Source organism: Melospiza georgiana, chromosome W (genome assembly GCF_028018845.1).
Source record: "Melospiza georgiana isolate bMelGeo1 chromosome W, bMelGeo1.pri, whole genome shotgun sequence".
NCBI classification, from domain to species: Eukaryota; Metazoa; Chordata; class Aves; order Passeriformes; family Passerellidae; genus Melospiza; species Melospiza georgiana.
The window spans coordinates 165,773-309,951 of NC_080464.1; the positions used below are offsets into that span (position 1 = coordinate 165,773).

At 42.4% G+C, this 144,179-nt stretch overlaps 1 protein-coding gene across 3 annotated transcripts; it reads right to left on the bottom strand.

Annotated features, from left to right (window-relative positions):
• Positions 1 to 9,804: 9,804 nt before the first annotated feature.
• On the bottom strand, positions 9,805 to 110,621 carry LOC131095401 (transportin-1-like). 3 transcript variants are annotated; one of them, XM_058043094.1, is made up of 23 exons: positions 110,502 to 110,621; positions 106,995 to 107,070; positions 99,221 to 99,370; positions 53,322 to 53,428; positions 52,621 to 52,754; positions 45,614 to 45,695; positions 44,775 to 44,897; positions 37,951 to 38,069; positions 32,853 to 32,913; positions 32,000 to 32,180; positions 28,435 to 28,587; positions 27,060 to 27,285; positions 25,951 to 26,122; positions 24,420 to 24,506; positions 23,561 to 23,668; positions 23,181 to 23,339; positions 22,998 to 23,085; positions 22,007 to 22,105; positions 21,702 to 21,797; positions 18,842 to 18,917; positions 17,956 to 18,055; positions 16,427 to 16,501; positions 9,805 to 9,912 (listed from the first exon to the last, which is right to left on the bottom strand). In XM_058043094.1, exons 1-23 carry the CDS (start codon positions 110,604 to 110,606, stop codon positions 9,805 to 9,807), a joined length of 2,685 nt encoding a protein of 894 aa, XP_057899077.1. In that variant the 5' UTR covers positions 110,607 to 110,621. The 3 variants fall into 3 exon arrangements, with proteins under 3 accessions (XP_057899077.1, XP_057899078.1, XP_057899076.1); XM_058043095.1 differs by lacking the exon at positions 99,221 to 99,370; XM_058043093.1 differs by lacking the exon at positions 21,702 to 21,797 and having other exon boundaries at positions 110,502 to 110,606.
• Positions 110,622 to 144,179: the final 33,558 nt, after the last annotated feature.

The window sequence follows — 144,179 nt, forward strand, 5'->3', positions numbered from 1 at the left end:
GGTTCCGGTTGCTCCTAATGTGCCCCCTGCTCCCTCTGCGGATATTGCTATAAAAACGGGATCTAGTGAGAGTGAAAGTGATGGTGGTGATGGTGAAAAGAGTGAGTGTGTTAAAAGAACTCCGTTAGCAGGGCGGACGCGCAAGGGAAGGAAGGGGCAGAAGGGGCCACATTTAATTGCGCCGTTGAGGGAAGCTGTGGGACCACAGGGAGAAAGAATACTTATAAAGGTGCCTTTCTCCCCCGGGGATTTGGTAATATGGAAGCAATCAGCGGGGAGTTATCGGGAGGATCCTGAAAGGGTGGCAAGGGTGGTTAAAATGGTGATAAAGACTCAGAATCCGGACTGGAATGATTTACAGGTATTATTAGATACTATAATGGATTCCACGGAAAAGGAAATGGTTATTAGAGCCACTAGAGAAAAGGCTCGTGAGGAAATTCGGTTGAGACAACTAAATGAGACAGTTGATGAATTGGTACCAAGTGAGGAACCTAAGTGGGACCCAAACTGTACGGGAGGAATAAGGGCTGTAAAACGATATCAGGAATTGTTGGTGGAAGGAATTAGGACAGGAATACCTAAGACTATGAACTGGTCTAAGTTGTATTCGGTCAAGCAGGACAAGAATGAGTCTCCGTCTGCCTTTTTAGAACGATTAAAAGACATGGCTCGGAAGTTTACTAATTTAGATGTAGAGGATCAATCAGGAAAACTTCAGTTGGCATTGTTGTTTATGGGGCAATCACAAGAGGATATTAGGAAAAAGTTACAAAAGCTGGAAGGAGAGGATACTAGAAGTTTGGATAAAATGCTGGAGGTAGCGTGGAAGGTATACAACAACAGGGAAAAAGAAACTGCAAAAAGACAGCAAGCTAGTATTCTGGCTGTAATGCAACAGGCAGGGGCAGGAGGAAGACCCATTAGGGGTCGAGGTCGGGGAGGAGCTAATCACGGACAGAGGGGGTTGCCAAGAGGTCGGGGAGGATTTGGGTTTGCACCTAACATGGGGAGGTTGGATCCAAACCAGTGTGCGTTTTGCCGACAATTGGGACACTGGAAAAATGAATGTCCGGTTAGAGGAGGTATGGGCATGGGAAACATGGGATTAAGGACAGCCCCAGTGGGAAATGCCCCTGTGGGAGGATTCACGGGAGGACCAGCAGAAGTCGCTCAAGCACTAGTTTTGGGAAACTATCAGAATCAAAGCTGACTAGAAAAGGATTTAAGGGTAGTTTTAGAAATAGATGGAAAGGATCAAGAATTTATGGTAGACACTGGAGCTACTTATTCTGTACTCAATAGACGATTGGGACCTTTGAGTGACACAACGGTACAGGTGGTGGGGGCAACAGGGAAGCTAGAGGAACAACCATTTTTACAACCTTTAAATCTTAGGTTTGGGGGGAAGGAATTAGATCACCAATTTTTGTATATGCCAAACTGCCCCACACCCCTTCTTGGCAGAGATCTGTTGTCCCGACTTAATGTGAAAATAATATTTGAAGGGGGAAGGGTGAAATTGGAAATACCTGAGGAACAAATAGCAGGCATTTTTGTAATCAAGGAAGTGGATGCCTCTCCTATTCCAGAAGAAATTGAGCAGGCTGTAGTACCCTGGGTATGGGAGTCAGGGGTCCCCGGAAAATCTAAAGCCGCGCAGCCAGTAAAGGTGGAACTAAAGGAAGGGGCCCGACCAGTGAGGATAAAGCAATACCCCTTGAAGCTTGAGGCAAGGAGGGGAGTAGCCCCGTTAATTAAAGAATTTTTGGCTCAAGGAATATTACAGGAATGTGAATCGGAGTATAATACTCCAATTTTTCCAGTAAAGAAACCTAATGGTAAGTACCGTTTGGTACAGGACTTAAGGGCTATTAATGAAATAGTGAAAGACATACATCCAGTTGTTGCTAATCCTTATACCTTGTTAACATCTGTATCTGAGGAGTTTAAATGGTTCTCAGTGATTGACCTTAAAGATGCCTTCTTCTGCATCCCACTGGCAATAGAGAGTAGGAAATATTTTGCCTTCGAGTGGGAGAGTCCTGATTTTGGGAGAAAGAAGCAGCTCATGTGGACGAGACTCCCACAGGGATTTAAATGCTCCCCTACTATTTTTGGAAACCAACTGGCCAAGGAGCTGGAGGAATGGAAGATAACCCAGGTAACAATATCCCCATCCTTGTATGTAGTCCTGCAGTACGTGGACGACATTTTTCTGGCTACTAAGGAAAGGGAAATGTGCGTGGAATTAACAATTAAATTACTCAACATGCTTGGCCAAGCAGGGTATCGGGTTTCTAAGGAAAAAGCTCAATTGGTCAAAAATAGCGTTATTTACCTCGGTTGTGAGATCACACAAGGGCAGAGACGTTTGGGAGTAAACCGAATAGAGGCAATATGTGCTATTCCTTTGCCTCGTAACCATCAGGAATTGAGATCTTTTCTAGGAATGGTGGGATGGTGTCGACTGTGGATCATGAATTTCAGTCTCCTAGCCAAGCCACTTTATGAGGCCTTGAAGCAGCATCGGTTGGAATGGACAACACAGCAAAAGAAGGCCTTCCAGGAATTGAAGCAGGCACTAAAAGAGGCCCCAGCCCTAGGACTCCCTGACGTGACCAAGGAATTCCAGTTGTACGTGAATGAGAGGCAAAAACTGGCATTGGGGGTCCTCACCCAGAAGGTGGGATCCTGGAAGAGGCCAGTGGGATACTTCTCTAAACAACTGGATTCGGTAAGTTCCGGGTGGCCCTCGTGTTTACGAGCCGTGGCGGCAACAATAATTCTTATTCAAGAGGCCCGGAAATTGACTTTGGGGGCAAAAATGAAAGTGTTTGTTCCCCATATGGTCATGGCCGTTTTGGAGCAAAAGGGGGGTCACTGGCTATCATCCAGTCGAATGTTGCAATATCAGGCCATCCTGAGAGAACAGGATGATATTGAAATAAGGACTACTAATCATGTTAATCCAGCAGAGTTTTTACACAGTGACCAGGAGGCTGGGGGACTGGTGCACGATTGCGTAGAGGTAATTGAACAAGTATATGCCAGCAGACCCGACCTAAAGGATGAACCATTGGAAGAACCTGAATGGGAACTATACACTGATGGATCCAGTTTTGTCGAGAATGGGACTCGCTCTGCCGGGTATGCAGTGGTAACATTGGATCAGGTAATAGAGGCAAAGGCTTTGTTACCTGGAACTTCGGCCCAGAAGGCAGAGGTGATTGGACTCACCAGAGCCCTGTATTTGAGCAAGGACAAAAGGGTTAATATCTGGACAGATTCTAAATATGCCTTTGGTGTGGTTCATGTACATGGGGCGTTATGGAAGGAAAGGGGGCTTTTGAATTCACAGGGAACCAACATCAAGCACCGGGAAGAAGTGCTACAGCTACTGGATGCGGTACACAGTCCCAAAGCAGTTGCAGTAATGCATGTTAGAGGACATCAGACTGCGGAAGGAGACGTTTACAGAGGAAATCGATTTGCTGATGTTACAGCTCGGCAAGTGGCACGGGAAGTATGGACTCAAATGGCATTGGTACCGGTAAGAACAAATCCGGCTACCCCATACCTGAATCAGGAGCCCAAATATTCAATAGAAGATGGAAAACTAATAAACTTGCTAGGGGCACAGAAGAATCAACTTGGGTGGTACGTTACACCAATGGGACAAATAGTGGTACCTACCCGCATAATGAAATTTATTTTGGAATCAGAACATAATAAATGTCATTGGGGGGCAGAAGTATTGGTAAAATTTTTGAAGAATGAGATAATCTCTAATCAGATGTTAACAATGGCAAAAAGAGTTAATGCAATGTGCCCAGTATGTTTGAAAAATAATCCAGTAGTTAGGAGACAAATACAAATGGGAAAGTTGCAAGTCGGGCCACAACCAGGAGATTACTGGCAAGTTGATTTTTCTGAATTGCCTAGGGCACAGGGATACAGATACTTGTTAGTGTACGTATGTACGTTCTCAGGGTGGCCGGAAGCTTTTCCATGTAGAACTAATCAGGCTAAGGAGGTGGTAAAAACCTTGTTAAAAGAAATAATACCAAGATTTGGAGTACCTTTAGGATTGTCATCAGATAGGGGTCCACATTTTATAGCCGGGGTAGTGCAGGAATTAGCACGAATGTTAGATATAACCTGGAATTTGCATACCCCCTGGAGACCTCAGTCTAGTGGGCAGGTGGAAAGGATGAATCAAACCCTGAAAGGACAAATCAAAAAGATTTGCCAGGAAGCTAAACTGCACTGGCCTCAAGCTTTGCCTTTGGCCCTACTCAGAATTCGAATTAAACCAAGGGAAAAGGTAGGCGTAAGTCCATATGAGATATTATATGGCAAACCATATCATGCAACTGTATTAAAAGGGGAGGTACATGTGAGTGGGGACCAGGCGATTGCAGAGTATGTTATGTCACTTAATAAGATCTTGAATTCTTTAAGAAATACGGTACAGTGGAATAGACCGCTCACACTGGAGAATTCTGTCCACGACATCCAGCCTGGGGACCAGGTGTACGTCAAGAAGTGGATCACGGTTCCGCTACGGGAATCATGGAGCGGACCCCACCAGGTGATGATGACGACCTACACATCATGAAGGTCCAGGGGATGGATGCTTGGATCCATTACACCAGGGTAAAGAAGGCACCGTTCCAGTGGGAAACCCAGATAGTGTCTCCAACCCGGATGATCTTCCGCGCAAAGCTGCCTTCTTAATTATATTACTGCTAGTGATCATGAGACTATTACCCGTTCAAGGGTCTACTCTTGTACAGGTTGAAGAAACAAAGGTTACAGTCATGGAAGGGATGGATGTTCAATTAACTTGTGTTATCTTTGACAGCCAGAAAGTTGAGGCCGGTGAAGTTATTGCAATATGGCAACAGGGGGCTGAAAGAAGCCGAGGCAAGATAGGAGTCGGTTGGGATCAGGATAAACAACAAGGAAACACGGTACTGAATCTTACCAAGGTAACCACAAACGATACGGGAGAATATACATGTTTGGTCAAAATACGGGATAGTTTTGATTACAAAGAGTGAGTATGAGGGTTTTGCCATGGACAGGGGATCGTGCTGAAAACATAAAGGTTAATCCAGTATCAATGGCAGTGGACATGTGGGATGGGCCACCTCTCAGAATAAATTGTTCCTTCCTAGTAAGGTCAAGATATCAAAGGAGCCTTTGGGTCAAATGGTGGAAGCAAAATAGGGAACTGACCTGGGACAGAATAGAGGATGGGACCAATTGGTGGGGAAAGGAAGGCAAAGGTTGTGGGTGGTCGAGTGTCACTAATCCTAGAATAGGAAATGCATGGTGGAGGCATGACAGAATGATGTTATCCTTACAGAGACACGGTAGGAGTAGATGGGAGGTTAATGATACAATAGAACGAAATACTGAGCAGGAAAATTTAGTGGTAGGATTAATCTGAGATTTTGGGATCATGCAGAATGTGACTAAAATAACAGCTTGCCTGCCATTGCCACAGGCTGCAGGTGAACCAATTCCCTGGGGAATAATACCAGTAACCAAAATGCCTGAAACATTCAAGAATGTTTCATGGTCCTGCCAGTCAGTTCCCAAACCAGTAGATGTATGGAGGGATTTGTGTATGACCACTCGGGCTATGACTAGAGAGGAATGTGAAAAGAAATCCAATCATTATGGTTGGATTCAAAATACCAGGAGGTGTTTAATTGCAACCCCAATAGATGAGCCATGCAATACAGTACGAATAAGAACGAAACCCCAACAAAATGAGATGAGTTGTCAGAATGTCACACAGAATTTTGACACCTGGAATAGCTGGAAGACATTATGGGGACCTAGTGTTTTGGAACACTATAATTACCTTGGGGAAGTACAATGGTGCATCCAATGGTCAGGAGTAAAGAATCAGTCACATTATAGGGCCCTTATCACGTCTACATCTTCCCGAGAGTTCAGACCGCAGAAAGAGGATTGGAATTGTACTGAGGTTTTTACATGTGATACACCGGAAGACCGAATCGGATTGGTACCGGTGAAAATGGCATTAAAGTGGGGATGCGAGTGTAGGGGGTATGATCACACGGTTAGCAGAGAGTCCATGGATGGACCTATAGATTGCAGATATACTACTGTGCATAGCCCTGGAAATCTAGTCTGGGTGTTGGGACACGGACAGTGGACCACACATTTACCTCTAGATGGATCAGTAACACAAATCACCCTAGGGGTTCCCACATTGTGTCCATACTGGAAACAGAATAGATTGATCCAACGGAGAGGACTCAGAAAGAGGGAAGAATCCCTAGAGGAGCAGTGGCATGAACCTGGCTCAGGAGTGCAATTTGGATGGATATTGGAGTCATTATTCCCTCCGGTAGCGACATATCGAAACAGGGAAATGCTCAACAATTTGTTAGGACAGACAGAAAGGTTGGCAGCAGTTACTAAGAAGGGATTTAAGGATCTAAATTTGCAATTGCAAGCTACATCAAGAATGACCCTACAAAACAGAATGGCATTGGATTTGCTACTGTTAAAGGAACATGGAGTTTGTGGTTACCTGAGTAGGAGAATAGATCATTGCTGTGTACACATTCCAAATGTTACACTTGAAGTTGAGAAAGATATTTCTCAACTGGCAGAAGTGGAAACAAAAACCAAGGAAATTGAAAGGGAAGCACAGCATAATTGGATAGGAGCAGTATTTGATTCTTTGGGGCTTCACCTGTCTGGCTGGATTACGTCTGCTATACAGTATGTACTAATGTTTTTAGTATTTCTAGTGACTATATGGATTGTATATAGATGCCTCTTAGGTGTGATCGAAAAGGAAAGGAGGCGATCTCTCCGGTTGCTGAAGGCGATGACCCGTGGGCGGCAGAATGAAGAACATTCCCCACCTCGTTATGAAGATGTTACTGTCAATACTGTTGATTGAGCATCCTTGCAGCAGGACTGAAGGATGCTCAAAAGGGGGGAAATGTTGGAAAAGAAATGAAATTTAGCAAAATATTTAATTATAGTGAGTTGTGTGTGAACTGGTTTGTTAAAAAGCAGTTTTGTAGCCGTTGAAAAGTGTGTTGAGTTTTGTGTGTAACCTAGCAGGTAGTCTTAGGGATTTAATAAATAATTAAACTAGTGCAAGAAAGTAAGAATGCTAACCTGTCTAGAGGCAGCATACAATGCTCTTAGAATAAGATAAGCAGAGGATTAATGATCTTGTTTGTGAACCAAGGAATGTATCATAAGGGGTCTGTGACCAGGCAAGGGGAACGGGGAACTGTTCCTTGGAGACTAGGCAAGGGGAACGGGGAAACTGTTCCTTGGAGACTTTGTTGTGAATCGCATGTATAAGAGGGAAGCACCCATACGTGAATTTGGGGGCTCGGACTTTAGGGACGTGAGTCCCCCAGTTCCCCGGGCCCTTAATAAAGCACCCACAAAACTTATCCAAGTTTTGTGTCATTTATCAATCGGGCAACAAGTCCAGGTAGATGATGTCATTTGCTCTGCCCCATTCACCAATGCTGCAGCATTATTCTGGGAGTTAATGAAAAATACCTCAAGGACAACAGTCATGGGTCACAGCCAGCACAACTTCATGAAGGGAAAGTCCTGCTTGTCAAACCTAATTTCCTCTTTCGACAAGATAATCCACCTAGTTGACCAAGAAAAGTCTGTTTGGGATTTCTGTAAAGCTTTCAATATTATCTCACAGTATCTTTCTTGACAAAATGTCCAGCACACAGCTGGATAAACATATCATGCAATGGGTGAGCAACTGACTCATGGGTCAGGCACAAAGAATTATAGTAAATGGGATTACATCAGGCTACCGACCAGCAACTAGTGAGGTTCCACAGGGCTTCATCTTAGGCTCATTTCTCTTCAACATCTTGATAAATGACTTGGATGCAGGACTTGAAGGGACACTAAGAAAGATTGATGATGACACTAAACTGGGAGGACCTATTGACTCCCTTGAGGGCAGAGAGGCTCTGCAGAGAGACCTTGACAAATGAGAGGGCTAGGTAATCACCAATCATATGGAGTTTCACAAAGAAAAGTGCCACATTCTGCACCTGGGATGGGGCAACCCTACATGTACAGACAAACAGGAGAACAAGAGGCTAAAGAGCAGTGCTGCAGGAAGGGACCTGGGGGCCCTGGTCAGTGGGTAGTTGGATTTGAGTCAGCAGTGCCCTGGCAGCCAGGAGGGCCAACCATATCCTGGGGTGTATGTAGCAGGCACAGGGCCTGCAATGCCTCCATGGCATTCAGCAGCCTAAGACAGGAAATGCCTAGTCATGACGACTGGACCTAAGAAGCCTGTCTTCCACCTTCGGACCCTTGCTTATCTCTCTGTATGACTATAGGTCACATTCGCCTCGACCCTTACTATTGGACAATTTCTAAAACTCCTGTATCCTATAAAAACCCCTACTTTTGCCCAGTTTGGCAGAAGAGCTGTCCCTGAGAACCTTTGCAGAAGACATCAATAAAGACATCTCTGTGGAATCTCATACAGTCTTCTCCTCTCTCTCCCTGCGTCTGCCAAAGGCACTTGGCAAGCCAAGAGCTGAAATCACAGATGAACTGATAATCACTAAAGAGCTGATCTCACTTAAGAGCTGAGCTTGCTAAGGTTGCCTGCAGCTGGGAGCTGCTCGGGAGCCCAGGCAGGCTGTGCTGAACAGGACTGCGCTATCCAGACCTGGAGCAGCCAGCTGGGGAATACCCTGAAACCCAGCCGAGGCGCACATTACTCGGGTGCATCAGGCACAGCATTGCCAGCCGGGCAAGGGAGGGGATTGTTCCGTTCTGCTCTGCATTGGTGTGGCCTCACCTCTAGTCCTATGTGCAGTTTGGGCACCACAATATAAGAAAGATATAAAGCTATTAGAGAGAGACCAAAGGATGGCAACTAAGATGGTAAAGGGTCTAGAGGGGAAGCCATACGAGGAGTGGCTGAGGTAACTTGGCTTGCTCAGCCTGAAGGAGACTGAGGGTAGACCTCATTGCAGTCTGCAGCTTCCTCATGAGGGGAAGAGGAGGGGCAGGCACTGATCTCTTCTCTCTAGTGACCAGTGACAGAACCTGAGGGAATGGCATGAAGCTGTGTCAGGGGAGGTTTAGGTTGGGTATTTGGGAAAGGTTCTTCACCCAGAGTGTGGTTGGGCTCCCCAGAGAAGTGGTCACAGCACCAAGCCTGCCAGAGTTCAAGAAGTGTTTGGACAATGCTCTCAGGCACATGGTATGATTCTTGGGGTGTCCTGTGCAGGGCCAGGACATGGACTTGATCCTGATAGGTCCCTTCCAACTCAAGATATTCTATTGTTCTATGATTAACATAACATTCTCTATTCAATGCCAAGGTAATATAGTATGTAGTTATGAACGCATTTAACTTCTCATTGCTAAAGTGTCTTAACAAACTTGCTTTCCTATCCTAGGGAACTATCCCTGCCTTAGACTACATCAGTCATCTACTAATTCATAAGTCATAAGGGAGCCTGTTACTTTAGCATGATGGCTTGAGGATTATAATAATCATTTTGCTTATTAAACAGGCACTTTTTTACACCTACATTTCCAACCTTATCTTGATACACTACTTTGTGTATGGAAAGGTAGCTGTTCCAACATATCTGTAAAAGTTTATTCTAGTGAATTAATTATGTTTCATATAATATAAACAGGGAGGAAGACTTGTTATACAGCTCTGTTTAGCAAGGAAGATTTGCATGCTTACCTCTAATTGTGGGACTGCAGCTACAGTGCATAAGGTTAAACTCCATAGTAAGCTGCAAGGCGCTCTTTTAAGGGAAGAGGAAACTGGTCAGAGAAACGCCTCCAATTCTCATCCCCAACTTGATTTTTAAATCCATGAAGAATCTACAAATGAGAGGGGGGAGGGAAATCAAGATAATAATTAAGCAGTAGATACAAGATCATTATTTACTAGCAGCATATGCAGTAAGCCAGAAACTGCTGGATTCTGCATCTGTCCATTTGAATTTCTCAGCTTAATATTTAAATGTTACTAAGAGAAAAAGGAAGTCCAGGAAACTTCCTAGCCTGGTTCAGCTTTTGGACTACTATTCATTGCTTGTCCTCCATGTGAGTGGCAATGAAGTCATAAAGCATAGTTCAAGGGTGATCAAAAGAGACTTTAAACCCTTGGGATGGTTAGTGAGGGAAGCAGGAGCACAGGTTATTTCTTCCTCTGTTCTTCTAGGTGCAGGCAGTAACATTGAAAAAAGCGGATGGACCCTGGCTACTAATGCATGGCTCCGTGACTGGTGTTACTGCAAAAATTTTGGTTTCTTTGATACTGGGATGGCCTACATGGCACCAGGCTTGCTGGATTCAGATGAGATTCATCTTTCTCAAAGGAGGAAGAGGATCTTGGGTCAAGAGCTAGCAGAGCTTATTGACAGGGCTTTAACCTAAATATGATGGGGGAGGGGGACATCATCAGGTTTAACAGTGATAAGGTGTGGGATGGCATGCCATCTCACTCATAGTAGATAGATGCCGGAGCCAGGAAGAGATGCCCAGAGCCTGAAGAAGGATCAAAGGTCAGCAGGAGAGAACCTGAAGGGCAGCACAAAGGAATGCCAGCCACTCCAGATAGAAAGTCAGCTTCATCTGGGGCCCAACATAAATGCCTCTATGCCAATGCATGCAGCATGGGCAACAAACAGGAGGAGAAAAACTATAATCTTATTGGCATCCCAGAGACATGGTGGGATGATTCCTATGACTGGAGTGCTGGAATGGAAGGATACAGTCTCTTTAGGAAGGATAGTCCAGGGGAGATGAAGAGGGTGTCTTGCCCTCTATGTCAATGACCATCGAGAGTGCATGGAGCTTGCCTGGGGATGGATGAGGAGTTGACTGAGAACTTGTGAGTCAGGATTAAAGGGAGGGCAAGGACAAGTGACATTATAGTGGGGGGTCTGCTACAGGCCACTCAACCAGGAAGACTGAGTTGATGAGATTTCTGCAGACAGATAGGAGTGGTCTCACGTTCACAAGTCCTGGTCCTCATGGGGGACTTCAACCACCCTGACATCTGTTGGAGGGATGACACAGCAGGGCACAGGCAATCCATGAGGTTCCTGGAATGTGCTGATGACAACTTCCTTCTCCAAGTGAAAGAGGAGTCCATGAGTAGAGGTGCTATGCTGGACCTTGTTCTCACCAACAAGGAGGTGTTGGGGAATGTGAACCTCAAGGGTAGCCTTGGCTGCAGTGACCATGGAATGGTGGAGTTCAAGACCCTTGAGGCAGCAAGGAGGGTGGACAACAAGCTCACTGCCCTGGATTTCAGGAGAGCTGACTTTGGCCTCTTCAGGGATCTGCTTGATAGAGTGTTGTGGGATAGAGCCCTGGAGGGAAGAGGGTCCCAAGAGAGCTGGATGATATTCAAGGATTGTCTCCTCCAGACCCAAGAGCAACGTATTCTAACAGAGGAAATGAGGGAAGAACACCTGTGTGAATGAACAAGGAGCTCCTGGACAAACTTAAACACAAACAGGTAGCTTACACAGGATGGAAGCAGGGAAAGGTAGCCTGGGAGGAATTCAGAGAGATTGTCCAAACAGTCAGGGATCAGGTTAGGATAGCTAAAGCCCTGATAGAATTAAACCTGGCACAGGGCATCAAGGGTAAGAAAAAAAGCTTCTTTAGGTACATCAGAGATAAAGGAAAAACCAGGGAAAATGTGGGTCCTCTCAGGAAGGATATGGGAGACCTGTTTACCCAGGACATGGAGAAGGCTGAGGTACTCAATGACTTTTTTGCCTCAGTCTTCACCAACAAGTGTTCCAGATATACTGTTCAAGTTGCAAAAGATGAAAGCAGGGACTGAGACCGGGTTTGAAACCATTTAGGGTACTTGAAGGTGCACAAGTCCATGGGATCTGACAAGATACATCCACTGGTCCTGAGGGAACTGGCCAAGGATATCCATCATATTTAAGAAGTCATGGCAGTCCAGTGAAGTTTCCTGTGACTGGAAAAGGGGACACATAAACCCCATTTTTAAAAAGGGAAATAAGGAAGTCCCAGGGAACTACAGGCCAGTCAGCCTCAACGCAGTGCCAGGCAGGGACATGGAGCAGATCCTCCTGGAAACTATGCTAAGGCACATGATAAACAAGGTGGTGATTGCTGAAAGCCACCATGGCTTCACCAAAGGCAAAACAAGCCTAAAAAACTTGATGGCCTTATATGATGAGGTTACGGTAGTGGTGGATGAGGGAAGAGCAACTGACATCATCTACCTGGACTTGTGCAAAGCATTTGACACTGTTCCGCATGACATCTTGGACTCTGAACTGAAGAGATGTGGATTTGATGGGTGGACCACTCAGTGGATAAGGAATTGGCTGGATGATCACACTCAAATTATGGTCAACACCTCAATGTCCAAGTGGAAACCAGTGACAAGTGCTGTCCTCAGGAGTCAGTGTTGGGACCAGCACTGTTTAACATCTGTGTCAGTGACATGGACAGTGGAATTGAGTGCACTTTCAGCGAGTTTGTCAATGACACCGAGCTGTGTGGTGGGGTAGACACACTGGAGGGAAGGGATAGCATCCAGAGGGACCTGGAGAGGCTTGAGAGGTGGGTCTGTGTGAACCTCATGAAATTCAACAAGTCCAAGTCCAATTGCCCATGGGAATCACATAAGGTTTAATAAGAACAAGTGCTGGTGCTGCACCTGGGTCAGGTCAACCCCTGGTATCAACACAGGCTGGGGGATGAACAGATTGAGAGCAGCCCTGCTAGGAAGGACTTGGGGGTGCTTTTGGATGAGAGGCTGGACATGAGCTGGCAATGTGTGCTTGCAGCACAGAAAGCAAATTGTATTCTGGGCTACATTAAGAGGTGTGAAAAGCAGGTCAAGGGTAGGGATTCTGCCCCTCTGCTCTGGTGAGACCCCACTTGGAGTATTGCATCCAACTCTGGGGTCCCTGGCACAGGAAGGACATGGACCTGTTGGAGCAAGTTCAGAGGAGGCCATCAGGATGATGAGAGGGATGGAGTACCTCTCCTACAAAGACGTGCTGAGAGAGTTGGAGATGTTCAGCCTGAAAAAGAGAAGGCTTTTGGGTGACCTAATTGCAGCGTTCTGGTAGCTGAAGAAAGATGGAGAGGGACTTCATAGAAGTTGTGTTTATGGACAAAAAGCATGACATGACTCAGCAATATGCACTTGCAGCCCAGATACCAACTGTATCCTGGGCTACATCCAGAGCAGCATGGCCAGCAGATGGAGAGAGGGGATTCTCCCCTTCTACTCCGCTCTCCTGAGACCCCCACCTGAGTATTGCATGTAGCTCTGGGGTCCTCAACACAAGAAAGATGTCTACCCGTTAGAGTGAGTCCAGAGGAAGCCACTAAGCTGATCAGAGGGCTGGAGGCCCTCTTCTATGAAGACAGGCTGAGAGAGTTGGGGTTGTTCAGCCTGGAGAAGTGAAGGCTTCAAGGAGACCTTAGAGTACCTTCCAGTACCTAAAGGGGGCTTATAAGAGCTGGGGAGGGACTTTTCACAAGGGCATGGAGTGATAGGACAAGGGGCAATGACTTCAAATTGAAAGAGGGCAAGTTTAGATTAGATGCAGTGATGGTGGTGAGACACTGGAACAGGTTGCCCAGAGAGGCTGAGAACTCCTTATCCCTGGAGGTGTTCAAGGCCAAGTTGGATGGAGCACTGAGCAACCTGGTCTAGTGAAAGGTGTTTCTAGCAGTGGCGGTGGATTGGAACTAGATGATCTTAAAGGTCCCTTCCAACACCAACCTTTTTGTGATTCTAATGTCTTTCTTAAAAAAAAACCCCAGCATTTCAGTTAAGGGTGACATATACAATATCACTAAACACACAGATTAGCATAAAGTATATAAATATATATTTAATATAAATTTAAATATACATATGTGTGTGTATGTAGTTTTAATGACTATGGTGACAGCCTAGAGTGAGGCTGAACATTTTGTCAATTGATACCGTTTATATGTTAAGATTACTGCGTTCACATTCATCTTTTTAAACCTATAATATGTTCTGGGAGGAAAGCTGAGCCAGAGCCACTGCCACCATTTGACAGAATGAATGCCTGTCAATTTCTTGCAAAAAACAAAAGTATCCTGTGAGAGCTGTGTTTTTTCCATGAAACCTGTAGAAAAACTTACTAAAAAGGAAGCTATTAAAATATTTTGTGTTTTGAAAGAACAGAGATCCACAACATAAGAGGGGGGAAAAACAATCAAATCTGCAGGTTTCAGTCTGGACCCTCCAATGTAATAAATTAACTGAAAGCTACAAAAATTCAATGACACTGTCAAAAAGGTCTTAGTATTTTAGCTCCTCTTAATAGAAAATAATTCAGTCTCTAAAGTTTTGGTTTGTTTTTCTTTTCTAAACTCAAAGTTACATAATTGTGGAACAGTCTATCATGAAAACATCCTCACAAAAAAGGCAATGTCAAAGTTAAAGCTCATGATACTGAGTTCACCCTCAACACAACATTCTCAAGCAGAGCTGTTTTTAAACAGCATGTATCAATAATATTACAGTGTCACAAGTTAATTTACTGCTTTTCTCCCTGAAAGAGACCTTCCACAGACAGATTCACCTCTCTTTCCTAACCCAAAGAGTCTGATTTGGCAGCTGCCAAGAAGCTACCAAAAAAAATCGAAGAATGTTCAGGTACAACAAAAGGAGCGCTTTTAAAAAGATATCTTACAGGACAATTTTAGCAATTGAGCTTCAGTTACAGTATTCAGATATCTTGCTTTTCTAAAACATTATACAATTAGGGTATATATGAGATCTCAACACTGGCAGCTCATGCACCTTTGCTCTTGGAAGGAGTATTTTCTCTCTTAGCTCTAGTGCTCCAAAACCAACAAACCAACCAATCCATTCCCCCAAAACCCAAACACCTTCCATTATCAAGAGAAAGACCTTGGGGGACTACAAATTTTTCTCATTATTTCTAAAAGGCATAATTATAATTGGAAAATATGTAACTGGACTACAATAATCATGCATTCAACTAACAAAAACTCATTCCAATGAGGAAGCAATCTAAAAAAATTGTATGCCATCACTTGAAGAAAGCTTTGTCTCTGTCCTTGCTTGGCAAAAACCACAAAAAATACACTTTAAAAAGCAAGGATGTCTTTATGCCAAGTGACCAAGAAACACTGTGTCTACTTTGAATGCATTAGATCCCACGTGGATATCCTGGAAAGAATCTGAAAAAGAGGAGCATAGCTTATTGAAGTAAGTATTGAATGCTGAAGGAGCAGGACAGAAACATGTACTGAAACTGCTTTGGACAGCCATCACAGACAGCATCCTGGACTTTCTTTTAAGCTTGTATTTCTTGTTTCCTTATGCTGATGCTAGAATACTCAGAGCCATGCATTTCCTGACCCTGATATTCCTTTGAAGGTTCTCAGATATTTGGTCTCCTAACTAGGACACTGAGATTTTTTTTGTCTTTGATACTCAAGTCAGGATTCCAATGTTCTAGTTCATTCTGATGCACACACTTGGCATTACTTGAAGAGGAAGTGCCAATATTGGCCCACAATTCAAGTATGTACTTAGAAATATGTTCCATTTTATCTTAAGGAGGACCATTAACTTTTGACATACATCCTTCCTAAAACTAGAGATTTCACTTTACAACATACAAGAAAAGCCTGAACAATACTGAACAATAACAGCATCTGTGCATGAAACTGAAATAAGTTTATTTTGTTCTGGTTTTTAACTGAAGACACTAGTGCATAAACACAGTATATTATTTTCTGTCTCTGTGTGTGTTTTGTTTATTTCACACAAGGCAAACATTCCTTTTGATTAAATTCTATTGACACTTTGTCTAGGGATGCATTCTTGGCTATATCTGTACATAAGTTTCTTGAAGACTTGCTTATCCAAAAGGAACTCTGAGGAGGGTTAAGCAGTCCCAAAAACTTATTTTCATCTGGAGCAAGATAAACAGATCAGGATACTACTGGAAGATTTTCCATTTTCAATTTTCTAGATATTTAAAAAAATATATATTCTGGGGGGGTATGGGTCTTAAACCACACAGATCTCATTTTCTAGAAAAGAAAAAAAAGGGGAAAAAAAGTTTTCTATGTGGTATAAAACCTCCTGTTCTTCCAAATGTAGCCAAAACATAGTAGGCTGGACATTATAAAAATATAGGTTAAAAAAAATCAGATTTTTTTAATGTTTTGTTTGACAGTTTATGACTTTGCAAGAAAGCCTTCATGACCACAAATACAGTAAGTTTTAATAATGGAAATAAACAACAAGAAAAAAAAAGGATCCAAAAATAACCACAGTTCAGATATACCGTCATACTAGAAACATTACCTTACAGAACATGTCTCGGAGATCATCTTTTGGGTTAATCCACGATGCAACAGCATCACAAAAAAAAATAAAGTCCTATAAGATTAAACAATCACATGGGTTAGGAACCTCACATTTATAGGTCTGAAAACAATGTCCAGTGTTTTTTCTATGAACTATGCAGGGTATCTGATCCTAACTCACAACTCTGCTTTTAGTTTTATGCCTTTATTTTCTAGTTAATTCAGACAATAATGGTAAGCTATTGTATGTTTAAGTATATGGAAATAGAAATAGCTGAGTGTAGGAATACCTTTGTTTCATAGGATTTTTTATTAAATTGAACCACAGTTAAAAACATCCCAAACCAACAAACAAACACCTCTTCCCTCCCCCACACCACCCTTGTCTAACTAATCATTTCAGTACACATTATAAGTTTGCGAACCAATCATCTCAATAACAATCAACAAACTTGGGATCACACTTGCAACTTACTCTCATGTTTTTTCAGTTGGGAAAAAAGCTGTTGCATTTTTTTAAGCAGAGACAGAAGTTGTTTCTGGGATACACAGAATGTGTACATGTTCAAAACTAAAGCCACCCCAAAATAGCTATTTTGCTTTACCTCTGACTATACCATTAAAACATCAGTCTTAATGATTAAGTTGATAATGCATGTTTTTGGATAGGAACTGAGGATAACAACTACATAGGAGGAGAGCTTGGATAATGAAGAGTCCTTAATTGCTCTCTCCATTTAAGCTGTGTGAAAGAACAAACAAACAGACAGCAGAAGAGGAAAATGCTAAGTACAAGATAAGGGATACGTGAACTGAACTGAAAAATTCAAAACAAGATAAAGGTTCAATTCTTGCATTTCAGGGAGAAGGATTCCAGGCAGAGGAGAGGGAAATTCACCTTTATTTTCCTCTTAGAAAATATTACCTTCATACAGCTTTACCTTGGAGCTGCACAGACTAAAGAGCAAATCATATTCTAGAGATGTACAATTTATTTTAAAGGGATGCATCTTCCTTATCATGGTGACTATTTAAGCAATATAGCCAAAGCTGAAAGAGAATCTTCCCTGACCCAGTTTTAAGAATGAAGGGGTGGTTATTGTTTTTGTTTTGTTTCTTTTTTTAAAAGCCTAGATTGTATCTGAAAAACAGGTTTCAATATGCCAGCTTTTGTCTTGTATTTTCATACATATCATCAACATAAAAAAGACTGATAGAAGTATCAGAATACAGTTAATCAAAGTTCATTATTGACATATTCCTTGTAAGTAAAAGACAAAAATGAATTTAACAATGCTGTCTTCCTTTCCATAAGTGATAATTACTGAAGCAGAAATCCTGAAGTATCAGGATATGTATAATTTGGAATATAAACATTTTGGTCTTCTTGATGCCTAAAAAGAAGTTACAGCACATACTACTGGAAATCCACTTCAAGGTAAATATTTTTCATACTCCGTATACAGCTTTCACTAAATTTCACATGAGCAAAGAAAAAAGAAGTTAAGACCTATTTATGTATCTTACTTGGACTACTCCACTGGGGTTGACTGAGATCATGGTACATATCCCACGGAACGCTGAATCCTTTTCCTCATTGTCTCTTATGTTTCGCAGAGAAGTGCACCTAGTAAGTTGGAGAGCAAAACTTGAATAATTCTATTACTTTTTGATTCAATCAAGTCAGAACTAGATGACAGCATTTGATGGAATAAGTCACACTGATAAGATTACCTGAAACACTATTTTGAACACTTAGAAAGTTACTTGTTGCACACAGTATTTACTAGTATATTCCCATTAGGTATCATCTACAGAATCTTGCTTTCCTGTTGAACTATATAGTTAGAAAGTGTGACCTGTATTCCATTAAATACAAAAGAAACACATATAAAAATAATTATAATTATAGAAACTATCATTATTAGAAGCAGAACATATAATACTATTGCAATATGAATTGTCAGATATCACTTAAAGAACAATTATTTAACCTTTACAGCAGCAAGCAAGCTATTTTATACATAACAAGTATAGAAATAGATTACTTACAGCAATTCAAGCTTCAGACTGAATTTTAAGTAAAGTAATGGACAGTTTAAATTTTAGAGTATTTGCATGCATTGTATTATCATTCTCGTGGATTTTAAAATGCTCTTTCATGGTCAAGCTTTAACACGCAAGCATGTGACAATCTTATCCCATGCATAAATTAGTCGTTAGCCACAACATAAAGAATACATGACAGTGCTACTAAAAACTCACAAACCTGATAGGACAAGATTAGTCACATGGTTGGCAATGATTAAGGATTGAGATTTTGTAACCAACTGAAAATATATCTAAAAGTGAGATAGAAGAAAGAAAGAAAGTGAAGAAAAATGAATTAAAAAAAATTTTGAATAATACACACCAGGGTCTTATAAACTGCTGTAGCATGGGAGCCACCTCTTGAGGACAAACGTAACCAAGACGACCAATTGTTATTGCTAAGGTAATGCAATCACGGTTATACACCACCAAACGCCAACCAAGACATGAGCAAATGAGGGGGGAGGAGAAAAAATAAAGAAAAAACAACAAATAACTCAGAAACAGAAGCCAACAGAATCTGTATATGATAGTAAACATAAGATTTCACCAATGTTGTTTATTACAACCCCTTGAATAAGAGGAAGCAACATATATGGTATAGTCTCCAGGGTAAAAGAAAAATTAAAGAAGTAAATGAGAGAACACCAAAAAACACAATTTGAAATACAAAGGCTTTCTGATGTAAGTAGTCATTCTGCTCTCTTCAGAATCACCTCTTACACCTACTTACACTTCAAAGTTTTTATTAAAAAGTACTATTATGGATACTAATGATAGAAAGGAATTAACCATTTTTGGTTTTAGTATCAAGTAGTCCTAAAAATTTAATTTTTTCAATATTTAGATTTTAAGATTTTGATAGGTCTACTATCAGTAAAAATACATTTATAAACACTTTTACATAGAATACATTGTGGTCTATCTAATAAACACCAAATAGATTAAACACTCTCAAAGAAACCCAAGTATTTGCTTTCTTCATAATCTTGTAGAAAAATTAAAGTGGTTGCTAGCTCATAGCAAGTGACTGGATAAAATTAATTTTTTAATCCAAATATTTTTCCTGTTTAGAAAAACTTCCTCATAAAAGTTGTATGATTATCTGACTTTTGATACAAAAGCATAAACACAAAAAAAGTAAAACTGCTTCTGTGAATGATTAGGTATTGTGGTCCTTTGTTCTGAGGGCCAGACTGAAAATAATATCATAATGAAAGTGTGTTTTAATGGTGTTTGCTCAACTCACAAAAGATTAATCTTCAGAAAAAAGAGAAGGTGGGAAATAATGTATCAGAATTACTTGAAGCAAAATCCATGAATAATACTAAAATCCAGCAGATTTATATGAAGCAAAGGAACCTATGTTCAAGGGACATACTATGCAACACTAATTAACAGGCGTTTGTGAACAGTTTCATGAAACATGTAGTAAAGCAGATGATGCTTTCTCCAATAAAAGTTTACTGTAGGATACACTAGCAGTTTTAAATGTACCCATTCCATGAAAGCTACATGTCACTGGTAATGTACTATTTTGCCCAGACATTAATTGATTTCAAATTTTCTGCAGATCTAACACAAAACTGCATTTGAAGTGATACTTTCAAATGAAAGTGCACTTTTAAGGTTTATCTGTAAATTCTCACAGCTAGAGTCTGTATGAGGAATAGTAATTTTTGTCAAAGGGTAACTTTTGGCATGTACTCATTATTTTCTATGCAACTATTTTACTTAAGCTGATCTCATATGTTTCCATAACAGAAGTGTTTTCATAGCTCATTACATAACAACCTACAATAGAAAACATGAATACTCTTGCACATACCAATGGCATGTAGCACAATATCCCACAAGAAACTTATCATTACATCACACTCAACATTTATTTACAGCTTTGCATCTGCATTTAAAGTAACTATTAAAATACTAAAAATAGTCAGTGTTTGGATGCCTAAAAAAATTCTCTGCCAGTTATGGAAGCAAACTTTTAGGTACTGGATGTTTCTCAGATACAGATATTACATGTCCATCAATACAGACAAAGGGGCTTGGGGGCAAGGGGTAAGAAAATTTATTTTGCTATACTATTCCATGGTGCATTTCATAACAAGTAATTAGCATGAAAATTATCTTTTCAAAAAGCAGTACCTATAATATGCCAGACAACTAGGCAATTTTTCCTTTACGTTCACCTTCCATACTAAATGAGGGGATGGGGTGTGGAGAATACTGAAGGAAAAATATGAATAGAAAGAAATCCCAATTTATCTCATACTTAGCTCAAGCCCAAATGTAACTAGCACTGAATTTCCATAATTTCCAATTATGTTCAGTATAATGACTAAGCTATCATTTTTGTTACAAGACAGTTTTCAAACAGAAAAAAAAATCAAAATATTCTAAATTAGTAAAACAGTAAACCTGAAACTTGTTAAATTATTAATAAAGTTTTGCTGAAGTATGGAAGGTGTTCCTCATACCAGAACATGCCTTCTATAAATGCAAAAAACCAAGCCTCAGAAATTTCAGTTTAATAAGGCATTTGGGGACTGCTTCCAATTTGGAAGGCAAAGCAGCTGTCCAGAACATAGAAACATACATGCCACTGTTAAGACTTCTTTTCAGAAATTTGTCGTTAAGTGACCAGGTAATAGAAATTATACATAATTTCAGTTATGTTTTGGTAAAACTGCCATCACAGATCTAGATTTTTGTGCATATTGCTACAAAGTAATGTTTTTTAAAAAGTGCATTATTGTAAATTCAAAGAGTTCATTATTTTTTATATATATGCCAATTACATTTGTTTCACGCTAGACATGTACATACAGTACTCATGAAAGGACATGCATATATTAAAATGAGTGTAAAACCACTAAGTCTTTAAGTGTTACTGCATATATCTGTCATATTGTATACATAAATAAAATTGGAGGAATACTTTAATAGATGATATATAAATATAAAATGCTATAAAGGTGAGAAAGCACTTTAATAATCTAGATATATGATAGATGTTTTTCTGCAAGACTGAGACTTGTAAGAGTTTCTCTAAAACAGTTGTTTTTGCTTATAAAAGCCAAACATATAGCAATAAAATAAGTTCTACTCAATTTTTTTAAATCATCGTAGAAAAAAAATTAATTCCCTTAAACATAAATTATTCAGTTTTTGGATACCTGTGTTCTCTAACAATGTCTTTGGTGTGTTGGGTCTGTTAATTATTTCTACAAGCTGGTGTAACACCATTGGAATATAATGCTGCATCTCTATACCTGAAACAGCCAAAAAAAAACATTCAGAAGAAAATGACCATTAATATATATAATCTATTTAGATCTGGTACATTGAACTTACTGTCAAAGACAAGAATTTAAAACTGAATTTAAATTTTTAACATGAAAGCATCACTAGAAATGGAAAACAATCCACAACCCAAACAAACCATTCTAAATATGTGAAAATTCAAAGAAAAAAATCTTACCCATTTGGATGGAGATTTCTCCAATTGCCCAGGTGGCATTGTTACACACAGAAATGAATTCAGGGTTTAGGTTTGTTCCCAAAATGGGCATGAAATCAGCTAGAAGGAACATTTTAAAATCTCATCACACAATACAAGCAACCATCTTGTTCTATTACTGTAAGATCACAAGGAGAGGGAGTTTAAAAAATCATATAAGTGTATTTAAATTCTTGTAAAGCATTACACTTGAATTAACAAGAGCTGTATTTTTGCTATATATCAGATTAGTCTGGAAGATACAACCTAAGCAGATCAATGCAAATCCTTTCAAACTACGATTTAAAAATATTTCTAATAGATTTTACATTGATGTAATTCTAGAAACCTTTTTTATCCCATTCCCGGGAGTAGGGAAAGAAAAGCACACCCGAATAGCTATGTATTCAGCTGTGCTAAAAAAAAATTACCAAACACATCTCCCCAAAACAAACACCCCCTTCAGCAACAAAAACAAAAAACCACCAAACACAACACCAAGCCCCCCAAAAAACCCCAACAGCCAACAACAATGAAGCCTAGAAAAGCAAATCCCAGCTTTGATTAAAATGACAGATGTTATAATCTATCTTTGTGACTAATATTTCACTAAAATTAAAATTCCAAGCCTATCCAAGTATTCATAGATTCTAGTAGAGTAAAAATCCTACAAAGCAACTGTTCTAATTGAAGTGTAAGTACATCTGTTTTTCTGTATTCCAGCAAACGAGGAAGCATGTTACATTATAGAAATCAAGCAACAAGATGAATTTTTGCACTGTCTACAAAAAGAACAACACGTCTTAAAACACAGTTTAAAGGAGAAAAGACAACAGACTCTTGCTGATAAAGGAAAACTAAAATCTACACCATGACAAGGTAACCCACAGAAAAGGGAACTTAAAAATGGCTAAACCATCCTCCTATCAGTTTATAAAACAAATTAATTATTTAATATGCAAAAGAAACATACCGATGCAAGGCTTAACATGCTGAAAACACGCCTTTGTCAGATCACCTAACAATGCAAAAGAACTCTGCCGCACCTCAGGCATTTTATCCTAAAGAGAGGAAGAACAAAAACCTGACAATTCTAGAAGTGTTTCTGATTCTTTCTAGAAAGAAAATTTTGGATTAAACAGATTACTCATCTCACCTGCATACATTGGTACATTAGTGTCAGGATATTGCTGCAAGCCACTAGCTGTTCAATGTTGCCTCCAAGTCCTTCAGCTAAACCACTGAGTAAATCAAGAGCTACAATCATGAAATCTTTATCTGGAGCCTCATATTGGTCTGGTTGAGCATTGTGCAACTGCAACAAATAATTATGCATTTTCAAAATGAGTATTATATTTTCTCAGAGGCATGCATAAAAGTAAAAACAAACAAACAATTAAGTTTCAGAACTGCAGCTTCATTTAAAAATTCAATAATTAATACTACAAATCTCCTTGCAAACCACTAACTTTACATAGTTAATACATTGGTTTAAGGAGATATTCTGAAAACATTGGAATAGCAATAGAAAAATACCATGGCTTGTGCAAGAGTCTTCTGCACCAGATTGACACAACGCTGGTACACAGGCTCACAGTATGGAAGAAATCCAGATTGCAAGGCAGTAGCAACTGATGACAGGCACTGAAATAAAATAAAGAAGGAAAAAAAGTGAGAGAGACACTTTCTTCACCTCCCCCAAGTACCCTTTACTTGTGTGTAGCAAATTAAAAGCATTTTAAGTATACTCACAAGTAACTGTTTAAGCAAAAACAACCTGGAAAGGTAGTACTGATTAGCTGAGCCAAGGCAACCATCAGCTAATTGTTATTCTCTCCTATGTATGTCAGTTGAAAAAATTTCTCAGGAGCAGCATCTTCTTCAAGGTGCCAAGACAGTTCATATGAAGACAATTACCATAATTCAGCTAGCATTTACACTAAACTTGACCATGCTGACAATGTACAAGCCCTAACATTACCCAAGAGTTATGAAACTAATTTCTCTAGAAGTGTTTTCCTGCTTCACGCTTGGAAAGTACAGAGAACAGACTACATTGTCTGGTTCATACCTTCAGCCTGTTGGTAATTTTTTTAATGAAGGGACGAAAGGAAAGCAGGGAGAGAAGAATAACAGGGATGGAACAATTTTTTAAAAACAAAGAATCCCAAAGAAAACACCCAAGAATGGCAGGGAAAAAAATAATTCTAAAAGATTTCTGCTAAACTTAATAACATTTCCTCAGTTAAAAAAATTTCTCACTATTGTCATAATATTTTCTCCATAATGGGAAATACCTAACACTGACAGAATTTATAGTCACACTTCCTAATAGGAACATCCTTAGTAGAAGAGGCAATTCCCAAAAGACACATACTCAAATTTTAACATTTACCTCCAATAAAGGGAAGAGATCTTTATCTTCATCTTTCAACATGTTCCACTTCTGGATTAATGGAGGCATTAGCATCTGAATATATTCCTGTTTAAGATGAAAATGCATCAGCTACTGAAGCATTTAATTGCATACTAGTTTATTTCAAAGCTAGAAAATTTATATATTCTACTTTTTCAGGAGAAAAAAAATATACTGCAATTCAATCTTTGTTGAAATATATAGTAGTTGAATATTAGAACTTAAATTTTATGTCTTAAGATTTTTTGCTGAGGCACATAAGTACCTTTGCAAAACAAATCTTTTCCTCCAGGTTTGGCTTCAGTCTACCAACTTTTAATAGCTGCCTGGGTTGTTACACATCTATAGGATTGACTCAGGGGCTACAGAAAATGTTTTTACCAGCAATACAATCTAGCTGTGCATCTGCCACCTGCTTTTCTCAATCATCTTCCATTGCCTTAATGTTTCAACTCTATCCCCAGAAGTTCCTGAAACCTGTTCCTCATTCAATTACTCATCCATGAAGAAAGTAATTTTCTATCCCTCCAGAAATGCGCACTTACCAATTCTGTATAAAATGTTGCATCTTCTCGGCCACTGCTGTCACAGTCACAAGGACATTAAGCAAGGCATCCCTGTAGTACTGTTGCTCCCAGAAAGTATCCAAAGAGACAACAGATGCTGCCAGCTAATGCTATGTCCAAAGATACAATATTTTAAGCAACTGAAGAAAGTCCCACCATTACCAGGAGCTCCCATTTAGCTTCCTCCTGGTGCTGTCAGAAGTCAAGCTGGCCAGGGCCAGAGAGAGATTGGAAAATATGTCCTTTGACAGTGTGGAGTCTTGAATGGCAAATAAAATGCCATGGCAACAACCCAAATTGTTTTATTCTAGTTTGTCTATGTCATGTGAAGAACTATAGAGAAATAAACCAAATTTCAACAGCATGCATGTGACATATATGTATATCCTATTAATGAACATGTATACTACAAAACCCCCACTACACTTGCCTGTGCTCTCTGTGATTTACTCAAAGGATTCTGTGTTTTTAGATATAAAATGCACATCTATCCCACTTTTGGATGAAGCAATCTCTAATGATGATGTGCTTTGATGCATTGAAAGACAGAGCAGTTTAGCTATACTGAAAGTGATTACAAGCAACAAAAAAGTCATTAGAAATTAGCACACACATTCTACCAATTTCTTTAAAATCCCATGTCATATCTATATATATATCTCTATATATCTCCTTTGAGCTGAAAAATTCTGATAGTAAGAAAAAAAAGCCACAACAATGAGAAGTACATTTTGCAAGCCACCAAACACACAATTATTTATTCAAAATGGGGAGTATTTGTGTAGTGTGAAAATTACATACAGCCTATGTATATTACATGCAAATATTTATTATTATTGAATCCAGGATTTTTGTTTAAAAACATATAAAGCACACTACAAAAGCCACTCAACCAGTTTTTCAATATATGATGAGCGTTTCTACAGAACATAAAGTATACTCACAGGTTTATTTAGATGATGTCCTACAGAATCTGCTAGAGTTCCTATAGCATCATAAAGAATGAGCAGGTTTTTATGCTGATATTTACTAAATGCGAAGACCAAAGTGTCAAGTATATATGCAAGATAAGGAACAAGCTCTGTACAAGCCTCCTCTTCTAGAGTAGCAAAGGCACTGATGGACAAAAAAACCCATCCCAAATAGGTCAGTCAGTAGCTTGTAAAAAACAAAACACGACCACCCCAAAAAGCCCTAAACTACCCATTCCTGGTTAAACACAGAACAGTATTTAGTCTTTAAATTCATCCAAGGTATGTTTTTACAATGGTATTATTGAGACAAACTCAATCTATTTTGATTGAACACAAAGATTCAGCTCAAACTGTGATGAGCAAAATGTAAAAAAATTATGGTAAAAACCTTTAATGTATACATGTTACAGATGTAATCGTGCTTTATGAAGAAACTTTCTTGGCAGTCTGCTGTGCACTCCTCCCCTACACAAACTGACATGTAAAAGCTTTACTTGCTGAGCTTCCTGCACAAGTGGTATACCCATTCTAATAATGGTGTGCCCGTTCTTTTTTTTTTTTTTAAATATTGGCAGACAAGGGACAGAAGGGAATCTTACCTCCAAGGATCTCCTTTCAAGAGAAAGGGAATATCCCTTGAAATAGTTGTAACCCAAATTTTTTGGTAATCCTGAGCTAAATATAAACATTGCTAATGCAATGATGGGATAGTTTTCCCGTATTGACCTTGCTCATAGGCCTATAAAAGCCAGATTCCTAGACAATGAAATTTCAAATATTGAAAATAAACAGGTGTGACATACAGATCATTTCTTTTTACAGCAATAGATTGTTTAGTATGCTTTTCCTATATTCTAAAAACAAACTGGACAAGAGAAAGACAAATTATCTGGTTTTGTTTTACCACAACTCAGTTGTGATGATTTCAGAAGAAGCCGAACCCACCCCAATTTAAAAGGAAAAAAAAATACATTAAGAGCTAGAAACAGAGTTATAGAATAATCAATTAAGGCATTAAAATATTTTCCCATGAAAAAGCAGTGTCATGGATAGTACTTTTTGTTTAAGCTTTGGCTCACCTGCAGGCAGCTTCTTGTACTCTCTTGTTGCTATCCAGAATGCGCTTTAGCAACTCGGTCATTAATGGCTTCAAGTATGTGTCTGGGGGTTGACTAACTACCCAGTGTGCATAGCGACTAAGAGTCCAGCAAGTGATGGAGCGCACAAGAGCCTTTTTATTAGAGAGGCACTGAATAAGGTGAGGGATCAGCTCAGGAAGATATGGAATCATACCCTGCATGCAGCCTAGAAGGAAAAATATAGCTATTACAGTATGAGAATTAGAAAACATAATAGAGAGTTTTGTTATTTCCTAGAAGGGATATATTTTCTTCCTGTATCATGTAGTAATACATTTTGCCAATATACAAAGCAAGTCTACCTAATTTATGTTAAGTCCTAAAATGAAACCACACCATAAATAGTAATTAAAATCCTCAATCGAATTTACATTTATTCCAACTACATTTCTACTTCAGTGCTTCTCCAATCTCCATAAATTCTGCTTTATTAAAGGGAGTATAGCAAGAATATCCAAATAAAATTGGTTTACAAAGCTTGGAAGTCTTATGCCAGTCTACTCAGAGTGACCAAGACAACAAGCAGAGAAAGATTAGGCCTTGATAACTAATCACCATATCATTAAAAAAGATTTCTTTAAAATTTTAATTTTCCTCTTGTTTTCTCTTAATATAACACAAATACTGATCAACAATAAAAGCTGCACACTTTGAGTCAGCAAGGGCAGTAATATACTAAGATTTGCAAGAAGTACTAACTTTTACCTTGCTTGACTTGAAATCAAAACCAACAAAAATGCTTTCTAGCAACAAATAAAATATATGTTCACTAGGCACTGTAGGAAAAGATAGATAATCCAGGCATGGACCCAAACATATTCCTTCAATTTCCAAAACAGACAGAGATTATGGAAATACAGGCAAAAAGCCATGACTGTAAGTAAATACAAAGAAATGGAAGTTAACACATTTAAACCAGAGAGCCATCCACGAAAAGCAGCTCAGGGCACTGAAGTCATGGGACTTGTCTTCTCCATTTCTGAAAACACTGAATGAAATGTAGATATTCCTGTTGTATCAAATCAAGGTAGTATTTCATGAGAGACCAAGAAATATATGCTACAGAGTTAAAAAGGGGAGGAATAAAAGAAGTTATCTAAGTTATTGAAGCCTCAAAAAAATGCACAGATTTGAAAATGAAAAATTAAACAAGTAACTGCAGTCATCAACCAGTAGATGTAGAGATTATTCACTTTAAAACAAAACCAAATAGCTAAGGATGTATACTTGCACAAGTAAATTCATCTAGAAGGAAACCCAGAACTGCTTTAGAACCAATAAAAATTCAGTAACCTGATATGCACTGTTGCCTTACCTTCAGCAATTGCTCCAAGAACAAGGATACCAGATTCTTTAACTACCCATTCATGATGGAAAAGCAATTCCTTCAAAAGGGGCAAGATGTGTGGCAGAAGTTCATCACGAAATACATTAGCCAGGACATCTAGAGCAGCAGCAGAACATTTCCCTGAGGGGAATTAACAATGTTAATCTTATTATACAAGCAGTTGTATTTAAAAAGTATGATCCTCATTTTAACTTTGAGCTGCCAGTGATGCCTTAAGTTCTTAAGTTTTATCTTTCATATTTTTCAGATTCTGTACTGCCTTACTGTGTAACTCTGAACTTCATATTAAGTGCTAGGAAGTTCTCTTCACAGTTTAGTTAGAGAAAACAATCCTTTACCAGCCTGAGAACCAAGGACACCATTGCAGCTTCGGGCACAAAAAGCATAAACAACAGTGAATTGAAGAGAGCAAAGCAGGAGGATGGGACTTCATAACCTGAAGCTGTAATTGGACAATAAACCCAAATATAAATGAACCAAAACTTATAAAAGTGTGAAAACTCATGACTGGTCATCCCTCTGGTGACCATCTTGGGTGTAGCCCTGGCCAAGCTCTTGTACTGCTCAAGGGGTATCCATTAGGCCTTTTAATAAATACCTACTTTATTCTTTAACTCTGCCTAGTCTCTGTTCTAGGTCAGCCTCTTTAGGCATCACCAGGGTATCAGGAGGAAAGAGACTTTAATTTCATTACAATACACAGGGATCCATTGTGCTCTGGTACAAAGCCATAGCTTTTAGAGAGCCATTTTTGCAGCATTTTTATAGCCACTAAAAGGACTTATACACTAGGGATTTTAAAACACTCACTGACAGGTGATGTACTTTGGACCTGATTAGCATAAGAGATTTTGATGATCAGGATGCCTTGGCAAGAACAAACAGAGCAAGAAGACTGAATTAAGAGAGAAGATTGAATCAAGTTCTACAAACAAGACATGTTGCAAAATGTATGTTTATATGATGATTAACCCAAACACTGTAGTAAAAAAATTACTAGCCTTCCTAGAATAGCATATAAGCATATGTAGTCCACAATAAATTTGGATTCTGACCACCATCACTCGGTCTCCCTGCCTCTCTCCATCGCAAATAGACAGGAACCACACCATTATATTGCAACATTATATACACTACATAATTTCAGGATGGTGTAACACTACAAAAGAGGGAAGGTCTGTGACATGAATGCAACATAGTGAAGAAATTAAGGAGAAATAGCCAAAAAATACTAGCAAGTGATTAAAAAGAAAATGTTTGAACATGACCTATGTCTCCAAGCAAAAAAAAAGTCAAAATCATCAATCTCTAGAAACTGAAAGAAATTTGCTGACTTTTGCTCTGAGCTAGCTCCTAATTCTGTGATGGACCTATACAAAGAACACTACTTTGAAATTTGTTTGAAAGTGTTTAAACTCATATTTTAGCACACAAAACCTCATAAAAGAACAGTTTCAAAACATGATTCAAAAATCCTTACTCTGGTTTTCTGCTGTGGGGCTGACATGTTTAGAAAAATAATGCTAAGATGGATTTATAGAGAATGCTCGTATTACAGAATTTATACAGTATTTTTTTCCAGTATACTATGATGTCAGTTCCTTGATTCAACTGAAACAAAAGTAAATACAAAACAGGTAATCAGGCAAAATATACATAGCAAATGCAATATGCAAAATTCCTGAACTGGATCTAAACTGCTAGTGGGCCCAAGCAAGACACAGACAGTTTTTCACTTGGGAGGTAGCAACTACTAGAATAGATAATAAATACAAACTTTTTTCTACTCTGCTTCTAGATGATGTCCAACAGGTTTGAATAAAATCAAACATGAGCCTTCAACTCAGAGCAGATCTCCACTAAAAAACAAAACACCACAGACTCCCCAAGACCAGCACCTGCTGCTTCAGCTTAGACTGTTTTAGCTTTCTACTAGAGGAAAAAAAGGTGGACTCCCATATTTAGTTACCAGGTCTCATTACTAACCAATGCTGCTGTGTCAGGCTATGCTGACATTACCTCTCTGTTCAAATTGGAAGTCAAGTATAGAACACTGGATAAGAAATAGGGCATACAATTCTGAAATTCAGATAATCCAAATTCTGTCAATTACAGATAACATATATCAAAACAGATTTCTTAACTGTTCTGTTCTCTCTCTTTCCTAGGGAGCTTTAGCTTCCTCATCTTCTTAACCAAAACTGTGGACCACACAGCACCCTGTCATTTCAGTTATGTTTTCCATGAAATATTGATTTAATTCTGCAATCTCTACACACAATAACTAAAAGAATAGCATTATGAATTTAAAACTATAAAAAAGATACTTTACAAGGGAAAATATATTTGTGCCTTTTGTCTTCTAAATTATAATAATAATAACAGTATTATCAGTATTAGTATTATTTCAAAATTTAGATATGTCTCCAAATTGTTTGATCCATAAGCTTCAAGGCACCTTCATCTGTACTACATCTGAACTACTGGTAATAATGGTCAGTAGTAGCATGTAGGCGGAAGAAAAAAATCAAACACAAACCAGATATAGAGGGAAGACTGAACTAAAAGAAAGCATTATTAAGCTAAGAACAATGTGTAAGATTGTATTGGATCTGGCTGAGCTGGAGTTCATTTCCCCATAGCAGCCCTCACAGTACTGTGCTTTGCATTTGGAGCTGGTAAAGTGTTGTTTAGACACCAGTGTTTTGGTTACTGCTGAGCAGTGCTGGCATAGCATCAGCACTGTCTCAACATTCCACCTCCCATCAGTAGGGTAGGGATGGGCAAGATCCTGAGAGGGGACACAGCCAGGCCAGATGACCCAAACTGACCCAAGGCATATCCCATACCATATGATGTCAGCTCAGATATAAAAGCTAAGGGAGGGAGGAGGAAGGGGATGGCATTCATTATTTATAATGTTTGCCTTCTGAAGCAACCCCTACGAGTGCTGAAGCCCTGCTTCTGGGAAGGTACTGAACATCGGTCACTGATGGGAAGGAGAAAATAAACCTATTTTGCTTGCCTCTTTGTGTGCACATTAACTTTCACTTTTGCTTTAGTAAACTGCCTTATCTCAATCTACTAGTTGTTTTCCATTTTCTCTCACCTGTCCAGCTGGTAAAGGGAGTGATATAGAGTGGCTTGGCGGGCACCTGGCATCCAGCCAAGATCAACTCACCACAAAGACTTTTACTAAAGTAAAAAGGAATACATGTTTTTTTATTACCTTGTAGAATTAAAATTCAAAATCCAAAGCTTCTGTTGAATTGCATCTAGTAGATGTTTGCAGCTCTATTGGCCATATTCAAAATAAGTTTAGAGGTGGCTAGATTTTTCAATAGTTATATAGTCAAAACATCACCTGAAAGACTCTCCTCTGCCCAAAACACCAATTATATCAGCAGATAGTTCATTTTCTATTCAAAAGCAAACCTCAGTATTCTTATACAAAAACTCCTTTGTTTACTGTGGTTCTTGTATTATGCAAGTAGCTACATTTTAAAACATTTTACACATTACTTTGACATACTTAAATTCCAGTCAGAAATAGTATCATCATCATCAAGACCATTGTCATCATCATCATCATCATCATCATCATCTTCAATACGATCTTCTTCATGTGGCTGAGCTACTGTCCGCGAACGATGAAAACGAGGTCTTATGTCCTGTTCACTATCTGGAATAGCTTCATCTTCTTCAACATCCCCCTGTCAAAAAATGTTTTATCAGATAAACCAGTGCAACCATATTGCTCAAGGAAGTTAAGAACGTAGTGCAAATTTTAGTTCAATACTTTATAAACATGCGTGAAATTCACATCCCACTTGTGCTGTCTAGATAACTAAAAATGCCATTGTTGCTGCATTGTGATACAGTATTTACCAGAAAAAATTCAGGAAAACAGAAGCAACAGAGGTAATCTCACAGAAAAGCACAAAGTACTCTTATTGTTAAGAAATTACTCTTGATGGGAAGGAATTAGAAAGAAGAAGAGATAGAGAAATTCTAATACACAGACACATTCTAAAATGTTGGGATGGAAAAAGCTGTGTAGTGCAAGCTAGAAGGGCATTAAAATTAATTCTGATAATTTCTTTATAGGCTGCTTTGCTGCAGTCATTCATGGGTAAAAGTATCCCAGCTCTGCCAAAATTTGGTGGAAGGGGAGAGGAGCAAAGCAGGAAAACCCACAGATTATTTTCCAACAAACATGGCAGCAGTCGCATTCAGTTTTTGGAACAGCACACCTTGCCCCAGAAAGCTAAATCTCCATTGAATAGATGGCAGACCAGATCTGGTCTACCAGCTCAACCATTCTGATTTACAAGTCAGAAGCTAACCAGATATTCTTACTGAGTATAAAAGAAAGGAATGCTTACCTTTAACAGAATAATATCAATCTCTGAATATTTCATACCATTTACCAGCACAGGTATCAGTCTACAAAGAAATATTGATACATGTCAAGAAGGAAGACCCTGGTAACTACAGGCCTGTCAGTCTCACTTCAGCACCTGATAAAATTATGGGGAAATTAATTCTGGGACTTATTGAAAAACACCTGAGAGACAATGCAGTCATTGGTCACAGCCAGCATGGGTTCATGAGAGGGAAGTCCTGCTTAACCAACTTAGTTTCCTTTTACAAGGTCACCCATCTAGCTGACAAAGGGACATCAGTAGATGTGAGGATTTTTGGATTTTTAGCAAAGCTTTCAATACTGTTTCTCACAGTATCCTTCTGCACAAAATGTCCAGCACACAGCTAGAAAGGTTTATATTAGATTGAGTGAACAACTGGCTGACAAGTCAGGCTCAAAGGGTTATAGCAAATGGGGTCACATCAGACTGGCAACTGGTTATCTGTATATTCCCCAGGGTTCAGTTTTAGGGCCAGTGCTCTTTAATGTTTTTATAAATGATCTGGAAGCAGGAATCAAATGTACATTAAGAAGGTTTGCTGATGATACTGAAGTAGGAGGAGCTGTGGACTCCCTGGAGGCAGAAGCACCCTGCAGAGAGACAGACAAATGAGAGGGCTGGGCAATCACCAACCATATGGAGTTTCACAAAGAAAAGTGCCGGATTCTGCACCTGGGATGGGGCAACCCTGGATGTACAAACAGGAGAACAAGAGGCTGGAGAGCAGCACTACAGAAAGGGACCTGAGGGTTCTGGTCGATGGCAAGTTGAATGTGAGTCAGCAGTGCTCTGGCAGCCAGGAGGGCCAACCATATCCTAAGGTGCATCAGGCACAGCATCAACAGCTGGGCAAGGGAGGTGATTGTTCCACTCTGCTCTGCACTGGTGCAGCCTCACCTTGAGTGCTGTGTGCAGTTTTGAGCACCACAATATAAGAAAGATATAAAGCTATTAGAGAGCATCCAAAGAAGATGATGAAGGGTCCCAAGGGCAAGACTTATGAGGAGTGGGTGAGGTCACTTGGTCTGTTCAGCCTGGAGAAGAGAAGGCTGAGGGGTGACCTCATTGCAATCTACAACTTCCTCAACGGGGCCAGCGGAGGGGGAGGTGCTGATCTCCTCTGTCTAGTGACCAGTGACAGGACCCAAGGGTATGGAATGAAGCCACATCAGGGCAAGTTCAGATGGGACATTAGGAAAAGGTTCTTCACTGAGAGGGTGGTCAAGTCACTGGAACAAGCTCCCTAGAGAAGTGGTCATGGAACCAAGCCTGGCAAGAGTTCAAGGAGCATCTGGACAACACTCTTAGTCATATGATTTAGTCTTAGATAGTCCTGCAAGCAGCAGGGAGTTGGTTTTGATGATCCTTATCGGTCCCTTCCAACTTAAGAGATTCTATGATTCTATGTCAAAATAACACATAAATAAAGCAAGCTGGTTTTCAGTTAGCTGGTCAATAATTTTGGCTGTAACCACACTTCCCCTCCCCTCAACAACAACAAAAGAAAATCAACACAAAAAATCCCAGACAGAAACTTAGCCTAATAACAAGTCAGCACCTTAACCATACTCCATTTCATTCAGTTCATTAATACTTTGTAATATGAAAAAGTGTTAATTTCTAACTAGATGTAGCCAGATGGCACAATTGAGTGTTACACTTAAAAAATAGGATATTCTTCCACATGATGAAATCTATTTTGAAGTACCTTTCAGAAATTAGGTCAAAAGCTTTTAAGTAAGAAGTCACACTTCCAAAATATGTTTGATAAACAAGTTACTACATTGGCTCTCCTGTATACCATTTGTCACTTTACTTACCTGTGGCTGAAAATTCTACCTCGCTACTCTTAAGGATGGGAGTCTAACTACATCGAGCCCTCCTATCCTTTTGTCATTACTTCAAGTATCACTCCTTAAGACAAGTCCCTGACTTTGCAGAGATCTTGACATTAGTCATCATTAGTCTTTATTAGAACTTTACTTAGTTATTAAACTGGTTATAGCCATGGGTCTCCAATGGTTATGTTGTATGGCAAAAAAAAAAGGACTAGGGGAAAAAAAGTCAAGTATTTCACATATAAACACATTCACTACAAAAATTAATCCGTAAAAATAAATATATGTATTACATGCCAAATCAAGTGAATACTAAAATCACCATGGACTGACCAAGCAACAGCAACAGACTCAGTCTCTCTATATTCTGCAGCCGAGAAGTATTGTTTCTGAAGGTATTCAGACCAGCAATAATAGTCATGCATCTCAATGGCAAAATGAACTAAACAAAAATTTCCCTCAAATTACAACTGGAACATGGCATTAACCTGTGTATAGGCACCGAGGCAAGAGGCAACCACACCACTGCTCTGTGGAGCAAGAGAGATTGATTTTAGTCATGACGGCTTTGTGGTGGTGCATCCCCCCCATCCTTGGGCCTGCCCTATGACCTCAGAAACTCTGGACAAATCTTGACCGAACCAGCTGAGCGGTGAAGCATCCCTTGACCGTACCACTTGGGCACTGAAGCATCTCTGACTGTGCCAGGAGCTCTTGCATGATATAGGTGGGAACAACACTGACCATGACAGGAACATCATCTGCCGGACCAAAGTGAAAAACAAGGATATGCAGTTATCCTTGTTAGCCTTGGTAAATAATTTACCTGATTCATAGCCCAAGTGAAGTGGTACCATTGTTAAAAAACCTTTTTAAAATTAATCACAGCCCAAGCGGAATGGTACCATTGTTACTGGACTTTCTAGGAAAAAAGCCCAGTAGTTACCAACTTGGGTCAGTGAGGCCCTTTGAGCTCTCCTGGACTGCAGTGGGCTGAGTCAGCACTTCCCTCTGAGTGGGGCCTCTCAGAGCTCGCAAACCTTCAAGTTTGTGATACTCAAAGGACCATCACTGATGATGAGGCCTAGGCTGATATTTCCCCCCCATTTCCATGCTCCCATAGGTGCAACCCTTGCCTGTTGGGAAACGCAAAGGAAATGGACGTATTTCACTGAACCTGAGGGGAGCTTTTGATAGGTATATTTACACACACAGAAATAGGTGTAGACATGAGTTTACCTGTGCATGTGTAAATTGATTACAGTATGAATGTTTTTTAGAGTGAATCTATAATTTAGTCACTGTTATAACTGTAATAAATCCTACTGAATAACTTTTCAAATGTTAAATTAGTCAATGATTAAGTGCTGCTAAAGTCTTCTGCACCCTTATCTTTTGTATACATATCCTTTGCACCCTTATCCCTGTTTACATTCCTGGTCTCCATGCAAATAATTCTAAATTGATTCTAATCCAATTTTCCTATGTATGCTTCCTCTATGCAGCAATAGAGTGAATCTTGCCATCAAACTGTAAAGTCACACTTTCACAAATACATATTAAAACTTGCTTTTTGCCAGTACCTTTGATGGTGAGTCTGAGAAGCTGAAACCACTTGTTCACAACAATTACCTTCTGAACTTTCAATGAAAGAACACTAAGTAGTCAGATTAACACCCATTACTTGGCATTTCTGCAGCATACTTCATGAAGCATGCGGGAGGTATAAATTTTATCAAAAACCTACAGGAGCAAAATGGAACAAGATATTGAACAGGTTTCTAGAAGATCTTGCTCCACTTAATCTAATATAAAAAAACCCCTAAGGTTATAATCAAGTATTGTCAAATTTATATGGCTCCTTAATCAAAAACTCACCAACAAACAAGTGGCTTTCAACAAAAATGACACTGAAAGATAAAAGATATGTAATGTTACTCTTATCTGTTTTACTAGAAATTTAAAAGCTTCTTTAAAAAAGCCCAAAAACCAAGGATAAAGCTGTTGGAATGTCAATGTTCATGTAGGACAGAAGAGGTTTACAATTTATACTGAGAAGGTGACTAGTATTAATATGTGTGTTAGGAAGGAGGTAGGTAGAATCAAGAACTGTGCTATCATTCTTTTGTATTTTTAGCTATAAGAGTAGGATTTAAGTAAAAACATTTTAAAACTGAAAAGTGATTTCTTGTAACATTGGTTCTTCTCTTTTCAAATCCTATTCCTGTACTGCTACAGCAGCTGCTTTAATCTCCATTCTGTTTTCTAAATGCTTATGAAAACTGAAATTTGGGAAGTCCCTCCCTTTTTTTAACAATTGCTTTACATCTAAAATGGTCGTTTTTGCTGAAAATAATGCATCTCTTCTCTCCACACTTTCACTGGAAGAGCAGAATCACAGACAGAACTGTGTTAGTGTTTTCAAAAACCTTCCAAGCATATATCAAAAATTGGGTCCTCATTTACTGGGAACACTGAAGAATCTGTTTCCTATTGAAAAAGTCTTTAGTCTGGAAATAGGTTATTAGCACAGTTGAAGACATGCAGATGTTCAAATCTCAAGCATGGGTGTTCAATTCCCGTTCAATCAAGGATCTACATTTTAAATCTTATGATAATTTTTGAAACTTACAAAAAATTTTTTGGAGCTTAAAAAACTACTGTCAGTCTGAAGAAGCATGAAAAACACATTAAACATGCTTTCAAGTTTAAATTGCTCTGGCAATTGATATGAAATTGATTCGTAAATCTAAATGATCTTGTCATTTTGTTATGTCTTCATAAAGATGAGAAACCCCTGGCATGACTATTCACATAGAAGCATTGCACAGAAATGCTCACAATAGCAGTTGTCAAGAAAACATGTTCATGGTACACCAGATATTATAGGTAACGTCACATGGAAATGTTTGTTTAAGCTCAAGCACATGTTAGTATACCTTTGCCTCCATCTGATACTTAACAGGATGTTAGGCTTGAGATAAAGCACCAGTGCCACAGTTTACGTTGCCTCAGGAGCCAAGTCTGAAATGTCAAAAGTCTTTTCAGTGACCTCTGTGATACAGCCATTTTTAATATGTACAAGAACTAGCTAGAAGAAACTCCTGCCAAGCATACAGCAAGCTAGATACAGTCTCCAAAAGAGTAACCAGGAAAAAGTTAACTGAAGTTTAAGGATGACTATTTCAAAATGACTGGTTCTAATTCTTAATACTTACTTAGCAAGATGCCGACATAATACATCTTTACAAATTGGCTGTTCAGCCAAAGTCAGCCAAAACTCACAAGCCTCCAAAGCAACATTTTCATCTTGGTCCTGGGTCCTTTGAAGCATATACTACACAAAAAAAAAAAATCAACACAATCTTGTGTAAGTTTTAAGTGAAGAAGCTATCAACATTGCAAAGTGTGTTTGCAAAAAAAAAACTATGCTCCCAGAGTAATTTTGTTTCTTTGAGGCAATGGGAAGAAACAGGTATAAAAGACTACTTAAGGCTATAGTGAGAATAAGCCAAGACTTATTTCTCATTGCTAGATGATTCAGATTTTAAGTTTTTTCCCAGTTAAAGTGAGAACATTATTACCAAGAAACTACAGACAGAGACCCAAGATAATAAACAGTTTCTTGAGAATAGAGGGGGGATTTAAAAATTATTTTACCACTCCCCCCTTCTCCTTTTGAATAAAAGAGTACAATTACACACTTGGTAAGATGGAAATACTTTTTATATCCAGTACCATAAAAAAGACTCTCTTTCAAATATTGATTATCTGACAGGATGCAATTAAGTAGAACTCATAACAGGGGAAAAAAAAGTCTCACTTTTCCAAGTATGAATGGTAATTCAGAGATTCAGTGTCAAATCTTTAAGCTTGCTGTTAAAATTTAAACCCCTTTAAACAAAAAATAATCAAATATTTGCATAAGCAGAAAGGCTAAATATACCATGGCTACATCAGTTTCTTGTACATGACTTCCAAAGCAATTTAGAGGAAGTGCTTGCAACTTCCAAAACAGTAATTTTTACATTCTTCCATGCAGCTCATTTCTGAAACAGTTGGTCCTTCCACTCATTTTAGAAGCCTCATGGAAATCCATGCAGCTACCTTTCATCACACATTGATTTAAAATGAAGAAAATAAATTCTCCTTCAGAATACCATTTTGTTCTCAAAATTAAATAGAATGGGACAACCTATATTATCCTTATGCATTTCAGGGATGCAAGATTTGCAACAAACATATCCCTTTCTACAGAACTGCATTCCTACAGGGCTGCATCCAAAGCAGCGTGGGCAGAAGGTGGAGGGAGGGGATTCTCCCCTTCTATTCCGCTCTCTTGAGACCCCACCTGAACAACTGTGTCCAGCACTGGGGTCCCAACACAAGAAAGACATGGACCTGTTGGAGCAAGCCCAGGGGAGGCCACAAAGATGCTCAGAGGGCTGGAGCTCCTCTTCTATAAAGACAGGCAGAGAGAGTTGGGGCTGTTCAAACTGGAGAAGTGAAGTATTCAAGACCTTCTAGCACCTTCCAGTACTTAAAGGGGTTCTAAGAGAGCTCAAGAAGGACTTTTTACAAGGGCATAGTGATAAGAACAGGAGGAATGGTATTATGCTGAAGGAGGGTAGGTTTAGATTAGATATTTGGAAGAAATTCTTTACCTTGAGGGTGGTGAGGGCCTGGCACAGGTTGCCCAGAGAGGTTATAGACTCCTCCCCATTTCTGGCAGTGTTCAAGACCAGTCTGGATAGGGCTCCAACCAACCTGGTCTAGCAGAAGGTGTTCTTGCCCATGTGGGGGAGGTTGGAACTAGGTGATTTTTAAGGTTCTTTCCAATCCAAACCATTCTGTGATTCTATGAAATGCACTAAATTGCAAGTGTTCCCTAAAAGGTCATTATTGTGATTAAGAACTGATGGCAACAAAAATACTGCTCTGTTCTGAGTTATGAACAGATTACAGCTTGGAAAATTTGAAAAATGTCCTATCTATTTGTCTGTAAACTGCATGCTGCTTCTCCCTCCGCTTCACCCTCTCTCTCTCTCTGGGCCTAGCTTAAAGCTAGCTACAAGACCCATTTCTGGGCAAGAGAACAGATGATGGGGATACCAGCATCATAAAGTCACCCCAGGACATCATTGCAAGCAAGGTTAATTAATACAACTGAAGTGATTTGGCATTTTTCCCCAGATGGCTTGAAAATCAACACTTTTGTTGTATTCAGTTATTTGCCACAAAGACAAAACCAGAATGACAAAAAGTAATGGCTGTTTGAAGGTTCTCCTCACACTGTCATTTCAGCTTTAAGCACATTTTATAATATATGCTCCATGAAGTTAGATAGCAGTAGATTGAAAAGGCTACTTACACTCAGTGGTATAAGAGCCATATACACAGTCTGGAAATAATAAAATGTTTTGGATTGTTGTCCTGGTTTGAAAAGGAAGTGAGTTTTTTGGGATGCTGTGGTCAAACCAATAGGTGCTCAGATTTGAATATTGGCACCTCGTGTGGCAACTGAGGACATGAATACGCCTCTGAGAACACGGGGGGTTAAAAGCAGAGAACTCCCAGGAAAACTTTCTCTTGGGTTCTGTCTGTGAAAGAGGTCAGGCCTCCCCTGCCCAGCTGCAGGTTGGGCGGGGGAGGGGAAGCCATGTGGCCGGGTGAGGTAGGCCAGGCCTTGGACAGAGAAGGGAGGTGAAGGCCTCTGCAGGATGGAAGGGTGGAGGAACACTGAGAGGCATCGGGCAGCCATGCCACCCCCCCCCCCCCCTCCAGGAGAGAGAGAGAGAGAGAGAGAGAGAGAGAGCTGGTGCCTGTGCTGTGCCACCTTGAAATTTGATAGCATGGCCAGCTGAGAAGGAGATGGGGGGTGGTGGGGGGGATGGTGAGAAGGTGCCCGGCAGGGCAGCCATGGGAGTTCTAGACAAGCAGAGCCTGAGATTTTTAACCCTTTTCTTGAATAATGGAAACCGTGCAAATGCTGATCCTCCTGGAGTTGAATGAGAAGAGAGATAGAGATGAGATAAGAGGAAATGGGCCACAAGAGAAGTCGAGAAGAATCTTAGGTGGGAGGGATGAGGGAGTGGCCTTTGGCTGGACTTTTCTTGTATAGCCATGGACAGAACCATTTTTCCTGTGACACAGAGACTGCATTTAGGGGCAGGCAATGGCTTGGAGCCAAGAGAGTGCAGTGATGTTATGTGAAGGAGTATGTGAGCAGAGATGACAGGTGAGGAGGGTGGTGGTGCCCTTGATCTTCAGGGAAGAAGAAGACCTCTCTTCTCAAGACCCCTCAGCCCCAGGGGGTGAATTTGGGAGGAACAGGTGTCCCAAAAGTGAGAGACTGTGCTTCTTTTTGGAACTGGGCAAAGCACCCTTAAAGGAGGAACCCTAGAAGCAGCTCTGGTCCATGTCCAGTGGTGAGAGCACTGGGCATGGAAGGAAGATGTCACGATGGCAAATGATCTCCAGGCAGTGCCACGAGTGACATGGCAACACAAGAGGTCTCAACTGTGTTTCCAGGGGAAGCCTATGGTGCAAGAGGGACTCCTCTCTTCTTGATGAACTGAGAACTGATTATCTAAAAGGTGGTGATGGACTGAGAGTTGATGATCTGAGGGGTGGATATATTGGAAATTTGGTGGGGGGAGGAGGAATGTTTTTTGGAAGGTTTTCATTCTGAGTTCTGTGTGTGTTTCTTTTTATATATAGTTGTAGGCTAATTAAGTTTTTCTTCTTTATTCCTAAGTTGGAGCCTGCTTTGCTCTAGTCCTAAACACATCTCACAGCAGACACCAGGGAGCATATATTTTCATGGGGGCACTGGCATTGTGCCAGCGTCAAACCATGACAGTTGGAAAGGACCATAAAGATTATCCAGTTCCAATCCACCGCCATGGACAGAAACACCTTTCACTAGATCAGGTCGCTCAAAGCCCCATCTAACCTGGCCTTGAACACTTCCAGGGATGGGGCAGCCACAACATTGCTGGGCAACCTATGCCAGGGCCTCATCACCCTCACAGGGAAGAATTTCTTCCTAATATCCGATCTAACCCTGTTCTCTAACAGTTTAAAACCATTGTCCCTTGTTCTGTCGCTACACTCACTGATAGAATCCTTCCCCATGTTTCTTGTAGGCCCCCATAGTAAAAACAGTGATACTAGTATCGCAGCAAAGTATGGGAAGAGTATTTGAAGGCTTTTAGGTTTTTTTAGCATTCTTGTGCCATACTTTATTGAGTATTTTTAATGATAAGCTAAAAAAGTGACTTTAGACAATGGAAATAGTTGCTTCCTGACAAAAAATTACAAAATAGCATAGGAACATTATTCAGAACTGGTTTGCATACTCTGTAACAGTGTTGTGTTAGTCTTGCTATGTCAAACCATCAAGAAAAGAACGATGCACAATGCATTAAGAAAAATTCGTTCAGCAGTAAAAGATGTCTATCTGAAAACAACAGGATGCAAACAATCTTATTTCTTTAGCAACAAGCTGAGTTTCTGTGTTAGAACTTCATATTATCAACACCTTTCAAGTAATCTCATTATGCATTGTAAAATAAAAAGTCAGGACTTCTATTAAAAAAGATCTTAGGCACTACATGCCTGGCTAAATATGCTATATGAATATACAAGTGCAATCTAATAACTGAAATCTATTAGGTCAGACTACTTCTGATATATCCTGTTGTCATGTTCTCAGACAAAAGAAGGAGAAAAAAAAACCCCACAGAGAAATACATATCTGCTTCTGATCACCTGGAAGTACATGTTCAAAAAACCCACTGAAATTGAAATTCAACCATCCCTGTTCCTCCAGGAACTTGGCAAAACAGTTAATATTAAACCTGTCTAGTTTAAAAGCATTACACTGGCCAAGACCTTGTCTTAGAATCACTACCAAATTATTAATATTCTTAACTACTTTAAATGTAATTCTCCATAAGCATAAAAAACCCTGTCATGTGGAGGGTTTTTCATGAAACATACCAGTTTCTTTCTTTTTAAGAATTCCTTCACTTAGAGCAGTCGCTATTAGAAGCATTCAACTTGGAGGTACTCAAGTTTCAAAATGGCAAAACCAGACTAATTTGAATGAAAAATAGTCAGTTCTCAGATATTACACTGTCACATATTAATATGTATGTATACAGAACTGGGCAAATCAGTAACAGTACACAATAGTTCCAGAACTGCAGAGGAAGGGAAGTCTGATCTTCAGAAAAAATTCACTGCTGCTGTCTTTTGTAGAGAAGATGCCTAGTAATAGTTTTCCCAAAAAAAAAAAAAAGGGATACAACAACAATACAATCTTGGATCTTCTGGTTGCTGACATAATTTCTACCTGCAAAGTCCAGAAGTTCCTTACTGATTTGTTTGCTGACAACCCCAAGTTGTGTGGTGCAGTCGACATGCTGGAGGAAAGGAATTGCATCCAGAGGGACCTGTACAGGCTCAAGAGGTGGCTCTGTGCAAACCTCATAAAGTTCAACAAGGCCAAGTGCAAGGTCCTGCACCTGGTCAAGGCAATCCCAAGCACAAGTACAGGCTGGGCAGAGAATGCATTGGGAGCAGCCCTGCCGAGAAGGACTTGGGAACAGCAGTTGACAAGAAACTCAACATGAACCAGCAATCTACACTCAAAGCCCAGAAACCAACTGTGTCCTAGGCTGCATCCAAAGCAGTGTGGCCAGCAGGTCAAGGGGGGGGGGGGTGTGAGGATTCTCCTCCTCCACTCTTGTGAACATAAGGAGGATGTGGAGCTGCTGGAGTAAGTCCAGCAGAGGCCACGAAGATGCTCAGAGAGCCTGAAGCACCTCTGCCATGAAGACAGACTGAGAGAGTTGGGAGTGTTCAGTCTGTTTCCAGTTCAGAAACCTGTTCAGAAAAGAAGGCAGATTGCAGAGCATCTTCCAGTAATGGAAGAGGGGTTGGAACTAGATGATCTTTAAGGTTCCTTCCAACCCAAATCATTCTAGGATTCTATGATTGCAGGAGGGTGAAGAGTCAGAGAAGTTATCACTTGTTGACAATATAATCTTCAAAGCTTTATTCTCTTTCTCTCCAAAAAAAAAAAAAACCCAAACCAGACCAAACAAAAGAAAAAAAAAAAACTACCTCAAGTACCAACAATGCCTACTTGTCCTGTGTTAGATGAGAAGACATGTGCCAGGCTTGGTGTCATGGAATTCCAGACAACACTAGAAAAATACTGCAAGTCACCTCAGTTTTATGCCTCTCTAATGCCTTTGTCCAGAAGCACAAAAAAAACCCAAACAAACCTGCTTCATATTGTCTGGACTTGGCACTTATGGAATTTGACACTGGATTATGACCCATTTGTTCTTATATGTGCATGAGAAATATTCTGATCTTTGTTCTATTTCCAGTCTAGCAAGTAGTGTATATAAAGGCTATCTAGAAACTGCCACTGTTTCCCAGGAACATAGAAATTACAGCTCAGTTGAGCAAACAAGTACCAGTTGATTGGTCTTCTGGTAGGCAAGTCTGCACTAATCTAGAATAATCAAGGAACTATGCAAGGACACCCACCTATAAAACCGAATGCAATGGCAGGCAGTTTTGTTAGTAGCTCAAAGAGCATCTCAGATATTTAAAATTACATTCCTTATCCTTGTTGTGGCAAAAGAGCCAAAAAGGTGACAGCTTCACTGTGTAAACTGTAACAATATCAGCACCAGAAGGAAGATTTTTAACATGATCTCACTTGTGGTCAGGCAATGCCTGGCTGCTCCATGGCATAGCTGATCTTGGCCATTTCAGGATCAATTAACTTAAAGAAGAATGAAGAACTGCCATATGCACTGTCAAATACAATGTCATGTTGGCAATTAGCTAAAAAGAAACTTTTGCAACTTCAGTCTTGAAGGAAAACAAAGAGTAGGCAAGCACAAATGGAAAACACAAGCACAAAAGTAACACACTCATTCTATGTATGCTTTTAATTTGCTATTATTTTTGCAATTCCAAACATGCTTCAGCATACAATCAGAGAAATAAGACTCACCTCAACTATACTAATCATATGAGGAAGCAGGCGATCCATTCGAACTTCTAGCAACATTACCAGAGCACGACAAACATTTTTGCGTACTTCAGGCTCCTCATCACCAGCCAGTGCAAAAAGATTCTGTTGGAAAGTAATACCAGTAGAAAAGCCTCAATTCATCTAGTTCAACTTCTATTAAAATTTACATTATTGGCAAACTAAAGTATGCAAACATGTACTTCTGTACCATCCCATCCCACACCTCAGAAAACTGCATTATTTCCTAAAGACATATGGTCTAGCAAATGAACTCTTCAGACTTTCAATGTGTATTGTTACCCAGTGTTTTGGTCATGTGTACATTAGACACAAGAACAGTAATCTCTGATTTTTTTTTCCTAAAACATTAATTAAGTTCTGAAGATAGAAAATGCCTTCAGAACATAACAGCAGCAAATAAAATACACCCTGGATAAGCCAAAATCTCATCCTTCTAATCCACATTCAGTAGTAGTATTCAGAGAGACCCATAATCTACTCAGTGACATGATGGTCCCTGTACCAAACTCTCCGTCACACATGTGACAGACTGCTGCCAGTACCTCTATGCAAGAAGAGTTTCCTGTATTTATTAAAAGAAAGCATTTTCAAAACACTATTTCCTTGGGCTGGGAGAGTGCTTAGACTAATTTAAGCATAAGCATGCAGAATGACTTTAAACCCATGGGGATTGAAGCTAGGAATGGGAAGCCATCAATGTGGAGTTTAGGGGTAGTGGAGGTTGTAAAACATCATTTAAAGCTCTTGATAATTAGATATGTTATTTGACTTACCCCTCCAAGCAAAAATGCACTCACCTCAATAAAAGAATCTATGTGCAACATAAGAGCTTGAGTTCTGCTGATAATAAATTGATTGACACATGCAACAGCATGAGACCTACAAATTGAACAGTTAAAATATATAAATTTTTAATGTCTTAAACATTTTCTAAACTGTACAAAGGCATCATATGTTGGAAAAGAAATGAAATTTAGCAAAATATTTAATTATAGTGAGTTGTGTGTGAACTGGTTTGTTAAAAGGTAGTTTTGTAGCCGTTGAAAGTGTGTTGGGTTTTGTGTGTAACCTAGCAGGTAGTCTTAGGGATTTAATAAATATTTAAACTAGTGCAGGAAAGTAAGAATGCTAACCTGTCTGGAGGCAGCATACAATGCTCTTAGAATAAGATAAGCAGAAGATTAATGATCTTGTTTGTGAACCAAGGAATGTATCACAAGGGGTCTGTGACTAGGCAAGGGGAACGGGGAACTGTTTCTTGGAGACTAGACAAGGGGAACGGGGAAATGTTTCTTGGAGACTTTGTTGTGAATTGCATGTATAAGAGGGAAGCACCCATACGTGAATTTGGGGGCTCAGGTTTTAGGGACGTGAGTCCCCCAAGCTCCCCGGGCCCTTAATAAAGCACCCACAAAACGTATCCGAGTTTTGTGTCATTTATCAATCGGGCAACACATAGACATTAGGAAGTAAATAACACCATGTCTTAGGTTGCAAATGCAAGATGTGGCTGGGGGGTGTGTGTTCTACTGCCATCTGTTAGAGGTGGGGCAGTTATGGTCTGTTTATTACACCTCCAGTTAAAACCAGGTGGAGCAGTTTTCTTTATCTCTTCAACAACCAATCCTCCCTCTGGGGAGATATCTTCTGTTAATGGGCCATTGAGTGTCACTGCATAACTGATAAAATTACATCATCCCATTATGAGATGCTCCGTCCAGAGGGAGGAGCCAAGCATTCCTACCTGGATTTAATTGAAGATTTGGAACAATGCCATAGGCAGCCTTTTCTCACTGGATTCCCAAAAGAAGGTCAGGCCCATCTATACTATCACTGGACTACATCCTTTCTACAGGCTCACTGTTTCAACAGAACTGCATCTATCACTCCAGGAGGACTGCAGCCACTATTTAATTGGACTGCTACCAACACCCTGACCAGCAGGGTGTCAGGTTGTATTATGACTCTGTCAGTGTTGTTTTGTATTACTGCATTTTTATTTTTATTTTTTCCTAATAAAGAACTGTTATTTCTACTCCCATATCTTTGTCTGAGAGCCCCTTAATTTCAAAATTATAATAATTTGGAGGGAGGGGGTTTGCATTTTCCATTTCACGAGAGGTTCCTGCCTTCCTTGGCAGACACCTGTCTTTTCAAATCAAGACACACTGTCCAAGCATATTCTAGAGGCAGGGAGGATTAAATCTGAACATATATATTGTTACCAACAAAAATTAGTAAACCACATTTTAAAATACTACTATATACTCCAATATATCTAATAGATAATTTTAATTAAGGTATTCAGTAAATAAGAACCATAGCATGATGACTACCTGGCACATTTGTCCCAAATAGTATGTAAGGATGGTCTTTTTCAGTATATTATGATTATCAATTTTCTCTGATATTGTTGCCAGATGAAGACTCATTTGCACCTTGTGAGTGTCCTGGGGTGACGTTATGATGCTTGTATCCCCATTCGTTATGTTCTGTGCCTTTAAGACTGGCTCTGAAGAGTGGAAGTTTTGTTTGGGTTTCTCTTATCAGGGACACAGAGAAGGAGTTTTATTTTCACTGATCTTTGGTAACAATGTTAACAATTCCATGCAAGTTAACACGGTGAAATTTTAGCATGCCCTTCTGTTGTAGTGTTTTTATACTTTGTAATAGTTTTGTTTTTGTATCCCCGTATTTTTCCCAAATGGTTTACCCCAGATTGTACCACCCTCCCTCTACCTGTGTAATCCCTTTCCTTTGCTGAGATCATCCCCAAATCCCCACCCTGGCTCTCTGTCAATCACTCAGCATCCCATCCCCTCTATCTAGAAGTTTTTGTCCAGGACGTCGAGTGATTAGCCAGAGGCTAGGAGTCAACCCCCGAAGTGTTACCCCATAATGTCTATCCCCCAGTATCCATCCCTTAGGGTCACTTATTGGTTAGTAAAATGTTATCTACTTTCGGTTTCCACCTCCCTTTAAATGTAACCTTGGCACCTCTCCTGGGGCTCTCAGCAGGAGGCCCCCTGAGGTGTAGGGGCTCCTCCGGAGCTCCTAGAATAAAACCTTGGATTAACCCCTGCTAAGTTGGCCCTTTTATCTTCTACCGATGTCTCTGGTGTCTCCTCTGCTGCAATGGCGACTAGCCTAGCTGCTTTCAGTACCCTCGGGGCACAAGAGTGCGTCTCCACTGTCGGCGGTGTTGGGGTTGCTCCCTCAGTGTCTGCTGACTCGGGACTGGCCGGGGTTCCTGAGAGGCTCCCAGAGAGACAGAGACAGCCTTCTTCATTTCTAAGTATCCAACTTTGCAAGATTTTTCCCATTCAATGAGACCAATATGCATCAGTAATATAGTTAGAACAAATACACACTTGCATTAGGATACATAATAAAACAATTGTGGTAGAAACAAACCATAAGTGAAGAGCTGGTTCTTTATTCCATTCCATGCAAAGCCATTGCTTACAAGTCTTTTTCATTCTCAGAGACTGAAAAGCCAAATTATATAAGTAGAGGCACAGTATAAAGCTACCTTTAAAAGCCTCTGAAGATCCATTCATGTATTTTTACTAATCTAACTCCAAACATCTAGTCTCTTCAGACATTTCTTGGAAGAGAGTCTCATAAACAGGGTTCAAAAGTTCTCTCTTCACAGATTTAAATACTGATAATATTTAAATACTATTAAGTACTAATAGTATTTTACTGACACAATTAATATTCTTCATACTTCTGTACTATGTACTGAAACCAGGCAACAGGTCGGCAGATGATCTGCTTTAAAGTTGAAACTGGTTTACCTATTTCAAAGCAAAAGCTTATCTTCCTATAAGTGCCACTTCATGCTTTGTTATATATTTTTCTTAGTGTGCATCTATTTTAGGGGAGTTTCTAAATCTTATTAAATCCCATCAAGATTTATTCCTAGTTATACGCTTCCTTTTATTCTTCACCATTTATGTTAGTGCTGGCAGTAACTGAGCCCTCCAAGTTGTAGAATCTTTTGATATAATTTTCAAAGAGGAGTCCAAAAACACGTTTCAGAGAATCACTCAGAATAATTGAGGTTGGAAGGGACCTCTGTAGATCATTTGCTCAAGTAGGGCCACCAACAGCTGGTTGCACAGGACCACATCACAACAGTGTGAGAGACTGGAAGGATTGCTGTCTTGAAACATTTCAGGTGCATGTGTGGGAGAAGGGGCAGGTTGGGCCTTGCTCTGGTGAGGCAAGGCTCTGTTCCGCACACCCCACACCCCCTGGGGCCTGTATCCCAGCCCCTGCAGGGGCCACCAATCACTGGCACACTGGAGGCAATGCTCCACACCCTGCCCCTGGAGCCCCAATCTAGCCCCAGAGTGTAGCCACATCTCTCTTCACAGAGAAAAGCAAGGCACAATTCTTCCCTGGAATATTTCTGGGTTTCACATTCTCTGAACGTCAGAGAATGATCAAAACAATTCCTATCTTATTTGCTGTGCCTGTGTTGTGCCAAAGTAGAATGCAATATGGAGATTGTTTACCCAAAGTGATGGTGTTTAGTTTCCTTGGCCTATCAGGGCCAAGTGTGTGTGTGTCAGGACTGTCGGCTGACAGTCATGAGGTTCTGTGCAGTTGTGTGCAGAGTTGAGTGCTTGGCAGATTCAATTTAGATGTAATGTAATATAGATGTAATATAGTATAGAATAATATAGTATAATAAAGCAATTAATTAGCCTCCTGATAAGATGGAGTCCTCCTCATCATTCCTCCCTGCCACAGGGGTCAGCCTGTTTTGATACCAGAGTGGTCAGATGACTGGAAGTCCCACCTGGGGGAAGGACCCAGGAAAGCCTAAGGGTATTTAACCAAGGACATGCGGTGAGCATGTTTTGACCCTACTTCTTGGAATTTCTATCAGCTGAACATTGTGGAACTGGAACCAGGAGTGGTAGCTATATTTGTTCTTTTCTATATCTTTTTTTGTCTCTCTCCTTCTTCTAATTCCCTCTTCTTGGAATTTTGAGTAATTTAAAGTTGAATAGGCTAAGTTAATGCTTTGGGAAGTGTTTTATGTTGACTGAATGCTGCTCTAAACTTTTGCCAAAATTCTCTGATTTTACAAAGTTGACAGTAAATTTTTTTTGTTGTTGTGACCCCTTGTTAATATCTTGTCAGTATTTCTCCAGTGTGTCAAACTCAGAGTACATGAACAACCATAAGCCCTTTTAAGAGTCTCATCGAGCAAGTTTTCTGGGGCCTTACAGATGGCTTTTGAATATCTCCAATGATGGGGACTCTACCACCTCTCTGGGTAACCTGTACCAGTTCTTGGTCACCCTCACAGTAAAAAAAGTGCTTCCCACTATTCAGAGGGAACTTCCTGTGTCTCAGTCTGTGCCCACTGCCACATGTCCTGTCACTGGACACAACTGAAAAGAACCTGGCTCTGTCTTCTTTGCACCCTCCCTTTGGGTATTTATATACAGGGATAATGTCACCCCTGAACCTCCTCTTCTCCAGGCTAAACAGTCCCAGCTTTCTCAGTCTTTCCTCATAGGAGAGATGCTCCAGTCCCTTTATCATCATTGCGGCCCTTTACTAGATCCATGTCTCTCTTGTACTGGGGAACCCAGAACTGGGCACAGTACTTCAGGTGTGGCCTCATCTGGAGGGCGAGGGGAAGGATCACCTCCCATGCTGGCAACACTCCAGCCCAGGATGAGATTCAGCTTCTTTGTGGCAAGGGCACATTGCTGACTCATTTCAGGGTGTCATGGTTTGACATGAGAGACATTTATGGAAGTGATGTAAAGCTTCCAACCACTAGAAAGCTGGACATGCCTCTGTGAAAAAAAAAATGTTAAAGATGAAAGAAACCCAGGAACGACTTCTTTTGCTTCCGGCCTGGGGACAGGTAACAGGGCCCGCCGCCCCTCCACCCCCACCCGCAGGGGGCCAGGCCCCTCTCCGGGGGAAGGGGAGGGCGGTCCAGGGGACTCCAAGCCCCGTTCTGGCCAGGCCGGGCCCCAGCAGCTGCCAGGCAGGAAGCGGGGCGAGGCTACGGAGCCCTGGCTGGAGCAGGGCTGGCCTCGGCTGTTAAGATCTTGCTGTCAGGTCCCCTCCCCCCAGCACAGCTGAGACCAGAGGCAGCCCCGCAGCTGGAATTGAAGTCAGAGAAAACCAAAGACCAACCATGAAGCCGATCCTGACACAGCTGCAGCTCCTGCCACCAGTTACTGGCAGGTCAGATGATCATTTGCAGGGCCCAGGCTGTTAACCCTTTCAGTGCTTCAATCCTCCCTCAAGTGAGAGAAAGGAAAAAGATGCAAGCATGTAAAGGAACAACATGAAGACATCGAGGTCAGTGAAAAAGAAGTCAAGTCCCAGATGGGAGGGATGAGGAGATGCCTTGATTTTGGGGTTGAAATCCTCTTGTAAGCTATGCAGAAGGGACTCTTTTTCCTTATAATGCAGGAAACTATGGGGAGATGAAGGGTTCAGTTTGATATTGAGCAAAGGCCTCCATGTTAAAGTAAACAGATGTTAAAATAGCTGTGATCCCATGAGAAGTTTGAACAGAGAAAGGGAGAAGAGTAGTCCTGTGTCCCCAGGAGAAGATGATCTCTGTTCCCAGGGATTAAGATGATTTTAGAAATACATAATGAGAACTTTTGCCTTTGAACAGCTCATCTTTAAAACAATACCCCATAACTTGACATGGCCCATAGACAAACTGTGGGAAGGCTTGTGGAAAATGGGAGGGACTTCATGACTGCAGATTTCCCAGGGCGGTTGCTAGTCATGGAAATTGGGAGCCACGACAGGACTGTTTTTTCCTCCTGTGGAGAAGTCTCCATAACATTAACAAGAGGGACTTCTCTCCCTAAGTGAACTGAAGAAAGACTATTTTAGAGGTGGCAAACTGATTGGAAATTTTAGGTTTTGTTTCTTTACATTGTCAGTGGGAAGAAAAGGTTGTGGGGAGAGGAGAAGTGTTCTGAAGGGTTTGATTCCTACTACGTTTTTTCCTTTTAGTTACTGTTAATAAAATTTTCTTTATACCCTCTTAAAGTTTTGAGCCTGCTTTGCCTATCTCACAGCAGGAAGTGAGTGCACTGGTGATTAGCCAGCACCAAAATCTGCCACACTCTCTGGTGCATTGAGCCAAGAAATCTTAAACTTGGGGAAATCTTAAATTGGTGAACCAAAACCCCTACACAGGGTAAAAGCTACTGTTCTTGTTGATAAATATTAGCAATAACAAATTAATTTTGGAATTTTTTCCTATACTTCTGTTACTTTGGAGACATTAATACTGTATTAAAGTAAAAGGATGTTGAACTGATTTAATTTGATATATCTGAAAGATAAAGAGCTTTATAAGTTTTCGTGGAGTTAAAGCAGAAAAATACTTTTCTGCAAGAACTCAGAAACCATTTATCAGCAAATGATTTTTTACTCTTTCATTGCTGGAGTCATAACAAAACAAATGCAAGATAGTTCTTTCTAATCAGAATTTGAAATTTTAACCACAGCATTGAAACTTTCATAATAATATGCAAATTCTTAAAAAATAATTTGATTTTCAAAGTCAGACAGATTTTTGATTTGGAAGATGTATAAAGAGGTGAGGCTGATCTAATAACTGAACAGATAAGCATGGAAATGACCAATGCATGAAATTGCTGTGCCTTCTCACATTTGCATATGCAGCATCATTTTAAAAACTAAGTATGTTTTAAACTGATCTACAAAATATCAACCTTGCTGCTCATGTAAATAAATTTTTAACAGATAACTTTAGTATAACTCCTAAACCTACCTTATTTTTGCACTGCTGTGTTTGAAGAACTGCAAGAATTTAGGTATCATGATATTGAGTGGTCGGTCCAATACATCACTATCTAAAATTTCAGCAGAATCTTCGCATATCTTCTGAAGAGCACCAAATGCACCCTGTTTAGAAACAAAATCAAACAAACAAACAGCAACCAAAAAAAAACAAAACAAAAAAAAAAAACAAAGCAAAAGAAAATCTGTTACTTTACATTTTGAAGAAAGCAACATTTCAGGGTTTTTACAGAACAGGTAATTTTAGCAAAAGACCGCAGTAAATGTAGCTCACTAACTAAGTAAATGTAGCTAACTAAATATGGAGTTAAATTAAAATAGCCTTAAAGACTTTTTATTTAAGCACTTTATATTGTAATCTGTAAGATCTCAAGCTGGATGAGTCTATAATAACTAAGTGGTAATTTTAATTTTAACATTCATTTATTTAATCATATTTTTAAAAATGCTTAAAAGCAAGATTGTTTTAAAAATCAGACAAGATTTTTCTCCTCATAGCTTAAAAGAGTTGAGTTGGTATTTCTTTATTTTCCTTCATGAATACAGGAAAAAAAAGATTATATATGTGCATACATACCCACACAAAGTACTATACATATATATAGCATCTATGAAGAAAGGCAAAAAATAATCAAATTTACATGATAATACATTTAAAATAAGCCTCCTTACCTCACAGGTATTGTAATCTTCAGAATCCAACAGTCTGCAAAGCTTTGGTAAGAGGTCAGGCCAATTCTGCAATTCCCCTTTTGAAGCAATGGTTGTTATCAGAATGCCTAAGTGAATCAGAGGAATAAAGGAAATGAGATCTCATATATCTTCACAGGTTTCACACCCTTTTTTCTCATTTTACTCTTCTCAAAGAACTAAGGAGTCAAGAAATTTCTTGTTTTATTAAGAGCTGTCAAGCATAAAAAGAGGAAGCACATTTAATTACAAAGGTTATTTGAAGGGCTTTGAAATGCAAAGGCAGGTTGCCCCTTCCTGCTATCATGAATGGCTCAGATGTGAGACATCAAGCACAAAGTAATTCCAGTTAAGGTAATAATCATGTCCAAACACTGCAGGGCAGGTTCTGCTCTAAGTTTACTAAAAACTGTACAAATCTTGACCTCCAGTAGAGTATCCATCTCAAGTCACTCCCTCTTTATTATGATACAAAGGTATGAACACTGGAAACTGTCATTCAATAAAATGATAACTCATTACTAAATTATGTGTTCATTACTTTACTATGCTTACACAAAACATTAAGGGCACATGCTGATGTCCAGGTGTTAGAAATATAAATTACTTGTTGGTAGAATTGCCTTGGTGAGGTTTAGGGCTTGACATGCTTCACTGATCTCAGACCTAGGGGGAGGTTACCAAAGCTTCGGGAGAAGGATGTATCCCCGATAGTGGACACAAAGAATGCAGAATTTACAGGCCATAAGGATATTTGGCAGAACTCCCAAGAAAAGGAAGAAACTAATAAAGCCAGCTCAGCAACTGTGTTGAAATCAGCTCTGACTGGGTAAAAGGTAATTCTGGCAGAGGGAGATTGTGACCACTGACTCACAGACCACTGACCCAAGAAACCCACAGACCCAAAAGAAGAGGAAGATTGAGCATATGGACTAAATAGCATGAGAAGCAAGAGAACCATTAACTAATAGATGGTTGAATACTAATTAATAAAAGAACTGGGTAGCTTGTAGACAATGAACACTGTTTGCTAAAAATGTATAAATAACATAAAGCTTTGATGATTGGGGAGCCAACCTTTTGTGGGTTACCACCCAGCTCCCTACTTTGTGCCTACTACAACAAAGAAATAGAAGTACCTCGTCCTCGGTGTGTGAATTGGTGCTGTGCACAGGGCAGAAGGCCCATGTTCAGGACAAAAATTCTAAGACAGATACCTACTAACAGCTTACACACTATGGCAGGTCATCCAGTGATCAGCTGTAGGGGTTGGCTGATTCAGATCCAGCAGAGAGGATGGCCGAAAGAGTCACTTCCATTTTTAACACATACAGAAATGCCAGGAAAAGCTAATTAGGTGACAGGAATGGGGAAAGCTGCTTATAAACTAGGACTGACTATGAGTCCATTTTGCCTCAACTAATAATCTCCCAAATGAAAAGTGATGAAAAAAAACTTTCCTAAGCTTTTTCATTGAGCTAATCACCATATATCCTCTTTTTTTGAAATAAAATGTTCAAATTGTTATTAAATATACAAGAATACAGAACAATATTACACAGAAACCTCCTAAATAGATGCATTTATTTTCTGGTAAGTTTGTGAGTCCTAAACATATGCAACTGTATTTTTGAACTTGAATCCATATTTCAATGTTGGCACAAGGTTTTTTAAAACCTCTACCACACAGCACAAAGAAGTTTCACAATGTTAGTCATTTCAGTGTTTAAAAAAAAGAAAACCTAAGTAAGGATACAACAATGTGTAGTTATCATTTCATCTCCAATCACAGTCCTAAAATAGACTCTATTGACATCTTTATCATCCTCAGTGAGGTGACTTCTGAGAATGGGATTAATCAGTTTGCTTCCATCTTGATCAAAAGGTATCAGCTTTTCTTTGGGTAACATCAGATGCTAAAGACTACAAATGCTGCATTACTTCTTCCCTGATGCTGTTTTGATGTAGTTGCTCATCCTCCTCTCATAACTCCAGAGATCTTATTTGTGATTGGCTCATGAGGTTGTCAGTGCTTGAACAGCAAAAATACATATGCATCTGTGGTGATTTGGCCCTGTCTGGATGCCAGGTACCCACCAAAGCCACTCTATCACTCCCCTCCTCAACTGGACAAGGGAGAGAAAATATAACAAAAGGTTCATGAGTTAAGGATGGGGAGAGACCACCCACTGATTACCATCATAGGCAAAACAGACTCGACTTAGGGAAATGAGTTGAATGTATTAACAGTCAGAACCAGAGCAGGATAATGAAAAGTAAAACAAATCCTAAAAAACACCTTCCTCCTTCCCAGGCTTAACTTTATTCCTGATTCTCTATCTCCTTCCCCCCACAGCAGGGCAGGGAGATGGAGCATGAGGGTTATGATCAGTTCATCACATGTTTCTGCCACTGTTTCCTCCTCAGGTAAAGGAGTCCTTCCCCTGCTCCAGTATGGAGTCCCTCCTACAGGAGGCAGTCCTCCACAAACTTCTCCAGCACGAGTCCTTCCCATAGGCTTCAGCCCTTCACAAACTGCTCCAGTGTGGTGTGGTAGCTAGGGAAGAGGCGCTGCGGAAGATTTCGCGATGTCACGGGAAGCTAGGACCTTCGGTTCCCCATAGATAAGACCCTCAGGTACTCATAGATAAGAAATTAACATAGGAATGTGGTCCCACTAACAATAGGAATGTTGCCCCACTGAAGCCAGTAACTTTCCATCCCTTACCCAGTACTTTTGCATCCCCTACTAACCATAGGTAAGAAGGACAAACCCCTTTTTGACGTAGAGACCCCTAAGACTATAAGACCCCATGAGAAGAAGTAATAAACGCCTTTTGACCGTCCACCACATTGGTGTCTGCGTATGTCATTGGCCCGAACGGCCCTAGAGAGAGGGCTGTCGAGCTGTACCTCAGAACCAGGTCGCCTGCCTTGGTCCAAAAGGCAACATTTGGTGCCGAAACCCGGGACAGCGGCTTGCGCCCGGCGAACGGGGACACTCCTGGAACGAGGACGGCGGCTGCGACAGCAGGACTGATCGCAGCGGGGGGGGGGACGCCCCCCGGACCAGCTTGGACAATGGAATCCACAGCGAAGGTCGTAAGTCAGGCTCATGAGCAATGGGGAATTAAAGGTGAGCTCAGGAACTCTAATCTTGCTATTGCAAGGCTCCTAGAGCTGGGGACGATCGAACGTCCGGTAAATATATTATATTGGGAAGCGCGGGAGAAGTGCACTGCCGCCTCAGCAGAGGACTCAAAGTCCGCAGGCAGTGGTAAAAACCTCAAAGCGTGGGGGAAAGTAGAAGAGGCCCCACGCAAGACGTTAGAAGAACAGGAGACGCGGGAAGCTGCGCGTATACGTTTATTAGCTACACCAAAGCCGGGGGTGGGGGCCGCGACGCAGACCGCCTCTGAGAGCGATCGGATTGAAGGCGGGAATACTCGGGGGCCGGGCGCGTTCCACCCCTTCCCGAGCCCGAGCCCAGACCCCCCGGAGCCCCCAGGAGACCCCCCGGAACCCCCAGGGGAGCCCCCGACCTTCCCGCGGAGCCCGCCGGGTCCCAGCCCCCCCGCGGAACCGTCCGAAAAAGCCGCGGTTTCTCTATCCGTCTCTTCCCCGCCGGCCGTCGGTCCAGCGCAAGAAGCAGAGCAGCGCGCGCGATGCTTCTGGCAGGGACTCGCGGAGGAGGCGCGGAACGAGGCCGGATTGTCGGACCCCGCCGGGATCGGTAAAAACTCGTCCCCGCCATGTGCGTTTAAGAATGGCGCCGAACCACATGGCGAGGGCGGAAGGGAGGAGGCGGGGGGCGGAAACGGAGTCAGCCTGCTTAACAACGCATGCGCGGGCGAGTGGGGAGACGGGGCGGCCCCCGCGGAGGAGCGTAAGAACAACCAGAGCGCTCTATTCAAATTAGGTCCTTGTAGGGTAAGGACCTCCCCCGGCAGGAGGCGGGGGGACCCCAGGGGGAGGGAGCAGCACCACCCCCGAAGGGAGGAGCGAGGTCGAAGCCGCACAAAACGGCACGGAGCGCCGGAAGTGTACCGGCAGTCAGCTTCCACCTCAGAGTCAAGTAACAGCTGCTCAGACAGCTCGGAAGAGCCGACCGAGCCCGGCTGGGACTCGGAAACCGAGAGAGTAGAATTAATGCGGTTTCGAGCGAAACCGAATAAAGATTTAAACAATATCGAGAAACAATCGCAACACAAACTCAGCGATTGGGGAAAAATAAAAGCAGCCTGTGGGGACCGGGCACCGGCAGCCTCCATGTACGCTTTCCCGGGGGGGGTTGCCAGAGGGCGGGGGAACCAACAAAGGGCATATACTCCGGTTAACCCAAAAGAAGCCAAAGCGATTTCAGAAATAGGGATCAACTCAGCTGTAGTACACACTCTTGAGGATGACCTTTCTAGCAATAACGATCTGCTCACTTTTGATATTATGCAAATAAGCCGCATGCTTTTTGACGGGTCGGGGCGGACTGTATTTAAGCAGGAATGGCAGGACGACCGTGTTAGCCCAGGCTTCCGAGGAAGGGCAACAACTCAGCGAGCTGTCCCCAGCCGGCACAGCTTTCCCTGCCAGCACCCTCACTCCAAGCATCCCGGCCCCGGGGAAACGGGACGTCCTTTCCATGCTCGGATTTCGGATTACAAACCTATCCTGAAGGCCACTGCCGTAGACCCTCCGCTGCCAATCAAATTGACTTGGAAATCATCAGACCCTGTATGGGTTGAGCAGTGGCCCCTGACAGAGCCTCGAATGGCAGCCTTGCTGGAACTGGTCGACCGCGAACTGCAAAAGGGTCACATAGAACCCTCCACCAGCCCATGGAACACCCCTGTATTCGTGATCCCCAAGAGGTCCGGACAAGGCTATCGTCTCGTCCACGACCTGAGAGAGGTGAACAAGACAATCCGACCCCTGGGTCTGGTCCAGACGCTGCTACCCACGAACTCAGCCATCCCCACAGGGCAGCCATGCGCAGTACTGGATATCAAGGACTGCTTCTTTTCAATACCCCTGCACCCTGAGACCCTTCAGGCCAACGGCTTCGAGATCGCGAGCGCAAAGATCAAGAGAGGACCCTGCGTGACCTTCCTGGGAGTAGGAATCACAAGCTCCTACGTGACACCCCCCGAGATGAAGGTCAACCGAGACGTCAAGACGCTCCACGACGTGCAACGCCTGGTGGGATCGCTGCAGTGGCTTCGCAACGTTGTCCTGATTCCTCCCGAGGTCATGGACCCTCTGTACGAACTCCTGAAAGGGAAGAACCCCTGGGATCCCAAGGAGCTGACACCACAAGCAACGAGCTCCCTCGACTTCATCGAAAACCAGATGTCCACTGGCACACTTGCCAGGTGGAACCCAGCCATGCCACTGGACTTGTACGTCCACTTTACACCGAAGGGAGGAGTGGGAGCACTGGCTCAAGGACTTGCTGAAAAGGCCCGACCAATCCAATGGGTGGTCCTCGGAAGACCCGCTCGTGCATTTTCCCCAGGAATCGAATGCATCGCCAGTCTCATCATGAAAGGCAGGAGACTCGCCTTGAAACACCTAGGGACAGAGCCGACAAGCATCCACCTTCCGTTTCGCAAGCAGCCGACCTCGGAGTCAGCCACAATATCAGAGTACCTGGCCCTTGCTCTCTCCGGTTTCGGAGGAGAAATCTCCTACTCCTCCAAGCCACCCTGGACGAAGCTGCTGACCGTAGTCGACATGGACGTGCCACCGAAGGTCAAGGACAGACCGCAGCCAGGACCAACGGTCTTCACAGACGCTTCCTCCACGACTTCAACCGCAGCAGCAGTGTGGCAGGCAGGAGAGCAATGGCACTGCGTCAAAGCGTGTGACCCCACACTGTCAGTGCAACAGCTGGAGGCAGCAGCAGTGGTTTTGGCGTGCGGACTCTTCCAAGACGAACACCTCAACATTGTAACGGACTCTATATTCGTGGCAAGGCTCTGCCTAGCCATGGCAGGACCAGGAGTGTCGACATCAGCAGCAGCCCTAATGCTGGAAGAAGCACTTTCCTCGCGACAGGACACCGTGTCAGTCATCCGCATCAACAGCCATGACCCAGTCAAAGGTTACTTCCAGACCAGCAATGATAAAGCGGACGCCGCAGCAAAAGGCGTTTGGACCCTGCAAAGAGCTCGTCAACTGCACGAGTCACTCCACATCGGAGCCAAAGCACTGGCGAAGAGATGCGGAATCTCGACAGCGGACGCAAAACATGTAGTAGCCACCTGTCCTCACTGCCAGAAGTCACCCCTTTGGACCTGCGGAGTCAACCCGAGAGGTCTCAAGCCCTCAGAAATCTGGCAGTCGGACTTCACCTTATGTCAACTGCTGAAGCCCCGAGCATGGCTTGCAGTGACGGTAGACACTTACAGCGGGACGATCATAGCCACACAGCACTCCAAAGCAAACTCCAAAGCCACAATTCAGCACTGGCTGACAGCCATGGCTTGGCTTGGTATCCCCAAACAGATCAAAACGGACAATGGCTCCAATTTCATCTCTAAACAAGTACAGGAATTCGCTGCGAAATGGGGCATCACGTTAGTGCAAGGCATCCCACACAACAGTACCGGGCAGGCCATAGTTGAGAGAGCAAACCAGACCCTGAAAACCAAGATAGAAGTATTGGTAAAAGCAGAGGGCTTTGCCAATGCCATTCCCCCAGGAGATCAGGCACGTATGCTGGCAACTGCTTTGCTGGCACTGAATCAATTCCCTAGGGGAGATGAAACAAACAGTCCCGTCCAAAAACACTGGGCCACTAGAGCGCTAGAAGAGGGCCTACAGGTGGTAATCAGAAACGAGCTAGGCGAGTGGGAACAGGGTTGGAGGCTGATGCTCACGGGGAGAGGGTACGCAGCTGTCAAAAAGGACGGCAAAATCAGGTGGTGTCCACTTAAGTCAATTAAACCGGACCTTCATAGCGAGCAGAATGAGACTGACGAGAATTGCGAGTCTTTGTTTACAGGACCTGCTCGTGGGACGTCCTCGTGACGCGTACATCCTGGTTCCAGACGAAAGTTACCGACCACCAAGCCGTCAGGCAGCACCCGAGAGACCCGCAGGGGTGAGACCCAAGCACCAAGGGTGTTTCTGTGTGATTTTGCTGTTGGGGCTTGTCACCAGAGGGCAAGCCAGCCCAGACCACTACCCCCATCAGCCCTTCAGGTGGGTCATGCGACACCTTGGTAGTGGCAAAGCACTCAGAGAAATCACCACACCGAACACTCCATCCTTCGTGCTCCGCATCACCGACCTGTTTCCAGGACAGCCAAGGGCAAACCCCTATTCCCTACAAGCCAAACACTCGTACCTATCCTACTGGCGCCCAGCTTCAAACCCTGGGAAAAGCTACTGCAATCACCCAGGGTGGGGATATTGTGGGCACTGGGGCTGCGAAACCATAGTTACAGATGCCAGACCGTCGGGGCCTGGGTGGGATCCACAAGAGCCAGACAAATTCTTACAGTTCACCTGGGCACCCATCGGCTGCAAAATACCCTTCTTCTTTCGCGAAAACCCCCATCGAAACCAAATTAAAATCCCTAACTTTCGGGCATGCACTGATTACAACATGACGGTCCTGCAGCCAGACCACCCTAGCTGGGCCACAGGCAGAACATGGACAGTGGTCCTTCAAGGGTCAAAAGAGAGGGTGAACGTGCAAATTATCAGGCTCCAGCCGTCAGCACCCCGAGCAGTCGGACCCAACAAAGTGATTAAAAGCGTGCCGAAAGGGAGAAACATAACCTACCCCAAAACCTTACCCACAGGGGTCAGCAATGTCCCGACCGGTCAAGCGGAAACCTTTCAGATGAGTCGCTTAACCGAGTCAGATGCAGACCCAATCCTTTGTATGTTAGAGGCTACCTTTGTATCCCTGAACGAATCCAACCCTAACCTAACCGAATCCTGCTGGCTTTGTTACGATGTCAAACCCCCCTTTTACGAGGGAGTCGCTTTAGACACTCCCTTCAGTTATTCCACAGCCGACGCCCCTCACCAGTGCAGATGGGACACCCCTCGCAAAGGAATCACCCTGAGTCAAGTCACAGGCCGAGGCAGATGCTTTGGCAATTCAACCCTAGCTAAGCGGGGAGGTAACATCTGCACCAAAATTGACAGGCTGAACAGGAAAGACAATAAGTGGGCAGTCCCATCCGCATCGGGGATGTGGGTTTGCCAGCGATCCGGAGTGAGTCCTTGTGTGTTCCTTCCCAAATTCAATGACTCTAATGACTTCTGTGTCCAAGTTCTGATTGTTCCTAGGGTCTTGTACCACTCAGACGAAGAGATGTACCATCTTCTTGAGGGACCCAGCCGGATCCACAAAAGAGAAATAATGACAGGTATAACTATTGCAATGCTGCTCGGCCTGGGAGCAGCAGGAACGGCCACGGGTGTCTCAGCCCTAGCGACGCAGCACCAAGGACTGTCCCAACTGCAGGCAACGATTGACGAAGACCTGCAGAGGATCGAGAAATCCATCTCCTATCTAGAGAAGTCAGTCTCCTCACTCTCAGAAGTGGTCTTGCAGAACAGGCGGGGCCTGGACCTCCTGTTCATGCAGCAAGGGGGCCTGTGTGCCACCTTGAAAGAAGAGTGCTGTTTCTATGCAGACCACACGGGAGTCGTGAGAGACTCCATGGCAGAACTCCGGAACAGACTGGCCCAGAGGCAGAAAGACAGGGAGGCCCAACAGAGCTGGTACGAGTCCTGGTTCAATCAATCACCATGGCTAACCACTCTGATTTCTGCCCTGATAGGTCCATTGGCGATGCTGTTTCTAACAGTCACCTTCGGACCATGCCTGCTGAACAAGCTGGTCTCATTCGTTCAGAGCCGCCTGGAACGGACCAACATCCTGTTCATAGGGCGACGACAACTGCTGTGAATTCAACCAGGGAATTCAACCAAAGAACACTGCCAGTCACAAGATTTCCAAACTTGTCTGGCAAAAGCTTACTCAGGTTTCCCAAAACCCCTTTCCCTTGTCAAGTTACAACCTAATACCTCAGTATCTATGTACACGACTACCTCATTCATTTGTGAAAAGGGAGGGGGAGATGTGGTAGCTAGGGAAGAGGCGCTGCGGAAGATTTCGCGATGTCACGGGAAGCTAGGACCTTCGGTTCCCCATAGATAAGACCGTCAGGTACTCATAGATAAGAAATTAACATAGGAATGTTGCCCCACTGAAGCCAGTAACTTTCCATCCCTTACCCAGTACTTTTCCATCCCCTACTAACCATAGGTAAGAAGGACAAACCCCTTTTTGACGTAGAGACCCCTAAGACTATAAGACCCCATGAGAAGAAGTAATAAACGCCTTTTGACCGTCCACCACATTGGTGTCTGCGTATGTCATTGGCCCGAACGGCCCTAGAGAGAGGGCTGTCGAGCTGTACCTCAGAACCAGGTCGCCTGCCTTGATCTAGAAGGCAACAGGTTAAGCAACAAACTGTGGTCACCCCAACCCCTGTGACAAGCACTGCAGATTGAGGAAGAAGGAGAGGGACTGTAGCTATACAAATGTTGGCAACAAGCATTGTGGCTACTTCAATTCCCATGACAAGCAGTGCAGCCACTAAAACTCCAGTGATGGGCATTACAGCTCCTTCTGTTGCTGCAAGATGCACTGCAGCTATTAAAAATCTGGTGATAAGCATTGGGGCCACTCAAGCTACTTTAACCCTTGCGACAAGTATTGTGACTGCTCAAATCCCACTGATGGATGCTACAGCCAGACTTCAACAATAGGAAGTGCAGCTGAACCAGAGAACCAACCTACACTGGTATCAGTCACCCCTATACACAAGAAGAAATGCACAAAAAAATCATCTTGTTTAGTAAAGTGCAAGGATGGCAAAGCAGGGCCATCACAGGAACAGGAAGAGGAGGTAGAAAAAGACCACTTCATCCCTATCCCCAAGTGAGCTGCAGAAGATGAGAAAATATTTCAGCCATCATCCCAGTGAGCACATTACCGCCTGGCTACTCTGATGCTGGGATAATGGGGTTAGCAGTTTGAAATAAGAGGGTAAGGAAGGTAAGCAGCTGGGATAACTTTCTATGGAAGCAAGCACTGACCTTTTTGCTGTGGGTTTGCTGAAGGGCAAAGAACAACAGGTGCTGATCGCTACCACAAAAGTGCACCAGAAGCTATATGGCACTAAGACTCTGTAACTCCCATCCATAAGCTGATTAGTGAACTGGAGAGCCAAGGAGTGATCAGCAGGACCCTCTCACGCTTTAACAGCCCCATATGGCCAGTGCAAAACTCTAACAGAGAATGGAGGCCAAGAATAGACTACTGTGGCCTAAATGAAGTCATGCTGCCTCTGAGTGCTGCTGTGCTGGACATGTTGGAATTACAATTTGAGCTGGAGTCAAAGGCAGCCCAGTGCTGCCACAACTGGTATTGCTAATATATTTTCATCAATTCCTCTGGCAACAGAGTACAGGCCACAGTTCCCTTTCACTTAGAGGGGTGTCCAGTATACCTGGAATCAACTGTGCCAGGGGGTGGAGACACAGCTCCACTATTTGTCATGGACTGATCCAGACTGCACAGGGTGAAGCTCTGGAACACCTGCAATACATTGATGACATTGAGTGGGGCAACACAGCAGAAGAAGTTTTCGAGAAAGGAAAGAAAATAATCAAAATTCTTGTGAAAATTAGTTTTGCCATAAAACAAAGTAAGGTAAAGGAACGTGCACAGGAGATCCAGCTTTTAGGAATAAAATGGCAAGTTGGACATTGTCAAATCCCAGTGGAAGTGATTAACAAGATAACAGCGATGTCTCCACCAACTAACAAGAAAGAAACACAAGCTTTTTTAGGTGTTATGGGATTTTGGAGTATGCATATCCCAAATTACAGCCTGTTTGTCAGCCCTCTCTATCATGTGACCCAGAAGAATGATTTCCAATAGGGCCCTGAGCCAGGACAAGCCTTTGAACAAATCAAGCAGGAGATAGTGCATGCTGTAGCCCTCAGGCCAGTCAAAACAGGGCAAGATGTAAAAAATGTGTTTTATGTGGAGATTCTCAGTTCAGTTGAAGAAAGAACAGAGATAATTTCTCCCAGGCTGAGCCTGGGAATCTTAGAGGAAAGAATTAAAACAATTATTATCTCTCTTTCTGTAACCATTGTTTATAGTTATGGTTTTCCACAGTGTGCTATTCATAGCACACCAATAGTGTGAGATGTTTCTACTTTGAAACCAATCAAGTATCACCTTAGCAAGTGACATTATAAAAAGACCCGCTACTTTCAAAAAGTTAGCCTTCAGATCCACCTTAAGACTGAAGTCTTTCTTTCCATCTCTGACTCAACACCATCATCTGGTGACCGCTGATGTGAACTGCAGCCTAGGCTGAAGGCACGGGACCCTGGAAGGTCCGGCCGAGTTTCCAGCCGAGGCTGAACACGGAGGGGTCTGGTGACCCCAAGTGGAATCGCAGGAGTCGGGACGAGTCCCGAGAGGATCGGCCCAGCGACCCTCTGCGATCGGACACCGTTTGCCCTTTTGGGTGAGGTAACGCTGACTGTGCCCCGTGTCTTCCTGAGAAGACTGGTCCCGTTCGGGCCACAGGCATCAGCCCCAAGAGACTGGGAACTGAGTGGGGGACGGTTTTTCCCAGCACGGCAGACTGTCTCTTGAAGTGGATGCCTGCTGAGGGACAGGTTTTCCTTAAAAATGGGAAACCAACCTTCTAGGGAAGAACACCAAGTTCTGACTGTGTTGAGGGCTTTCATTCCTCCCATGGGAATTGCAGTCTCAAATGAGGCGCTTTGCGATCTGCTGGCCTGGGCCAGGGATCACGGGTTCCCGGTTCCCGGCAGAGCTGGGCACTGCGCTTAGTCTGAGAATTTGGGAGGAATTGGGCGATTGCCTCCTCAAGGAGGTTTGCAAAGGGGATGCATTCACGTTCGCCCTGGTCACCACTTGGAGATGCATTTCCCAAGCCTTACTGGGCAGAACCCCAAGGGGCAGCAATTCCGACAACAGCGTCACTTTATACTGCAGCTGGGGAGAATGGCCCTACCTGGAACCTCTGGCAGAAGGCACCAGGAGAGACTCAAGATTGACCCCTATTATTTTAGGGTTGGGGATACAGAGAATCTGAAGCCCACTATACTCCAACTGAAAAGGAGATTCTGTCAGCTTATGAAGGTATCCAAATCACTTTGGAGGTGATTGGCACTGAAGCACAGCTCCTGCTGGCACCCCGATTGCCAGTGCTGGGCTGGATGTTCAAAGGGAGGGTCTTCTCTACACATCATACAACAGATGCTACATGGACTAAATGGGTTGCTCTAATCACACAAGCTCACATATGAAACCCCAGTTTTGTATTTGCTGGGAGTATCCCAACGAAGGCAGGAATGATGCATCTGACTTCATGTTCTCAGAAGGCTAATTTATTATTTTATAATACTGTATTATAGTAAAGAATACTATACTAAACTATACTAAAGAATATAGAAAGGATATTTACTAAATGCTAAAAAGCTAAAAATAAAAAATTCATTACTCTTTCCAGAGTCTCTACACAGCTTGGCCCTGATTGGCCAAAGAGTCAAAACAACTCACACCAGAATGCAATGAAACAATCACCTGTGGGTAAACAATCTCCAAACACATTCCAAAGGAGCAAAACACAGGAGAAGCAAATGAGATAAAAATTGTTTTCCTTTTCTCTGAGGCATCTCAGCTTCCCAGGAGAAAAATCCTGGGTGAAGAGATTTTTTCAAAGAATGCGAATGCCACACCCCAGTGATCCAGGAAGTTTAGAAGTGATCATGGACTGGCCAGAAGGCAAAGATTTTGGAATGTCACCAGAGAAGGCGATAATACATGTTTAAGAGGCCCTATTGTATAATAAATTAACAGAAAGTGAGAGGCAATATACCTTGTTTACTGATGGATCCTGCCATCTTGTGGAAAAGCATCAGAAATGGAAAGCAGATGTATGGAGACCCCTACATCAAGTCTGAAAACTGCTGAAGGAGAAGGTGAATCGAGTCACTGCAGAGGTGAAAGCCATTCAGGTGGCCATAGACATTGCTGAATGAGAAAAACGGCCAATACTTTATACTGACTCATGGATGGTGACAAATGCCCTCTGGGGGTGGTTGCAACAATGGAAGCAGAATAACTGACAGTGCAGAGATAAAGCCATCTGGGCTGCTGCACCACAGCAAGATACTGCTGCTTATGTAGAAAGAACCTGGTTGTGAAGGTGCATCATGTAGATGCACCAGGAGTCCGGCCACTGTAGACCCAAGAGTCTGGCCACTGAAGAACATAAGAACAACTAGCAGGTGAATCAGGCTGCTAGAATTGAAGTGGCTCAGGTGGATTTGGATTGGCAACATAAGGGTGAATTACTTCTGGCTTGGTGGGCCCATGACACCTTGGACATCGAGGAAGAGATGCAAACATATAGCTGGGTTCATGATCAAGGGGCAGACTTAACCATGGACACTATTGCACAGAGTATCCATGACTGTGAAATGCATTGCAATTAAGCAAATCAAGCAGGTAAAGTCCCTCTGGTATGGAGGATGATGGCAGAAATACAAATATGGGGAGACCTGGCAGACTGACTCTATCACACTCCCCCAAACCCGTACAGCAAGCACCATGTGCTTACAGTGACTGAGGTAAGTCCAGGGGTGATTTTAAGATCAGGCTGAACAGGGGAGTTCCAGAACTCAGGGACACTTGAGCAGCAGCCCAGAGCCCCATCAGGACCCAGAAGTGCATGACAGCCAATCAGAGGAGGAGGGGGCAGAGACAGGATCACCATGGGAGTTTTACATGGGAGCAGGAATGACCTGGAGCAGGCAAACAGGGGTGTGGCACAGCAGTTTGTGCAGGCAGGGCAAGCAGGTGGGACGTGCAGAAAGGGCTCCTCTCCAACCATTAGGGAGCAGCCAACAGAGGCAACAAACAGACTCAGTAGCTGGTGAAGAAGAGCACAGGAGATCCTTTCAGCCCCAGCCTTATTAGCGTACTAGTGTAAGCTTCCTCAGTTATGGCATTGATACACTGCAGCACTCATTCCCCTGGAGCGGCTGGACTCACTGAACCAGCCATGTCAGAGGCCTCCAGACAGACAGATCTGCTGATGGTAGACATAGCTCTCCAGGTCACAGGTTGATAGGAGTGCCTGATCTCTTTGTGCGAGGCTGGAGCCAACAATCATTCCTTTTGCAGAAAGTATGCTGCAGTTGACGAGCTGAGTCACCAGGTCAAGGAGCTACAGGAGGAACTGAGTAGGCTATGTAGTATTCGAGCAAACAAGCAGGAGACTGACCAGTTATTTTCAAAGACACTACAGTCTCATGACTCTTGGGACTCTTGAACCTCCACTGAAGTGGAGAAGCACCACCTGTACCCTGCATCATGACCTCTGTTAAGAGGAAAAGAAGCATGGTTGTAATAGGAGACTCCCTTCTAAGGGGAATGGAGGGCCTGATATTGAGACTGGACCCAACTCACAAGGAAGTCTGCTGTCTCCCAGGGGCTTGGGTAAGGGACATTACTGGAAAACTCTCCAGTCTAGTAAGACACTGATTATTATTGATTATTGGTTGTTCAAGCCAGCAGCAATGAAATAACAAAGAGATAGTCCAAGGGCAATCAAAAAAGACTTCAGGGCCTTGGGAAGATTGGTTAAAGGATCAGGAGCACAGGTGGTGATTTCCTTGATCCTTCTAGTAACAAGGAATAGCACTGATAGGAATAGACAGATCCATTAGGTCAATGCATGGCTCCAAGGCTGGTGTTGTTGGAAAAATTTGGGGTTTTTTGACTATGGGATGATCTAGTCAACACCAGGTCTACTGACACCTGATAGAATGCACCTGTCTCAGAAGGGAAAAACAGTTCTAGCACAGGAGCTAGCGGGGCTTGGTGACAGAGCTTTAAACTATCTTGGAAGGAGGAAAGGGACAAAACCAGGCTTGCCAGTGATGAGCAATGGAATAGTGTGCCAAAACTTGAGAAAACAAGCACAAATGGGATCCCTCAATATGATTCAGGTGTGATTTTCACAGGCCCTCTGAACAGAGAGAAGCTGTGAGAGAAGCAGAGAAAAGAATGATCAAAAAAAATCTTATCCCATTTGCTGCGCCTGTGTTTGTGCACATGTGGAATGTATTGAAAGATTATTTACCTGAAGGAATTTTATAATTGGATTCTGCTAAGGATTGTTTTGTTTCCTTGGCCAATCAGGTCCAAGCTGTGTCCTGACTGTCAGGAGACAGTCACAAGTTTTCTTGAATATTCTTTAGGATTCTTCGTAGTACAGAGATAGTGTAGTATAATGTAAAATAATATAGTTTTAATAAAATGAGTGTTCAGCATTCCAAAGCCTTGGAGTCAGATGCCAATCATTCCCAGATTTGGGGTTGCCTGATTTTACTATATTCAGGAGGTGTAGGCTACAATGTAACACACCTGAAATGTTTCTATACCAATGCACGCAGCATGAGGAACAAATAAGATGAGCTCGAAGCTTTGGCCCAGTCACAGAGATTTGACATCATTGGTATAAGTGAAACCTGGAAGGATGAGTCCTGTGATTAGAGTGCCCTGATGGATGATTACAAACTCTTTAGGAGGGATAGGCAGGGCATAAGGGGGAGGTAGAGGATGGCGTTGTATGTAATAGAAGGGCTGGAATATAGGGAGCTTGCAGTTGGAAATGGCACAGTTGAGAGCCTCTGGGTAAGAATCAAGGGACAAACAAATAATACAGATGTCATCATGGAAGTCTAATACAGACCTCCAAGCCAGGACGATGAGATTGACAAATTATTCTTTGAGGAACTAAGGGACCCTTCCAAGTCAACTACTCTTGTCCTTAGGGGAGACTTCAACTTGCCAGATGTTTACTGGGAACACCACACAGCTGGTACAATGCAGGCCAGAAGATTCCTAAAACACCTGGATGAAAACATTATGGAATAGGTCCTAAGGGAGACTACTCAGAAAGATGCCCTCCTTGATCTACTGCTTGTCAACAGAGAGGATCTCATGAGCAAAGTGGAGATTGGCAGTTGTCTTGGCCACAGCAACCATGAAGCGACCAAGTTTAAAATCTCTGCTGACAGGAGGAAATGTCCCAACAAAATCTCAACTTGACATGAGGAGAGAAGACTTCAGGCTGCTCAGGGAACTAGTGAGTAAAGTCTCCATGGAAAAAGTTTTTGCAGGTGCTGGGGTCCATCAGGGCTGGTCACTTTTTAAACATCACCTCTTAAGGGCACAGGAGCAGGCAATTCCCAAATGTCAGAAGTCAAGCACATGAGGCAGAGGGCCAGCTTGGCTGAGCAGGGACTCTTGGAAAAAAGGCAAAAAAGGGAGGTATATGGCCAGTTGAAGCAAGTTCAGATGACATGGAAGGAATACAGAGCTGCTGCTTACCACTACAGCGAGAAAATTCACGTGGCCAAAGCTCAACTGGAGTTGAAGCTGCCAGAACTGTGGACAGAGATGTTTAATGCATTCTTTGCCTTTGTCTTCAACAATGATGGACCATGGCAGTCTCAGTGCCCTGAGCTGAAGAACCATGACTGCAAGAATGTTAAACTCCCAGTCGACCCTGAACTTGTGTGGGATCTGCTGCTCCAGCTGGATTCCTACAAATCTATGGGGCCTGATGGGATTCATCAAAGAATCCCAAAAGTGCTGGCTCGTATCATTGCAAAACCTCTCTTGATGATTTTTGAGTGCTCTTGGGAATCCGGAGAGGTCCCAGCTGACCAGAAACTGGATAACATTGTCCCAATTTTCCACATGAGAAAGAAAGAGGACCCCAGAAACTACAGGTCTGTCAGTCTCACTTCAGAACCGGGTAATATAATGGAAAAGATTATTGTGGGAGGTACTGAAGAACAGCTGGAGGCCAACACAGTCATCGGTCACAGCCAGCACGGCTTCATGAGGGGAAAGTCCTGCTTGTCAAACCTGATTTCCTTCTATGGCAAAGTAACCCACCTAGTTGATCCATGAAAGACAGTAGATATAATCTTTTTAGACTTCAGCAAAGCTTTTGATACGGTCTCTCGCAGGATCCTTCTGCACAAAATGTCCAGCACACAGCTGAATAACCATATTACGTGATGGGTGAGCAACTGGCTCATGGGTCACGCACAAAGGGTTATAGTTAATGGGGTAACATCAGACTGGTGGCCGGACACTAGTGGCATTCCGCAGGGCTCCATCCTTGGCCCAGTTCTCTTCCGCATCTGTATTAATGACTCAGACACAGGCCTTGAAGGAATACTAAGTTTGCCAACAACTGTTAAATCCCTTGAAGGCAGGGAGGCCCTGCAGAGAGATCTAGACAAATTAGAGAGAGGTGCAATCACCAACCGTATGAAATTTAACAAAGATGTGCCAGATTCTGCACCTGGGAAAGGGCAACCCTAATTGTGTGTATAGACTGGTGAACAAGAGGCTGGAGGGCAGCACTGCAGAAAGGGACCTGGGGGTCCTGGTTGATGCAAAGTTGGATATGAGTCAGCAGTGTCCTGGAAGCCAGGAGGGCCATCTGTGTCCTGGGCTGCATCAAGCACAGCATCATCAGCCAGTCAAAGGAGGCGATTGTAAACTATTAGAGAGTCTCCAAAGGAGGGCCACAAAGATGGTGAAGGGCCTGGAAGGGAAGTCGTATGAAGAGTGTCTGAGATCACTTGATTAGTTCAGCCTGGAGGAGACTGAGGGTAGACCTCATTGTTGTCTTCAACATCCTCACGAGGAGAAGCGGAGGGGCAGGAACTGCTCTCTACTCTTCTGTTACCAGTGACAGGACTCGAAGAAACGGCATGAAGCTACATCAGGGGAGGTTTATGTTGGATATTACGAATAGGTTCTTCACCCAGAGGGTGGTCGGGCACTGGAACAAGCTCCCCAGGGAAGTGGTCATAGCACCAAGCCTGACAGAGTTCAAGAAACTTTTAGATGATGCTCTCAGGCACATGGTGTGGTTCTTGGCATGTCTGACACAGGGCTGGGACTTATACTCAATGATCCTGATGGGTCCCTTCCAACTCAGCATATTCTATGATACAGTGGTGGAAGCAACCACTAGATAGCAGGAAGCATACTCTGTGCCCCATGCCACCACTTGGAATGCTATCCTGGGGCTTGAAAAGCAAGTCTTATGGTGACATAGTACCCCAGAAGGAATTGAATCAGACAATGGAACCCATTTCCAAAACAACCTTATAGACACTTGGGCCAAAGAACATGGCATTGAGTGGGTGTATCACTTTGCCTATTATGCACCAGCCTATGAAAAAATGAAATGATGTAATGAACTGTTAAAGACTACACCGAGAGCAATGTGTGCTGGGACCCTCAAACATTGGGATACACATTTGCAAAGGCCACCTGGTTAGTCAACACCAGAGAATCTGCCAATTAGGCTGGTCCTGCCCAATCAAAATTTTTACATTCTATAGAGGGGGATAAAGTTCCTGTAGTGCACATTAAAAACATGCTGGGGAAAACACTCTGGGTTATTCCTACCTCAGGTAAAGGCAAACCCATCTGTGGGATTACTTTTGCTCAAGAACCCTGGAGCACTTGGTGGGTAATGTGGGAGGATGGGGAAGTCCTGTGAGTGCCTGTCAGGACTTAAAGAATGCAGTTAAATGGTCTCAAAAACTTTCAAAGGAGGAAGTTCCTACAAGAGGAACTACCATAACAAGAGCTTATAATAAACTCAGATGGCAAACAGAAAGGTGTTAATTTCAGGCCTACATGGAGGTGAAAGGTTTGGAATTAGCTCACCAGACGAAATTCCACTATGCAGACTGTGGGAAAAGCGTAGACGGCAAAAACAGGAAAATGCCAGGCCTGGTGAGGCAGATCTGGGTAACCTATTCAAACAAAAATTCCCACCATGGCAAACTGTGAGAAAGGAAGCAACTGCTTATACACATGCCATTCAAAGTTTAGGGAACGGTACATACACCTTGTGGATACCCTGGACTTGTACTATATAAAAGTGGTACCTCCAGAAGAACACTCAGGGGACCCCCACCTCTGAGAAGACCAGAAGAAGGAGGACCAGTGGGATGCTGCAGGGGCCCAGGTTGTGGTGACTATCTTTCTACTTAATCTGTCTCTCTCTTTCTCCCCTCCTCTTTCTTTCTGTACCTCACATTTACTTTTAAATAAAATCTGTACTATTGACTTTGGCACACAGTCTCATTTGCACCTGAATTCAGGCAGAGGCCTCTTAATAATTGGACCTTGACATTATTTCAGGAGTGAGATCATAACAGTGACTCAAAGAGAATTTGATTTTGGATGAGACTAGCCAATGAATTAAATTCTATTATGTTAATTTCTGTATAACACTGTGTATTATCACCTCTGTGGCAGCTCTATGTGCATCACCACATTGAACATGTCACAGCATAGATCTTCACCACTCCAAATTTGAGGATCTGAACCCGACTTCCCTTCAATCACCACATTGATGAAGAATGAACTTGGAGAAAACTGAATGAGCACAGCGGTGGTGGGAACAGAACTGGCTTAAAGACACAACAATCCAACACCACACATGATCTTTCCTACCTCAAAGACTGTTAAGTCAGATAGAGCCCAAGGTCATGGACTAAATCATAGAATTATAGAATCGTTAAGGTTGGAAAAGATATTATAGATCATCAACCCCAACCATTTACCCAGCACCACCACCATGTTCACCACTAAACCATGTCCTCAAGCGCCATATCCACATATTTTTTTAACACTTCCAGGGATGGTGACTCCATCACTTGTCTGGGCAGCCTGTTCCAATGCTTTACAACCATCTCAGTGAAAAAATGTTTCCTAATATCCAATCTGAACCTCCCCTAGCACAACTTGAGGCCATTTCCTCTTATTCTGTCACTTGTTACCTGGAAGAAGAGACTGACCCCCACCTGGCTACAATCTTCTTTCAGGTAGTCATAGAGAGCAATAAGGTCCCCCCTCAGTCTCCTTTTTTTCTAGGCTGAGACCCCAAGCTCCCTCAGCTTCTCCTCATCAGACTTGTGCTCCAGACCCTTCTCCAGCTCCGATGAAACAATTGAACTGCTAGCTCCTAAAGTGGAAGAGGTTCCAGAATTAAAAATGAGACCCAAAATTAAGACCAAAGTGTCTGAAGGATCTCAAGGTCAGGAGGAACATGGTCAGAACTACTCCCTGGGACCCCCTGCAATTGGCAAATCTACAGGAAAAATATGGACAATAACCAGGGGTGTCAGAAACTAAGTATTTATGGAGACTGAGCCTCTCGGGGGGAGACAGAATATTGCTGGATGGAAATGAAGCTGACAGATACTGGGGGCCAAGAGTCTTATTATATCTAGGACCTGAGCCTACCAATCAACCCTATTCCATAATCAGCAGGGTTGCATGTTGGGCAGGAGGAATAGATGTTATGGAAAGAGGAGAATCAGCTTCCATACCCATACAGTCAGCTAATGAAATTGCTGCCACTGGTACAAGGGCAGGTTTGCCTCTGGGAAGTGTACAGTTGTGCAAATGGAGACACCAATCTCTGCAGAGGTGTATCCTAAATATATTAAGATCTCTATTGAGAAGAGCCTAAACATTGTTACAAACTTATTTAGTGGGGCAATGAGATGAAATTAGAAGAGATGTAATGCATAATGAAGCATTGCAAGATCCCCAAGCCCTGAGATGACCTATCCCCATGTGGGCAGGACTCTTGCATGATATAAACCACACAAAGAAAATAGGCTAGGAAACTCATCACGGAGAACAAACTCAGGCTATTGAGAGGAGCTCAACAACTGAAATGTGAACATACCCCACCCAAGATAATAGAAAGATCAAAAACCCCAGTTCACTTCTGGGAAGAATGAAATGAGCTGTGGAGGATGGCATTGACTTTAGGCATTTCCCTTGCAGCTCTGAGAGGACAACCCACTGCAGTAATAGCAGACTTAGTCAAAGTAGTACAACAAGGGGGAAACACAAAAAACAAAAACCTTCCACAGGAAAACCACTGTCCATTCCCCCCAACCCTTCTGAGACAACAGAAACACAAAAAGGAAAAACCTCATGGGCCTCATCAGTGGCTCATTATAACCTATCAATGGTCTTATAAGGATGTGCCCCATATCTACTTACTAGTAGGACCTAGAAAAGAAACTTTGAATTTTCTAATTGATATAGGAGCCCAAATATGTCTAATCACCTCCACAGATGCTGAAAAACTAAACTTAAGTTTTGAAAGAAAAAGGGTCCATCTACCAGGATTTAATGGACAAAGTATTATATGTTATACTGCCAAATTACATTTATGGTTACCTGGGGAAAACTGATGACCTCACACACATTTGCAATTGCAGACCATGAAGAAAATATTTTAGGACACAATATTCTTAAAGGAAAAGTTTGGCAACTGCCAAATGTGCATGTTTGGTTATTTGGGCCGGCAAAAACTCCAAATAGTAAATTTTCTGGAGAAAATAGGAAAAATAATCTATTAAAAATGTCTCCATTTTTACTTGGTTCTACTGCAACTAATATCAAACAGTACCCTGTTTCCCCTGCAGCCAGAGAAGGGATAAATTAAATAATTAGGGATATAGAATACAGGGGTATTTTATTTAGGACACACTCCCCATTCAATTCTCCTTTTAGGCCAGTAAGGAAATGGGAGCTGATGCTTAACTACTGATTATTGGTGGCTGAATGCCAACACAGGACCATTCCCTGCAGCAGTCAGAAACATCGCTAGTCTCACTGCTACCCTGCAAGTAGCTGCACCTAAATGGATGGCAGTTTTAGATGTAAAAGACATGTTCTGCATGGTTCCAGTTCAGGAAGAAGAAAAGCCCAAATTTCCATTTACTTGGGAGAGGACATAATATACCTTAAATTGCCTACCCCAAGGCTATAAGCATTCACCCACAATAGCACACAATGCTCTAGTTAAATTCCTTCAATAAATAGAAATCCTGAGAGGGGTACAAATTTATCAATACATCGATGATGTGTTGATAGGGGGTGAGGGGGAAGGTTAGGTTAGATCAACAGCACAGGATATATGTAATAAATTAAATGATGAGGGGATAGAAGTGCTCTCTGCTCAATGCCAAGGCCCCTCTAAGGAGGTAAAATTCCAGGGAGCCTGGTAGATTTCTGGTCAGGCTGTAATCCCAGAGAAAACCATTACAAAATTGGATGCTAAACCCACCCTGACTACTAAAAAGGAACTTCAAAAGATCATGGGTAGTTTAAGATATTGGAGAAATCATGTACCTGGATTTTCTATAATAGTGAGGCCATTGTACTCAGTGATGAGGCAAAACCAGACCACGGGAGTGGCTTGATAGTCACAAACAGGCTAATAGAAGAATTAAAAGCATATCAATCACTAGGACCAGTTCATCCCAGTGATCCTATAACAGTTGAATGGGGTTTTGCTGAACATGGGACTTAATATCTTCCAGAAAGGCTCTCATGGACCCAAATAACCAAAAGGGTTCAGTTTCACAGCATTAAAAGATACTGAAAAGAGATCCGCTGTCTGGGAAAAGGGATTATTGTCTCTGACCCGAGCCCTCAGATAGAGAAAATTCAACAGCTCCAACCTGTGCAAATCCAAGGATCTTTTAACTTGTTAGCCAGTATTGAAAAAGGCAATGCTCTGCCTAATGGGATTACACAAAAAACAATGGTACACAAATGGTATGCGTATTTCTCAGGACTCACAGATCAGATGGATATAACTAAAGGACTGAAAAAACCTACAAAATTGCAGATACCTGTGACCCCAGATATGCTGGCTTTGCAACAGCCATATAAGCCTAGTCCTATACAGGATGCTCCCCCATTAACTTCAGACTCTGAAGTTAGATACCTGGTTCACTGATGCCTCAGTCAAACATATTGATGGCAAATGAAAGTACAGAGCAGTTGCTCTTAACATTCAGACAGGAATGGAAGTAGAATAATAAGATATGGGAAATGCACAGGTGGAAGAATTAAAGGCTGAGCTACTTGCAGTAAATGAGAAAGAAAGGACAATATATGTTTGGGCTAATGACACACAGTGCTGGTGTCTATGGAAAGCATTAGGTTGGCAGGTAAATGGAACGGAGGTTTGGCAGAAGGAAGATTGGATATGGTTCTTGTTACAGGCTCAATCTCAACCAACCCACAAAGGATAGTTCAAAGCTCATGCCAATATACTCAATCCTTATAGACCAATTGAAACACCAAGGTGGATCATATGACAAAAAATAGACAGATAAAAACTGATCACTTGGAGGATCCACAACATTGGTATTGATTGGGTGAGTGGTTGCACTGTAAATTGGGGCATACTGGAGGTTTTATTTTTTGCATAACAAAGTAGAGGTTGGCCATTGACCAGGAAGATGTGTAAACACATTCTCACACAATGTCCCCAGTGCCAATTAAGACTTGTACAAAATCACCCAGACCAGGCACTATCTTTACTTATCAAAAATAACAAGGCACTGCGGTCCACTTGGCAAATAGATTATATTGGACCTCTGAAGACATCTAATGGTTACAAGTACATCCTAAGAGGTATGGAAGTGGTATCTGGACTGTTAGTTGCTACTAAAAGCAGGCAAAATGATGCCAAAGCTACTCTTTAAGGACTCTGTAATTGGTTTTCCAGTCTCCCTATTCTAGATTCTATACAGAGTAACAATCACACTTCACCAGTGTGATGGTGCAAGACAGGCACAGAAAGAAAAGTATCAAATGGGTTTTTTCATGTACCTTATTATCCTCAAGCAAATGGGATGGTGGAGCATACCAATGGTTTGCTGAAACACTACCTTAGATCACATAAATCTGGATGAGATGAAAGGTTACTCTCTGTATTATATGAGATAAATAACTGATATGAACCAATGGGTAGTCCTGTTTCATGAGCTTTCTTGAGCACCATATCTCTTGAATCAAGTTCAAATGATAAAATTGAAGCCTCTCAGGAGAATTTTAAATTAGACCAACCAGTCATGGTCAAATTACCCCAAACTGGAATTGTACCTATGACTCTAAGGGACACTCAAGCACCACTAGCCTGGGTGGCTACTGACTCTAATGGTCACCAACACAGAATCAGTTCCAGATGGGTATTTACCACATTTTCAACTAAGGAAACTAACCTGTCCCATCTGGTGCATCTGCTGAGATATACATTATTTTATTTTACAGGTCAATGGCTGCTATTGGTCATCATTCTGATAGTAACACCAGGAACGCTACAGTAGATACCAATATCCACCAATACACTTGGAGGCCTGCTTAAGCATGAACTTGCAGCAAACAAGACAGATCCCACGGGCCAGTATGTATCTGTCTAAAAAGGTCCCCCTACAACTGGTACATGGTGGTGTCATGCATTAGTAGAAGTCCTTTGAAAGTCTACTAAAGACACAGCCAAAATAGAAACACAAAACATGGAACATCACCAGCTTGTCTCACTCCAAATCTAAAGGACTGCGAAGTGAAACAGAAAAACACAGTTTTAATTCATTATGACATAGAAGCTGAGTATATATCCTGGAGTGTAAAAGGGTGCCTAGCATTCCTTCCACGAGTGCCACCAAAATTATCAAAAAGCCTGTAAAACTGACCCCAAACATCTCAGTGGTTGGGCCCTATGCAGTCAAATTGGTAGGACAACACATATTGTCTAATCCCTCTTGGTCTTGTCCTGGGTAACCCAAAATTATTGTATTCCATATCTATCTGTGCCCAAAATTGTTAGTGTTTCTTTAAGACCCGGCAATATTTCTATTACCAAAAGAAAATCCATCCTTAGATGAAATGACTGATGCATATACTAAAGTTAGAACTGAATCATATAGCATGGCTTTGTTAGCCAACTCTTTCGCAACTGCTGTGAGGTTGTCACGCCAATGTTATAGGTGTACGCAACAAGGCCACATTCCCTGCAAGTCCAACTCATTGGAGACACACCAAAAACAAGGAACTGTGCCTACAGTAGTGTCCTGGTTTAGGACAAAATTAGGGGAAATCTCCAAAAGGGAGCCCCCCAAAACAAAACAAACCTCCAACCACCCCTCCCCCAACACCGGGTTCGGGAAGGAATTTCTCGGAGGAGCAAAGTGGAAAACAAAACCTATTTATTTACAAGTAACAAAAGAACACTCCCCAACACAAGAAAAGAAAAGAAAACAGACTGTGTTGTGAAGGGCGCTGAGCTTCTCTCGCAAGCTCCGGGTGTCCTGGATGTCTCAGGTCAGGTCCGGAGCCGGTCCAGTATCTTCAGGGGAGGGTAAGAAAGAGGGAACAAAAGAAAAGGAAAAAAAACAGCGCAAAAAGCAGAAAGCAAGCAAGCAAGCTAGCGGCTAGCCAAGCCAAGCAGCCAAAAGCCAAAAGCAAAAGTGCCTCGTCACACACTCCCTCCTCTCTTCCCCGCCCCGCCGCAGCAAGACGGCCGGGGGGGGGGGGAGAGGGAAAAGGCACAGCTGCCAGACACAACACACGATATTGGGATAAAGGCTGTCAACCCACGACACTCCACCCCTTATCCCATATCGTGAACATACAATAAAAAACTTTCATTTCACTTACTCACACCTTTGACACTTACGCATTCCTCTCATCTTACTTGCTCAGACCTTTGATCCTTACAGTTTCTTTCTGTCTCACATTCAACAAACAATGACATTCATATATGAGTCTCATCCCACAATCAGGTCTCCCTGAGGTACACACCGTGTTGTTCCATCTTTCTGCATTATCCACCATGTATAACCTGATCCTTGAGCAAAGACAATCCCACGGATGGGTTTGTCTGTACTCGAGGCAGGGTTGATCCATACTGTCTTTCCCAACAAACCTCTGACATGGGCCACTGGGGCTTTATCCCCATCTACTATATTAAGGAGCTCAGACTGAGCAGGACCCGCTCGGTTGGTGGAACCTCGAGTGTTAACTAACCAGGTAGCCTTTGCCAAATGCTGCTCCCAGTTTTTTAAAGACCCCCCACCCAATGCTTTTAAGGTGGTTTTTAACAATCCATTGTACCTTTCCACTTTCCCTGCAGCTGGTGCATGATAGGGGATATGGTATACCCACTCGATGCCATGTTCCCTAGCCCAAGTATTAATAAGATTGTTTTTAAAATGAGTTCCATTATCCGACTCAATTCTCTCGGAAGTACCGTGCCTCCAAAGGACCTGCTTTTCAAGGCCCAAGATAGTGTTACGGGCTGTGGCATGAAACACAGGGTAGGTTTCCAACCATCCAGTGGTGGCTTCTACCATGGTTAGTACATAGCGCTTGCCCTGGCGGGTTTGAGGCAGTGTGATGTAATCAATCTGCCAGGCCTCCCCGTATTTGTACTTAGACCACCGCCCCCCATACCAGAGGGGCTTCACTTGCTTGGCCTGCTTAATGGCAGCGCACGTCTCACAGTCACAAATAACCTGAGAGATACTGTCCATGGTTAGATTCACCCCTCGGTCTCGTACCCACTTATAGGTGGCATCTCTACCCTGGTGGCCTGAGGCATCATGGGCCCATCATGCCAAGAATAACTCTCCCTTATGCTCCCAGTTGAGATCTATCTTCAACTCCCCTATCTTTGCAGCCTGATGTACTTGCTGGTTGTTTTGTTGCTCTTCATTGGCTCTACTTCTGGGGACATGGGCATCTACATGGCGAACCTTCACAGGTAACTTCTCTAACCGAGTAGCGATATCTTTCCACTCTTCCGCAGCCCAAATTGGTTTTCCTCTGCGCTGCCAGTTGGCCTCTTTCCATCTCTTCAGCCATCCCCATAGAGCGTTGGCTGCCATCCAAGAATCAGTATACAAATAGAGCCTTGGCCACTTCTCTCTCTCTGCAATACCTAGGGCCAGCTGAATAGCTTTGATTTCAGCAAATTGACTGGATTCACCCTCTCCTTCAGTAGCCTCTGCAACCCGTCGAGTGGGACTCCATACAGCTGCTTTCCACCTCCGTTTCATCCCTATGACGCGACAAGAACCATCAGTGAATAGAGCGTAACGTGTTTCTTCTACTGGCAACTGATTGTATGGCGGAGCTTCCTCAACCCGGGTCACTGGCTCTTGTTCCTCATCCGCGACACTAAAGCTTTCACCTTCGGGCCAATTTGTAATTATTTCCAGAATCCCAGGGCGATTTAACTTCCCAATTCGAGCGCGCTGCGTAATGAGGGCAATCCACTTACTCCAAGTAGCACTGGTGGCATGGTGGGTAGAGGGAACCTTTCCTCTGAACATCCATCCCAGCACCAGTAGTCGGGGTGCCAGAAGGAGTTGTGCCTCTGTACCAATCACCTCCGAGGCGGCTTGGACTCCTTCATAGGCGGCCAAGATTTCCTTTTCTGTTGGGGTATAGTTATCTTCAGACCCCCTGTAGCTCCGACTCCAAAATCCCAATGGTCGGCCTCGGGTCTCGCCAGGTAGCTTTTGCCAAAGGCTCCAGGACAGACCATGGCTCCCGGCTGCAGAGTAGAGCACGTTCTTCACATCTGGTCCCGTCCTGACTGGACCAAGGGCTACAGCATGAGCGATCTCCTGCTTGATCTGGACGAAAGCTTGCTGCTGCTCAGGGCCCCAATGGAAGTTGTTCTTCTTGCGGGTAACCAGATAAAGGGGTCTCACAATCTGACTATACTCAGGGATGTGCATCCTCCAGAAACCTATAGCACCTAAGAAAGCTTGTGTTTCCTTCTTATCAGTTGGTGGGGACATATCAGTGATTTTGTTAATAACATCCGCAGGAATCTGACGCCGTCCATCTTGCCACTTCACCCCCAAGAACTGAATTTCTCGGGCAGGTCCCTTGACTTTGCTCTTCTTAATGGCAAATCCGGCTTCCAGGAGAATATGAATTACCTTCTCTCCTTTCTCGAACACTTCTATTGCCGTGTTCCCCCACACAATGATGTCATCAATATATTGTAAATGTTCTGGAGCCTCACCCTCTTCTAGTGCAGCCTGGATCAGTCCATGACAGATGGTAGGACTGTGTTTCCACCCCTGGGGCAGTCGGTTCCAGGTATACTGCACTCCCCTCCATGTAAAAGCAAACTGAGGCCTGCATTCTGCTGCCAGAGGAATGGAGAAAAACGCGTTAGCTGTATCAATGGTCGCGTACCACTTTGCTGCCTTGGACTCCAGCTCGTACTGCAGTTCCAGTATGTCCGGTACAGCTGCACTCAGTGGTGGAGTCACTTCATTCAAGGCACGATAGTCCACAGTCAATCTCCATTCTCCATCAGATTTTCGCACGGGCCAGATAGGGCTGTTAAAGGGTGAGTGGGTTTTACTGACCACCCCTTGGCTCTCCAGCTCTCGGATCATTTTGTGGATGGGGATCATGGCATCTCGATTCATCCGGTAAAGCCTGCGGTGCACTGTTGAGGTGGCAATTGGCACTCGTTGCTCCTCTACCTTCAAAAGTCCTACTGCAGATGGGTTCTCTGATAGTCCAGACAAGGTATTCAATTGTTTAATACCCTCTATCTCCACTGCAGCTATTCCAAAAGCCCACCTGAATCCCTTAGGATCTTTGTAATAGCCATTGCGGAGGAAGTCTATGCCCAAAATACACGGAGCCTCTGGACCAGTCACAATCGGATGTTCCTGCCACTCCTTCCCAGTCAAGCTCACCTCAGCTTCCAACAAAGACAACTGTTGTGATCCCCCCGTCACTCCAGCAATGGAAACAGGTTCTGTCCCCACGTGTTCCGATGGCATTAAGGTACACTGTGATCCAGTGTCAACCAATGCTTCATAGTCTTGTGGCTCTGATGTGCCAGGCCATCTGATCCACACCTTCCAGAAAACCCGGTTCTCCCATGCCTCTTCCTGGCTGGAGGCAGGGCCCCTCTAAGCCAGATTGTCCTTCTTTCCTTGGGCATATGCCTTAGAAGTTCCTTCAAGGGGATCGGACATGTCATCGTCATCAGCATACTTAATATCTCGGCTACGAGCGACCGGAGCTGCTCTCTTTTTGGTGATACTTCCTCTTTTCTTCAAATCACGCACCCGTTGTGCCAAAGCAGTGGTGGGTTTTCCATCCCATCTCCTCATGTCTTCTCCAGACTCACGCAGAAAAACCCATACCTCAGCCCGTGGGATGTACCTTCTCTCCCCATCAAAGGAGCGCCAGCGCTGGACACCAGGGCCTCTAATTTGTACAGCTGAGATTTGAATAAGGTCCTCCTTAATCTCTTCCCGGAGTTTTTTATGATTCTCCTCTATTTTGTCCTCTAGTTTCTGCAGTCGGGTTTCCACTGCTGCAATTCTGGCATGAGTTGGGCCATGCACAGCATCTGCATACGCTCGAAGCTTCTTCGCCATATCGAGCACAGTCTCATATGTATCATCCCGCTTCATTATTGCTAGGGCAGAAGCGTATTCAGGTGGCCCAAGTCGCACAAGTTTCCTCCACATTACAGGTGTGCATGGTACCAGGTCCGGATTCCTAGTTGTTGTGTCATCTGAGAAAATGAGCTCTGCCACCGCCATCTCTCTCAGGCGTTGGATCCCCTGTTCTATGGTCTTCCACCGTGTCTGCTGCATATAGAGATCATCCGTACACAGGTATCGTTCTGCTACACTTCTTAGGACCCGTTCCCAGAGGCTGTGAGGGTTAGCCCCCCTCATCATACCTTGATCAATGACAGGATCATGTGACAGGGATCCCAAATGCCTCGCTTCAGTACCATCCAAAATCGTAACCTCCCCTGCAGCATCCCAAAGGCGGACTAACCAACTAATTATAGATTCGTCAGGTTGTCGTCTGTAATCCTTTCTTAGGCCTCTGAGGTCCTTCAGAGAAAAGGAGTCAATATTAGCTCCAGATTCTGTGCCCCTTGATGTGGCCTCTGATTTTGGTGAGGGTCCTTCTCCTGCATCATCATCATCATCCTCCACCTTTCGATCGGTCGCATCATCCTCATCATCCTCCACCTTTCGATCGGTCTTGCCTTTACACTTTCCACCTCTTGTATTAGCTGCAACAGCCATGGTTTGGGGCCTATTGTCTGATTCAGCTGCTAGCCTGGAGCCTGGGATGTTAGCTGCAGCCTGGGTCACTGGGATAGTAACTAACTTATCTCCCTGTTCCCTTTCTGCTATCTGCTGCTCCACAGTATCTAGCAGAGTACGGTAAACAAACGCCAAGGCCCAGCTCACTGCAGTAATCCTTTCTTCCTTAGTATTACCATGGCACTTCTCCCTCAAATACTTTGCCACCTCGACTGGATTCTGAATTTGATCAGATGGAAAGTCCCAGTCTATAGGATCAGAAAATTCCTTTAAAGTCTGGCCCATATCCTCCCATTTCCTACTCCAGTCAAAATTTTTCCTGCTTTGTTTTACTCCTGAATCAGGAGTCTCTCTAACCCCTCTAGAAATCTCAGCTTTCGTTTTATATACACTCCAGACAGTATAGAAAAGGCTTAATAAATTAAATGCCAGAAAGATGGTTTCTATCAAACTCAGGGGAAATTCAGTATTTTCTAATAGATGTCAACAATTTGGAGGAGAAGAAGGAGGACAAAGGCTGAAAAGCCCCTTCCCCTTCTTCTCCCCAAACAAACTGAGTACACAGCCATAACAACAATCCATACATTCCTGAAATAAAGTCCAGCATTTTTATCCGACACATCATCACACATAAGACCAGCACAATGACTATTCTGGTTAGTGCCCCCCGCTTACAAAAGCTACTTATTAGGGACAACATTAGAGCTATTTTTGGGTAAGGAAATAACCCTAGGGACCACAAAAGTATTAAAACTTCAAAAACCCCTAGGGACCAGAAATACCGGCAAGTCTCCACTCCAAATGACATTATGAATCACCAATATGCCCACAAAACAACCAAAACCAAAATATTATTGTTATAGGTTTTTTTTCCACTGTTTTTGGCCTCCCTTTCCCGGCCAATGCACCAAAAAATATACTTTCCTGGTTTAGGACAAAATTAGGGGAAATCTCCAAAAGGGAGCCCCCCAAACAAAACAAACCTCCAACCACCCCTCCCCCAACACCGGGTTCGGGAAGGAATTTCTCGGAGGAGCAAAGTGGAAAACAAAACCTATTTATTTACAAGTAACAAAAGAACACTCCCCAACACAAGAAAAGAAAAAAAAACAGACTGTGTTGTGAAGGGCGCTGAGCTTCTCTCGCAAGCTCCGGGTGTCCTGGACGTCTCAGGTCAGGTCCGGAGCCGGTCCAGTATCTTCAGGGGAGGGTAAGAAAGAGGGAACAAAAGAAAAGGAAAAAAAACAGCGCAAAAAGCAGAAAGCAAGCAAGCAAGCGGCTAGCCAAGCCAAGCAGCCAAAAGCGAAAGTGCCTGGTCACACACTCCCTCCTCTCTTCCCACCGCAGCAAGACGGCCGGGGGGGGGGGGGGGGGGGGGGGGAGAAAAGGCACAGCTGCCAGACACAACACACGATATTGGGATAAAGGCTGTCAACCCACGACAAGTAGGAAACTGTAACTGATGTAGAAAACCCGGTTACTTTGCCAAAGACTGTAGGTCTAAATTCCACATTGATGGACAACCTCTCAGGGAACAGGGAAACAAGAACAAGAGTGTGACAGGGAAGTGTGCACAGACACAAGCACCTTTCTGTCCCCCAGTGCGAGCCTATGTGACCAGCTCACAGGGAGAACAAAAGGCTCAGCTGGAAGAGATATTTCCACAGACTGCAATAACTATAGACTCATTAAAAGTGCATAAAGTTCCCCTTGAGACCCATGGGCCTACAGGGAGGGGGTTGAGTGCACGATTGTTAAGAAGATCAAGTGCAACGTTGCAAGGTATTTTTGTTCACCCAGGTGTTATAGATGCAGACTATACGGGACAGATATGTGCCATGGTATCAACACCTACTCCTCCTGTGACCATCCCAGCAAAAACTTGCATTGCCCAACTCATTCCCTTTAAGTCTTGTGTTCCTAAAACAGACCCAAAGCTGCAAGGAGACTGAGGCTTCAGATCGACAGGAAAACCTCAAGTGTACTAGACTCAAGTCATTTCCGATTGAAGACCAAACATAGTTTGTACACTTCAAATGCCTCAGATAAATCCATTTCACATCAAAGTTTGTGAGATGATAAATACTAGAACAGATGTTACCATCATATCTGCCAACACATAGCCTCAATCATGGCCTACCACAGCTGTGAGGTCTGTTGTTGATGGCCTCAAGGATACCACACAAAGTTACTTAAATAGTAAACCTCTGTTAGTTAAGAATTCAGAAAGACAGCCACAATTCATCTCTATGTTACTGCTGTGCCACTGAACTTGTAGAGAAGAGACGTCTTAGCGTGAAGAATTCAGGTAGGAACAGATTTTTAACAGGGGCCACTGTGCTGAAGAGCATAAAGCATCCTACATTGGCCTTGAAGTGGCTCACTGAACAGCCCATGTTGAGTTTATCAGTGGCCCCTCGAAACAGAAAAACTAAACGCCCTTAAATTCCTAGTTCAGGAACAATTAAATCAAGGACATATTGAGCCATCAGGAAGTCCATGGAGCACCCCTGTGTTTGTAATTAAAAAGAAAACAGGTAAATGGAGATTACTCCATGAGTTAAGGAAAATTAATGCAGTTATAGAAAGTATGTGTGCTTTACAGCCTGGAATGCCATCCCTAGCTATGATACCTGCTGCCTGAGACATTTTGATTGTTGATTTGAAAGATTGTTTTTTCACTATTCCCTTACATCCTGATGATATCCTAAAGTTTGCATTTACAGTGCCCCCCATCAATCATGCAGCACCAGTCGAGCGATATCAATGGAAGATGATCCCATAGGGTATGAAAAATAGCCCAATAATTAGTCAATGGTATCGTGCACAGGCACTCTCAATAGTGAGAGAACAATTCCCAGGAGCATACTGTTATCATTATATGGATGACATCTTGATAGCAACCCCAACCAAAGAAGGCCTTGTGCAGATTCAGCCAAGTTTGAAGCAAGCACTGCAAGAGTTACGGTTGCAAATTGCACCAGAAAAGCTGCAGCAGCAACCCTCATGGAAGTACCTGGGAGTTAAAATAGTAGATCAAACAATATAGCCGCAAACAATTCAATTTTCAACCAAAGTTCGGACCTTAAATGATGCACAAAAACTTTTGGGTATCATCAACTGGGTAAGACCTTACTTAGGGTTAGCCACCCCACAATTATCACCTTTGTTTAATATTCTCAAAGGTGACTCTGAGTTAACCTGTCCAAGGAAATTATTCCAGAGGTGAAAACCGCACTTGAAACAGTAGAGTGGGCCATAACAAACAGACAAGTTTATCAAATATGTCCTGAAGTTTGTATTACAGTGTTTATTGTCATTGTTAATTTACATCCTACAGGAATCAGTGGTCAATGGGACGCTCAGTGGTCTGACCCACTACACATTTTAGAAAGGATCTTTTTGCCCCATCAACCTAAAAAGACATCACCTACTATTTTTTAATTAATTGCACAACTAATTATTAAATGCCGTCAAAGGTGTTTGCAGCTGAATGCTAAAGATCCCTCAAAAATTATTACAACAGTACAAGAGGAATATTTTGAATGGTGCTTTGCAAATAACACAGCACTACAAAGTGCTTTACAAAACTTTACAAAGCAAATTACTCTTGAGGTTTGACTCTTGAGGTCACACTTATCACCCAGTCACAAACTCTTGCAATTAAGTGAGACCACTGCATTGTCTCTGAAACCACTAAACCATCGCACACCCCTGAAAGGTCTCACAGTTTTTACTGATAAGTCTGAGAAAACAGGAAAAGCCATCGTGACCTGGAAAGATAACAATGAATGGCAAACGCTAGAGGGTCGCGATGGTAGATCACCACAGCTACTTGAATTACATGCTGTAGCCATGGCTTTTCAACGTTTTCCTCATGTTCCTTTAAATATTGCAACTGATTCTGCTTATGTTGCAGACATCACACAACAATTGGACCGAGCACTGTTAAAAGAAATTGATAATGCTGCACTATTTGAATTGTTAAAAACTTTGTGGCACACAATCCAAGTCAGAACATGTCCCTATTATATATTGCATATTTGGAGTCATACAAACTTGCCGGGCTTTATTGCAGAAGGTAATGCTCGGGCTGATTAGCTATCTAGTCCTGCTTGGACAGCGCCATAGCCAGATATGCTAGCACAAGCAAGAGCATCACATGCCTTTTTCCATCAAGGTGTTCGAGCCCTACAACGACAATTCCTGTTAACAAATACAGAGGCACGCAATATTGTTAATACTTGTGCTGACTGTCAAGGCCACATTGCACCACTGCAGATGAGAGTTAATGCCCATAGTCTGCAAGTCTTACAAGTTTAGCAAACAGATGTCACACATGTCGTGGAATTTGGTCGCCTAAAATACATGCATGTTTCAATAGACACTTTTTCATCTGCCATATGAACCTCAGAACACACTGGAGAAAGAAGTCACAATGCTATTGCACATTAGCGATTAGCCTTTGCTGCCCTAGTCATCCCTCACACTATAAAAACTGACAATGGCCCTACATATGTCTCACAGAACACTTGACAATTTCTACAACTCTGAGGTGTGTCACACCACACTGGTATTCCTCATTCCCCTGCAAGACAAGCCATTGTTGAGCATGCCCATGGCACTTTAAAGCGTTTCTTTGAAAAACAAAAAGAGGGAATGTGTGGTAAAACCCTGCAGAGTAGGGTGGCCAAAGCTTTGTATATGCTGAATCATCTCACGATATTGCCAAACTCCCAAAACCCTGTTATTTTAAATAATTTTTTATCATTACAGTCCTCTAGTGACATTGAGTTGCTCAAATCTAAGGTACTGGTAAGGGACCTCATTACCAATAAATGGGAAGGTCCTTGGGACCTTGTCACTTGGGGGTGCAGGTATGTCTCTATTTCCACAGATTCATTCAACGGGTACCTGCTCGGTGCATGCATCCTGCTCTGCTCTGGATCACAACCAACAACGCCTCCCTGATGGCCCCACAGCAGATGCCGTAGAACAGTAACCAGAACAACCTTTTGCACCTGCTGTATGGAAATATGGAACCTTTGGAATGACAATTTACCTATGACTTCACTTAAACCTCAAGAGTCAAACAACTAAAAGACATTAGTAGCAGAAAGACGTGAAACTTTTAATTATACACCTGGAAGACCAAACTGAAACAAGAAAGCAAAGTGTTCCCTCTGATAGTTTTTTTAATTGACTTGTTTAAAACAAATAATAAATGAAACTTCCTTAAGTTTGAGTGATTCAGTTACAGATGTAAATAGCCTGCAGCATGGCACCCAGTGAAATTGTGCTCTTACTGATCTTTTTTCATTAGCTCCTGGACATGGTTGTAAAAAATTTGATGATGTGTGTTGTGGGAGAGATTTTAGATCAATGGCTGGAAAGGTTAGGCTTGTCAAGTTGGGTGAAGAGCCTCATTCAAACTGGGCTCATCACCTTTGTGTTATCATAATTGTTTTACTGATTGTGCCGTGTTTGTCGTCCTGTCTATCAAGGGCCCCATAGAGGATTACAAGGACTGCCTCTGTACTTGAAAAACAAAAAGGGGGAACTGTGACAGCTATCAGCTGGCCTGAAAGCCTCACAGGCACAAGTAACCCTGACCTTAACTCAATGAGCCTATACCTGTGAAAGAAAGGAAACATCTTTGGGAGAGAGGGCACTGAGAGGCAAAGAGACTTGACTGCAGAGAACAGACGCCAGCCAATCCCTGATGAGCATGTACACAGGCAGCTATTGGTCAGTGAATTCGGTGGCACCAAGATTCTAGCCAATCGGGGTCAACCATATAAATGCAAGTGGTGAACATTAAAGTTTTGCTACTGCCACATGAACTTCAGAGCATTGTGTCGTTTCTGTCTCAACTGCGACATTGTCTCTCCACACATGGTTGACTGAGGGTGCCATCTTGGGGGGAAGGGCTTGTCTGCCATTTTCCCTTTGTCTTTCAAGTCACAGGGTCATCAATGGAAGGCACCATTTTGAGGGAGGGGTTTCTCCATCATTTCATTTCTCTTTGATCCCAGGGAGTTCATGAGATTTCGCAATTTTGTATATAGTGATTATTTACTGTTATTTTTTGCCTGTTGCTGTTTCATTTTTTAGTAAACTGTTATTTTTTCATTTATATCTACTTGTATTCATTTCTCCTTTTTGGTGGAAAGGAAATAGTTAAAAATAAATGGGAGGTTACTAATTTTGGAGTGTTTGTCCCCTTAAATTGTCTTAAACCAAGACAGGTCTTTAAAAAAAGTAGAAATGTCCATGCAAACTGATGTTACAGCTATCAGACCAAAGTGTTTGCCTTTTATACATACCTCTTCTCTTCGATAGTATGCCAGGCTAAACAAGAGGACATTGACTTCTTTAAGGAAGGATGTAACTGGTATATTCTGAACTGGGATGGGGGTATTAAACAGCATTGATCTTGAAACCCTGGCTAAAAAGTCAGTTACAACCATTAGTGATTTGAGTACAATAGAGCAATTTTTAGAGCCCTCCTTATCTGCTTTAGGAAACACTAAGAGGTTCGCTTCAACTTTCTTTTCTGAGACAGAAAAATATCGAAATGCTGATAATGAATTACTGGCTGATGCTTCAGGAATTACTCAATGTAATGTGTCTAGCACTAAGCTGCATCCAAGCTCACTTATGGCTACAAACTACCAGTGCTGCAATAATTAGAGAATGAGGAAATGGATTTTTTACTTATTGAAATTTGAAAGGTAATTGGGGACAATGAAACTAAATTTCAGAGGGAATTTCAAACCTAGTGGTCTTCAACGAGATGTTACTATGACTCAGTCGCTAATAAGGCCACAGCTTTTTTATGGACAATAAGAAATGCTTCAGTGTATACCTAGCCTACTTCTGGGCAGGACAGAGTTAATTTTTTGCAGTAGCAGGAGGGGGCATGGTTAGTGCTCAGAGGTTATTCTATACCACCTCTGGTCATTGCTAGAGGAGGGGAGAAAAAGACTTGCTTCAGAGGGGTTGAGAAAACACAGTGGGTGGAGCAGTCCAGTATTGTTTATTGTCAGGGGCTTTCTATGTAAATAGTTTCTTTTTCTTATACCTTTTATTATTAATATTGTTGCTGTTACTGTTGGTTTTCTTATCTCATTGCTAATTCAAGTAAATTGTTCTTATCTCAGCCTGTGATCTTTGTCTTTTGTGCCTCAAATTGGTGAGGGAGGGAAGCATCGTGTGGTTTTAACAGGAGTATTACATTTGAAAATAACATTCCTAAACCACTACAATACCATATACCAAATCATTACACTGGGACTAAATCACAACAAAACCATAATCTATCCGTTGCAACACTGAACATAGGCTTTTAAAAACAATCCCACACACACGGCAAACAATTGAGGTAGATGCTTGTATGGTGAGAGTATGACAGGGACATAGATGTTAAAGTAACATTTAAAAAGCCCAAGATACCTGTTTAGAAGCAGAACAAAGCATTTGTCACTTTGAAATGTACTCCGACAACGATCCTGAATCTGTCCAGGTATACATAGGACAAGGATGTGCATATTTAAGAACCCCTTGTGCTAACAGTAAATAACACAAAGATCCAGCTTTCTAACCACTCCAATCTATAAATTTGTAACTTTATTAACATAGAAGGATGTGATGTCAACTATTTCCTACAAGAAACTGTGTTCTAGAACATATACAGCAACTTTGTGTTATATGACACTTTGTCTCCAACACCTAATGGAATGGCCATTACCCTGGTCAAAAAGCTGTTGGAACATCCTGATCTACACAAACTAATAAAACAACTGATTTTATTGTTGTTAGATTCTACTTAAAAGAAGTAGAGAGAGAGATCCCCCCTCAGAACTCAGCAGCAAGCTGTAAGATTTTGAGCATCACTTTTGTGCTGAGTGTTTCAAATAGCAGAAACCTAATCCCAGTTTCTTCTGAAGCACTGCAATGAATTTAAGCTCTTCTCTCAGACTTCCCCTTCATTATTTACTTAAAGCTTAGACCTGAAACTAAAGGCAAAGTGAGTGAAGTTTTGTAGACCAAGAGAGACACATCTGAGAAATCAAGTGCTTTAGAAGAAAAAAGAGATTCCCTGAAGTCTCTACATTTCAGAACAAACATTTGCCTCAAATATGACCTAAACCTCTGTCAGATACACTTGTGAAGTGTGTCTGAATTTGCAGTATGAACCCAGCACATCCCTCTAGCAGGGAGGGATAGTCATAAACAAAAAGCAGTTCCTGTTCCCCATAACAAACATCTAACTAGCATATTAAAGACAAGATTAAAAGTTTTAAATAGAATTGATTCAAAAATACTAGTGAATAAACTAGCCATTGCAGCAAGTAGCCTAACAAAATTGAAGCAGCCTTTATAGTAATCTCTATTAGTATTAAGAACTAGCCAGTGACAAATTTCAAAAGTACTGCCAAAGTAAAGAAGTATGAAAAGGCCGAAGACCAAGACCACAAGTTGATAGTAAAAACACTTAGTATAGTTCAAAATAATGTGTCTTTAGCTTTCAGTTGTATACAAGCACAGTTATAGATACAAGCCACAGCAACTCTAATCATATGAGAAAAAGGTGAAAGTAATTTTCCAGCTGAAATTCAAGAAATTGTGTAAAATAATGCAATTGATTTTGAAAAGAAGTTTCAATCTTAGTAGACTATGGTGAATTTCACCTATGATCCTCTTTCTAATGTAGCAACTGCCTTTGTGCTTACCGTACCTAATACCACTGTTTATGTTATCCATCCCACCATTGCCCTAGGATTAAACCATAAAAAAACAATACTCTATCCTTCAGAACATAGAGTGTAAGCACGAAAGATAAATAGAGAGTGGCAGACAGTAAACTTAGAATCCTGCATTACTAGAGAACAGATGAGATTCATTTGTGAAAGCAATACTATTAATGCTCAAGATGTGTGTTTAGACACTGAACAAAATATTTGTCACTTTGAAGTTCATCCAGTCACTGACCAGAAAACTGTGCTCGTATTTACTAGAAAAGAGTGTGTGTGTCTGAGAACTGCCTGTGCTACTGTACAAATTGATAGCAATAATGTTATTCTGTCTAGTAAAAACCATTCTAATTTCTGTATTTGTAATTTTGTTAAGATTATTGAGTGTAATTTTTCGTATTTAGTACCAGTAACATCCCACCAGCTGATTAAAGCCAATTACACACTGTATCACAGACTACCACCTACCCCTATTAAGATGAACCTTACATTAGTGAAACAATTAATTAAGCACCAAGACCTATTAGAAAGCTTAAAAGAAATCCAAAAAAGAAAAAAGAAAACCTTAATTACTGTCCAACATGACACAAAGGAAATAACCACAGTTCTACAAAGAATAAAACAAAATATATATCATCACTAGTAAAATGTGATCTTTAAGTAGTCACCAACTGAAAATAAAATCTTTAATAAGTTGTGCCACCCCATTGTAGTTTTACTAATATTAGTTAAAATAAGCTTAAAATTAAATTATCTATTATATTGTTAATTTGAAACTAAAGAATGCTACAACAAATAGCTGTACTAACATCTTCGTCAAACGTACATAATGAAACACTAAAAGACACTATCGTGAAAGTTTTCATTAAGTAAAAAAATTTACTTATTTCCTAGGAAAGGGGGGAATGAGACAGAGTAAAGATCCATTCTGAATTAGGTGAAGTGTCTAAGAAAGGTGAAAAGTCTGTGAGGCCAAAGTTGAAGGAAAAACTTGCATGCGGAGACAGCAAGGAGACAGAGAAAGAAAAACAGAAAAGACCACAAGTTCGATTTGCCCCCGACTTAGAAATTCCTTTGATAAAGAAGAACTGGTGCTAAATGTCACGCGGAATGAATATGTATGAACTTATTGTGGAACTGTATGCATATGCATTTAGAAAAGAAATAAAAGAAGACCCAAAGTCTTCAGAAGCACACTTGCCTTTTTAGAGAAGCTTGCATGCATCGTAATAAAAGCATACCAAGCTTTACAACTTTTATAAAGTTGTAAAGTTTCTTCTTTTCTCCGCAAAACAGGAAAGTTGGAAAACACTAATCACTGTCCCAAATGATGTGGAAAAAAATACATCATGTTCTAGAGCAAATAAAAAGGGATGGAGAACATAACAAGTGGGACAACTTGTTTGGATGCTGTTGGGAGGAAACAGGTAAAAGCAGAAGAATGGTGAGGAGGATGGTAGATTTGCTCAAGGGACCTTGCAGCTGGGAATACCAAGGCCTGGAGAATAACAGTGCAGGAAACTCCATGTATTATGCCTACTGCTGTTTATCCTCTGTCTGCTATGAGAAGTAGAATCTCTATGTAGAGATAACATAGGTGTTTGGAGAGACTTGGAGACCCTCTCACAGACATGCTTGAGCTCACAGTCTTAATAGATGGAGGATCAAATCTCAGAGGTCATAAAAAGTACAGAGGAGATAACAGCATAGTGGCAAACTACATGTGTGTAGGTCCTTGATAAATGGGTGCAAACAGCAGCCCTACCATCCGCTAGGAAGGACTGAGTCTATTGGTGCTGTGTTCCTGCTTGTGTGTCTCCACCCAGGTGTTGCTTCAGGATCCTCCATTTAGTGAGGTAATGAAATAAATTTATTTCTTGCATTTCAGCCGTTGCTTTGTGGTTGTTTTGGCCACCTGCCTGCGTCAACTCACACAGATGGTCTCCAACCACAATGGGCATTCTGGACTTAATGTTACAACTTGTTATTGCAATATTGTTATTAATTGGAATCTGGTTTTTATTAGTAATCAGTGTATATATGTGTCATCTTTTGCCTGAGAGACATTTAAGGAAGTAATGCAAAGCTTCCAACCACTAGTAAACTAGACAGGCCTCTGTGAAAAACACATGTTAAAAGACTAAAGAAGCCCAGGAACTTCCTCTTTCCCTTCCTGCTGGGAGTGAAGTAACACGAGTGGGCGACCCTTACCACGGGGCCAGGCCGGAAAGCCCTGCTCCGGGACTGGACTCCCTTCCCCTGGGCCCTGGATGGAGCTGGCCTTGCTAACATCTAGCTGCTTGCTACACCACCCCCCCTCCCCCAGCCTGGGGCCCAGCCAAACCCGCTGGGCCCCGGGAGCAGCCCCAGGTCGGCGCTGGGATTTTACCCCCGTAGAAGTTGTCCACAACAGTCTGGCAGGGGGAAGGAGAAACCACTAGCTCCCCCCCTCCAAGAGTACTGCTGCTGCTGAGTTCTAGCCTGGCTGATTAAATCTGAGCCGCCCCTCCAGCCACAGCTCCTGCAGTCTATAGCAGCCAGCCCAACCAGAGTCAGGTTGACGATCTGCAGGCTCCAGGCAACATGTTAATGCTTTAAGTGCTTCGATCCTCCCTCAAGTGAGAGAAAGGAACAAAATACAAGCATATAAAGGAACAAAATGAAAACATCATGGTCAGTGAGGATGAAATTAAGTCCCAGGTGGGAGGGATGAGGAGATGCCTTGATTTTGGGGCTGAAATCCTCTTGTAAGCTATGGAGAAAAATACTCTTCTCCCTATAACACATAAAACTATGGGGAGATGAAGGGTTCAAATTGATATCAAGCAAAAATCTCCATACTAAAGTAAACAGACAATAAAGTAGCTCTGATCCCATGGAAAGTTTGAACAGAGAAAGAGAGTAGTCCTGTGTCCCCAGGAGAAGATGATTTTTGAGATAGATAATGAGAACTTTTGCCGTTAATCCACTCATCTTTAAAACAATACCCCATAAGTCAACATAGCCCATAAACAAGCTGTGGGAAGGCTTGTGGAAAATGAGAGGGGCTTCACAATAGCAGATTTCCCCCGGGAGGCTGCTATTCGTGACCAAATTAAGAACCACGAGAGAACTGTTTTTCCTCTTGTGGAGAAGTCTCCATAACATTAACAAGAAGAACTTTTCTCCCTAAGTAAACTGAAGAAAGATTATTTTAGAGGTAGTAAACTGACTAGAAATTTTAAGTTTTGTTTCTTTACATTGACAATGGAAAAGAAAAAGTTGTAGGGAAAAGTGTTCTGAAGGGTTTGCTTTGATTCTTATTACTTTTTTTTTCTTTTAGTTACTATTAAAAAATTTTTTATTATACCCTCTTAAAATTTTGAACCTAGTTTGTATTCTCCTAATCCTATCTCACAACAGGAAGTAAGTACATTGGTAATTGACCAGCACCAAAACCTACCACACTCTTTAATGCGTTAACCAGAAAATCTTAAAATTAGGGAAATCGTAAGTTGGCAAACCAAAACCACTACAATAGGTGTGGTACCTAATCCAACAAATAAGGATACTAACCCTTCCAGAAGTATATAAATTGAAATAATAAGTGTTTCTTTTGCCAAAATTGATAGCTAACTATGTATTATGCTCTGTTTAATATTTCTGAATATTTCTGGCTAAATTCTAACTGATTTTGATAATAACTTTGTGTGTAAACATGTAATGTATAATTATAAAATAGCTAATACTATCAAAGCACATGAGTTGAAATAGCAAACCTTGGGAGATTGATGTACCTCAACATGTTTAAGGATAATGTACACGTATGCAGTGGATGCTTTTATAGCATGAAGGCAAGAGATACCTGCATTACTATTTGATGAGATAACAATTGACTGAAGTCACATGGTAGAGTGTAGCAGGATGCTCTGCCTGGAATGGGGAAAACTTGAACAATGTCCTATTTGCAAAGTTATCAGAGATAAATGAAGAAGGGGGAGTCCTGCTGCTTTTGGTGTTGAACAATGCTGAAACCAGTGTGACTCATCAATCTCAAAGTTTAACACCCTGATAGTGAGATGAAGATGTGGTAGACCTGGTAAAATACTCGGATAAAGGAACAAATTATACTCCTGATAATTTATCTAAAGCTGCTGAGCTGACAAAGCTGGTCTGGAGACATATGACTGACAGTCAATCACTGTATACTATAAAAGTCCAGTCCCAAATTTTAATGTCAGGGTCTTTTAACATACATCTCCTTGACGTGTATCTGTGGAGATTCCTCCCTTAAATGGGGACACCTCTCAAGGTTACTCCTCGAGGCCAAGTAGAAGAGATTTGCTCACGATCATTGGTATGAGTGAGTAACATCAATCTCTACTCAACTGTTTTAACTAGCTTTACTATTGCTTCAAAATAGTACACTATACTACACTAGACGTTATAACTCCTATACTGTGCAGTAAATAATTCTGATTAAGATATTTTTGTCTAATCATTATCATAATAAGTCATATATATATTTATATAAATACATCTGGTTTGTCAGCCTTAATCCTGCAGAATAAAGTTCTATAAAGATTCATTTACACCTATATAATCCTATAGATGTAAACTGTTAACCAAGTCTGGGGCTAAGACTGGATTCAGCTGCACCTAGGCTCCTCTCTCTGAGGAGTTTTAGAAAGCAAGGCGGTTCTTTCTGCATCTCGTGACTCAACCAGAGGGCTTCTCTAATAAACTTTGTCTGAAACTGTCCTACTTTGCCACAAAACAGCCACCCTGCCCCAAGCCTGTAGCACTGCATGGAGCTGCAGGACCTGGCACTTGGAGTGAATGAACTCAACAGACTTACAGGGTCCATAGTCCATAGACTAAGGGAGTATATGTGTGTGTATACCTATCAAAAGACAGGTGATGGGGAACTGGGAACTGTGACCTGGCATGATGTCAATGGTATGGAATTAGAGGAGGAAAATGTTCTGGTTTCTGCTGGGAGAGCTCATTTTCTTCTCAGTAGCTGGTACATTCCTCTGTTTTGTATTTAGTATGAGAATAATACTGATAACACACTGATATTTTGTTTGTTGCTGAGCAGTGCTTACCCTGAGACAAGGGCTTTTCAGTGTCTCATGCTCTGCCAGTGAGGAGCTGCACAAAAGAAACAAGGAGGAAGCATAGCTGGGACAGTTGATCTTACAATATATAATATAAAGTAATTCATGCTTAAGGGGAAAATGTATGAAATAAAAATTGTAAACGGAATCTAACATCCAACAAGCCTCTGACCACGAGCAACCCGGAGACAGATTACCACATTGGAATTACAAAACTCCTGGTGGCAGCAGGAGAACAATGCCTCGTTTACTAATAAAAGAACGTGGCCAGCATGGAGATGGGCTTCCTCCCGAGCCATCAGGGAACACCCTAGGACGATCATCACTTGGCAGATATCATCAATCAAGATAACCCAAGTCACCAAGGAACATACATCTGAATACACAACTTCCCCTGACATGATCAGCGCCTGCCACTACCCAGGAAACAGCAATTGTCCATCCCTGCACAGTGAAAGAAACCTTCATACATATGTGGGGTTACAAAAGAAATAGGGGCACCTCTGCCTCAGGCATAAAAAGCTGTATAAAGCAGCCCTGCTGGAAGGTATTCATGAACAGAGGGATATCCGATGCGATAGAGGTTGGATATAGGTTCACCCAGCACCGATCTCGGGCTCAACGCTGTCTCTTTGGCTGTGGTTTTTGAGGACCGTATTTTGGTTGCAAAAATGAAATCTTTTGCATTTATTGATTTGGCTTTCTTGTTGATCATTATAACAATCTGAACTGGCTAAGGGGATATTCCACACCATAGAACATCATGTCCAGTATATAAACTGGGGGGAGTTGGCTATGAGGGGCCAAATGCTGCTCAGGGATGTGCTGGGCATCAGTCAGTAGGTGGTGAGCAACTGTATTGCGCATCACTTGTTTCTCTTGCCTTCTGTAACTCTATGTTCTTCTTGTGACAATTATTAGTAATATTATTTGCATAATTTTATTATTGAAATTATTATTTTGTTTCAATTATTAAATTGTTCTTATCTCAACCTGATTCTCCTCCCCACTAGGGGGACAGATGGGGGAGTGAGCAGGCCTCTGTGTGGTACTTAGTTACTTAGGGGTGAAACTATGACATTATTTTGTAACAGAAATCAGCTGACACAGGCTGAATGCCTTTCTGAACTTGCATCCAATCCCTGTTTTACTCTACTGTACTTAAATATACATTAATTTCAGGTTTTTTTTCTAGTTTTTGAGTGGACAAGGAAAATTACAATTGCAATAATTGGGGGAAATCATATTCTCAAAGACCAGACAGAAAACCAACATTACCTAAAAATAAGTAAAAATACCAAATATTCATGTTATGGAAGAGGTGTACTAAACCACAGGATTTAGGAAATAAAAAAAAAAAAAAAAACATACAACAAAATCACTTGTAGCTGGTGTTCTGATCACCACACATTATCTACTGTTTTCTGATAGAAGCTATCTAAAAAACATAAACTCATTTATGTTAATGTATGTAACATCTGGTGTAATGATACCCCGAAGAGGTGTGCATATGGGGAAGCAAAGAGGAAATGCACAAACAGAAGTGTTTTACAAATGCAAGTGGAGTGCTGAAATAGTTCTGAACTCAGAACCTTTACCTTACTCCTGATTTTGGTAAAAAAATTGGCAGCAAGCTGAATTTTAGCAGATTCAAGTAAACTTATGTTCAGTCACATTTCAAGAGATACGAACAGAATTGCTAATTCAGTTCTAAGAAAATAGGAAAGAAAAATATATTTGTATATCCAAACTGAAGATTAATATCAAAATCAAATCATGATGTAGTTGTGACAATTATCAGAAGCAAATAGTTTTAGGAGTTTAATAACTCTCACTAGCACAGCTCTCACTTATATCAGTAACATTTTCAGTGTGCAGAATACAGTAATAAGAGTAAACTTACCTACAGTAGCTCTAATTAAGGGGGAGGAATCACCAATATTGTTCAAACATTCACTTTTAATGAAGTCAGTTACTCCATTTGGAAAGTTGTGAAAATGTGCTTTTACATTATTCTTCAAGATGAGACCACTCAAGGAACGTGTTGGCTCATCTGCAAGAGAAAATAATTGTGTTTCTAACTTCCATCAGTTCTTAGGATAAAGTAGATTTGCAGAACAATGCAACAAGATCAAAGCTTACAGTGATAAATATTAATCTTTATTTCCTTATCCCTCCTTCCAAATACAACCATCAATTTATATAGCAAAGTGTTTTTAGTTTTAGAGTTCACTTGTGAGCAGATTCATGTTTAGTTCTTCAACCAAGGGCATAAGTAACTTGGTATTATTTCTGAAGCATGCTGAAAGTGAGATGTGGATGTTCTACATAGAAAGGATTAGTTTATAATAAAAGAAAATTTAAATTTAAAGTTTACAACAATCCAAATCAGCCTATACAGATAATTTTAATCAGCATTTTAGCTTTTGGTCAGTTGTGCACCCCCATCCTACCCACTGGTGGGTTGGCATGAGAAGCAGAAAAGGCCTTGGCTCTGTGTAAGCCCTGCTCAGCAGTAACTAAAACATCCCTGTGTTATCATAGTTTCCAGTACAAATCTAAAACACAGTCCCATATCGGCCACTGTGAAAAAAATTAACTCTACCTCAGCCCAAACCAGAAGAGAAGCCCTGATTTTGGCAAAAAGTAAGGATGTTTAAAGTTCATTTGCACCGAGTTACAGTTTACACACAGATCTATTATAGGCCTTCAAAACTATTAACATCCCCAAAGAAATATAAGAAAAATAAGAGATATAACTTTCAAATATAAAATATTTTAAAACCAAGTTAGTGCATCATAACACAAGGACTCTTATCATACCCATGATGACTGACTGAGGGCCATTAAAAATACTTTTTGAGTGCAACCGTTGCTAGTTGAACAAAAATGGCACTTTTAAAAAGAGGGGTTATGGTTAAAATTAATTTTAATCAACTGATTATGAGTTCCAAAACCAGAATGCTGTATACGAGTATTAGAACAAGATTTAAAAATATATTTCAGTCTTCCTGTCTTAGGTTGGAAATGGGGGTGTGTATTCTATTCCTATCTGTTAGAGGTGGGGCAGTTATCTTCTCTTAATTGGGCAGTTTCTTGATCTCTTCCACAATCAATCCTCCCTCTGGAGAGATATCTTCGGTTAATGGGCCATTGAGTGTCACTGCATGACTGATAAAATTACATCATCCCATTGGAAGAAACTCTGCCCAGAGGGAGGAGCCAAGCATTCCTATCTGGATGTAATCAGAGATTTGGAACACCACAGGGAGCCTTTTCCCACTGGATTCCCCAGAGAAGCAGCTTTCTTCTCTACTGGATTTTCAGAGGAAGACCAAGCCCATCTACAGCACCACTGAACCTTCAGAGAAAAACTACACCCTCCAACAGGATCACTGCTTCAACAGAACCACATTTGTCACTTCAGGAGGACTACAGCCACCATTTAATTGGACTGCTACCAACACCCTGACCCACAGGGTGTCAGGTTGTATTCTGACTCTGTCAGTGGTTTGTTTTCTTGTTTGTACTATTGCATTTGCGGTTTTAATTTTCCTAGTAAAGAACTGTTATTCCTATTCCCATATCTTTGCCTGAAAGCACCCTAATTTCAAAATTACAATAATTCCGAGGGAGGGGGTTTACATTTTCCATTTCAAGGAAGGCTCCTGCCTTCCTTAGCAGACACCTGTCTTTTCAAACCAAGACACTTCCTAAAGAAGCACTAATTTTCATTCTCTGTAACTATAAATATTGATTGACAAGCATCGCTCTTACATAGAATTCAGTAACTTCATAAACTAGGAATCCACCCAATGCATATATATTTAAGACTTCCATAACTTTGCCTATACTACAGGTTTTAAATACCTACCAACTTCTAAACAATGTAAAAATAAAAGTTCTTGAAGGGCACTGCATTTCAAGGGCCAAAAACTTTACTACGAGAACAGATTTACAATTTTAAATAAAAACAGCAAAAACTAGATGAGCAGACATACCTCTGTCAACTACAGAATGTGGTTATGAGATGTGACAAGTATTATTATCATTATTATTATTACTTAGGAAGTCAAATAAAGTAATTTTATCATTTTGCTTAAAATTTTGAAGACGTCAATAACAAAGGTCAGGTGGAGAATATCCTAAAGGAGGACATTCTTACTTGAACTCTTGATCAGTCTCAGGTTCACCTGAAATGCTCTCTGAATTCAAGGTAAAATCTCTCCATTTATTATTACACTAATTTAATATGTCAAATTATTATTTCCTTGCATATTTATAATCCACTGATAGGTATGCTCATATCCAAGTAATCCAGTCCTCCATAAGCAGTTATTCAGAATTAATGTTGCATCTGGCCAGGAAGTAAGCCAAAGGCATTTTCCTTTCATTTACACACTATTTACAGCCCTTGCAAGCCACAATGAAAGCATTATTTTTAGCAGCCACAGTTAGACACAGAATCACAGAATCATTTAGGATGGAAAGGACCTTTAAAATCATCAAGTCTAACCATTAACCCAGTACTGCCAAGTCCACCACCAAACCATGTTTTCAAGTGCCACATCCACAGAGCTTTCAAATCCCTCCAAGGATGGTGACTCCATCACTGTCTTGGGAAGCCTATGTCAGGGCTTGACAACCCTTTCATAGCAGAAATTTTCCCTAATACCCAACCTAAACCTCCCCTGGTGCAACTTGAGGCTATTTCCTCTTCTCCAGTCACATGTTAACTGGGAGAAGAGGCCAATCCCCACCTGGCTTCAACTTCCTTTCAGGTAGCTGTAGAGAGTGATAAGGTCTCTCCTGAGCATCCTTTTCCCCAGGCTGAGCCCCCTCAGCTGCTCCTCATCAGACTTGTGCTCCAGACCCTTCCCCTGCTCCATTTTCCCTTCTCTGGACATGCTCCAGAACCTCAATGTCTTTCTTGTTGTGAGGGGCCCAAAACTGAACACAGTACTCGAAGTGCAGCCTCACCAGTGCCAAGTAAAGGGGAACAATCACTGCCCCGGTCCTGCTGGCCACACTATTTCTGATACAAGCAAGGATTCAATTTACTTTCTTGGCCACCTGGGCACACTGCTGGCTCAAGTTCAGCCACTGTCAATCAGCACCTCCAGGTCCTTTTCCACAGGGCCACTTTCCAGCCACTCTTCCCAAGCCTGTAGTGCTGCAGGGGGTTGTTGTGTCCCAATGGCAGGACCTGAAGTGTGGCCAGGATGAAAAATTATGGCCAAAGCCCTCTCTTACAACCCTATAAACAGCAGTCCAAAATAAGACCCTTTGAGCTCTCTTGGCCCACAGCAGCTGCAACCAGCAACCTCCCTGAGTGAGTCCTCTGAGACACAGCGAACTCTTAAGTTTGCTATTCTCGGAGGATTGCCAAACAACATTAAATCCTGGGCTGATGTGGATGTGACAGCCTGGTCAGAGAGCAAGAAAACGAGATAAGTTTTCTCACAGCGGACTTGTGAGACTTTTAGGGAGTTGTAGAGAAAGGATGATAACTTATTATAAACAACCTGAAGGTGTTTTCCTATTCTCTGTTTTTCTGTTCTCACCAAGGATTGTTTGGGAGAAAAGTGCTTTTGTTAATTAGCCAATCAAGTGGAATGTATCTGAACTGTCTATAAAAGAGAAGAGTTTTTCGCATTAAAGCTGTTGTTGTACAAACCAGCCTGCTTGGAGTCCGTGCCTCTTTCTTACTCGATAGTGACAGGCTGATACCCCCCACTCCTCAAGGCTTGACCCTTTGCCATTGAGAAGATGCAAAGGCATCTGAAGTGAATGTTTCACTACCTTTGAGAGGAATTTTTCACAGACACCTTGTACAGACTTGTCATGGTTTGATGCTGGCGCAATGCCAGTACCCCCATGAAAATATATTCTCCTTAACAGCTGCTGTGAGATGTGACCAGGAATAGAGCAGAGCAGGCTCAAACTTAGAAATAAAAAAAGAAACACTTTATTAACCTACAACTATAATAAAAGGAACACACACAAAATTCAGAATGAAAAAACTTCCGAAACATTCCTCCTCCCCCCCCCAGTTTCCACCCAAGCACAGTGAGACAAAATCTTAGATTCTAGTCAAGTTACCATCCCTCAGATAATCAACTCTCAGTTCATCAAGGAGAGAGGAGTCCCTCTTGTACTATAGGCTTCTCCAGGAAACACAGTTGAAACCTCTTGTGTTTCCATGTCACACATGGCACCACCCGGAGAACATTTGCCATCATGACACCCACCCACCCACCCACCCACCCACCTTCCTTCCTTCCTTCCTTCCTTCCTTCCTTCCTTCCTTCTACAGTGCTCTCACCACCGTTCATGGACCAAACTGCTCATAAGGTTGCTTTGCCAAGTACCAAAAAAGCAACAGTTTCTCACTTTTGGGACAAAGGTCCCTCCCATTTTCACTCCCCCTGGGGCCGAGGGTCTTGAGAACAGAGATCTTCCCTGAAGACAGAGGGCACCAGCACACCCTCCTCATCTTTCTCTGTTCTCTCCACTCCTGCACTTGGCATCACTGTAGCAGGTCACTCTCCTGCACTGGCAATCACTACAGCAGGTCACTCTCTTGGCTCAAGCCATTGCCTCCCCCTAAATGTAGTCTCTGTGTTACAAGAAATTGGTTCGGTCTATGGCTATGCAAGAAAAGTCCAGCCAAAGGCCACTCCATCATCTCCTCCCACCTAGGATTCTTCCCCATCTTCTTCTGACATCCTTCACTTGCTCAGACCTTCACGACACTTGCCCATTTCCTTCTATTTCATGTCTGTCTCTCTTCTCGTTCAAATCAAGGAGGAGTAGTGTTTCGTAAAGTTTTCACTATCCAAGAAAAGGGTTAAAATATCAGGCTCTGCCTGCCCAGAACTCCCATGGCAGCCGGGCACCTTCTCGCAGCATGCCCCCCCCCTTTCTCCTTCAGCAGTGCTGCCAGCACAAGATATCAAATTTCAAGGTGGCACAAGCACAGGCACAGGCTCTCTCCCTTTCTCTCTATCCCAGAGGGTGGCGGGGGGGAGGGGAGCTGCCCGATGCCTCTCAGTGCTCCTCCACCCTTCCATCCTGCAGGGGCCTTCACACCCCTTCTCTGTCCAAGGCTCTGGCCTACCTCACCCCGGCCGCATGGCTTCCCCTCCCCCACCCAACCCGTGTCTGGGCTGTGGAGGCCTGACCTCTTTCACCAACCCGGAACCAAGAGAGAGTTCCCCTGAGAGTTCTCTGCTTTTTAACCCCCTGTGTTCTCAGAGGCATATCCATGTCTTCTGTGGCCACATCAGGTACCAATATTCAAATCTGAGCACTGATTGGTTTGACCACAACCTCCCAAAAAACTCACTTGCTTATCAACCTAGGACAAGACTCTTTATATCTGTGTCCATATGCTACAGCAAATGCAGAGGAAACACTGCTCTCTGAGATTCTCAAGTACTTTGGATTTGTAAATTATGCCTGTAAGAAAGTTACTGTTGTGCTACAGTAAATCCTATATGAATCCCTTGATAAATTGTTTAAGTTATAAATTAAGTTAAATGCTGTTAAGGTGCTGTCAAGTTTAAGTTAGGATAAGTACTGATAAGTTTAAGAACTGTTAAGGTTAAGTGCTGTTGGCCCTTTAGGCCATATTAGTTTTTATCCTTACCCTTTTTATCCTTTCGTCTGTCCCCCACCCCACCCTGATAATTTTGGATTTATTTCAGTTCGGATTGATTGACTGGATTTTTTTTTTTGTTTGCTTTTCCTCTGTGTGCCCTAATCATCTAGTTAGTAGAATGAACCTTGCCAATGAAGGTTGTTGTGCTTTTGCTTTTATTTTAAACCTGTTTTTACTGATACCTTTGCCAGTGATTCTTTAAGCAATATTAAAACACTCATTCAATTCATGACACAGTGGGAGCACTAAATTGGAGAGTACCATTCCTAAGGCATGACAGCTTTATTTGGTGCCCAATGTGCAGCACAAAGGCTTGAGATAACAACAGATCTGACAAGAGAAGTTTGGAAACTAATTTGATCTAACCATTTGATGTATTAGGTGTGGAGCCATTGGTCACAATGTTGCTTGGTCTGTTTATGTGGGTGTGGTGCCGAATCCTGTGTCTGTTCTCATATATGCTCCTTGTGGTGCTCTTTTTCAGAGCAGGGAGAGGGATCAGGATCGCTTTGTTGCCATACGGTAGGATATCAGTTTATGACGTGATAACATCAAGTGCAATGAAGATCAATTGGGATGTATATTCAGTGTTGCTCTCCTGCCCTGGCCTTGGGTGCTACCTTTGGGAGTCCATTAATAATTGTACCCATCCTCTGGGGGAAACAGGGGAGGATGAATTTCCCCAGACTTTACCCCCTTTTCCTCCTTCAGGCCTGTTACATCAATTTTGGGGAATTTTGAATTCCCTTTGGATGTTAAGTAAAGCATGTTCTTGCTGCTACATCTGCCAGGTCTCCTCAGTGCAGTCCACACCATGTTTAGAGTTAAGAAAAAGGTTTCTAGGGAGGTTATTAAAAGATCTGCCCTGAGTGTAGATAGTCATTACTGATCATTACCAAGGAATTGCCTGAATTTTCCAACTGGGAGAGGCTACACTATGCCATAAACAGTTTGTACAAATGTCCATAAAAATAAGCCAACAGTAAGAAACTACATTATTTTTAGAATTAAGGCTTCAGAATGAAGATTCTACAGACATTATATTTGGACAATTCTAGGATGTGATTATGTGGTTTCAGATAGGGTAGAGTTAATTTATTCTCAGTAGCTGTTACAGTGCTGTGTTTTGGATTTAGAATGAGAATGGTGTTGATAACATGCTGATGTTTTCATTTTTTGCTAACTCATGTTTATCCTAAGTCAAGGAATTTTTTCTTGTCTCGTGTTCTGCAAGTGAGGAGGTTCACAAAAGAAACTGGGAGGGAGCACAGCTGGGACAGGTAACCCAAACTGACCAAAGGGATATTCCACACCACAGAATGTCATGCCCAGTATATAAATTGGTGGGAGTTACCCAGAAGGGTGGTGGATCTGGGTTCGGGAAGGGGGGGTCTGGCATCAGTCAGCAGATGGTGAGCAATTGCATTGTGCATCACTTGTTTCTCCCTTTTTGTTATCATTATTATTATAATTTACCATTATTACTGTATTTTACTTTATTTTCAATTATTAAACTGTTCTTATCTCAACATATAAGTTTTACTTTTGATTCTCCTCCCAGGAGTGTGGGGGAGAGATGGGGATTGAGCAAGCAGCTGCAACAGTAATCTTCTAAATATTTAATAGATTGATTACTAGGGAGATCACAATCACAACTGGATTTAGCAGCATGTTTTATAATGTGTATAGTAATGATTCATCACCATGACATGCAAAGTTATTCCACAGTTTCACTGTAGTCTGATAGAAGTATGATGCTCCCACATTTTTTTTAAGATTTCATTGGAATTTTAGAATGGTATCTCTTTCAAGACTGAAACTACAAGCACCATGTTATCAGTTTTTTTTTTCACAAAGATTCCCAAGAGGATAAAAAATTCTTCTACATGACTATGGAGATCAACCCACCAGCACACTGAGTATAAAATCAGTTTCCTTTTTCTTTCAAGCTAAATGAAATCATTTTTTTAAATAAAAAAAATAGAATAAACCAGTCAATATCCCAAGAACTTACCTTCAGACTTCAGCTTTGTAAGAACAAAAATCAGGTAGTTGTTGAAATCTGGATACTGATTGAGTTGTTCTAGTTTCTGAAGAGAAAATCTGTTAAGGAAATTAAAATCTTCACACACAGCATTTATAGCTTTCTGAATACTATGATTAAGTGAGCTATGTACTACTGCATCATTTAAAAATGCTATGACTATAAACTCACAACATACAGGCTATGAACACTTTAAAAACAATTTCTGTGATTTTCATACTGAAGCAGTAGCTCTTTAGTTATGCTGAAATCTGAGAAAAGAATCCAGGAACACAGAAATTCCTGCCCTCCCCCAATCCCCTACATTCCTCTGCACAGTTTTAGATTTCAAAATTTGCACTTAAAAGTCAACAAAACCTAAGGAATCCACTGAGGCACAATCACATAAGACATCATTTTTTTACTCCACAATAAATAAAAGCATTTCAGCATTAAAATACAACAATGATGATTTTTATAAGCTAGTCACTTTAATATTAGTCATATACATTTTTATGATGCTAACTAGCCAGTCTGAGCTTTCAACTGCGAGAAGCTGTTTCATTGTAAATTCCCAGATATTTGTACAAAGAAGTTCAAGTTTATCCATGGTCTCTTTAAAAAAAATGCTGTACACAAAACAATTTTCTAGAGACACCTCTCTGAAAAAGCATCTTACTAGCAATACCAACCTCTTAACTATGTTCTCTGGGGCAACTGCAAAAAGAATTATTATGTTTCTGCACAATTAGAAGGTACGTAGCTGTTTTTCTAAAATTTGTTATTACTTTTGCCTCAAATTTCTAAGTATTCTGCCACTGCTTGCCTAGAACAGCATTCTGGCATTCTCCTTGTATCTTGTTCTCACACCCTGGTATTAATTACTAGTATGCTCAACAATATTTTATGTCATAAGCATGCAGTTACCAAATATACTAGATTTCATCAGTATGGCAAACAATGAAGACATTTAGCAAAAAAATTATTTTTAGAACTAGTAGGATTATTTGCTTCATAAGCATTTATTTTACTTGCTGTACAGCTAAAGCTCTAAATATTCAAAGTTGCTAAACCCTGACCATACATGATGTTGACATTGATGGGCCTTGCACTGATCAATAGCCAGATGCCATTATTTGAAGCAGACCTTTAAAATGCAATTTTACATGAAAGCTAAATTATAATCACTGCTGCTATAATCACTTTTGTATTTGAAATACTTAAGAGCACCTGTTTAAATCTGGGGCATTATCAGAACATATCACCGAAGGGGTATAGGGGACAGACAAAGGTGACACAGAAACTCCATCGTCAGAAGGCATGAAAAGGCACTTTTTATTAGAAATTCACAGTTCTTATAGAAACAATGGTGGACCTAAGACCTGATTGGCCTTTAGGAAGCTTCTCTCACCTATTGGTCAAAAAGGGACAACTCCTTCTTGTAAACATCTTTGACAAACAGAGATTGCCTGCCAGGTGCAGAGATTGAGATAGTAATTATTTTAATTTCTTTCTCTGGTCTTTCTCACAGCTTCTCAGGAAAATCCTGGGAGAGCTGTGTCTCTCTCTGTTCAGAGAATATGTGATTACCACAAGAACACTTAGGAACTTCTGTATAGTATTTTTCATAGGACTCAATACCATCTTAGGAATCTGAAACATGGCTGCAAAAACAAGGTGAAATCGACCTTCACCTTTCAGGTAAGAACAGAAGCCTTCCAAGGTTTGACCACATCTACTAGGAAAAAGCCAGGAAGTCAAGCAAATTTGGCTTCAAGCTAAAGTCCTAACACAACATACATACGTATTCTTACCTACATAAATGTTTTGTTGCCTTTTGTGAAGACCTTCAAGCAAATGCCTTAAATAAAAAGAGATCAAGATGCTAAACTCATATTCTTCATAGGAGGATATCCTTTCAGGACTTCTAGATATTTTAAAGCACCTCTATAGTTAGCTTAAGGAACAGGAGACAGTAGATGAGAGCTTTATTTTACAAGACTTATGCTTCTACTAGACTTAATGTGAAATTTTCCTCTTTCAGTCTTTGGTCCTTAAAACCTTGCGATTTCATCACTTCTACAGTCAAGAGAGACCTGAGGGGGGAACAAACAACTCCACATGTTGGAAAAGAAATGAAATTTAGCAAAATATTTAATTATAGTGAGTTGTGTGTGAACTGGTTTGTTAAAAAGTAGTTTTGTAGCCGTTGAAAAGTGTGTTGAATTTTGTGTGTAACCTAGCAGGTAGTCTTAGGGATTTAATAAATAATTAAACTAGTGCAGGAAAGTAAGAATGCTAACCTGTCTGGAGGCAGCATACAATGCTCTTAGAATAAGATAAGCAGAGGATTAATGATCTTGTTTGTGAACCAAGGAATGTATCACAAGGGGTCTGTGACCAGGCAAGGGGAACGGGGAAACTGTTTCTTGGAGACTTTGTTGTGAATTGCATGTATAAGAGGGAAGCACCCATACGTGAATTTGGGGGCTCGGGTTTTAGGGACGTGAGTCCCCCAAGCTCCCCGGGCCCTAAATAAAGCACCCACAAATCTTATCCGAGTTTTGTGTCATTTATCAATCGGGCAACACACACCCAAACAACAAACCAAGAATCCACAACACTAAGGCAAAATGCACTGCAAAGCTGCACAAGCCACATAGGGTAGATTTCACTCTTCCTGTAAGATGTAAAAAGTGTAACGAACAGTATTTCAGGCTCAGGATTCTAGGCAGAAACATCCTCACAACACAGCAAAACACGGTCAGAGCCAGCAGGTCATGGAGAGCCTGCAGTCGGCTCCACCAGGAACGCTCCTCCCACCAGCTCTGGCTTTTGCCGTGAATCCTAACCCTGGATTAGTTTAGGAAGCCCCTGCTCACCCCTGCTTTGCTGTAGGGGCGACAGCTACCCCGCGTCCCATCATCAACTCTGCCTGGCGAGCAGAGGACCCCCCCCCCCCCCCCGCTCCGGCCTTCTCGGTTGGATATGCTGAGAATAAGGGCTAGGTGCTGGCAGCGGCCCAGCATGGAGTAATCTGGAAAGGCAGCAGATACCAAAGCCGCCACAAAGGAGCCAGGGCTTCAAAAATTAAAAAAAAAAAAAAAAAAAAAACAAAAAAACAAAAAAAAAAACAATAACAACAAAACAAACAAACAAAACCAAAAACCCAACAAAAACAAAAACCGAACCTTGGCTCGGGGTTCGCAACAGGTGTCCGGGCTCTCGGCGAGGGAAGGCGGCCCTGCGGCCCCATAGGCCGCCTTAGCGGTTCAAATGCCGCGCCACGGCCACCCGCTCAAGCGGAGGCTCAGCCCACAGAGTTCGCTGTGGCGGCTCGCCGGAAAGGCCCGGCCGCCACCTGCCTACCACAGCACTGGTCTGTGGCCGCGCTGCTCCCTACCCAGAGTCCCCAGCCTCCCTAGCGGTCGCCCGGACGGCCGCAGCCCCGCTCTGCCTGCTCCGCCCGCCCGCGGTGTAGGCCTTGACCAAGGATACTTGTTGAACGGCTCTCTGCGTGGTGGTGTCCGGAGACTGCGATTCCTTGAGCAGCTGCAGGATCTGTAGAAGCCCCTGTTCATCAGGCTTCCACTCATACTCCATCTTGGCTTGCTGAAAAAAAACATCAAACAAGAGAGGAAGGAAGGAAGGAAGGAAGGAAGGAAGGAAGGAAGGAAGGAAGGAAGGACGCTAGCTAGCTGGCTGGCGGCATGATGCCCGGCCTGCTCTCGCCCGGCCCCACAGGACAGCACTAACCTGCTCCAGTACACGGACTGAGTCACGGCGAATTTGCAATCTCGCTCTAAGAGCTGCCTTGCGTCCTCCTGGGTCCTAGCGCCACGCACGCCCCGCCCGCCAGCGCCGCCGTCAGCCTTTCCCCTGTGCGTTCCACACCGTCAGGAGCCTGGGGGCGACAAAAGGCGAGCCCCTCAATTCTGGGTGGGGGGAAACGGGGTACCTCATCCACAGCCCTTCCCCACCACCACCCGAAACCAGAGAGAACGCTCCGGAAGCCCCAACAAGCAAAGGGTGAAGCAGAGCCTCCGCCCGACCTCCTCAGGACAGCTGCCGCCACGCACCCGCAATACCTGTCAGAGACCTAGGAGGCTGCAGCCCACGACGAAGTGGGGATACGAATGCAGACCGAAGAATTAAGAACGTGGTACCTGCTTTGCTGTCTGTGTTACTTCCACATGATTTAGTTTAATGATGGAAAGATTTCATAAATTCTCAATGTCACGTGTAAAGAGGGAATAAGACCAACTACACAAGAAGGGGGGAAAGAAAATACTTTGAATACCTAGTGTATCTTATCCTTAGCGTCAAAATATATCAGACGAAATTTCAGGTCAAAATTAGCAAATTTTGTGTATATAGAATAGAATAGTTCAGTTGGAAGGGACCTGCAATGGTTTTAGGAAAAAAAAACTTCACAGAAAGTGTTGACAAGTATTGGAACAGGCTGCCCAGGGAAGTGGTAGAATCACCATCCCTGGAGGGATTTAAAATACATTTAAAATACATTTGTGTTCTGTACGTATTATATATGTATATATATCTCATACATATGCTACTGGGCAAAATAAGAACATACACTGATTAAAACTGGTCTAAAATATTAAAATCAAAACCAGTAATTACTTATTCTTTTACAATCTTATTTTTAGTCATTGTGTTTGTAATTATCCTGCTAACATTCCCCTTTCAGTGAAAACTTTCTGCTTGCTCTCCTGTGGCACAGTACTCAATATGAGTGTCACACACATGCTGCACATCACAGCCTTAACAATTGTTCAGAGGCACCGAGGACAGGAAACATTAGTGGTTCCTAAGTGTGGCCCTGGTAATGTTGTGTGGTTCCTAATCTCACCTCACCAATGCTTTCAATTAAATCCATATTTAAGTTACAGTCAGCTGTCCAGTCTCATGCACTAAGAAGTGTCCTGGAGACAAGTATCTCTAGGTGCTAAGAAGTCTCCTGGGTGAGTAAAGGCTTACCAGTTAGTAAGAAAGGATGGGCACAAAGGTTTATATGAAATTTTTGTGAGCAGTCCCTCTAGTACAGAAAAGTGTCAAGCAAAGAATCTAGGTTAGCCAGACTCAGGCCATTAAAAATTATGCTTATGTCTCACAACCATATGAGCAGGAGAGTTCTCTGTAGTGATGCTTGCACAGATGGAACAGATGAAAGGTGAGGTCCAGCAAAACAAGGAAGTGCTAATTTGGGTCTCATTACCTTGACTGCTGCCTTGCCAGGCAGGCTGTAGAAATTCAACGGTCTTTGACTTTTGGACCCCTATCAAATTTGGTTGAAATTGATTAGAGCTTCAAAAGTTACTATTCAGAAATTATGACACAATAATTACATCTGTCAAATTTTATCAGGAAACCAAGTGCACTTGAGAAAAAGAAGATTAAATATGGAAAACAAGAACCAGAAAGGAAGGTTGAGAGACAGAACAGGAAAAAGCAGGAAGAGATGCAGGCCATGGATCCATACCTAAGAAAAACTGACATAGGTTTTCTTTCCATTAACATGACCAGACTTGCATCTTAATAAGATGTTTTTGCAGTGGAAGAGAAAAAAGCCTACAAATCTGAGTATGAATGTGAGCCTCTACTATTAGTGGGAACATCAAAAAGCTTTAGACAATCATCCTCCAGGGTAGGTTCCTCCTTAGGCTACATACAGGATCCTTTACCACTGGGAGCTACTCAACATATATAGAAATCAAAGCAGGTTCCAGCCAAGATCAGCATGAGGGGGGTGTGGCCAAGACATTCTGTTATTCATTACCACCTTACATCATTGCTAGAGGTAGGCAAAAGGGACTCTCAACTTTTGAGAAGGGCATCCCTTTCAAATAGAGCAAAGCATGGTGGGATGGGGAACCAGTCAGCCATTGTTCATTGTCTCAGGGTCTATGGTGAACATTTTTGCATGTGAATCACTCCCTTTTTGCATACTTTAATTATTAACATTGTTGCTATTACTTTCCAGTTTTTTATCTCATTGTTTTTTCTGGTAAATTGTTCATATCTCAACCTGTGACCTTTGACTTTTGTGCCTCTAATTCTCCTCTCTGGCCACCTGCAGGGGGAAGGGGGGAAGAGGGGAGAGGAAGCCAGCAGCAGTGTGGTTTGGAAAGTCTCAGTGCGAGAACTTAATTGAGGAATACCATTCCTAAGCCATGACAGCCTTATTTGGTGCCCAATGTGCAGCACAAAGGGTTGAGATAGATTGGGCATTGTAATGGGCTGCCCAGGGAGGTGGCAGTCACCATCCCTGGAGATGTTTAAGAAAAGACTGGATATGGCACTTAGTCCCATGGTCAAGTTGACAAGGTGGTGTTAGGTCATAGGTTGGACCTGATGATCTCAAAGGTCTTTTCCAACTTATTGATTTGTGATTCTTTAAATTATCCTTGGAATAGAGGGTGATGGCTGGGTTTCTGATATAGTGAGGCCTGGCAAATTGACTACATTGGACTACTACCACGAACACTCCAAGGCAAGAGCTACATACCATGGTAGAGGCAACAACTGCCTGGCTGGAAACACACCCTGTAAACCATGCCACTGCTCAAAACACTATCTTAGGCCTTGAGAAACATAATTTGTGATGACATGGTACCCTAGAGAGAATCGAATCAGACAATGGGACTCATTTTCAAAATAACTTTATAAACTCTTAGGCAAAGAAACATGGTATTGAGTGGATATATCCCATCCCTTATCATCCACAAGCCTCTGGAAAGATTGAGAGGTATAATGGATTGTTGAAGACTACGTTAAGAGCATTAAGTAATGGGGCGTGGAAGCACTGGGATACAAATTTAGCAGAAGCCACTTGGCTGGTCAACACTAGGGGATCTGCTAACTGCCCTGGTCCTGCCCAAACAAAACCCCTACACACTGGGAGAAGATAAGGTCCCCATACTATGCATATGGAAGTGGCTGGGGAAGTTGGTGTGGATTTCTACTCCCATGACAAATGGCAAACCCATTTGTGGGATTGTCTTTGCCCAAGGACCAAGGCGTAATTTGCTGGGTAATGCAGAAGGATGGGGAGACCTGGTGTGCCTCAAAGCAATTTAACCTTGGGGGGAAAATAATCTGTGTGAGTTTTATGCTGCAGGAAGTAAAGTACCAGGGATGACATGAACTGATGAAGAATTAATTTTGTGAGGAGCAAGGAGAATGTGATAACAACCCAAACCGGGCCAGTGCCCAATGATTAATTGTGGTGCTTCTCCTGTCCTGACCACCCATCCTGATGGACTGGAGCCCAAGTCATGGATCTGGAGGGGTGGAAGAAGCCCATGAAAAAGGAAAATAATATCTATCTGTGAAAGGACAGGGGATAGTAGTTAATGAAAATGTACAAACCTCTGTGTTGGATACAGAGATGGTTTAAGGATGTAGTTTAAGTTGTATGTGTAGGTAAGAAGGGATTCCAGTAATGATAAATAAATACAAAGGATCAGCTAGACCATAAATGTATATATATAAAATTATGTGAGTTCTAAGTATGATGCAAATGCTATGGAATAATGGGTAGAGATTGTATTGAGTCCTGCTGAGCTGTAGCTCACTTCCCCCTAGCAGCCCTCACAAGCTGTGCTTTGCATTAAGAGCTGTAAAGGTGTTGATAACACACCAGTGGTTTTGGCTACTGCTGAGCAGCACTGGCACAGCATCAGCACTGTCTCTCAGCATTCTCTCCCCATCAAGGGGCTGGGGGTAGGCAAAATCCTGGGTAGGGACACAACTAGACTAGCTGACCCAAACTGACCAAAGGGTATTCCGTACCATATGATGTCAGCTCAGATATAAAAGCTAAGGGAGAGAGGAGGAACTGGGGGGTATTCATTTATTCGTTATTCTACAACATTTACATTCCAGAGCAACCACTACACATGCTGAAGCCCTGTTTCCTAGGAAGTGTCTGAATATTGCTCGCTAATGGGAAATAGAGAATAAACCTTTTTTTCCCTTTGCTTATGTGCGCGCAAATTTTCACTTTTTTTGCTTTAGTAAACTGCCTTATCTCAACCTACAAGTTGTTTTCTATCTTATTTTCTCTCCCCTGTCCCACTGGGGAGTAATAGAGCAGCTTGGTGGGCACCTGGCTTCCAGCCAAGGTCAACCCACTAAACTACTAAAGGCCACGTCTTCAAGGGGAGGCTAGTGATGAAGTCTTCTTGCTCCAGCTACAGGAGGCATTGCACTTGCAGGCTCTTGTCCTACTGAGAGACTTCACCCTGACATCTGCTGGGAAATGAGCACGGAGAGCTGTAGGCAATCCAAGAGACTCCTGGAATGCATGGAGGATAACTTCTTGAGCCAGGTAATAGACAACCCTCCCAGAGGGGATCCGATACTGGATCTGACGGTCACCAATGTAAGCGAACTAATTGGGGATGTCACGACTGGAGGCAGCCTGGGCTGCAGTGATCATGCACTGGTGGAGTTTGTAGTCCTGAGGGACAAGGGTCACATAAGGAGGAAAGTTAGGCCCCTGCACTTTAGGAAAGCAAATTTACAGCTCTTCAAGGAGAAAGTCAGTAGGATCCCCTGGGAGACTGCCCTCAGAGACAAGGGAGTGGAACAGGGCTACCAGATTTTTAAGGACATCTTCCATGGAGTAAAAGACCTAGTGAACCCCAGAGACAAGAAATCAGGCAAGGAAAGAAGATGCCAGCATGGCTGGTCAAAGAGCAAGAAGTAAATGCACAGGCAGTGGAAGAAGAGACAGGTACAATCAGAAGTGTCTAGGGATGTAGTCCAGTTGTTAAGGGATGTAGTGAGGAAGGCCAAGGCAAACCTGGAGCTGAACTTGGAAAGGGACAAGGCCAGCAAACTGGTAACTACAGACAAGAAGGCTGACATACTCAACTTTGGCCACAGTCTTCAATGGCAACCTCTCTTCCCACACCTCTCGAGTGCATGGACAGAAAAATGGAAACTGGGGAAGCAAAGTCCCTCCAACTGTAAGTGAAGATCAGGTTCATGTCCACCTGAGGAACCATTACATACATGTCTATGGGATCCAATGAGATGCATCCCAGAGTTCTGAGGGAACTGGCTAATGTAGTTGCCAAGCCACTCTCCATGAAAAGTCATGGCTTCCCATCTGTGCCTGAGAAGATCATGGAACACATCCTCCTAGAAGCTCTGCTAAGGCATATGGAGGACAGGGTGATTCGGAACAGCCAGCACAGCTTCACCAAGGTCAAAACCTCCCTCACCAACATGTGGCCTTCTACAACAGAGTGACTACATCAGTGGACAAGGAAAGGGCTATGGATGTCATTTATCTGGACTTCTGTAAAGCGTTTGACATGGTCCCCCACAACATCCTTCTCGCTAAATTGGAGAGACACATGGATTTGATGGATGGACTGTTTGGTGGATGAGGAATTTGTTAGACAGTCACATCCAGAGGGTAGTGATCAATGGCTCAGAGTCCCAATGGACATTGTTGACAAGTGGTGTCCCTCAGGGGTCCATATTGGGACCAGTGCTATTCAATGTCTTCATCAATGACAGACAGTGAGATTGAGTGTATCCTCAGCAAGTCTGCAGATGACACCAAGCTGAGTGGTGCAATTGACACACCTGAAGGACAGGATGCCATCCAGAGGGACCTGGACAAGCTTGAGAAGTGGGCCCATGGGAACCTCATCAGGTTCAACAAGGCCAAGTGCAAGGTACTGCACCTGGGTTGGGGCAACCCTCAGTATCAGTACAGGCAGAGTGATGAATGGATTGAGAGCAGCACTGAGGAAAATGACTTGGAGGTGCTGGTGGATAAGAGGCTGGACATGAGCTGGCAATATGCACTGGCGGCCCAGAAAGGCAATCGTATCCTGGGCTGCATTCAAAACAGCGTGGCTAGCCAGTCGAGGGAGGGGATTTTTGCCCCTCTGATTTTGAGACCCCTCCTGGAGTACTGCATCCAGCTCTGGGGCCCCCAACACAGGAAGGACATGGACCTGTTGGAGCAAGTCCAGATGAGCCCACCAAGTTGATTAGAGGGGTAGAGCACCTTTCCTATGTGGAAAGGCTGAGGGAGTTGGTGTCGTTTAGCCTGGGAAGAAAAAGCTTCATAGTGACCTTACTGCAGTCTTCAAGTACCTAAAGGGGCTACAAGAAACCGGGAAAGGGCTTTTTACAAGGGTATGGAGCGATAGGATAAGGAAGAATGGCTCCTAACTGAAAGAGGGTAGGTTTACACTGGAGATTAGTAAGAAATTCTTTACTGTGAGGGTGGTGAGGCCCTGCCACAGGTTGCCCAGAGAAGCTGTGGCTGCCCCATTCCTGGAAGTGTTTAACACCAGGATGGATTGGGCTTTGAGCAACCTGGTTTAGTGAAAGTTGTCCTTGCCCATGTGGGGGAGGTTGGAGCTAGATGATCTTTATAGTCCCTTCCAACATGTACATGAGAGTATAATTCTTACTGTGTTCTTAGTTTTTACTTTCTTCACTCATTTCTACCAATTTTTTTTGAAAAAGCAGTCTTACAACTACATCTATAATACCAGCTTTGAAGCAGCATTGAATGAGCGTAAAGGAACACACAGAGTAAAGCTATGTTACTTTTTCTACACAGAGAGATTGCTGTTGTGTAGATGAACAATCAGGTAAAATTTCTTGGTGACTAATGCAGCCTTAAATAGACATTACAAGCATTACCAGTCCCCATACCAATTATTTTATCTCATTTTATATCAAATGCAGCATTTTATGTGATGCCTAAAGATTTTTTCCTTCATATCTGCAGCTTTATATATTTTAATATATAGCTGTATAATTTCTAACTCTTTGGCACTTTAGCATAGTAGCTGCACTTTCCCACATATTATGCTAGCTTATTGGAATTCTGTTTAGTCTTGCTTTTTAGGCTAGCAAGGACACTGTTTTCCACCAGAACTTAGAAGACATAACAAGAAAGCCCCTGGAATAACTCCAATGGGGAAGAACCTGGGGGGAATTTACCTAACCAACTCCTCTTCTAATTGGATAATATTTGCTAGATATACTAAGTACCTAATCTTATAAAATTGTACTAATCTAATTCCAGGTGCAGTTTTCTCCATATTGTGTACTGGAAAGCTTTCAAGTAAAGGCTTGCTTTTATATTATCATTTTAACACTGTTTGGAAAAGTTCTGTGTTCTTTCCAGGCAACATACGCCAAAAGAAGAAATGTTAAAAACCCAAAATTAAATTAAAAGTAATTACTTCAGTTTTGAAAATCCACATAAACCTAAGGAATTTGAAACCATAAAAATATAATTTTATGAGGAATTTCAATGTAATTTTTACTTGAGTTGTAAGTTTTCAATATTCTAGGCATTTAAATACTCTAATGTAGGTTTGTGAAATATATCAGAATTGTATTCGAATCAGAGAGGATCCCTAACTGTGACTATAGTCTAAATAGCTAGAGATGTTAAATAATTTCCTTAAAATGTGACCAATAATGCAACTAATAAAGAACAAATGTTTCAAAGTTTTTAAACAGTTGTGGTTTTTTTCTTCCCCAAAGGTAAAAGAAATATAAATAGTGGGGAAAATCTTATTTTAAATAATTAAATTTACTTTAAATGCACAGGTCATTAAAGAACTTTAAGGCTATTTTAATCAAAACCTGTTGCAAATACCGTTACCATCTCTACTAAACAACTTTGATGGCATTTCACATATGATCTTAGTATTAAAATAATAATGAAACCACTACATGAAACTTAAAGCTATGAAGAGTTGAAATCACATTGACAGCTTAAATCATCCACAGAGAAGAGAAGAAATTATTTTTCAGTCCTATATAACAGTTGTTATATATTATAATGATTCAAAATCTGAGCTTCTTTTCTCTGCTAATGATTCTACAGTCTTCACCTCAAGGCTAAATTTACTGACGAGCAGCATTACAACATACTTTCTGCCCTTTCTCAGATTTTATGTAGAAATTCTCCTTTGGTGCAATGTTCACCGATGCCTTGAGTCTCTCTCATAGTTCGCATTCTCCTTCTATCTGCCTCTTGTAGACCATTTATCTTTTATTTTGTAATTCAGTTGTAAGTCATATACAAAAAAGACTGATGCTTTTTAACACTTGCCTAATGTGTTAGAACTTTAATTCAGATGTAGAGCTTCTGGGTACTACTGCAATTTAAATATTAACTAAAAAAAATATTATACTCAATTGCAAAAAGGTTTGGGCTATTTTCTGCATGACATGGCAGCCAATCTTTTTTAGTTCTTGGGAGCTTTATTTTTCTATTTTTTAATTCGTTTAAATCATCTTCAATAATAATTTTCAGAATTTGACAATGCACTAGATTAAAAATTACACCCCTAAATTAAAAATCTCTTTTGTAAAACTTGGTCTTACCATCATTGCATACCAGTACAAATAATATCAAAGTTAGGAGAGTCCCTTCTGAAGGGAATAGAAGGTACCATATGCAGATCAGACTCACTCCTTAAGGATGTCCGCTGCAATGTCCGCTGCCTCCCTGGGGCATGAAAGATGTGAACAGAGAGCTTCCTACCCAGTACAGCTCTCAGATTATTATCCAGTACTGATTTTTCAGGTAGGCAGCAATGAGGTTGCAACAAGAAGTCTGAGGGCAATCAAGAGAAACTTCAGGGCATTGGGATGACTGGTTAAGGGATCAAAGGCACAAGTAGTGTTCTCCTCTATCCTTCCAGTCACAAGGAATGACGAAGGAAGAATCAGGAAGAGGCAGCAACTCAATACCTGGCACCGAGTGTGGTGTCACTGGCAGAACTTTGGGGTCCTCGATCATGGGTCAGTCTATACAACACCAGGCCTGCTGGGTTCACCTGTCTCAAAGGGAGAAAAGGATCTTTGCACAGGAGTTAGCAGGGCTCATTGAAAGAGCTTTACACTATCTTTGAAGGAGGAAAGGGATAAAACCAAGCTTGCTACAGGTAAGCTGGGGGAAGGAGTGGGGGGGGAGGCATGTGACTGAGGGGTGTGCTAGCAAGCTCCTTTGCTCTGCCATCTCAGTGGAGGTAGGAAATGGAGATCTATGATGCAGCAAAGACACGGCGGTTATTGATTTATCAGAAACTATGGAAGTGCCTGAAAAGAATCACATGGGAATGAGGGCTTCTCCCCCTAAAAAGATGGCCAGATCAATAGCCCAGCTGAAGTGCATCTACACCAATGCATGTAGCATGGACAACAAACAGGAGGAGCAACAAACATTGCACAGCTGGAAAACACTATGATATAGCTGTGTGAGAGTCTGTCTGAATTTTCCCTCATCTGCCTCACAATCATCCTTGGGAGACCACTGAAGAGAAGACCCCCCCTGTCTAGAATATCTGGCTCTGAAGGAGAAAAGTCACACGCCATGGGCCCTGAGACCTGAAAGCTCAGTGTTAAGCTATTGTTTTCACAGGTGTGTTTGCTGTGTCCTAAGAAGGGGGCACCGTGTCCCGTTTGCAACAATAGCAGCTTTGGAAGCTCTCTCACCTCTCAGCCTGACTGGACTTCTCCTGAGTTTCAGGTGGTCTCCCACAGAAGATCCTCATCTGTTTTACAACCACCGTGACAGACAGACTGAGATGTAAGAAGCCTCTCCATCAAGGACTGAGACATGAAACTCCTAAAAGACCCCTCTGCTCCTTCCAAGGACTGGGACTGAAACCCCCAACCCGGGGAGGTGTGTGGGGGAGGCAAGCTGACCAAAGCAAGATGTTTGCCTGCAGATTGTGACCACTGAACCAAGAAAACAATGGCTCTCGCTTACTGCTGAGAACATAGACTACCTGTTACATCTGTTCCCTATTGTATCTGTTTCCCCCCCCCCCTCACAATTTTCAATAATAAAAACCTCTGAGTTAGCTAGAGCCTTTGAGATCTCCCCAGCATAGCAGGCGGACCCTCGACTGGACTGAACCAAAGGACTTCGTCTCTGCGTTGGTGCTATATCCCCTTTCTCTCTCTCTCTCTCTCTCTCTTTCTCCATTTTTTTCTCTCCCTTAATCCCTCTATCGCATTTTTGCTGTGGTTATTTCAATAAAACTGCATTTGATTTGATTATCACTGCAAACCCCCTTGTACCGTGTTGGTTTTTGCACTCTGAGATCATTCCTACGAACCATCAGGTCATCTGTTCACTAGGACGGATCCTGACAAACTGCCATCATGGAGACATGGTGGGATGACTTACACAACTGGAATGCTACAACGGATGGCCATAAACTCTTCAGAAGGGATGGGCAAGGCAAGACAGGCAGCAGGGTAGCCCCTGTATGTTAGGGAGAATTTTGACTGTCTAGAGCTTGCCAGTGGTGATGAAAGGGTCACATATTTATGGGTAAGGATCAGGGGTGAAGCCAACAAGACAGATATCCTGGTGGGTGTTTGTTACAGACCACTCAACCACCATGAGGAGTCAGATGAAATATTCTATAAGCAGCTGGGAGATTCCAACTTACCAGACATCTGCTGGAAATACAACACATCAAAGAGAAAACAGTCCAGGAGGTTCCTGGAGTATGCAGAACGTAACTTCTTGACACAATGAGAGCCAACTAGGGAACTGCCACCTTGGACTTCCAAAGGACAGACTTTGGCCTGTTAAAGGGCCTGGTTGACAGAGTCCCTTGTGAGGAAGCCCTGAAGGGCAGAGGGATCCAGGAAATGATTACTGACCTACTATGCCACTTATACTCACAAGTCTATGGGGCCAGATGGGATCCACCCAAAAGTATTGAGGGAGCTGGCAGAAGGGCTCACCAAGTCACCTGCAATAATTTACCAACAGTCCTGGTTAACCAGGGGGGTTTCAGGTGACTAGAGGTGAGCAAATACGATGCCCATCTACAAGGTTAGCCAAAAGGAGGATCTGGGGAACAACAAGCCTGTCAGCCTGACCTCAGTGCCAGGGAAGGTCATGGAGCAGATAATCTTGAGTACCATCATTCAACACATACAGGACAATCAGGGGATCAGTTCCAGCCAGCATGGGTTTAGGAGGGGCAGGTCATGCTTGACCAACCTGATCTCCGATCTCCTTCTATGACCAGGTGACCCACTTTGGGGATGTGGTCTATCAGCTTCAGTAAAGCCTTTGACACTGTCTCCCACAGCATCCTCTTGCACAAGCTGCAGCACATAGTTTGGATGGGAATACTGTTTGCTGGGTTAAGAACTGGCTGGATGGCCAGTCCCAGAGAGCAATGGTGAACAGTGCTACATCCAGCTGGAGCCAGTCACTAGTGGGGTCTCCCAGGGCTCAGTACTGAGGCCAGTTCTGTTTAATATCTTTATCAATGATCTTGATGAGGGGATTGAGTACACCCTCAGTAAGTTTGCAGACAATACCAAGTTGAGCTGGAAAAAGAGGTTGTAGTCAGGTAGGGGGTTGATCTGTTCTCTTAAGCAAGTGAAAGGACAAGAGGAAACAGTCTCAAGTTGTGCCAGGGGAGGTTTACACTGGTGTCCTGGTTTTGCATGGGAGACATTTATGGAAGTGATGCAAAGCTTTTATCCACTAGAAAACTACATGCCTCTGTGAAAAACACATGTTAAAGACAAAAGAAACCCGAAAAGTTCCTCTTCCTCTTCTGGCTGGCAGAGGTAACACGGCTGAGTGGCCCCTGCTGCGGGGCCGGGACCCCCTTTCCCGGGGCACCCTCCGGACCCCCCTCCTCCATCGGTGGCTAGACAGGGGAGGGGAGGCCACAGAGCCGGGCCAGGCCATGATGGCAATTGCTAACATCTGGCTGCTTGCTACAGCCCTGCCCCTCCCAGCCCAGGGCCAGCTGGGCCCCAGGAGCAGCCCCGGGCCGGGGCCAGCTCCCAAATCCCACCACCATGGAGATCGATTCGCCCACAACCACCGGGCAGGGGGAAGGAGAAGCCACCCCCGCACCTCCCCCCCCCCCCCCACACACACACACTTCCCGGACTGCTGCCGCTAAGTTCTGGCCTGGCTGATTAGATCCTAGCCGCCCCTCCCAGCCACAGCCGTTTCACTGCAAGCTGCCAGCCAGAGTCAGGTGACCATCTGCAGGCTCCAGACGACATGTTAACCCTTTCAGTCCTTCAATCCTCCCTCGAGTGAGAGAAAGGAACAAGATGCAAGCATGTAAAGGAGCAACATAAAGACATTAAAGTCAGTGAAGAAGTCAAGTCCCAGATGGGAGAGATGAAGAGATGCTTTAATCTTGGGGATGAAATCCTCTTGTAAAGCTATGGAGAAAGACTCTTTTTCCCTATGTAGTATATGATAGAGATAATTCATGCTATTAATGTATAAAATACTGTAAGATCCAAACTATGTCTTTTGACCACCCCAGCCGGGAGCAGTGTCTTATTCATATTCATCTAGTTCCCGGACACGTTAAGATAACATCGGGTTCTTTAACGTAAGAATGGAAACTTCCTGGGTGATAATCACCAGCTTCCCTGGGTTGCCAGGACCACTCCAGAGTGATTATCGCCTCGAAGATTATATCTACCACGATTATTAACGGTGTCACCTTGTTACATGTGAATACTGACTTCCCCGAAGTTCTCTGACAACATCTAGACACCTGGACTGGACTTTGTCAAACTCTGCACATGTATAGCCCCGGTTCTGCATGTGAAGGGACACAAAAGAACATTCGGTCATCTCTGCCTCAGGCGGAATAAACTGTATAAGAACTCGCTGCGCAAAGCAGCATTTGTGAACAGGGGAGACTTGTTATGAACAAAAATTCGGTTAATATTTTTTTTGTGAGAAAAAGTTACCACTACTGCTGGGCTGCTGCCTGTGTTATGGTAATTACGGGTCGTTGTCGTTAATGGTTATTTTTGTATTAGTAAAAGCCCTGGCTGGGGCGAGTTAATGGCCCTTCTCCTGAGACAGTAAAGGGTGGGGACCTCCCCGAACAGTGAGGAGAAGAGACCTGGAGGGGAGGCGTTATGCAAAGTGACTCCCAAGACCAGAATGCTTTGTGGGACCCCCGACTCCAAACTCACGGAGAAACCCCAAAAACAACGAGCCACCTAAGAGTTGAGAGACTGGAGTGATGTCTGGATGTGAGGAGCGGAGTGCTAGGCCTGCAAGAGATGCTGGAAACCTTCATCGTTCCTCACCCTGTCTTTGAGATCCCCCGGGCCAGGTCTGGGAGGGGAGCGAGACTCGGACTGAACTAACATCTGATGGGAATATTACGCCCTAAAGACTCCCACGAGGACCGGATTCCCCCAGCTCTGCCCCTAGTGGACAGAGCTGTGCATATCCTCTGAGTCGCTCTGGGAGATGACAGATGCTGCAGATCCGTCGAGCTGCCCAATCCTGAGCTGATCACTTTTAATAAAGGCATTAAAAAGGAGAAGAAGTCTCCTGGCCCTGTTTATTTCAAGACTGACATTCGGGGATCAGATCCGTGTGTTCACCCAGCGCCGATCCCAGGTTCAACGCTTCCCTTGGCTGTGGTGGTTTTTGACGATCGAAATTTGGTCTCGCTGACAATTTAATAAATCATTGCTAAATTTTCTTATAAGTTTGGCTTTCGATTTGATCATTTATAACACCTATAATGCATGAAGATATGGGGAGATGAAAGTGTTCAAATTGTAGATATCGAGCAATGGCCTCCGTGCTAAAGTAAACAGATGCTAAAGTAGCTGTAATCTACGAGAAGAGTGAAGACCCTGTGCCCTCAGAGAGACAAGACCTCTGTTCCCAGAGATGAAGATGATTTTAGAGATAGATAATGAGAACTTGTGCCTTTGAACAGCTCATATTCAAAGGTGTACCCCATAAGTTGACATAGCCCATAAACACAGCTGTGGGAAAAGCTTGTGGAAAATGGCAGGGACTTCACAATTGCAGATTTCCCCGGGTGGCAACTATTTGTGACAGAGCCATGAGAAAACTGTTTTTTCTTGTGAAGTCTCCATAACATGAACAAGAGGGACTTCTCTCCCTAAGTGAACTGAAGAAAGACTATTTTAGAGGTGGTAAACTGACTGAAAGTTTAGGTTTTGTTTCTTTACATTGTCAGTGGGAAGAAAAGGTTGTGGGGAGAGAAGTGTTCTGAAAGTTTTCTGATTTTTATTACTCTTTCTTTTAGTTACTGTTAATAAATTTTTCTTTATACTGTTTAAAAGTTTTGAGCCTGCTTTGCTTTTCTCGTAATCCTACCTCACAGCAGGAAATGAGTGCACTGGTGATTGGCCAGCACTGAAACCCACCACACTCATTGGTGTACCGCCCAGGAAATCTCAAAATTGGTGAAATGTCCAATTGGCAAACCAAAACCACTACAATTGGATATTAGGAAAAAGGGTTATCAAGCTGCCCAGTAGAGTGGTGGAGTCACCACCCCTGGAGGGATTCAAAGATGTGTAGATGTGACACTTAGGGACACAGTTTAGTGGTAGGCTTGGCAGTGTTAGGTTTACAATTGAACTTGATGACCTTAAAAGATCTTTTCCAACTTAAATGAATCCATGATTCTAAGAAAGTTGTTCAGCATGGTTAAGACCAACACTGAGTTTTAGTATTTCTTCTAAATTTCGAAATTGAACTTCAAAGTGTAACTGAGGAAAGCAGAGTTCAGTCCCACACATACTCATGACTAAATTAGCACAATATCAAAGAACACATGCATAATAACCAGTTTTCCCTAATATACACTTACCTAGTATAAACAGGACAGTTAGACTTCACTCAAGTTAAAAATACAAATAAAATTGCTTGCCTTCATTCAGGTTTTCCCAGATGCAATGCTGCAGTAACTTCATCTATACAAAACTGTGAAAAGTTTTATGAATTTTATTACCTTAAATTAATATCCTCTTATGGAGGACCCAAGGATTAAATTGCAATGAAAACATTACACTGCATATGACCACTTTGTTAAATTGCCTTTGACCTTGAGGTATCTCTTGTAATCTGCACAGAAGATGCTACAAGGGATATTCCAGGGCCCAAAATCACATACTATAGCATATTTTCTATAATTTCTTCTAATAGATGTCATGTTTTATCACAGATATCAAATTCTTCTATACTGGGCAATTTCTGAAATGAGCATCTCACTTCCTTATTTATCACTTTATCACCAAATCTCTCAATTCTAACACTTCATTCTTTCTGCTGTAAACCTTAGATAAAACAAGAGCATCAAGAAAATGGGATGAAAAATATAAATTTGTCACCCTTGAGCCAAGAATGATACAAGAACAGACGAGAGACTGAATTGCAAGAGGAAAAAAAGAAGCTTTAATACAAAGGACTCTCCGGCTTATATAGACCGATACGATACATTCTGCTTGATTGGCTAGTTAAATAAAAACATCTTTCTTGCACACTGTCCTTGAGAAGAACAGAAAAACAAAGTGGAAAAACACCACCTGCAGATTGTTTATACTAACAAGCTATCACATTCCTACAACTCCCTAAAATTCTCACAAGCCACTGTGAGAAATGATTGCCATTTCTCTCTCCCTGACCAGGCTGGCATCCACATAAATTAATTCTCACTGCTGCCAAATTGATAAATCGTATTTTCTATTATTGTTTTCCCTATATGTAAAAATCTAAGTATCATCTGTTTTTTGTGAAAATACAAACTCCGATAACGAATAACTCACAGGCCAACTTTCAAAATTTCTTTCATAGTATAAACTCAACTTGTATAACCTCAGACAAATTATGATATAGTTATTTGTTTTCAAGAGTATTCTCTTTCTCCAAAAGTTCAAGAAATAAGTGTGGCAAAGAAAGTTTTAAAGAACCCTTATGTCCAATAAAATCTGCATTACTGCTGAATTTGGAAACATCCTGAAATATTGTTAAGGGTTAGAATTTTTCCCTTTTTTTTTTTTTTTCCCGTTTGTTGCCTAGGAGATGGTGGCGATGGGTGCTTAAGAGGAACAGGAGATATGCTGGGGGAAGGAGCAGGGCAGGGGTGTGGTTGGTTTCCCTCCAGGTTGTGAAATGGACTGTAGCAGGAACTTTGGAGCAGCAGGCTGGAAGAGCAGATGCAGGCACAATTTTCTCTTGGGAGGGGCAGGGATGCTGCAAGATTTTGGCTGGGGGGGTGAGGGGATGGGCTTGGCTCCTCACTCTCTCGCTCTCAGATTGGAAAGGAGACAGCCAGGCTACAGTTGCTGTGGGAAGAATTCACTGCCACCACAGAGCTTTGTCTTTTACTGCTTCTATCATGAGCGAGGCTTTGCTCATAAGAGTGGCCATTGAACTGGGATCTTATCAACACCCGATCTCACTGGACAGGACCCTCGCTATCTACTCGGATGTCTCAGGGGAAAACCTGGGACCCCTCTCTCCTCCACAGGGCTGTCTCAATGCCTCCCGGCTGTTTGCGGGATCCCAGCTGCCGCTGCCCAACCCTGCTGATTTTCTGCTACTGCTTTGGGTTTCTTGCAACACTTTAACCCAACACCCCGTGTCCGCTTAACCCCCACGGCTCTTGCTGCAGCTGCGGAGTTTCTGCTACATTTTGTTTGCCACCCCAGGCGTGCCCACATTTGCTGTTCTGGCCTGCTGCTCCGAAGTTCCTGTGACAGTCCACTTCACTATCTGGAGGGGCACTGAGACCAGGTCCCTCTCCCCCATCCCCCCCCCCCACCCCGAGTTTGCAAAGGAAGAGGAAGCCCCTTTTCTCTCTCTCCCATCAACTGATTCACCATTACCCATGTGGAGAGGAGGCTGCGCTCACGCCACAGCTCCCCCTGCAGCTAAAGGGGAAATCATCACACTTGCCCTGCCAAGTTGGGAGCCAACATCGCCCCTGCTGGCCGTGACCGTAACTACACCAAAAGGAAAAGCACTTGGCAGCCCAGAGAAGGCTGTTGTCAGGTCTGGTTTTTTTGTTTGTTGTTGCTGATGTTGTTGTTGCCATTTGTTTGCCTTGCTATATATATATATATATATATATACACACACTAGTAAAGAACTGTTATTTGTTTTCCCAGATCTTTTCCTGAAAGCCCTGTAATCTCAAAGTTATAATAATTCAGAGGGAAGGGGGTCACATTTTCCATTCCAAGGGAGGTTCCCACCTTCCTTGGCAGATACCTGTCCTTTAAGCCAGGACAAATATGCTTATTCAAAGCAAGACCTACAAAAAGACCCTAAAAAGACAGCCTCTGCTATCTTATTTGCTTATTTTTTTAAAACAGGGAGTGTTCCACCCCAGTGGATCTAAGGTTATCCAAGCCTCACTATGCTCCATTTGCCCTCTTACATAGCATAAAAGAAACAAAGCAACAGCAGTAATCTCAATGCCTGCCAATTTTTATTCTCATGTCCAGAGATAAAAGTCCATAATTTTAAATGGAAAACTATTAAAGCATGGAACTTCATATATTATATTCATTTTTTCTTATCTAAAAGAAAGCTGTCTTATTTTTGAAACACATTTTACAACTATTAATGAGAGATTGAACTCAGTAGTGGTTACATGCAAGATTCTCCTCTGTCTCAAAATTCCCTTCTCAGTATCATCTTTTCCAATCCACATTTTAAAGGACTGCAAATGTAAGTAGCAAACAAATCAAGCATGTCTTGAAATATACACTCTAAATGAAGGAAGCTGTGAAAATACCACCAATTGTGCTTTATTTAATTTTCATTTGATATTTTGATTCTGTGCAATCACCAAGAAATTAAGAGAATCATTAGAATGGAGAGTGCCTAACCTAAAATATGCTTCTTTGCTAAACTGAAAGATATATTATAAATTGCAAAATATATTACAAGTACTCATTGGCTCAGAGAACAACTTTAATAGGGTATTCTCCAGAAGCAAAACATTGTGTGAAATTACAGTGCATTACCCAGTTTTTAGTCAAGAAATACAAGACTTTTTATAGTATTTTCTACAGATAGGAGGACTTTGGAAGGGAAGATGTCTGAAGATGTTTGGTAATGTGACCAAATGACCAACTGGATTTTTACACATCAAAGGTTAAAGGATTTTTAAATAAACAGATATTTGAAGATGTGACACACAAATACACACATTTGCACTGTGTAAGAAAAAAACCACAAAACCATAATTTTTTTAACCAATCATTTCCTCTCATCACTTTGTCTACCTTAATTCCTTTTCCGTGGAGCTCCAATAGCATGTCTCTTCAGACTCGTGTTTTCAACCTAGTGCTGACTAGTCTCTCACATAAGAGTGAAGAACCTAATTACATGATTAGAGTGTTCTTGTTAATGCAATTGGTTCCCATGTGCTCAAAAGGTTCATTCAAACCCGATCTTCTTTGTTTTTAACTACTTATGGACCTAAGTCAACAACTGAAACTTTCACCTCTTATGTCAACTCCACTTGCCTACATTACATCTAACAGAATGCAGTAAAATCCCTCCTGATTTTCAGGCAGCTAGCTCAGGGCTTGACTGCACAAGAAAGTTATATCAGTTTAGCTTAAACTTGCTTATATGTCAATTTTAAAGATCCTGTGTGGAACAATTTCTTTAAATTTAAGGCTGCCTTATGTTTGGGGGTTTTTTTAAGGAATGGACTCAAGCTCAGCTGATGTGAAGCAGACTGAAATAAAGGCGTCTATTTGGACTTCTGCATTGATTTAGCTTATTTGGTTTAAAATTCAGACCTGTGCTTTTTATTCTTCAATGAGAATTACTCTTGTCTCTCCACAGTTGTCTGCTACTGACTTTCCTTGTTTCTCTATAAGAAAGGTGGCCAAACTATAGTGCATATACCACTCATGTTTGCTTTGTGATATGCTCAGTCCTGAAATGAGCCATGGCTCCTGGCTCTCGCTGCATTTACAAAGGCAGCAGAGTAACTACCTACTAGGTCCTATAAAGGCTCTGTAAACACAGGAACTACTGCAGCCACCATCTGCATTCAACAACAATGAACAGCTCTGCTGCCTCCAGGCAGACCTGCACTTCTAGTTCAGGATATAGAAAGAGGATCGAAACATGATGAAGGAGGAAGACCAGGATTAGGGTGATGGCATACACACAGGGGTAACTAAGGTTCCACTTTGTACTTGCTGGACATGAAGATTCAGGATTTGAACATGTGCAAGGGGAAAGAATGTGGCTGAAGTGAAAAATTAGAGTAAACTTCTGCAGGTGCATGAATGGATGGGGAAGGTGAGTATGAGCATTGGACTGCAATCCTAGATTGCAAGACAAGAACATCCAGTAGGAAAGCTGGGAGCAGAAAAGCCATAGATGAGATTCTGGTTTTGTGTGGTTAGAAAGACATGTGACTCTGGATGCCAGAAGTTGCTAATGATGATCATATACCTCCTAACTAGGTTTGGAAGCCCCCGGTCTGTGATACCTCACCATAATTTCTGCAAGTATTTCCTTTTTGGTTTCTAATAGAGTAACAGTTTCCTTGCATCTTTGTACCTACTTACATACTATTTCATATTCTCCAAAAAACATTTTATCTTGCCTTTTCCTCTGCCGTTATATTTAACATCAATCAAGTATTTAAATCAATGCCCTTAATGGCAGCTTCTACATAAGCAGCATATTTTGAATGTTCAAGTTATTGCAAAATGACTAGTAGAAAATGTTATATAAAATTAATTTAACAGAGGACTAATGTAACAGTAACTTTATCCTCAAGGCTCCAAACCCCTAAGTTTTCTTAACATGTTAATTTTGTTTGACTAAAAATGTACACAAACAAAATTTCAAAGCATTCAGTACGCAGAAAATTAAGAGTGATTTTTTTTAATTGATTAAGTTACACTCTGGAATCTGATCTGGAAAAGGAAAACTGAAGGCTAAAAGTGATGTTTGGAAATTTATTTCTATAGCATTAAAAAAATGCCACATTTCATGGCCTCCATGTGCACATTCATAAACAGATTATTATGTACACTGATTTATCATGTATATGATAGATCTCATATATAAACCAAACAACACTGGGTCTACACAAATATATATCTACCAATTAAATATTTTTAAAATACAATTTCAATACTAATTACAGTCTTTATCCTGAGTCCCTGTAGCTTCTGTATATTATACACATAAATACATATTCGTTTTTTCAATCATCATATAGATATGAAATCTATCAAAATATATAGAAAACCTATCCGAGCTATCCAAATCAAGCTATAAATTAATTTAAAGAAGTGGAATAGGTAACAAAAATATTCTGGTACATGTACTTGAATGTTCAAAGAATCTGCAACTGAATTAACTAGTAAAATTCATTTATCTGGTCAAATCTACTCAAAGTTACAACATAATTAACACATGAAAATGATGGTAAAAACAGTCCTAGCCCTTTCCAAAAAAAAAAAAGCCAAGAAAAATCCTCCCCCTGTTGGATATCACTGACACAATTCTACTGACAATGCTTTGATTGGTGCAGAAGTTTCACAAACCTGTGGTCCAAACTGTTATGACAGTGACAATGCAGAGTCTACAAAAGGAGATCTTTATCAATGAAACATTTCAAAAATAAAATCTCAGTATTCCTTTTAGCCCTGATCTTCAGACCATACAGATTCTGAATATCAGCTTTTATGAAGGAGGATTATACTTGGTCTTCTGCCAATCTCCTTTGTAGCTATAGCATCTTGGTGTGCCCAAAGTGGGAATAGGAATTAAATTTGATTGAATTAAACTCTATTCCAAATCTGCCAGTCTGCTGGACAGCTCTGTGTGTACCTATCACCTGATTATAAGATAATTCAGTCCCTGGTGTTGCTCCAATTTAAAACACGAACCTAAAATTAAGCACATATATTGGTTCTCTTGAATATCTGCATACAAGCACTCCCTAAACTGCAATCTAAATAAATATACTAGAAAAAAACATATGCCAGATAATCCAATAAGTCTACATTCATAAACCCACCAATAATGTTATTTTTACCTTCTTGCCACAAGGCATGCTTAGCTCAATTTAGCAGTTGTGCTTACATTTATATCAATTTCAGAAGTCTCTGAAGTCTGTTTTACTGCCTATATCCAATGGTAAAAATGGTCCTTAGTCAATATTAATTCTAATCAGAGCCTTCCACCTTGAAGACAGAGTAAACGGCTTTTTTACCCTGTTTTTGCAGGATCATAATTATCCCTTTTCATTATAGTGCTTTGAGCATAAGCTAACTAGATATTTTCACAGAATGGATCAGGTTGGAAGGGACCACAGTGGGTAATCTCGTCCCACCCCCCTGCTCAAGCAGAGTCATCCTAGAGCACATGGCACAGGATTGCATCCAGTTCTTGAATATCTCCAGTGAGGGAGACTCCACAACTTCTCCAGGCAATCTGTTCCAGTACACGGTCACCCACACAGTAAAGAAGTTCTTCCTCAAGAAGAATTTTGAACCAATACACTCTAAAGTACTAATGATCATATAAAAACTACTCTTCTCAACTGTGAGCAGCTTTCCTCCAATCTCCCATATATAATGCCAAAATAACTACAGTTCATGCAGCAGATGCAAAGTGAGGACTTTTAGAAACAGACCACAAACAGGTATTTTTACACACATGAGATTCTTCATTTGAATCATAGGCTCACCTCGCAATTCTAACAAAGGCTCCTTGTATGATCTTGGACATGCAATTATTTTTTCTGTTTGATTACTCACAAATTAATGTTTTGGTCAATTACTGTTGTAAGGATTTTCTAATATCTGGGAAATATTTAAATACCACATTAAGGACTACTTAAACAGCCAAGAAGGCAAGCAAACAAGTTATGAACCTGTGGTGGCCAGAGTGCATAGCAGAACAAGCCTCACAGTAGGAAGATCTCTTGGGTCCTGAGCGCAAATTCAAGGGAGTGGAATGACCTTCACAGCAAGGAAATCAAGAGCTTGAAGACTGACTAAACCATTTATGCCAACCCCAAAATGCGTTTGTGCCTTTTGTACAGTCACTCCACAAAGGCTTTACGAGTTCCATCAGCTATTTCCATTAAGCACCTAAACTAACAAGCTCCCCAAGGAAGCAAACAAACATAAGTACAAAATAATTACGGAATTTCACTCCTTTCGAATATTTCTTAAGAAAAAAGAAAACAAAAAACAACACCAAAAAAACCGAAAACCCACCTAGCCAGACCTGGTTAGCAGGGACCCTCTACAGCGCAGAGAAAAAAAAAAAGGCAGGAAATATGGACACTTTCTTATATTCCCCAGGTGACTTTCACCGCAAGGCTGCGGGGACGACACCAGTTGTAGCACCAAGAGGAGCCGAGGGAGCTGGAGAGGTGGGTGGATGCCCGGTCCTCCCCCATCATCCAAGCCATCCGGACGAGACGACACAGCCCGCCAACGACAGCGGGTAGAGAGGGAGCAGCCTAAGTCCGGGTCCGCATGGCTCCCCTCCCAGCGGCGGCGCGAAAACCCATAACGGCTGCCGGGCCCACGGCTGGCTGCCCAGCTATCCAACCGGCCATACTGCCGCCCGTAGGCATGCAGGCAGTGGCTGCCGGAGATGGGACGTCCCAGCCCGCCCCTAGTAGCCCAAACACCTACCCACACCATCCCAGACCCCGACGGCAGAGAAGTAGCGAGGGTGCGAGGCAGACAATCCTCTGCCTCCGCAGCTCAGTGCCAAAACCCACTAACGATTCTAAAATGGCTGAACAAAGGGAACCTCGCTCCGTTGCCACCATCCCTCCGATTGGCCGGGGCGGGGCTCGGCGCGCGGTGCAGGGCGGGGCGCCACTGGCCGGTCACCGTTGCAATGGCGGCCTAGTCTAGGGTCCGTGGCCTCGGGTGTGATGGAGACGGCAGTGAAATGGCCGCCCGGCCCCACCCAGCCTTTCCGCTCCGGTCCCCGCCCTCAACTTCTCCCGGGCTCCCACTTGTGAGGAAAACCTTGCTATGAAAAGCCGGTGTTCATAAAGGAGACAGAGGAATCCTGCAACTTTCTTCGAATAAAGGGAGAATCCACTGGGGCATACCCCCGTGGGGTTTCTGTCTCGAGGCTTCGGAGAACGCAGCCTCCTTTTATTCTAAACTCCCGGCCGCATGTTGCCGTCTTCCTTTCCCTATTGCTAAGGTACAAGGACGAAGGTACAGCCTTTCCGAACTGCCTACTGATGCCCAAAACTAGGCAAGAAAATAAAACTCTTCAGACAGCTACAGAGCAGGTATTTGTTTATATAGTGCTGGTAGTGAGGGGGATCTCTCCGCCAAAAACTCATTCAATCTTCTTTAGCCTTAAGTTACATTGTAAAAGTCCTTCCACACAATGTCATGGGAAAAATGAGGTTCACTTTCCTGGTAAAATTTTAAAAGTTTAATAAAAAGACAGTAGGAGACAGAAATAAAGCAAAGGGTTAAAAACGGCCAGGTGCTTGTCATTCAACTGTTTAAAATGCCAATCACTTGTTTTTAAAATTTTAAATGTTTAATACTAATAAAATGGTTATTCAAATAGCAATATAATTAGAGTAATAAAAATGTGGACAATTTGGATTAGGACAATATGAGACAATAGAAGCAAAGAGTTAGGGACCTCTGGTCAACATAAGCCTGAAAAAGGACACACTAAACAGAGGATTAACCATTAAAAACAACAGCCTGTTGCATATTCATATGTTGCAGAATGAGGCCTTTGTCGGGGATGAGCCATTTTGAGGCCTTTGTCGGGGATGAGCCATTTGTCAGTGAGGGGAGACTCGACACTCAATATGAGTGATAAGCAAGTTCCGTTTATTGAAGAGAGCATCAGACACTTATACAGCAAGTAATAAGCGTATGAATATTCTGTAAGCCAAACTATCTATTGGTCAAACTATACCATCAACTCTTCCTCATTCCTTTGGGCCTACATTCTCTATTTCCCATGTCTCTCTGTCTACTTGTTATCATACCCAGCTAGGCCCAAGGACACGCTATCTTGCAGGTGCAAGAATTAACCATGGCCTTGTACTTTTCCAGTCTCTAGTCAGCTAAATTCCCAACATTCATACACCTCATACATGATGCATAAATTCCATTCAAATACAGGATTCTGTCTGGTCAGTGTCAACTTCTTCCTCTTAATCCTAATGGCATCTTCAGGGCTGAGCAAGGTTCGTTTCTTCTGACAAGAGAGCAATAAATTCTTTTTCTCTGAAAGAATTAGGTGTCCTGTGGCTGCTATCTTGGTGCGAGTCCTTTCTTTAAAAAAGTATCTTACATAGCATGGTTTCTATTTTAACATTATGTTATAATCTAAAACTATATTTAACACACTACTTAAGAAAATTAATACAGCATAACTTTCTAACATAATACATATAATATTCATTTTAATATTTGTGAAAAGCCAATCATAAAATACACATTTTTCACACAGCCAAGAGCACACGGTTATCTTCGGAGATACCTCTTAAATACCTTTTCCCTTACATCAGCCTGTTGCATATTCATAGACCCTTATGCATAGGAAACTTTTCCCCAAACTAGTTTACATGTTCCAAGAATTGTTTAGCATATCTTCCTCTTGGGTCCACCTTTTTAGAGCATGCATATTCCTTGGTTGTGGTTTTAGTCCATTCTTATCACCTCCAGTTTTTGGGCCTTGGTCCCCACTGTCTTCAGACGGTGAGTGCTGATAGTTGGCATATCTGTAGCAGGTGTCCTCATCATATGTTCATTGGATGTTATCCCATCCAAACAGGCATTTTAACACAAGCATGCTTATATCAGCTATTTCACTACAATGTCTAAACTTAATTAACAACAGAAATAAAAACTATATCTTTATAACAAAGTTACTTTAACACCACACATATAAAATCCATTTTAATATTTGCAAAAAGCCAATATTACAATATGTATCTATAACAGTAACAATTACAACATAGCATACTCATATTTGCATAAAGCTGTGTCATGGTTTTACAACAGTTTGTTGTTTCTGTGGTGATAGTCAGTCTTCTGGTGGTCTTTTGATGAAGGCTTCTGTAATCTTCCTCATGTTTGAACTTTTTGCCTTCAGTGCGTGCCTGGCACTTCTTGTTTTTCAGTCTAACTTGTTTTTTGCTAATTTTGCAAGTTCCTTTAAATCTTGCTATCTTTCTCTTGGTTGGTGCTTGTTATCTCACTGGCTTTGCTATCTTGCTTGCTTTGCTATCTTGCTTGTTTTACCTGCACATCTTGTTACAGTATTACTTGTGGTTAATCTTTTGTTGCATACCACTTAGGATTCAATACCACATATTCACCGCCTTGAACATGTATCATCATTTTCCCACAAAGTTCAGAAGTTCAGGTTATCTGAGTTCTGCGGATCCACTCGAAGTTCAGACTGTCTGGGCTCTGCAGTAGACTTTACATGGACTCATTTGTCTACTACCTTAAAGTTCAGGAGTTCAAACTGTAGTCAAACTGTCTGGGTTCTGTAACAAACTTGGGCAGCCCTAGGTTGGTAGAGACATTAACACCCATTTCTCCTAAAGACCCTCACCCATCCAGTTTTTTGTAAAGACATTAGCACTCATCTTTCCTATTGCCACAGGAACGCTCTTTACCCTTCCAGTCCTCTGCTTCCACATGGCTCACTGCTGGACACATGCACACACGCCTCACCAAGTGTTGCCTCATGCCTGGAGATGGGGGTAGATTATGGTGCTAATAACACCAAGGTTGTGGGTTCAATCCCCATATGGGCCGTTCACTAAAGAGGTGGATTAGATGATCTTTGTGGGTCCATTTCAACTCAGAAAATTCTGGGATTTGAGCATATGGCCTAATTAGCATGAGAAGTGAGAGAAATATTAACCAACAGAGGGTAGAATACTAATTAATAAGAGAAATGTGTAACTTGTAGCCAATGAACACCAATTCCTTTGTGTGCTAAAATGTATAAATAGTAAAAAGTTCTTATAGCTGGTGTGCTTGATTTGTGGAATACCACCAGGCACCCAGGCTTGCACAACTCTGAAATAAATAATCAATGTCTTTCTGTCTTAGGTTGCAAATGTGGGGTGTAGCTGGGGGTGTGTGTTCTGTTAAAAATGACCAGATAATATTGGCTTTTGCATTTATGGATTAGCTTTTGCATGTTGTTATTGATCATAAGTATCTAGATATGGTACAAATTATAACCTTTTAGCTGCTTGTTAATGTAATATAGAAGCATGGACAGATGACTCTTCAACTAATTAAAGTTGAAAAGAGGGTATATTTATTGCAGCGCTGGACACATGCAGAATATTTTCCAAAGGCATGCATGAAGAGTCACAGCCTCTGGCTCTCTACTTATCCAAAAAGGTTTTACATATTCAGATGGTTTCCAAGATGCCTAATACATTATTATTATCTGTCCCCACACTGTATTATAATTAGCTGAATGCCTATTATGGCTGCACAATTGTCCTCTTTAATTGGGTCAGTGGGCTCTGAAATGGGTCAGTGGGTTCTTTGAAGAGGAAGTAAGACGTTTTCCTCATAGTAAACTCTTCACCCATGTCAAGTAGGCAGGGCTTCTTGACCTGCTGGTCACAGTCCAAACCTCCCCTCATAGTTCAATTATTCTCAGAAGCCAGTTGTATTTATAGTTCCTGCCCTTTTACAATACTTCATGTATCCCCTGTCACGCCTAACTTTGCTTCAGTTATCCCCTCCTGGTATCAATTAATCTCCTTGTTAAGCTCTAATCAAAATGTATGATCTTTACTAACTACATTTCTTACTTAACCCCTTAATTCATTTAAGCTCCTAATTAAAATATATTGTTTTCACTATCTTAGCTGCATTCCTAGCTCAACCCCTTGACTCAGTATAATCCATCAGTTTAAGTATGTACTGTATTGCTCATAGAAATAGTAGTGTGATGGACGTATTGTACTATAGACCTTAGCAAAACATAAGATGTGAAAAAGCTTTTGTGTAACTAAGAAAACAGTGCAAGACCATCCACTGATTGACCCATCCAAGTGATAAGATAACAGTAACACAAGACAGAGCACTGGAGGAGACTGGGAAGGAGCTTGTTAACTCCTCTTATCAGAAAAGTGTGAAACAACAGGGATGAAATCACGGGAAGGAATACAATTTATTGACTTGATCTCAGGATGTCATACAGATAAGTCCAGATGGAAAACCTAAACACGAAGAGACCCTGCAACATCAAAAGCTCTTGGGAATGTTTAAATAATGTATAAGCTAATGAATATACATGTAATCCCAACAATGTAATCATATATAGAGAACATGATTTTAAGGGGGGTTTTTGTGCTCTTTGGCCGTTTGTCAAAAGCACCCCAGTGCTGGAAATATTGTCCTTCTTTCATCCTATTATTATTAAAATTTTAAAAATTCTAAGGGGTGAACTCTTTTTTTCACAATTGTACTGCCATCTGTTAGAGGTGGGGCAGTTATCTTCTGTTAATTAAGCCACCTGTTTAAACCAGGTATTGTGGCAGTGAGGGCTTGATGTTTAGTCTCTCCCTGAAGTTGTTTACCACCTGTCTTCCTGCCTTTTCCCCGTGGCAGTTATGATAATTCCAGATTCTTCCCTGTCTATCCTCCAAAATCCTGCCTCTGCAGCCTGTCTGTCATAATTTGCTACACCCATTTATCCAGAAGATTTGCTGTCAGTTATGATATTTCCCTTCTCTCATTGGTATGTACCTTTCCCTTTCCATTTTTTATTGGTATTATCTTTACATTTGTCCCCCCAGACCCCTCCTATCTAGCCCTTGATTTGTTAGACGGTCTCCTCCCAGGAATCCACCCCCCCCCTCCATAAAAGCCACTGTTTTTCTTTGTTTCCCACTCTTTGCCGCTGCCCCACTCGCACCCGCGCAGTGCTGCATCACTTGCCCTACTTCCATGCTGCGTTGCAGCCTCCGTGCTACTCCCGCCACAGGAAAGAATAAAGGCAGCTCAGAGAAGTAAGCAGTCCTTCCTTTTTCCTTTGCCCCGGTCCTTCGACGTGCGTCCACATTTATCGGCCGCTCCTGGCGGTCCAGGATCCCAGCCACTGGCTGAACCACAATCCTGCCTGCCGGCGGCAGAGGTGGGGCACGGCCACTCCTGGTGCGCATGCTGAAAGCGAAAGGAGATCGGGGCGTGCGAGCAACCGTCCCTCTTGCAATCGGGACGCAACATCAAGGTGGGGCGGTTTTTCTTCATGTCTTTCACAACCAATCCTCCCTCCAGGAAATATCTTCTTTTGATGGGCCATTGAGTGTCACTGCATGACTGATAAAATTACATCATCCCATTGTAAGATGCTGTGCCCAGAGGGAGGAGCCAAGCATTCCTACCTGGATATTATCGGAGATTTGGAACACCATAGGCAGCCTTTTCCCACTGGATTCCCAGAGGAAGACCAGGCCCATCTACACCACAACTGGATCTTCAGAGGAAAACTACACCCTTCTACAGGATCACTGCTTCAACAGAACCACATTTGTCACTCCAGGAGGACTGCAGGACTGCTACCAACACCCTGACCAACAGGGTGTCAGGTTGTATTCTGACTCTGTCAGTGTTGTTTTGTATTACTCCATCATTACTTTTTCTAATAAAAGAACTGTTATTTCTACTCCCATATCTTTGCCTGAGAACCCCTTAATTTCAAAATTATAATAATTCGGAGGGAGGAGGTTTACATTTTCCATTTCAAGAGAGGCTCCTTCCTTCCTTGGCGGACACCTGTCTTTTCAAACTGAGACTCTCTCAAGTACATAATTATTGGCTTGTTGCACACAGGGAGAGGAATCTGATTTTTGTGGACAATATAACCACCCATAAGGAGCTCTCTTACCTCCTCAGCAGTACCTGTACCTCAGACTCATCAGCACAAATAGGCCCCTCACAGGTGCCCTTCCATCAGGGCACTACCAGGCTCCCCAGGCCAGACTTCTCTTCCTGTACTTCACACACTAGGGGAGCAATGGCAGCAGCAGCCTTAAGCTGCAGGGGCTCCACGGGAGCTGTTTGACACATGTAAAAAGTCATAAAAATTAAAAACAAACCTAAGGGCTAGAAATGACGCATCACTCCAGATTTAATATTCAGTTCACAACATACGTGCATAGCCAGAATCTTCCTGGACTTCTTGAGGATGAACGTATTGACAGCAGCCCTGTAGAGGACTTGGGAATACTGGTAGATGAAAAACTGGACATGAGTTACCTATAGAATCGTTGAATTACAAAGACAGGAAATGCCCTCAAGATGATTGAGTCCAACTGTTAACCAAGCACCACAGTGTTTATCACTAAACCATGTCCCCAAATGCCACATACAGAGGCCTTTTGAATGCTTCCAGTGATGGTGATTCTACCACTTCCCTGGGCAGTCTATTCCAATGCCTGAACACCCTTTTAGTGAATAAATGTTTCCTAATTTCGAATCTAAACCTCCCCTGGAACAACTTGAGCCCTCCCCTGGTTTGAGAGTCTGTCCAAAACATCCTTCATTTGCCTCATGATTGTCATGGAGAGAGACCACCGAAAAATTAAAAACTCCTGTTTGCTGGACCAGTGGGGGAGAAAGTCATGTGCCTGAGGCTTGAAGGTATTGCTAGCTTACTGTTTCCACAGGTGTTGTTTGCTATATGCTACACTGAGCTCAAAGTGGCATCTTGCCCTTTTTGCACAATAGCTCTGGAATCCTCCCCACCTCTCGGCCTGGCTGATTTGAGTTTTGGGTGGTGCCATCTTGGGTCTGGGAACCATCCAGCGAATCGTGGATTTTCAGGAGCCAGCCGGCCACTCCCAGCCATCGGCCCCCAAACACAAGCCACGGCCCTTTTCTCTGGCAAACAAAATTCAGCTGCCCCTCTTCTGGATGGCAGATTGCAGCAGCCACTTGGTAATATCAAACCAGCCCGACTTGGCACTGATGCCACCTTGGGTCTGGGAACCATCCTGCATATCAAAGAATTTCATGTGCCAACTGGTCGCTCCCATCCACAGGCCCCGAAACACAAACCAGGGCCCTTTTCCCAAAAAACAAAACTCACCTGCCCCGCTTCTGGCTGGCAGATTGCAGGAGCCATTTGGCAATGTCAAACCAGCCTGACTTGGCACTGGTGGCACCTTGGCTCTCGGTACCATCCTGCATAGTAATGAATTTCAGGAGCCTACCGGAAGTCTCAGCCACAGGGCCTCAAACACAAACCACGGCCCTTTTCCCTGGCAAAAAAAATTCACCTGCCCCTGTTCTGGATGGCAGATTGCAGAAGCCACTTGGTACTATCAGGCCAGCTGGACTTGGCACTGGTGGCACATTGGGTCTGGGAACCATCCTGCGTATCGTGGATTTTCAGGAGCCAGCTGGCCACTCCCAGCCACAGGCCCTAGAACACAAACCACAGCCCTTTTCCACGGCAAACAAAACTCACCTGCCCCACTTCTGGCGGGAAGATTGCAGGAGTCAATTAGCAATGTCAAACAAGCCATACTTGGCAGTGTTGTCACCTTGGGTTTGGGAACTATCCTGCGTATCGTGGATTTTCAGGGTCCAGCCGGCCATTCCAGACACAGGAGCCCAAATACAATCCACGGCATTTTTCCCTGGCAAACAAATCTCACCTGCCCTGCTTCTGGATGGCTCACTGCAGGAGCCACTTGGTACTATCCAAACAGCCCGCCTTGGCACTAGAGCCACCTTGGGTCTGGGAAACATCCTGCGTATCATTGATTTAAGGAGCAAGCCGGCCACTCCCAGCCACAGGACCCCAATCACAAACCATGGCCATTTACCCTGGCAAACAAAACTCAGCTACCGCCCTTCTGGATGCCAGATTGCAGGAACCACTTGGCCTTAACCATCAGCCCAACTTTGCAGTGGTGCAACCTTGGGTCTACGAAACATACTGCGTGTCGTGGTTTTTCAGGAGCCAGCCGGCCACTCCCAGCCACAGGCCCAAAAATTCAAAACATGGCGCCTTTCCCTGGCAAACACTACTCGCCTTCCCCGCTTCTGGATGGCAGATTGCAGGAGCCAATTGGTAATAAAAAAACAGCCCGACTTGGCAGTGTTACTAAATTGGGTCTGGGAACCATCCTGCGTACCGTGGATTTTCAGGAGCCAGCCGGCCACTCCCAGCCACAGGCCCCCGAACACAAACCACATCCCTTTGACGCGGCAAACAAAACTCACCTGCCCGAATTCAGGCGGGAAGATTGCAGGAGCCAATCAGCAATGTCAAACAAGCCATACTTGGCAGTGTTGTCACCTTGGGTCTGAGAACTATCCTGCGTATCGTGGATTTTCAAGAGCCAGCCGGCCACTCCCAGCCACAGGCCCTTAAACACAAACCTCGGTCCTTTTCCCTTGCAAACAAAACTCACCTGCCCTGCTTCTGGAGGGCAGATTGCAGGAACCACTTGGCACTAAAATCAGCCCAACTTGGAACTGGTGCCAGCTTGGGTCTCGGAACCATCCTGCATATCGTGGATTTTCAGGAGCCAGCCGGCCACTCCCAGCCACAGGCCCCCAAACCAAAACCACGGACCTTTTCCCTGGAAAAGAAAACTCACCTGCTGCGCTTCTGGATGGCAGTTTGCAGGAGCCTCGTTGTAGTATCAATGCAGCCTGACTTGGCACTGGTGCCACCTTGGGTCTGGGAGCCATCCTGCATATCAAAGAATTTCAGGAGGCAGCCGGCACTCGGCCCCTGGCCGCCAAACAGAAACCTCGGTCCTTTTCCCTCGCAAACAAAACTCACCTGCCCCACTTCTTGATGGCAGATTGCAGGAGCCACTTGGTACTATCAAACCAGCCCGACTTGGCAGTATTGCTTCCTTGGGTCTGGGAACCATCCTGCATATCAAAGAATTTCAGGAGCCAGCCTGAACAATTGTTTAACACCCTTTAAAGGTGGTGTTTGACAAACAGGGCTGAAGCGGATCTTCAAAATATCCAGGAGATCAAAATCCATTGAAGCAAATTCTCCTGGCCAGTCACCTTGCTGCTGCTGCTAATTCACCCTCCATACCAGCTGATCAGGCCTAACAATGCTGCTGCAAAAATATTGTGAAAAAGGTAGGCACATTTTCACAGATGCAGGTAAAATCCCCTTGGATGATAATTCCAAGGCATAACTTGATGGAGCAAGTTATGCAACCTTGTCTACTGGCAATATCTAAGTTGGTGAGGTCACCATCTGTCAGCATCACTTTCGAAAATAAATGTTTGATCCACAAAAAAAATATTTCATGTGTCCTGTCTACCTGCTTCATTTCAACCAATGAACAGGCTACATTCCATCAGCAAAGGGTTTATGATCCTATCTTTCTTTAATAAGATTCAGATGCCCATGGTAGGGGTGTAATTAAATTCACATGTTAAAAATATCCTTCTTGTTATCTTTTCTTTTAATTACCCACACGTAACATCAGTCTGAGAGCTGAAGAAAACCCCTTCATTTGCTGTTTGCCAAGTATCATCTACGTGATACAAATTCTACTTGAGAAATTACACCCATTCATTGCCATGTAAACAACCTTTTCTTCATCATTAGGTATTTTGGTGAAGTGAATGATTAGAACATAAGCAAGGGCATTTGTTCAAGATGCTCCAGAAAGAGCTGTGGTCTGTTCTCTTCTTTGCTGCCTATGTTAGCACTGAGCTGCAAAAAATGAAAGACTACTAGGAAAAGTGTTACTTTTAGTCTAAATTCGTAAATGATGTTTGAAATACCCTGTTAAATGAAAAGGTGCTCTTTTAAATGATGGCATCTTAAGGGAAAAAGTCAGCTTTAAAGAGGTTTTGAGACAGTTGCTTCTGGAAAAAATAATAAAATAAAATCGGAGGCATCTAAGGTCTTTAGCCATCCCATATTGAAGATTGGTTCAAAACACAGTTCCTTCATACAGGAAGAAGAGAGGACCATAGGTGGCAACCCATTTGAAAATGGAGTTCTATTTCTTTCTGGTTGGGATTACCGGACACCATTTCTTGTGAAGTCGAGGGACTGCAGTTAGCTCTCCACTAATTTCCTTCCCTGAAATTCATCTGCATTTGCTCCTTTGTCTGGAGTCCCCATTTATTAGTATGCATAGATGGTATACTCCATCGATGCATGAATAACAGAGGGGATAATGTGCCTTTTGCTGCTATCTTCTTTTGCTGCTCCATTTTGCTTGCTTTGTTCTTGCTTTCTGTCAAAGAAATGCTAGCAAAAGCCCTCCTCAAGTCTTGCTGTGAAGACAGACTGCCAGAAAGGTAGAGAAACTT

Excerpts from the sequence above, each read along its gene's own strand:
- LOC131095401 (XM_058043094.1), bottom strand. The coding sequence starts at position 110,606 with ATGGAGTATGAGTGGAAGCCTGATGAACAGGGGCTTCTACAGATCCTG. Across the intron at positions 45,696-52,620 it reads CACAGCAGTGCAAAAATAAG|GTCTCATGCTGTTGCATGTG; the intron begins GTAGGTTTAGGA and ends TTCAATTTGTAG. Across the intron at positions 38,070-44,774 it reads ATATGATTAGTATAGTTGAG|TATATGCTTCAAAGGACCCA; the intron begins GTGAGTCTTATT and ends TTTTTTGTGTAG.